This window comes from Sorex fumeus, unplaced genomic scaffold, assembly GCF_029834395.1.
Source record: "Sorex fumeus unplaced genomic scaffold, SorFum_2.1 ptg000122l, whole genome shotgun sequence".
Taxonomy (NCBI): domain Eukaryota; kingdom Metazoa; phylum Chordata; class Mammalia; order Eulipotyphla; family Soricidae; genus Sorex; species Sorex fumeus.
The window spans coordinates 30,018,362-30,162,540 of record NW_026606179.1 but is presented as its reverse complement, the minus strand read 5'-3'; the positions used below and the strand labels follow the sequence as shown (position 1 = coordinate 30,162,540).

Genomic DNA, 144,179 nt, shown 5'->3' with positions numbered 1-144,179 from the left:
TTGGAACCCGGCTTGCTCGCATGGTATTCTGCCAATCCTACTCACAGTTAGTATTTTTATTTTTGTCTAGCTTGTTATCCTGAATAGGATCGGCAGAACACTGGATGAAGGACACTGACTTGTTCAAGGTTACTTCTGGCCCTGCACTCAGAACTTACTTCGGTTGGGCCTCAGGGCAACATATGGGATGCCAGATTTTGAACCTAGCCATAAACAAGGCAAATGCTCTATCTTCTATACTACTCTTTCAGACCCATTCCTGGTTGCTTTTGGCCAAGTAGGCTTGTGGTTCAGTGTGAAAGGCCAGAGGATGTGGTGTTGCTTGGGCTCTGTGGTGTTGGGAATTACACAGGTCACCCAAGTGGTGCTTGGGATCCTTCAGGGCCAAACCTGTGGAGCTTTGTGGAACTTGTGATGACAGGGGTTGAACCAGGGTTGGACACATGTAAGGCAAGCTGAGTAATCTCTGTACTCTTTCCATTCTGGAACATAAGAGTTTTGTATTTGCTTTTACTGGTGTAGTATGTTTCTTTAATTGATTTGCATACATTGAGCTATCTTTCAATCTTTATAATAAATTCCACTTTGTTATAATGTACATTTTTTTTCTGTTCTGTTTATTTTAGGAAAGCATCTAACAAGGCTGAGGAGCTCTTTCTACCTCTGTGCTTAGAAGTGATTTCTGGTGGTGATCGGGTTCTGGGGATTAGAACTTGATATTAAAGAAAGGGAGAAAATAAAGAGAAGGCAAAAAAAAAAAAGACAATCTTTACAAACATCCAAATCCATATGGAAAAAATTATAATAAATTGCTTTACATCAAGAATTTCACTACATAAATTACCTTAACTCATTAATTAAAAAACTAGAGACAAATTTTTGAAAGATTCATTGAAATTCAATGAAAAAATAAAAAAAACAAAACCCAGTCTTGTGTTGTTTATTGGAGACCCATTTGAATTTCAGTGATAAATACAAGCTCAATGTAAGGGATTGGAAAATAATCACATAGGCACATAGCCTAGGAAAGAAAGGATCAGCCATACTTAGACAAAGAAGATTTAAAATAAAACAGGGTAATGAGAGACAGTGATAGACATAATATAATGACTAAGGACCAGATCATCATGATTACTTAACATTTATTAACATACATGCCTTAAATAAGGAAATAGCAAAATACATAAAACAATAATTAAGATCCTGAGGGAGGTATTAACAGCAACACAATGATGATATGAGACTTTTAATACTCTTCTCTCATCATTTGATGGATCAACTCAATAGAAAATCAATAAGGAAGCAGTGTTAAATGAGAAGCCAGAAGATCTGAGTCTAATAAACATTTACAGGGCTCTCCAGCAGCTCAAAGCTAAATACACATTCTTCTTCAGTACTTAAGGAACATTCTCCAGGATACAGCATATGTTGGACATAAAACAAATGTGAATAGGCATAAAAATAGATAAAATATCAAGTTTATTTTCAAATAACAACTCTATAGAGGTAGAAATTAGTTACAAAAAGAGAACAAATATCTGGAGACTAAATAACACACTACTGAAAAAACTATTGGGTTAATGAGAAAATCAAAGAAGAAATAAAAAAATTCCTGGAAACAAGAATGAAGGTGTAAGCTAACCTCTATTTGTAGGAATTAATTTTAAGTTAGGAAATAAGAAGAGACTCAATCTAACCTCACATCTTAAAGAACTAGAAAGAGAACAGTAAATGTTAAGCTTTATAGTAGCACTGTCTTCCCATTGTTCATCGATTTGCTCGAGTGGGCCCAATAACTGTAAAATCTTATCATGTCGAAGGTTGTGTGTTCACGGGCTCACTGGATGACTCTTTCTCACTGCCTGCATTCGGTGCTCTTGAGCCCTGTGTCTGGCCTGGATCAAGACGGCTGTTCTTTCTCTCAAGCTTGAGCCCCTCTTGCTCTGACTCTGCGTTCCCCGAGCTTACAGTCTTAGTTTATATAGCAATCACGTAAAGCGGTGACATAAAGGTGGGTTGAATATTGACAAATCAACAAAGAGAGGTAAGACCACTCCTCCAGGAGATTAACTCAAGGATAAAATCTCATCTAAAGAGATTACTCCAGATTAATAGGAGATCTGCTCAAGGGTGGGATCCCAATAAGGGTGTGTTCTTCCCTCAGTTAGTAATCTACTTAAATAGTTGTAATAAATCTACTTCTAATATTTCTAGCAATGTCATTCTGTATGAGCACAGTAAGAGATATAAACTTAGTTTGGTTCTTCCTGAGAACATCTCACTATACATTCCGCAGACCTCAGGCTAGGTTAATCTTCCTAGCTCCAGCAGGGTCCTAGTCTTGTCGTTACTTACTTTTGGATCATGACAGCATTTGTCCATGATCATGCCCTCAACTTATAGTTGAGTATTGTGGCGCTTTGGCCTGGCCCATTTCGATGCCAGGGTAGCTCACAGCTTGCCCTGGGGCCATTCAGTCCCTTGATAGGACTCTGCTTTTGGGGTGCTAGGAACTAAAGGCAACTGAGTCAAGAAATCAGATGCCCAGGAGTAAATATTATTCGGAGTCAATCAAATCCCAAGTTACAAAGCATAATATTAACTGTCTTCCTGTGTCCATACAGAAAGGACATTTGCTTACAATACAAGTTCAGTGTCCTTAGATGGGTCTGAACCGATAAACCTAAGCTACCTGAGGAAGGATAAAACAGTGTTATCCTACAAGTAACTTATCCATCATGAGACTTGTTGTTACTGTGTTTGGCATATCAAATACTTCACGGGGAGCTTGCCAGGCTTTGCAGTGCAGGCGAGATACTCTCAGTAGCTTGCCGGGCTCTCCGAGAGGGGAGGAGGGAGGAATCAAACCCAGCTCAGCCTGGTCGGCTGCATGCAAGGCAAACGCTTTACCACTATGCTATTGCTCCAGCCCTCTATAGTCACTTAATCACTTAACTTCCCGTTAGTCGTCGATTTGCTCGAGCAGGTGCCAGTAACGTCTCCATTCGTCCCTGTCGCGCACCAGTGTAGCCCATTGGCATCTGTTCACTCTGGGAACATGAAGAGCCTCACACCGATCATTCATGATCTTGATGAAGAAGTCTGACCATCTGGTAGGTGGGCGGCCACACGATCTTTTGACATCCCGTGAGATCCAGTCAGTAACAGCTCTAGTCCAGTGGTCGTCTTTAAATCTCATTACGTGACCAGCCCATCTGATTTTTGACACCTTGGCAAACGAGACAGCATCCCTGATTCTTGATCGTCGATGGATATCGGAACTCTGGATTCTTTCTCTCATTTGAGTGAAATGGGATATTCCAAGCATAGCTCTTTCTATTCCTCTTTGGGAGACCCGAATAGCATTCTCATCCTGTTTACGTAGGGCCCAGGTCTCTGAGGCATATGTTAATGCAGGAAGAACAGTGGAATCAAAGAGATATGCCCGGAGCCGGAGGTTCTTCGTCCTCTAAGCTATTTCTTCGACGTTCTTGAAGGCGTTCCAAGCCACTCTCTTCCTCCTGCGCAGCTCGGGTGCCAGGTCATTTGTCATGTTGACCTCTCGACCTAGGTACACATAGCTGTTGCATTCGGAGATGGTCGTTCTGTTGGGAGCGAATGGGGCATCAGGAACGAGGCTGTTTCTCATAAACATTGTCTTCGTAAGATTCAGCTGTAGTCCTACCTTTCCACACTCAGGGTCAAAGTCGGCCAGCATTTGTGCCGCTTGGCTGATGTTTGGTGTTATTAAAACAATGTCATCAGCAAAGCGGAGGTGGTGTAGTTGCCGACCATCTATTTTCACTCCCATTCCCTCTCATTCCAGTCGTCACAATGATGTTCTCGAGGGTGGCACTGAAGAGTTTTGGTGAAATGGTATCACCCTGCTTAACCCCTCTCTTGACATCAATGATTACTTCTTTGTAGAATGGTGAGATCCTGGTAGTGAATCCGCAATACAGCTCACGGAGGATCTTGATGTATTGGGCTTGAATGCCCTGATTGGCTAGGGCTTCAATGACCGCTTCCGTTTCAACAGAATCAAAAGCCTTCTTTAAATCAATAAATGTTAAATAGAGCAGCATCTTGAACTCCCGAGAAACCTCAATGAGCTTGGTTATCGTGTGGATATGGTCGATGGTGCTGAATCCTTTGCGGAACCCGGCTTGCTCGCATGGTTGTCCTTCATCTAGTGTTCTGCCAATCCTATTTAGGATGACTCGAGTGAACAACTTGTAGATGACAGACAATAGGCAGATCGGGTGATAGTTGCCAATGTCATGGATGTCTCCCTTCTTGAACAGTAGTACGGTCCTGCTAGTTTTCCACTGGGACAGAACCTTGCATTCAGACAGGTAGCGTGTGAAGAGCTGAGCCAGTGTATTGATGAGTGCTGACGGCAGGTTCTTCAGATGTTCAGGTCTGACCTTGTCTGGGCCGGGTGCTGTGCCCTCTATAGTAGGAAAGAATATATTTTCTCAGAGGAGTGTTTCTTGTAATATTAGCAAGAACCTTTCAGGATTATTGGAGAAGAGAGATCATAGAATTAACCTGAGTCTAGACTACCTACAATGAGTGGTAAAGGACATTCTATGTGTGCTCTTTTTTCCCAATTTTATTGAGTTAAATTTTCAAAAAATATTGTGTAATTTTAAAGAATTTAATATGTTGTAAATGTTGTGAAATGGCTGCCATGGTAAAAATAATTAGGATCTCAATCTCCCTCACATAATCACTGGATTTATTTATTTATTTATTTATTTGTTGTCTGCTAAGAATATTTAACATCTACTTTCTACTTTTCTTTTTTTTTAAAATTTTTTAATAGTGAGACATCATGAGGTACAGTTGCAGAGTTACACATTTTTTGTGCTTGGGTTTCAATTATACAATGATCAAATACCATCCCTCCACCAGTGCCCATTTCCCACCACCACGGATCCCAGTATCCCTCCCACCCCCCCATCCCCCCATCCCACCCCGTCTCTGTGGCAGGGCATTCCCCTCTGTTCTCTCTCTCCTTTTGGGTGTTGTGGTTTGCAAAAGAAACATTGAGTGGCAATCATGTTCGGTCTATAGTCTACTTTCAGCAAAGCATCTACTTTCTTAAGGATAACTTAAGAGTGCTATTATTAACCATATTGTATTGTTAGCTATAATTTCTACAATAGTCATTAGCTCCCAGAATCCATCTTATAGCTAAAAGTTTATCCTTTGACCAACATCTATTTTCTTTCTTTCTTGGGGGGCCTTCTAAGTATTGCTCAGGAAGCCAAGATACCCCCACTGTTATCTCTTGGCTACCTGATTTTCAGTTAGTTCACTGCAACGCTCTAAGAATATGGTACTATGGATGCTGGGATTATTCAGGTCGTTCTGGGTGTGCTGGGGACTCGAGAGAGGCACTTGGCGATGGGTGATGTGGGTACAGAATCCAGGTAGGACATATGTTTAACTGTACTCTCTTCTGTCCCTCTATATCTTCACATTTTCCACAGCTTCTGGTAAGTCCTAATTCACCTTACTTTTGTAAGTTTGGATCTTTTAGATTTCACATATGAATGATATATGGTATTTATTTTGCTCTTTTGACATCTCATTTAGAGGAAAGTTCTCAAGGTCTATTAATGTTACAAATGGCATGATTTTTTTCTTATAATTGAATTTTTTCTGAAACTTATGCTACATTTCTCTAGCTGTTAATCCATAAATTTTTTCTATATCTCTGTGCAAGATCTGATTTTATTTTTTTGAATACACTTAGAAGTAGAATTACTGGGTCATATAGAATTTACTTTCTCATCAACATTGCACAAGAATTTTTTGTTTCTCTATATCTTTGTTATCAGTTATTATCGTTTTTCTTTTTTATGATAGCTTTTAAAATAGGTGTAAGATGATATCTCCTTGTGTTGATTTGCACTTCTCTGATGATTAATGTTGTTGAGCATATTTTTATGTACATTTATGAACACTTGTACACTTTCGTGAACATTTATGCATCTTGTTTGGAAAAATGTCTTCAGATTTTCTACCTACTTTTTTATTTGTTTGTTTTGGGTCCACATCTGGCAGTGTTCAGAGGACAATTTGGTTTACTATTTACTTCTGTGATTCTCTGGGGGTCACTCCTGGAAGTACCTGTGGGAACTAGGAATCAAACACTATGCCATCTGCATACAAAGCATGTACTCTGGTCCCTCTGCTCAGTTTTCAATCAGTTAATTTTTATTTTTAGTTTATGAGTTGCTTAGCTATTTTATAGTTTAGTTTATCAGATGTTATGTAAATGTTTCTACCATTCTATAGGTTATGTTTACATTTTGTTGTTGTTGTGTGGAAGTTTTTATTGGGATGTGCTTACGCTTACTTTTTTTTTTTTTTTGGCTTTTTGGGTCACACCCAGCGATGCACAGGGGTTACTCCTGGCTCATGCACTCAGGAATTACTCCTGGCGGTGCTTGGGGTGACCATATGCGATGCTGGGAATTGAACCTGAGTCGGCCACGTGCAAAGCAAATGCCTTACCACTGTGCTATTGCTCCAGCCCCTAAATACTTTTCTCTTTATTTTACCTTTGATATTCTACTCAAAATATTGTTGCCAAGATCAGTGAAAATGTTGTTCTTCTTGTTTTCTTCTAAAAGTTTTAGTGTTTCAGGTCTGTGTTTGTCTTTAGTTTATGTAGGTTCACTGTATCACTGTACCACTGACATCCCGTTGTTCGTTGATTTGCTCGAGTGGGCAACAGTAACGTCTCCATTCATTCCAGCTCTCAGATTTTAGCAGCCTCTCCTTACTTGTCCTTCCCCATGGTGCCGTATTGGAGGCTCTTTCAGGGTCAGGGGAATGAGGCCCATTATTGTTACTGTTTTTGTCATACTGAATATGCCACTGGAAGCTTGCCAGGCTCTGCCATAAGGGTGGGATATTCTCAGTAGCCTGCTGGAATCTCTGAGAAAGACAGAGAATGTATATAAGAGAATACAAGCAAGTATGTTTTTTTGATGGGGTTGGATGTTTTCTTCTTGTGGAGTTCAACCAGTACTTTGTATATCCTTGATATCAACTCCTTGTCAGATGTGTATTCGGTGAATATCCTTTCCCATTCTGTAAACTGTGTTTGTATTTTGGTCACTGTTTCTTTTGAGGCGTAGAAGCTTCTTAGTTTAAGATAGTCCCATTTGTCTACCTCTGTTTTCACTTGCTTCGCCAGTGATGCGACATCCTTCAAGATACCATTAGCTTCAATGTCATGAAGGGTTTTGCCAACGTTTTCTTCAATGTACCTTATGGATTCCATTCTAATGTTGAGGTCCTTAATCCATTTTTCTGACTTTTGTATGTGGTGTTAGGCAGAGATTGAGCCCAGTTTTTGCATGTAGCTGTCCAGTTTTTCCAGCACCATTTGTTAAAAAGGCTTTCCTTACTCCACTTCGCATTTCTTGCTCCTTTATCAAAGATAAGATGATCATATGTTTGAGGGGAGGTGTCAGTATATTCAACCCTATTCCATAGGTATGCAGCTCTGCCTTTGTTCCAGTACCATGCTGTTTTAATTATTACTGCTTTGTAGTAGAGTTTGAAGTTCGGGGGGTTAATTCCTCCCATTTTTTACCCCCAAGAATTGCTTTAGCTATTCGTGGGGGCTTATTGTTCCATATAAAATTCAGGAGTGTTTGCTCCATTTCTTTGAAAAATGTCATGGGTATCATAATAGGGATCGCATTGAATTTATACAGTGCTTTGGGAAGTATTGCCATTTTGACAATGTTAATCCTCCCGATTCATGAACAGGGGATATTTTTCCATTTCCTCGTGTCCTCTTCTATTTTCTGAAGTAGCGTTTTGTAGTTTTCTTTGTACAGGTCCTTTACTTCCTTAGTTAAGCTAATTCCTAGGTAGTTGATTTTCTGGCGTAGAATTGTGAACGGGATCGTTTTGTTCATGTCATTTTCTTCTCTCTCACTATTTGCATATAGGAAAGCCATGGACTTTTGGGTATTGATTTTATAGCCTGCAACTCTACTTTACAAGTCTATTGTTTCTAGGAGTTTCTTGGTAGAGGTTTTAGGGTTCTCTAATTATAGTATCATATCATCTATGAATAGTGAGAGCTTGATTTCTTCCTTTCCTATTTGGATGCCCTTAATATTTTTTTTTACCTAATCACTATTTCAAGTACTTCCAGTACTATATTGAACAGTAGTGGAGAGAAAGGGCATCCTTGCCTCGTCCCTGATCTTAGGGAGAAGGCTCTCAGTTTTTCCCCATTGAGTATGATGCTTGCTGTAGGCTTGTGGTAGATGGCTTTAACTATATTGAGGAAAGTCCCCTTTATCCCCAGTTTGGCGAGGGTTTTCATCATAAACGGGTGCTGGATCTTGTCAAATGCTTTCTCTGCATCTATTGATACAATCATATAATTTTTATCTTTTCTTTTGTCGATATGATGGATTATATTGATTGATTTCCGAATGTTAAACCATCCTTGCATCCCTGGGATGAATCCCACTTGGTCATGGTCTATGATTTTTTTAATGAGTTATTGAATTCGATTTGCTAGTATTTTGTTCAGAATCTTCGAATCCATGTTCATCAGGGATATCGGCCTGTAGTTATCTTTTCCTGTGGTGTCTTTGTTTCCTTCTGGTATTAGAGAGATAGGGGCTTCATAGAAACTGTTTTGGAGAGTTTCTGTTTTTTTCAATTTCCTGGAAAATCCTGAGAAGAACTGGCAATAGGTCCTCTTTAAATGTTTGGAAAAATTCGATAGTGAATCCATCTGGACCTGGGCTTTTGTTTTTGGGAACACTTTTGATTACATTTTCAATTTCCTTAATGTTAATAGGTCTATTCAGGTACTCTATATCTTCTTGACTCAGCTTTGGGAGATTATAGGAATCCAGGAATTTCTGCATTTCTTCTAGGTTCTCTTGTTTTGTGGCATACAGACTTTCAAGGTAGTCTCTGATGATCTTTTGAATTTCTTTGGTTTCTGTTGTGATATCTTCATTCTTATTTCTGATTAGGTTTATTAGGGTTCTCTCTCTCTGTTATTTTTGTGAGTCTTGCTAGTGGTTTATCTATCTTGTTTATTTTCTCGAAGAACCAGCTCTTGGTTTCATTGATTTTTCGGATTGTTTCTTTGGTTTCCATGTTGTTGATTTCTGCTGTAAGTTTTATGATGTCTTTCCTTCTGCCCGATTTGAGCTCCTTCTGTTGATCCTTTTCTAAGATCTTGAGCTGTGAAGTCAAGTTGTTTATGTGCATCCTTTCTTCTGTCCTGAGATATGCTTGCAGGGCTATAAATTTTCCCCTTAATACGTCTTTAGCTGCAACCCATAATTTCTGGTAGCTTGTGTCTTCTTTCTCATTTGTTTCCAGGTACCTTTTGATTTCGTCCTTGACTTCCTTCCTGACCCACTCGTTGTTCAGCCTTGAGTTGTTTAGTTTCCAGGTGTTTGATTTGGTTCTCCGTGTCTGTGTGTGATTCACTTCTATTCTCAGTGCATCGTGGTCTGAGAAGATTGTTGATACTATTTCTATCTTCCTGATTCTATTGAGGTATGTTTTGTGGCCTAGTACATGGCCTATTTTGGAAAATGTTCCGTGCGCACAGGAAAAGAATGTGTATTCTTTCTTTTTGGGGTGTAAAGCCCTGTATAGGTCTATAAGTCCTTTCTCTTCTATTTCTTCATTCGAAGCCAATGTTTCCTTGCTGAGTTTTATTCTTGTTGATCTATTCAGAGGTGATAAGGCGATGTTGAAGTCTCAGGCTACTATTGTGTTGCTAACAATGTCCTCCTTAAAATCTGTTAGCAGTTGTTTTAAGTATTTAGCTGTTCCTTCATTAGGTGCGTATACATTTAAGAGTGTGATTTCTTCCTGTTGTATCCCTTGATGAAGAGAAAATGGCCTTTGCTGTCCCTTCTAATCTTTTTCAGCCTGAAATTAATGTTGTCGGATATTAGTATGGCCACCCCAGCTTTTTTGAGGGAGCTGTTTGCTTGTAGGATTGTTTTCCATCCTTTCTACACATTTTTTTAAATTTTATTTTTATAAAATTGTTCAGAGTAATTTAATAAGCCAATATTTCAACACAGATCCCATCACCATTACAATTTCACATCACTATTATTTTTAATTTTCCCACAACCACCAAAACCTGCCCCAAAGGCAAATGCTGAATAATTTATTTTGTATTGTTTGTTATGAATAATCAACTAAAAATTATCAAAAAAGTTTTCCTTAGAGGTAATTGTGTGACAATTGTTGTGTCTCACCTAGGAGCCATTAAGCCCCTGTATAAAAGACAAGTAACCTGTTGTTACAGGTTGGGTCTTGTGTGCTAATATATATATATGTATATATGTATATATATACATATATAAAGATTGATTGCATTCTACCTTACACATCATCAAATGTGGTGTGCTACTCTTGGTATATCAGTGTTAAAAAGTATGAGATGTCCTGTGGCCATGAAAGCAGCTGTGCACTCCAGGAGTTCAAAAATTTTACTTAGGGTGCTAGAGTTGGAGTAAAATTTCTAAATGGATGGTGATTTGGGGGTCTGGAGGCATCTCTGCAGCGTGTTTCTCTCTTCTGATATTTATTTGTGAGTCTCTGGATTATGGCCATTAAAGAGTTTATATGGTGGCCAGAGACTGTTCATGGGTGTGATTGCCAGGGACCAGGAAGCACAGGGAGATGGGAGGAGAGGGCCTATTCCATATTCTGTATGAGCCTGGAGATTTCAGTCACAAAACCCACATATATCTAGGTTTTCCAGATGATTCATTCTCATGCATGAGGGGCTCACAAGGGGCCTCTACACCTTCCCCTCCCATGTTCACCAGCACTGGATCTGAGAGGGGGTCCCTGGCTGAAAACACCCGGTTGTTATTAGGATGCTCTCCCACAGTCCCCTGTGGCCAGGACCCTCACCTCACCCCCACAAAGGCTGCCAAGTTGGGCACCATGGGGGGACCTATCTTGGCCAACCACCTTAGGTACCTTCCCTCTTGTGGCTGCCAGCAGGGGAGGCCTCTGCCTTGCTGACATAAGGAGGCTCTCCTGCACCTCTCCTTGTGACCCCCTGTAGAAGACCCCCAAGGGGGACCCCTGCACCCCTTACCCCCTACTTGGGTTGTGGAGGTTTGTGGCTGTAGGAGTTCTGTTGGGACAAGTGGAGGGACACACCAATTCCCCTCCGAGGTGCCTGGGTGAAGTCTGCCTGGCGCAGAGTGAGGATACATCTCTGCAGCGTGTTGCTCTATTCTGAAATTTCTCTCTACACTTTTTCATTGATTAAAAAAAATTAAGACATTGTAATTTACCAAGTTGTTCATAATGATGCTATTTGAGGCATACAATAATCCAATATTAGTCCTACTACCAGTGTCTGCCTCCTTCTCCCAATGCCCCCAGGTTGTTTCCCAACCCTCAGCTTGCCTCTTTGACAAGCTTATAACAAATTTATTTAATATTACTTGCTCCAACAACTCTTAAAGGAATGGAAAATAGAATCATCATAAAATAAATCAATAAAAGCCATTTTATGATGATTATTAAGTGATTCTTAATCAAACATAAACTAGATGTATATTCATTATTGGAAAAAATTTAAAATCCATTATCAAGCCATGAGCAAACATCTTTCTTTATCTAGTAGTGGGCAACCACTATATTGTTGGCGAATGGCATATTCAATGCCACATGATGGGGAGTTTTTCCTGTCCTTTATAAAGAAGCTTTTTTATAGCTTCTTGAAAAACTTGTTTCAAGACAACGAATTACCTAAGCTGTTGCCTGTCTATGAAACTCTGTATAGTTGCTTCAAATCTGAATGAAAATATAGCTGGCTAGAGTATTCTTGGAGAGGTATTCATTTTGTACTATACACTTCCACAATTTTCTGACTGTAGAGTCTGATAGATCTCTTTTTCTTTGTATGTAAGTTTCTTTTTTGATCTTATTACTTCAGTATCCTGCCTCTCTCTTTGGACTATGACATTTTGAGTATAATATGTCTTAAAGTTTTCATAATTGGGTCGATTTTCACTGGGACTATTTGGGCCTCTTAGATCTCAGTCCTTGTAGTCCTCTACTCTGGGAAGTTGTTATAGATGATTTTCCCCCCTCCCCCGTTTTTTTTAAAAAAACACATTTATTTATTTATTTAATTATTTTTAAATCACCATGAGATACACAGCTACAGATATGTTCATGATTGGGTTTCAGTCATATAATGTTTCAACACCCATCCCTCCCTCAGTGTACATTATTCTATGGCAGGCCCTCCTCCTCCTCCTCCTCCTCCTCCTCCTCCTTCCCCTTCCCCTTCCCCTTCCCCTCCCCCTCCCCTTCTTCTTCTTCTTCTTCTTCTTCTTCTTCTTCTTCTTCTTCTTCTTCTTCTTCTTCTTCTTCTTCTTCTTCTTCTTCTTCTTCTTCTTCTTCTTCTTCTCCATCATCGTCATCATCTTTGTCATCATCGTCATCATTGTCATCCTCCTCCTCCCGCTTCTCTCTCCTACAGAGAATTCATGAGAATGAAACCCTCATGTATAAGTAATAATGAAGTCCTAGTTTTGACGAATAAACCAACTTGAGGTAGTTTAGATGATAAGGGGGACTTTATCTATAGAGGGAGAGGAATGTCATGAACCTCTGAGGGAATAATAGAACTAGGTATTGGGAAACGATTGGAACGAAGAATGGGAGAATCTCATTTATCTGCTGATTATAAAGGCAGTAGTGTATCTAGAGGATGACTGGCTGTTGACTGGGGCAATGTGGGAAATTGACCAGTTGGGCCTTCAAGTCTCCAGATGTTTAGCCTGCGTTTGATCACAGAATATTTTAATAGGCTGCTAAGAGGATAAGTAAAAAAATGCAGACCTTTTGGAAACTCAGGGTCATAGATAATCTATCACTTTTTTCACTGCATTTATTGGTGACAGCAAGTCACAATATCAGCCCAGATTTAATGTGTGGAGAAACAGATTTGACCGCTTTTTGTTCATTTTTTTAAAGAAAATTAAAATATTTTATTAAGTTCATGATTTACAATAGTGTTACTTTTAGTGCTTTAGGCTTACAGTGCTACTCTACAGCACTCGTTATGATAATGCTAATGTTCTTTATGCCTAATGTATCCAGCACTGTCCTAGTTCTTATATTTTCCTGGTTACCCCATTGGTGCCAGCCTTAGATCTGCTGGTAGCATTTCAGCATTTGTTTTCCTTGGCAATTACCTAATCCCTCATTTTGTTTATTTATACTTTACATATGAATGAGATCAACTGGTATTTATTTTTCTAGTGACTACTTTGCTTAGCAGGACACCATAATTCTCATTTGATCCAAGTTGTAGCAAAACACAAGATTTAATCTTTTAATACAGCTGAGTAGTATTCCATTGTGTATATTTGCCACAATTTATCCATTTGTCTGTTGGGTACTTGGGCTTTTTCCACATCTTGGCTATTTTAAATTGTGCTGCAGTGAACATAGCTGTGCATCTATTTTTATGAATTATTGCTTTTGTGTTCTTTGGATAGATGCCAAGTATTGGAGTTACTGTTTTATTTGGAAACTCTCTTTTCAATTTTTTGAGAATATACTTGACTTTTTGATATAAAAATCTTCAAGGTCTTATTTCAAAGACTGGATTATTGATGGGGAGATAGAACTGGGTACATTTTCAATCAAAATATGAGAAATAAGGCAGTCTTACTTCCAAGTTCAAATGTTTAACTCTCATACCAATATATATTACTACATATATCATTATATATATATTTGCTATATAATAAATATAAAAAGGCAGTCTTACTTTCAAGTTCACATGTTAACTATATCATTATATATTTCTAATGCCATATTAATCTTATGTTATAAAAAAGATGCATTTTCTAAATGGAGAAAATGAAGTGGTAAGCCTATAATTGGAATTTTTTCTCCCTAAATGTCTGAACCAATAGTACAACTTTGCGTCCTTTAAGAGAAGGGCTAAAGATTGAAAGATGAGGGAATAAACTAATGTCTTTTGATTTAGGCAGAAGAGCTCTATCTATCTACTATTTGTGTTTAGTTTAGGGCTTTGTAGACGGGCAATGTGGGTAGTGCAAGAGAGAATGACAGTCTCAGGGTAAGTTACCAGTGGATTTGAGTCCCTGTTTTATCACTTCCAACTAAAAGATCTGACAAGTATTCTAATATCTCCATGATTCATGTTTTTTTTAATGAAATGGAAACATAACTCATCAGAGGTCTAGTATACTAGTGTACTATCCATTATAGACCTCCAATCTACAATGCATATAGCATATGCATCAAAAAGTATATTTAATACATTATCTCACTGAGTTTCTTTGAGGATTTTGTGAGGTTATACATGAATTAACCTAAAGTTACTTTTAATAAACATACACTGTATCAGGTCAATGTAGCTTGTTAATTTTTTTAGCTTGTGTTCTCCCCCCAAATAGAGCCTGAAAAAAGCATTTAGATGCAAGTTATTTAGTTGGGAAGATATTCAAGTCAGTAAGAGAGGTGGTTTAAGGAGCAGATAGCATCATGGAAGAGAACAGTGTTATCAGTGTCACTGTTGCAGGCAACAGGGCTTGGATACTACTAGGTTTTTATGAGAAAGTGTTCAGTGTTCCACCCTAAGATTGCATGGTGGAACATTTATTCATGGGTTTCTATTCTTCTTCAATGTTTGAATTTGGTCACTGATCCTTGGAATTTGGGGTTGTGCTTACACTACTTGGTCATGGTCACTCTCACTGTCCTCCTGTTGTTCATCGATTTGTTTGAGCGGGCCCAGGTAAGCCCTAAAATATGGGTAAAGAAGACACCTTTGAGATAGGATGTTGTTGGCATGAGCCTACACTCTCCTCTGTAGCTGAGATCAGAAAATAGGCGTGGCAAGAGTCTGGACTCAAGGCATTTTGAAAGCAGATATTACAAACACAAAGATCTACAGGGTCTGAAATATAATAAATTATCAATAATTAGTGGGTAAAATCTTTCACTCTTATAGTATCTTTTGGTTAATTTTTCAGGAATGAAGTTCACGAAATTTTTCTCCTTCATGTCTTCTTTTATCTATTCCATTCCTCCTCACTCTTCTTCCTCCTTTTTCTCCTGTCCCAGTTTCTTCTTCCTATTTTTTTGAGGGAGTGGGGTAGGAAACACTTGGTTATGTTTATGGTTTACTACTAGATCCACATTCAGGGATCACTCCTGGCATTGCTCATGGGACTATATGTGGTGCCAGGGATCAAACAGTGGTCAGTCTCATGGAATACAGCACATTAACCCATTTAAAAAAATTATTGAATTACCATGAGATAGTTACAAGCTTTCATTCTTGGGTTACAATCACCAATGATCAAAAGTCCATCCTTCCACCAGTGCACATTCCCCACCACCAATATCCCCGCTTTACCCCCCTCCTTCCCACCCTCCCCCTGCCTCCATGGTGGACATGATTCCCCATAATCCCTCTATACTTTTGGGCATTATGGTTTGCAATACTGACACTGAGAGGTTATCATGTTTGGTTCTTTATCTACTTTCTGCACACATCTCCCATCCTGACCAATTCCTCCAGCCCTCATTTTCTTAGTGATCCCTTCTCTATTCCAGCTGCTCCTCCCCTTTTCTCATAAGGCAGGCTTCCAGTTATGGAACAATCTACCTGTCCCATATATCTACTATCCTTAGGTGTTAGCCTCATGTAATGTTGTTTTATACTCCACAAATAAGTGCAGTCCTTCTATGTCTGTCCCTCTCTTTCTGACTCATTTCACTTAGCATGATACTCTCCATGTCTATCCATTTATAAGCAAAGTTCATGACTTCATCTCTCCTGACAGCTGCATAGTATTCCATTGTGTAAAAGTACCAAAGTTTCATTAACCAGTCATCTGTTCTAGGGCACTTAGGTTGTTTTCAGATTTTGGCTATCGTGAACAGTGCTGTAATGAACATATAGGTACAGATGTCATTTCTACTGTGCTTTTTTGCATCCTCTGGATATTTTCCAAGAAGTGGTATTGCAGGGTAATATGGAAGCTCAATTTCTAGTTTTTGAAGGATTGTCCGTATTGTTTTCCAGAAAGGCTGGACTAGTGGGCATTCCCACCAACAGTGAAAGAGCGTCCCTTTCCCCCCACATCCACGCCAGCACTGGTTGCTTTTGTTCTTTAGAATGTATGCCAGTCTCTGTGGTGTGAGGTGATATCTCATTGTTGTTTTGATATCGTCTCCTTGATGGCCAGAGATATGGAGCATTTGTTCATGTGCCTTTTGGCCATTTGTATTTCTTTTTTGAGGAAACTTCTGTTTATTTCTTCTCTCCATTTTTTGATGGGGTTGGAGGTTTTTTTCTTGTACAATTCTACTAATGTCTTGTATATCCTGGATATTAATCCCTTATCAGATGGGTATTGGGTAAATATTCTTTCCCATTCTGTGGGCTCTTGACCTATTTTGGTAACTCTTTCTTTTGAAGTGCAGAAGCATCTCAGTTCGATGTAGTCCCATTTGTTTATGTTTGCTTCCATTTGCATGGTCAGTGCTGTTTCATCCTTAAAGATGCTTTTAGCTTCAATGTCATGGAGATATCTCCCTACACTTTTCTCTATGTACCTTATGGAATCATGTCTGGTATTGAGGTCTTTAATCCACTTTGATCTGACTTTCTTGCCTGGCATTAGACAGAGGTCAGAGTTCAGTTTTTTTGCAGGTAGCTATCCAGTTTTCCCAGAACCACTTGTTGAAGAGGCTTTCCTTGTTCTACTTCACATTTCTTGCTCTTTTGTCAAAGATTAAGTGGTCGTATATTTGGGGGCCTGTGACAGAATATTCAACTCTGTTCCATTGGTCTGCAGGTCTGTCTCTAGTCCAGTACCATGCAGTCTTAACTAGCACATTAATCTTTGTACTATATGACTGGACCTCTTTTTTCTCTTCTGTTTTTATTTCTTTCTTCTCTATCCCATTCTGTTATCTAATGTAGCACTTTGTATGGTTTAATCCACATGGTCCTCACAATTTACTAATGCACATCTAGTTCTTGGCACAGGGAAAGCCTTATTCTCACTCTAAAACTTCCAACTCTGTATTTTCCCTGCCTTTAAAAGGCAAAAAGCACACTACCAATTCCTCTGATGATGAAGTACTACTCCCAGACCTTCATTTATTCAAGTTCACTGGAATGGATATCCTCTTTCCCTGGAAATGGTCATAAGGTGTAAACATGGGCAAATGTTCAATAACTAACTTATTAAATAAGTTAGTATAGCATTACTATTACTATTACCATGTAGCATTACTATTTATGATGTAACTACTCCCACGAGCAACTTCAAGTTCACCAATGTGATATCACAGAATTAAAAGTTTTGGAAAACATGCATGGTCTCACCTTATTATAGTTGGTATTTCCATCTGACAGAGCAGACTTCAACTAAAATACATAGATGCTTGTTAGTGTTGAGTGTTGAGTACATATTGTATCAGCCTCAAGATAATTTACTTACATTTATGTAATATAATATTTTATATTTTAAATATTAGCTGAATTGATCATCTGATTTACAATTACTAAATTTTTCTCAACTGGCTCTTTAAGTCAGTCTGAACTGGTTCCAGCATACCACTGCTCAAATGGTTAATGAATGTGAATCACAAGTTCTGATCTTGTCTGTTGTAATTGCTGCATTTGAGAAGTCAGACCAGGGAATCAAGACAATGACTCTAATGTCCGGGAGCTCCAAGTGTCTTATTTGTCTTAGGTTAGCACTCAAATGTCTCCTTTGCCACATTTTCCTGGCTTACACCTGTGATGGTTTGAAGTTATAAGCACATGTTGACTGCGGAAATTCTACCTCCATTGTCCCTGTATAACTATCTAAACCCAATATCAAAGGTACCAAATTTTCCTTATACCACGTTGCGAGAAAATCCTACTCTGGGGATAGTTAATAAGCTACTTTGTGTGTAACCAGTTGCACAGTGTGGAAAACTGACACCTATGACTCCTTCTATGACTCCTAGATCTTGTTGGTGACTGCTTGCTGAGGCAGAGGCTGGTCTCACTAAACTAATTCAAGTTCATTATTTAGGAAGAGGACATTTGGGGAGAGGAGGTAGAGAAAAGTGCTCAGAAACTATGTCTTCAAATTTGAGACTCTTGTGGCCCACCTATCAGTTGGTTTGCAGAATACTATATCAGAAAACCTTCAACCAGGTTCTCCCTTTGCTGGAACTGGCCAGACTTCACTTGGGCCGCTGTATGTTGTTCCAGTACTGTAATTCATTTCACCTTAAAATTTGTCAGGGCTGGAAAATAGAGCAGGCAAGGTGTGGCCAACTTGGATTCAATACCTGGCACCATATCTGGTCTGCTGAGCACTGCCAAGAGTGATCCTGAGCATGGATCCAGGAGTAAGCCTTGAGCACTGATGGGTATGTCCTAAAATCCAAAATAAAAACATCAGCATTGTCCTTTATAAAATATCCTTAGGTTGAATCACTGATGGGTATGACCCAAAACCCAAAATAAAAACATGAGAGTTGTCCTTTGCAAAATATGCTTAGGTTGAATCAAATGAAATTGTGAATGCTGTATTATTTTGACTTGTAAAAACATGATTTTCATGGTTCAATAAAATTCAAATTTTTTATTAACAACTGAAAGCAACTGAAGTATTCTATCTGTAATGCTACTCCAACATCTGGAGGTAAAAAAAACTTCTAAAGCTGGTGCAAATCTGAAATTACTATGATTAAGTCTGCATCACCCATCTTCAGCAGCTCAACTTCTATTTTTCCTTGAAACTCATGGGTCATGCTACTTTCTATTTCAACAAAACAAAAAGTTTATTCGGAATAGTAAATCACTGCTATTTTCAGCTAATAGTTTATAGTATTCTTTTATACCAGGATAAAAGAGAGTTCATTTTTTCCAGACAGTTCCATTAAACTTGGCAATTCTGGTGAAATGAAATGTTTTAAATGAGGGAGTTTTCAAAGTCCTCTCTGCATTAGTTTCTTCTGGAAGTCTTCATATCTTTGACTATATGTAGCAAAGTGCAAACCATAGTCCAGTGTAAATACTGAACTGGGAGTTGTTTTCACTTCAGTTGAAGTATCATGGTTAGCATTTATGCTTTGAGTGTATGAAGTTACTGCACCTCTACCACCAAAGTGCCAAGACCCTCGACCATTATTCTTTTGTCATGATAATCTTGTCTAATCTGCCTCTGCCCTCCCAAACCTACCCATCCCCACTGCTTGAACCTTAATTCTAGATTCAAATTCCAAGGATTTGTTAGCATTAGATACCATACCTTGCTTTGTTTTTCTATATACTACATAGGAGAGAGATTATCCAGTGTTTGCCCATCTCTCTCTCTCTTTCTCTCACTTATTTTGCTTAACATGATGACATCTAGTACTACCTAAGTTGTGGCAAGTGGAAATATTTCATCTTTTTTTTCAGCTGAGTAGTACTATAGCTCCAACCCCTAAATCTGAATTTTTTGTTCCTAAAAATGATAATATTCTTGTCTTCTTTCATTATCTCGTAAATATTCATTCACATAGTTGGTCAAGCTAAAAACTGGGATTCTTGATCACTGCATCCTTCTCTCTTTACTACTACCTAATTTAGGACCCACTGGAATAATGAAGTTTGATGTGGGACAATAGTAGCCTCAGGTGTGACTTCTGTTTATTGAAACAATTTTTTAATTTAATGTAGAAAAAAGAGGCAACTGTTGATACAATTCTAGTATTAAAATTGAAAATTAGATAAGTAGAAATAAATCTCTAATGCATAAAAATGTTTCAATACTGAAATCAATAAATCTAGAAAATAAAAGAATGTGTGCATTGTTATATCTGAATTGCAGAGTTGATAAGTTCTTGTTTAAGAGTTTCTTAAGCTTTTTGTTGTTTCAGGGATGTTACATAGCCGTATATGTGGTTGTGGGGTCCAGACACTTCCAGATCTATGGTCTGGACCAAAGAATTGACAAGATGGCAGATGTGAGTGGTGGATGGGTCTGCTTAGGCTTCCAGAAATATGAAGGACTGGAGGAGGCTACCTGCCCCTACTCTGAAAAACACACCAGAGTTCTCAGCCCAGGTGTCAGTACCTGAAATTATTCTAAGACTGGTTTCTCTGCAGAGAATATTTGTGAGTCAGTGGAGTTGAGTCCCTGGTGTCGCTGTGGTGGGGATGGGCGATGTTGCTGGAGCCTTGGTTTGAAGGGTATTCAGCCCACCTGCCTCCCATGGGTGCTCCAGGGTTTTCAGCTATGGGGATTAGCAATTCCATAAGGTTTAGCTGCTTGGCGTGCATCTCCTGGGAGATTTAGTTGGGATTTGAAGGAGCAGGGCTAGTGAGCCTATTGAAATAATTCCTGAGCTGCTTTCTGTTTGTTTCCTTTGAGTATTTACAGTGGCTCACTGAGTAATTTCTTTGAAAAGCAGGTGGTGAGCCAAAAAATTTGGGAACCTCTGATCTAATCCCTCAATAAGTCCTGTCATCTTTCTCTTTGCCCTGATGTCTAGTGCCAAGTCCCTTCCACTTCTCATCTGCATTTGAGTCTCCCATTGTTGTCACAGTGTTCTTGCCTTTTATCATCACCATCTGTGAATCCATGGTAGCCAGAATATTCTTATAGGTGGAGAAAAAGATCTTGTCCCATTTGCAAATCCGTACTAGCTTCCTTTGCTAGTGGGTATGAAATCTAAGCTCCTTCCTGAAAACAATGAAGTACCATGATTTTTCTTCATCCTCTAGCCTCACAGGACTGCGAGCCCTTCTTGCTCTTTAAAATCCTGGTACACTGAATAACATTCTGATCTTTGAAATGAAGAAACTTCTTCTTATCCTGGAGAAGATGCTTATATTAATTAAAATATTTTTCCTCCATCCTTTTTTTCTTTTGCAAGAAGTGATATTGTGCCAGAAATGGGTAGTAAAAGTAGTAAGTAAAGATCTGGAAACTTCCAGGTAGCTTCACCTCCTGCTTTACCCATTCATTTTGGAAAAGAAAAGTTAGGTTTGAGTTTGGTACCCTTGCTAAGTTTGTCCACTGGAGTAGCAAGTGGAAATGTAAGCCATCATTTCTTTTTACTGCTACTTCACCACAGATTGTGAATCCTGTGGGATGAAGAGGTAGAGAGAGTGGTTCTTAAAAAGCTTCTCTGGGATGTGAAATCTGGAAATTTCCAGAGGACTTGAGTTTTGATGAATATTGTAGCCAACTTCCTGTGTATTTTCATGCCAGCCATAGGGCAGGTGAGAAAGGTTGGACCTTCTGCCTTGTCTTCTAGACTGCCAGACTGGCAACGTATATAGCATTAGTCACTTTCTTTACGAACCAGTGGGTTTAGCACATTGTCATTATCTTGAGCTCCTTGGGGGAGAATTTTTATAATGCAAATTCTCATCAAGCACAGCAGCAACCACTGAAATTAATTAAAAAGTTTGCCTCATAAAGTCAGCTTTCTGACGTTATCCAAGCCCTTCTCTATCAACCCCCAACCCCCAGTGGCCCTCTTCTCTCTCCACCACTCTGTTTTACAGTCAGTTCTCATTCACCAAATCCTTTAACAGACTAAGATCATCTTCAGGAATGTCTGGATTGGCATGGACTCTGTGTAGCTCTTTTTTGCCACTGAGTTTATCAAAGTCCTTTTAAGGTGGGTCCTGAATGGGACATAAATTATTGGACAGCCATCTGAATGAAGGTGGCTATGTCCACAGTGGTTTTCAATAATTTGGTGTCCTTCAGGAGGTTGACACACATCTCAGTGAGGTAAACTGGTACCGAAAGTGTCTGGAAGAACAAAACCTGAGTTTTGTGGATGTGTGAGGTGTGCCTTCTTCATAGATTGTCTATCTCCTCTTTGTTTGTAAGTGTTCTACCCATCATGGCCCACCTTCCTGCTGAGAGAGGTGGAGGAGAGTCAGAATATCATAGGAATTTGGGAAAAGGAGAGCTCCATTCAATAGAGAGAACCTGGAAAGGCTTCATTTTCTGTTGCTGTTGGGTTGAGGGGTGACTCTGCATAATCCCTTTGATTGCTAGCGAGGACACTGAGGCCATTCAGACCACACTACAGGCATTTAATAAAACTGATTCACCAATGGGCCCAGTAATTCCAATTATGCAGTACTTGGGGTGCTAAGAGCCACAATAATGCCTGTTGGACTTCAGAGTTAATATTTTCTTAAGACCTTAATCCTTAGCAATAAAATCCTCATCATTTGCATAAGAAAAATTCCCTAGTCAAGGAAACCCCAGGTGGTGTAAGATTAGGAAACAGACTTACTTCATTTTTACAGTTGCTCTTTAGTATGTTAAAAGCATACTGTATCAGTTAGGATCAGATGCAGCTGCATACAAAAAAATTCCCCAAATGACAGTGGATTAAACAAGATGAATTTATTTCACTCAGTGCAGAAGGAATCTAGAGGAGGACAATCCGGCGCTTGACATCTGGATCTTTGCATCTTCCCTCATCTCTATCCTTAGCAAAATGCTTCTACCATGTCTCAGAATGGATGCTAGTGACCTAGCCATGTGCCAGGTTTCACAGAGATGGAAGAGAAAGGTGAGAAGGCAAGAGTATGTCTTTAAACTCAGTTGACTTCAATTCAAACATCTAATGAGTGGTTGAATAAATAGCAGTACTCTTTTTTTATGTTTGGAAGACTTTTATTAAACAAGAGATGATAGTTTGTATATTTTCTGCAGCAGCATTCTCAAATATATGTTTATTTTGTTCACATGGTCTTATTTGCATATAAATGATAAATTTATTAATGCAATAATGAGAAAACTAATATGAAACTATAGAACTTAGCTGTTGACTAAACTCAGTTTCTATTTATTTATTTATTTATTTAAATACTCTCGGTAGCTTGCCAGTCTTTCCGAGAGGGATAGAGGTTTTTGGGGCGACCTCTAATCACCCTTGTAGGTGTTACCATATTTGAACCCTATCAAATACGGTACGACAATTCCGGAAGATGGGTATTTAGTGTCTTATGGTGTGTCCGGAAAGCGTCCTGAAGTGTGGCGACGGCTGGGTAGTGGAAGTAGTGTCCATGGGATGTCAAAAGACCGCGTGGCCGCCCACCTACCAGATGGTCAGACTTCTTCGTCAAGATCATGAACGATCGGTTTGAGGCCCTTCATGTTCCCGGAGCGAACAGATGCCATTGGGCTACACTAGCACGCGACAGGGACAAATGGAGACGTTACTGGCGCCCGCTCGAGCAAATCGACGACTAACGGGAAGTTAAGTGATTAAGTGATTAAGTGATTTATTTAAAAATTTTTATATTTTTAAATTTTTTTATTATTTTTTTTTATTAGTGAAACACCATGAGGTACAGTTGTAGATTGACAATTTTTTGTGCTTGGGTTTTGATTATACAGTGATCAGATACCCATCCCTCCACCAGTGCCCATTTTCCACCACCATGAATCCCAGTATCCCTCCCACACACATCCTCCCCCATCCCACCCTGCCTCTGTGGCAGGGCATTCTCTTTTGTTCTCTCTCTCCTTTTGGGTGTTGTGGTCTGCAAAAGAGGCATTGAGTGGCAATCATGTTCAGTCCATAGTCTACTTTCAACATGCATCTCCCCTCCTGGGAGGATCCTCCAAGCACCCTTTATTTGGTGCTCCCTTCTCTATCTGAGCTGCCCTTTCCCCTAGAATGCCTGGCTGTCCTCTAAACCATGGAGTAATCCTCCTGGTACTGATCTCAGCTATTCTTGGGTATTAATCTCCTATTTTGTTACTTTATGTCCCCCAGATAAATGCAATCTTTTTATGTCTATCCCTCGCTTTCTGGCTCATTTCATTTAGCATAATACTTTCCATGTAGTACCACTTGTATGTAAATTTCATGACTCCATCTTTTCTAACAGCTACATAGTACTCCATTGTTTAGATGTACCAAAGTTTCTTTAACCAGTCATCTGTTCTTGGGCACTCAGGTTTTTCCCAGATTCTGGCTATTGTAAAGAGTGCTGTAATGAACAAATAAGTGCAGATGTCACTTCGACCATACATCTTTGCCTCTCTGGGATATATTCCCAGGAGTGGTATTGCTGGGTCAAATGGGAGTTCAATTTCTAATTTTTTGAGAATCGTCCATACTGTTTTCCAAAAGGGCTGAACCAGTCGACATTCCCACCAGCAGTGAAGGAGTGTCCCTTTCTCACCACATCTGTGCCAGCATAGGTTGCTTTTGTTCTTTTGGATGTGAGCCAGTCTCTGAGGTGTGAGATAGTATCTCACTGTGGTTTTGATCTGCATCCCCCTGATGATTAATGATGTAGAGCATTTCCTCATATGCCTTTTTGCCATTCGGATTTCTTCTTTGAGAAAGTTTCTGTTCATTTCATTGCCCCATTTTTTGATGGGGTTGAATGTTTTTTTCTTGTGGAGTTCAACCAGTACTTTATATATCCTTGATATCAACCCACTGTCAGATATGTATTTGGCGAATATCCTTTCCCATTCTGTAGACTGTCTTTGTATTTTGGTTACTGCTTCTTTTGAGGTGCAGAAGCTTTGTAGTTTAAGGTAGTCCCATTTATCTATCTCTGTTTTCACTTGCTCGGCCAGTGGCGTGACATCTTTGAAGATACCATTGGCTTCAACGGCATGGAGGGTTTTGCCAACTTTGTCTTCAATGTACCTTATGGTTTCCGGTCTGATGTTGAGGTCTTTAATCCATTTTGATCTTACTTTTGTACATGGTGTTAGGCATAGCTCTGAGCCCATTTTTTTGAATCTAGCCGTTCAGTTTTGTCAGCATCATTTGTTAAAGAGGCTTTCCTTACTCCACTTCACATTTCTTGCTCCTTTATCAAAGATTAGATGATCATATGATTGAAGGGACATGTCAATGTATTCAACCCTGTTCCATTGGTCTGCAACTCTGCCTTTGTTCCAGTACCATGATGTTTTAATTAATACTGCTTTGTAGTAGAGAGGTTGATTCATCCAATTTTCTTTTTCCCAAGAATTGCTTTAGCTATTCATGGGGGCTTATTGTTCCATATGAATTTCAGGAGTGTTTGCTCCATTTATTTGAAGAATGTCATGGGTATCCTTATAGGGATTGCATTGAATTTATACAATGCTTTGGGAAGTATTGCCATTTTGACAATGTTAACTCTCCCAACCCATGAGCAGGGGATATCTTTCCATTTTCTCATGTCCTCTTTTATTTCCTGAAGTAGCGTTTGTAGTTTTCTTTGTACACGTCCTTTACTTCCTTAGTTAAGCTGATTCCTAGGTACTTGATTTTCTGGGGCACAATTGTGAACGGAATTGTTTTTTCATGTCGTTTTCTTCTCTTTCACTATTTGCACATAGGAAAGCCATGGACTTTTGGGTATTGATTTTATAGCCTGCAACTTTACTATACAAGTCTATTGTTTCTAGGAGTTTCTTGGTGGAGGTTATAGGGTACTCTAAGTATAGTATCATATCATCTGCGAATAGTGAGAGCTTGATTTTTTCCTTTCCTACTAATAAAAAAAATTTTTTTTTTAGTGAAACACCATGAGGTACAGTTGTAGACTTACAAATTTTTGTGCCTGGGTTTCTGTTGTACAATGATCAAGTACCCATCCCTCCACCAGTGCCCATTTTCCACCACCACTGATCCCAGTACCCCTCCCACCCCCCTTAGCCCCCCATCCCACCTTGCCTCTGCGGCATGGCACTCCCTTTTGTTCTCTCTCTCTCCTTTTGCACTTGATGCCTGCAAAAGGGGCATCTAGTGGCAACATGTTCGGTCTAGAGTCTAGTCTCAGCATGCTTCTCCCGTCCTGGGAGGATCCATCCAATACCCTCCATTTGGTGCTCTCTTCTACATCTGGGCTGCCTTTGCCCCTAGGGTGTGAAGCTGGCCTCCAAGCCATGGAGTAAACCTCCTGATAATTATCTCGACTATTCTTGGGTGTTAGTCTCCTATTTTGTTACTTTCTGTTCCCCAGATGAATGCAATCTTTCTATGTCTATCCCTCTCTTTCTGACTCATTTCGCTTAGCATGATACTTTCCATGCAGTACCACTTGTATGTAAAGTTCATGACTTCATCCTTTCTGACATCCTTTGGTACATCCATTGTGTAGATGTACCAAAGTTTCTTTAACCAGTCATCTGTTCTCGGGAACTCAGTTTTTTTCCAGATTCTAGCTATTGTAAACAGTTTTGCAATGAACAGACAACTGCAGATGTCGCTTCGACTATGCTTTTTTGCCTCTCCGGGGTATATTCCCAGGAGTGGAATTGCTGGGTCAAATGGGAGCTCAGTTTCTAGATTTTTTGAGAATCGTCCATACTGTTTTCCAGAAGGGCTGAACCAGTCAGCATTCCCACCAGCAGTGAAGGAGGGTCCGTTTCTCGCCACATCCACGCCAGCACCGGTTGCTTTTATTCTTTTTGATGTGGGCCAGTCTCTGTGGTGTGAAATGATATCTCATTGTTGTTTTGATCTGCATCTCCCTGATAAGTAATGATGTAGAGCATTTTCTCTTGTGTCTTTTAGCCATTCGGATTTCATCTTTGAGGAAGTTTCTGTTCATTTTGTCGCCCTATTTTCTGATAGGGTTGGGTGTTTTCTTCTTGTGGAGTTCAGCCAGTAATTGTATATCCTTGATATCAACCCCTTGTCGGATGTGTATTTGGCGAATATCCTTTCCCATTCTGTGGACTGTCTTTGTATTTTGGTCACTGTTTCTTTTGAGGTGCAGAAGCTTCTTAGTTTAAGATAGTCACATTTGTCTATCTCTGTTTTCACTTTCTTAGCCAGTGGCGTGACATCTTTGAAGACACCATTAGTTTCAATGTCATGGAGGGTTTTGCCGACTTTGTCTTCAATGTAACTTATGGAATCGGGTCTGATGTTGAGGTCTTTAATCCGTTTTTCTGACTTTTGTATATGGTGTTAGGCAGAGATCTGAGCCCATTTTTTTGCTTGTAGCCGTCCAGTTTTGCCAGCACCATTTGTTAAAAGGCTTTCCTTACTCCACATCACATTTCTTGCTCCTTTATCAAAGATTAGGTGATCATATGTTTGGGGGAGATGTCAGTATATTCAGCTCTGTTCCATTGGTCTGCTGTTCTGCTTTTGTTCCAATACCATGCTTTTTTAATTTTTATTGCTTTGTAGTGGAGTTTGAAGCTAGGAAGGTTGATTCCTCCCATTTTCTTTCTTTCTTTCTTTTTTTTTACTTGTGGTTTTAGTAATTCTTTATTTTTTCTTTTAGTTATTTATTATTATTTAATTTATTTATTTATTTATTTATTTTTTATTACTGAAACACCATGAGGTACAGTTATAGACTTATAAATTTTTGTGCTTGGGTTTCAGTTATACAATGATCAAGTACCCATCCCTCCACCAGTGCCCATCCTCCCCCACCACGGGTCCTAGCATCCCTCCCCCCCCATTCCCCCCCCCCCATCCCACCCTGCCACTGTGGCAGGGCATTCACCCTTGTCTCTCTCTCTTCTTTTGGGTACTGTGTTTTGCAAGAGAGGCATTGAGTGGCAATCATGTTTGGTCTATAGACTACTTTTAGCATGTCTCTCCCACCCTGACCTCCCATTTTCTTTTTCCCAAGAATTGCTTTAGCTATTCATGGGGGCTTATTGTTCCATATAAATTTACAGAGTGTTTGCTCCAGTTCTTCGAAGAATGTCATGGGTATCGTAATAGGGATAGCATTGAATTTGTACAGTGCTTTGGGATGTATTGCCATTTTGACAATGTTAATTCTCCCGATCCATGAACAGGGGATATTTTTCCATTTCCTTGTGTCCTCTTTTATTTACTGAAGCAGAGTTTCGTAGTTTTCTTTGTACAGGTCCTTTACTTTTTCAGTTAAGCTAATTACTAGGTAGTTGAATTTCTGGGGCACAGTTGTGAACGGGATTGTTTTATTCATGTCGTTTTCTTCTCTCTCACTATTTGCATATAGGAAAGCCATGGACTTTTGGGTATTGATTTTATAGCCTGCAACTTTACTATACAAGTCTATCGTTTCTAGGAGTTTCTTGGTAGAGGTTTTAGGGTTCTCTAAGTATAGTATCATATCATCTCTGAATACTGAGAGCTTGATTTCTTCCTTTCCTACTTGGATGCCCTTAATATCTTTTTGTTGCCTAATCACTATTGCAAGTACTTCCAGTACTATATTGAACAGTAGCGGAGAGAGTGGGCATCTTTGTCTCATCCCTGATCTTAAGGGGAAGGCTCTTAGTTTTTCCCCATTGAGGATGATGCTTGCTGTAGGCTTGTGATAGATGGCTTTAACTATAATGAGGAAAGTCCCTTCTATCCCCAATTTGGAGAGGGTTTTCATCATAAACGGGTGCTGGATCTTGTCAAATGCTTTCTCTACATCTATTCATATAATCATATGATTTTTATCTTTTCTTTTTTTGATATGATGTATTGTGTTGATTGATTTCCGAATGTTAAACCATCCTTGCATCCAGGATGAATCCCACTTGGTCTTGCTGTATGATCTTTTTGATGAGTTGTTGAATTCTATTTGCTAGTATTTTGTTGAGAATCTTTGAATCCGTGTTCATCAGGGATATAGGCCTGTAGTTTTCTTTGTTTGTGGTGCCTTTGTTTCCTTTTGGTATTAGGGAGATATGGACTTCTTAGAAACTGTTTGGGAGAGTTTCTGTTTTTTTTATTTCTTGGAAAAACTTGAGAAGAACTGGCAATAGGTCCTCTTTAAATGTTTGGAAAAATTCACTAGTGAATCGATCTGGACCTGGGCTTTTGTTTTTGGGAAGACTTTTGATTACAGTTTCAATTTCCTTGATGTTAATAGGTCTATTCAGGTACTCTATGTCTTCTTGATTCAGCTTCGGGAGATTATAGGAATCCAGAAATTTATGCATTTCTTCTAGGTTCTCTTGTTTCGTGGCATACAGACTTTCAAAGCAGTCTCTGATGATCTTTTGAATTTCTTTGGTTTCTGTTGTGATATCCCCATTCTCATTTCTTATTTGATTTATTAGGGATTCTCTCTCTCTGTTTCTTTGTGAGTGTTGTTAGTGGTTTATCTATCTTATTTATTTTCTCAAAGAACCATCTCTTAGTTTCGCTGATCTTTCGGTTTGTTTCTTTGGTTTCCATGTCGTTGATTTCTGCTCTAAGTTTTATGATCTCTTTCCTTCTGCCTGATTTGGGCTCCTTCTGTTGATCCTTTTCTAAGATTTTGAGCTGTGAAGTCAAGTTGTTTATGTGCATCCTTTCTTCTATCTTGAGATATGCTTGCAGAGCTATAAATTTTCCCCTGAATATGGCTTTTGCTGCATCCCATAAGTTCTGGTAGCTCGTGTCTTCATTCTAATTTGTTTCCAGTTATCTTTTGATCCTTCCTAATCCATTCATTGCTCAGCATTGAGTTGTTTAGTTTCCAGGTGTTTGATTTGGTTCTCCGTGTCTGTGTGTGATTCATTTCTATTCTCAGTGTATCGTGGTCTGAAAAGATTGTTGGTAGTATTTCTATCTTCCTGATTCTACTGAGGTATGTTTTGTGGCACATGGTCTATTTTGGAAAATGTTCCATGCACACTGGAGAAGAATGTGTATTCTTTCTTTTTGGGGTGTAAAGTCCTGTGCAGGTCCATAAATCCTTTCTCTTCTATTTCTTCTTTGAAAGCCAATGTTTTCTTCCTGAGCTTTTTTCTTGTTGATCTATCCAGAGGTGATAGGGCGATGTTGAAGTCTCCAGCTACTATTTTGTTGTTAGCAATGTCCTCCTTAAAATCTGTTAGCTGTTGTTTTAAGTATTTAGCTGTTCCCTTGTTAGGCGCATATACATTTAAGAGTGTGATTTCTTCCTTTTGTACGTATGCCTTGATGAAGAGAAAGTGGCCTTCACTGTCCCTTCTAATCTTTTCAACATGAAATTAAAGTTGTTCGATACTAGTATGGCCACCCCAGCTCTTTTGAGGGAGCTGTTTGCTTGCAGGATTGTTTTTCATCCTTTTACTTTGAGTCTGATTTTGCTGATTGTTCAGATTGGTTTCTTGTAGACAGCAGAATGTTGGTTTCTGTTTCTGGATCCATTTTGCCATTCTATGTCTCTTGATTGGTGCATTTAGGCCGTTGACATTAAGAGAGATTATTTTCATGGGATTTTGTGTCATGTTTCTGTAGGGATTGGTTGTGTTTCTAAGTGTTTTCCTTCTTAGCCTACAGGAGCCCCTTTAACCCTTCTTTTAGTTTTGGTTTTGAGTCTATGAAGTTCCTGAGCTATTGTTTGTCTACAAAATGGTGTATAGTTCCATCGAGTTTGAGTGAGAGTTTAGCTGGATAAAGTATTCTTGGTGAGACGTTCATTTCATTGAATTTTTTCACTATATCCCACCATTGCCTTTGGGCTTGAAGGGTTGCCTCTGATAGGTCTGCTGTAAATCTAGGGGGTGCTCCTTTGAACATGATTTCCTTCTTTGACCTTGCTGCTTGTAGTATTGTGTCTCTGTACACAGCATCCATCTTTCTGACTATGATATGCCTTGGAGTGTTTTTATTAGGGTCTCTTTTTGCTGGTACCCTTCTTGCTCCTTGGATCTGTATGTCTGCATTCTTTAACTCTGGGAACTTTTCAGCAATGATTTCTTTGACTGTGGATTTTTCATTGGGGTTGCCTCCCTGCTCTTTTTGTACTCCAATGATTCTAATGTTGTTCCTCTTTGCGTCATTCCCTAGGTCTCTGATTCTCCTAAGAGCCATTTTGAGATCTTTTGCCATTGCTTGTTTTTCCCTATGGGATTTCTGTTGCTCATCTTCAAGCTCACTGACCCTCTCTTCAGCTGCACTTATCCTATTGCTAAGGGCACTCACTGAGTTTTTAATTACATCTACCAAGTCCTTTATCTGTGACACTTCTTTCTGTAGCTTTTTTGTTTCTGCTCTCATTTCTTCCTGTATTTTTCGACTAACTATTGTTTCTTTCATTTCTTCTTTTAGTTTTCTGGAAATCTCTTCCATTGATTCTTTGAGTAGGTCCTTGAACATCCTCTGCATTTTGTCCCGGAGTTCTTTATCAGAGAGAGCATATTTATAGGTGACCCTGATTGAGGGTTCGGGAATCTTTTCTTCGTCTTCACCTTGTAGTGGAGATTTGTGTTGTTTCTTCATGTTGTATTTGTTTGTCTACTGGTAAAACCCTGGAATTCACTAGCACTGTTCACTCTTATTGTGGGAAAAGATTCTGGTTAAGGCCGGTGGATGGTGGACATCCTTCTCTCTTTCTAGGGTCTGAGCATCTTTTCTGGCATTTTTTCTCTGGCTTATGACGGACATCTAGTGAAGGTTTATAGGAGGTGTTCTTTTTTTTTTTTGGGTTTTGATTATACAATGATCAGATACCCATCCCTCCACCAGTGCCCATTTTCCACCACCATGGATAATATCCCCCCACCCCCATCCCCCCATCCCCCCTTGTCTCTGTGGCAGGGCAATCCCCTGTGTGAGGTGTTCTTTTAGTATTGGGTTTATACAGTTTCTATTGCGTATTGGTCTTTTGTGAGAATTGGAGTAGGCCAGTGGATTATTAGTGTATTGTAGTGTAGGTGCTGTTTGCTTCTTTACTGACGAAATGGCGTGTCGGATTTCGGAAGGGAGAACGTTGGGAACGACATACCCATCCTGTGGAATTTGGTATGTCGGCAAGTGGACATGGCTATCGAAGAGATTTGAGTAGAAGTCATGGATAATCTTCTCCATTGCCGTTCTGGAGGATGTGATGGATCCATCAGGACGTCGGAGGGCAGTCATCTTGGTCTTATAGTTGGCGAAGGACAGGCGGGCGTTACGAATACTTTTCCCGGCTTCTGCCGCATCTACCAGTACTTCTGCTCTTCTCTCTTTGAGGTCTTCCTTGATCGCATCTCTGCACTGCTTTGCAAGCTCGGACGTTAGCTTGCGGTTGCCTGAGGCATGCGCCAAACCACGCTGGCGAATTAGCTCAAGAGTTTTCGAAGATAGGCGACTTTTTGTGGCTATCTCTCTCTTGGCGTTCCTCGCACATTCATGGAGGTGCTGAACCAGTCGATCGTATTCCTCGTCAATGTTGTCAACAATGGCATCTTCCCATGTTGCCGCAATAGTACCAAAGAGTTCCCAGTTGGTGGTCGTTCTGGGAGTTCTCTTTTTGAACTTTGCAGCCCTTTCTCCCCGCTCTGTGAAGTAGAATTTTGCACGAAGGAGACGGTGGTCCGATCCCGTTCGAAATTTTGGGACAACAGCGACATCAGTCAGGCAAAACCGTCGATTGAATATGATGTGGTCTATTTCGTTGTGGAATCGTCCACCAGGAGACTCCCATGTCCATCGTTTAGATTCTGCCTTCTGGAACTGTGAGTTACCACCTGCTGGAGGTGCCCCTGCCTGGGGGCTCGGCGGTGGCGACTGGGTTTCTGGGTCCCGAGTTGAGTTGGGAATGAATGGTCTTGGTCGACATGATGAACTCAGACAGTCTCTCACCCTGTTCGTTCCATTCTAGGCCATGGGTCCCGATGTGAAGTTCTTCAGCTGATCTTCTCGGTCCTATCTTGGCATTAAAATCACCCACAATGATCTTGTAGAAGGTGTGGTCTTCTTTATAGAACTTCTCTAGCTCCATGTAGAACTTCTCGATTTCTCTTTCATCATAATGAGATGTTGGTGCCAGACAAGGTCAGACCTGAACACCTGAAGAACCTGCCGTCAGTACTCATCAATACACTGGCTCGGCTCTTCACTCGCTACCTGTCTGAATGCAAGGTTCCATCTCAATGGAAAACCAGCAGGACCGTACTACTGTTCAAGAAGGGAGACATCCATGACATTGGCAACTATCGCCCGATCTGCCTATTGTCTGTCATCTACAAGTTGTTCACTCGAGTCATCCTGAATAGGATTGGCAGAACACTAGATGAAGGACAACCATGTGAGCAAGCAGGGTTCCGCAAAGGATTCAGCACCATCGACCATATCCACACGATAACCAAACTCATTGAGGTTTCTCGGGAGTTCAAGATGCCGCTCTGCCTAACGTTCATTGATTTAAAGAAGGCCTTTGATTCTGTTGAGACGGAAGCGGTCATTGAAGCCCTAGCCAATCAGGGCATTCAAGCCCAATACATCAGGATCCTCCGTGAGCTGTATTGCGGATTCACTACCAGGATCTCACCATTCTACAAAGAAGTGATCGTTGATGTCAAGAGAGGGGTGTGGCAGGGTGATACCATTTCACCAAAACTCTTCAGTGCCACCCTCGAGAACATCATGCGACGACTGGAATGGGAAGGAATGGGAGTGAAGATAGATGGTCGGCAACTACACCACCTCCGCTTTGCTGATGACATTGTTTTAATAACACCAAACATCAGCCAAGCGGCACAAATGCTGGCCGACTTTGACCCTGAGTGTGGAAAGGTAGGACTACAGCTGAATCTTACGAAGACAATGTTTATGAGAAACAGCCTTGTTCCTGACGCCCCATTCGCTCTCAATGGAACGACCATCTCCGAATGCAACAGCTATGTGTACCTAGGTCGAGAGGTCAACATGACAAATGACCTGGCACCCGAGCTGCGCAGGAGGAAGAGAGCGGCTTGGAACGCCTTCAAGAACGTCGAAGAAATAGCTAAGAGGACGAAGAACCTCCGGCTCCGGGCACATCTCTTTGATTCCACTGTTCTTCCTGCATTAACATATGCCTCAGAGACCTGGGCCCTACGCAAACAAGATGAGAACGCCATTCAGGTCTCCCAAAGAAGAATAGAAAGAGCTATGCTTGGAATATCACGTTTCACTCAAATGAGAGAACGAATCCGGAGTTCTGACATCCGTCGACGATCAAGGATCAGGGACGCTGTCTCATTTGCCAAGGTGTCGAAAATCAGATGGGCTGGTCACGTAATGAGATTTAAAGACGACCGTTGGACTAGAGCTGTTACTGATTGGATTCCACGGGATGTCAAGAGACCGCGTGGCCGCCCACCTACCAGATGGTCAGACTTCTTTGTCAAGGTCATGAACGATCGGTTTGAGGCCCTCCATGTTCCCGGAGCGAAGAGATGCCATTGGGCTACACTAGCACGCGACAGGGACAAATGGAGACGTTACTGGCGCCCGCTCGAGCAAATCGACGACTAACGGGAAGTTAAGTGATTTTTTTAAGTGTAGTGTAGGTGGCCGGAATTTTTCCCCACAGAATTAGATAACAAGGGCTGGGGTGAGGGTCCAAAGTGCTGGGGGCGGGAAATATAACTGTGGCCGTGTGAGTGGAGGCCCACCCTGGAGAAGGCCACGCCCACTTTGGGGAGGCCACGCCCACTTGCAATGGAGACCACGCCCCTACAGTAATGACCACGCCTCCAGCCAGCCCAGATGTTAGTCCACAGACCTGTAGGGGCAGGGGTGCTGCGATTACATGGACCGGCTCTCCCTGAGGAAGTGGCTGGAGCTGCTGGAGGTGCCCCTGCCTGGGGGCCTGGTGGTGGAGGCTGGGTTTCTGAGTCCCAAATTGATTTGGGGTGGGGAGTGCTCCCCAGCAGTACCTGTTGTGGGGGGAGCGGCGATTACATGGACCAGCGGTCCCTGCAGAAGTGGCTGGAGCTGCTGGAGGTGCCCCTGCCTGGGGGCTCGGCGGTGGCGACTGGGTTTCTGGGTCCCGAGTTGAGTTGGGAATAGCAGTACTCTTACATTAAAAAACAACAACAACAACGAAAAACAAAAAACTCAGTTGGATTCTGTTAAGAATCACTTCTAAAATCCTATTTTGACACTTTGGCTTACATCTAGTTGTAATAAACATAGTCTTATGGTTATACTCCCTCTCTAAAGGAGACTGTGTAGTAAAGTCTGTGAGCTAGATATATTATTGGGCTGAATGAAGCAGAGATGTGCTAAGCAGAATGGAGACATGGAGGTGAGGTAGCTGGCTTTCTCTTCAGCATACTCTGACCTGGCAATAGTTATCTTAAATCCTTCTTTATTGGGATTCTCAGTTCTAAAAGACTGTCTTTCCATAGTCATATCAGAATGATACCCACAAAACCTTTATGCAGGCGTCTTGATGGCACTCCTCTTCCCCATAAGGCAGTTATCCTCATATTTCCTTAACCCCCTCAGCTATCTTGATTGCCTTCAGTTGAGGATGTGTTTGTATAATCCTTCCACAGCCTGACCCTATGTGTTTTCTTTCCAGATGTTCAATATACTATCAAGAGATATTTATTCCCTTTCTTAAGCTGCCTTATTTTGTCCCTTCCTATCCATCACCACCATTCTGATACCAATGATAGTCTGTGCCATATATTTTTCATTTATGAATATATTTCATTTTTCATCCTGGGGCTCACAGCTCTCATCCACATATCTATGTATATCATATTCATTCCCATCCAGGTAGTGTCAGATATTTGTAGTTTTAATTGCTCTACACTTGTGTTTCAAATTCATTCTCTCATGAAATTGGATGGAAGGTTTTGTTTCTGGGACAGAGACCTGAAGACTATAATCCCAATTTGTGGTCACAGATATTTTTTCTTTTGTTGGCATGATGTATTATTATTATTATAAGCACCATAGCACTGTAGCACTGTTCTCTCGTTGTTCATTGATTTGCTCGAGTGGGCACCAGTAATATCTCCATTGTAAGACTTGTTGTTACTGTTTTTGGCATATTGAATACATCATGGGGAGCTTGCCAGGCTTTGCAGTGCAGGAGGATACTCTTGGTAGCTTGCCAGGCTCTCTGAGAGGGGCGGAGTAATGGAACCCAGGTTAGCCACGTGCAAGAAAAACGTCCTACCCTCTGTGCTATCGCTCCAGCCCATTATTATAAAAAACCCTTTCAATTGAATACCTTCGAGTATTCAGATAATCAAAGTTTGCAACACTTCCTTTGCCTCCTGGCAGTTTGTTCATTTTTGTGTCACCTGTCATGTTTTCAGTGAGGTTCTCTGGGACCACATGAGCTCCACAACTCAAAGGAGGATAATGGTAGTGACAATCACAGGCCAGATTTATTTATAACGTATCCTGGAACTTATTGTATGATACTTGGAATTCCAGGCCAGCTGCAATTCAGCATCACTCTCTGAACACAAACACTGTTGTTTGTACCACGATTTCATATATTTATGGCTAAGCACAATTCAGTTTTCTGAGAATCAGCAGTATCAGTGACAGACAGAGTTCAGATAATGAATGAGTTTCTGACCTGAATCAAGCTGATTAAAATGTACATTTGAGGGCTGGAGTGACAGTATAGTGGGTAGGGCATTTGCCTTGTACACAGCTGACTGGATTTCAATCCCTAGCATCCCATATGGTCCCCCAAGCACTGCTAGGAATAATTTCTGAGTGCAGAGCCAGGATTAAGCCCTGAGCATCACTGGGTGTGATCCCCCCCAAAAGTAGAAAGTACATTTGGGAGAAATCTTTTACCAACACTATTCGAGGTAGAATGAGCAGCAGCCTAAATGTCTGTCAAATGTGCTCTTCTTATAGTTCTTAAATTTCCTAAGGACATTAGGAGTTACAGAGGATGTGGAAGGAACCACTTGAGCAGCTCTTCATGTTTTTCCAAAGATTATGGAGACTTTATAATAGACCCAGACAACTGTTCTGGTGAATCAAAGGGTTCAGTGGATGAATGACATATAGTTTAACCTTTACTGTGTATGTTAATGATAATACTGCCACACTGAAGCACTATAAACAGGAGGCAAAAGGTTGATGACCTTTCAGTATCAATATTGCAAAACACAATGCCCAAAGGGGGAGAAGAGAGAGAGAGGAGAGAGAAAGGAGAAGAGAAAGGGTAGAGAGAAAGAAGAGAGAGAAAGGAGAGAGAGAGAGAGAGTAGGGGAAGCGCCTGCCAAAGAGACACGCAAGGGTGGGGGGTAGGGGTGATGGAAGGGAACCTTGGGACACTGATGCTGGGAAATGTGCACGGGTGGAGGGATGGATGTTGGAATACTGTATTACTGAAATTCAATCATGAATGAATTTGTAGTGCTCTAAAAAAATCAAAATGTTTAAAGCTCTTTCTTCACCTTAGCTGAAATTAAGATGAGGAAGTTTCCTCACCTCAGAGACTTATGAAAAAATATTGAAAGAGATCAGCAAGCTTCAGAGATGACCTCAGACTTCACACCAGGCTGAGTCTCATATTGGGGGAACCCTGGAGGGTGGGAGTTGAGCCCAACCACAAACCCGAAGAGTCCCCAATAACAAAACTGCACTTCTGATTGTCACCATGCTCACGGCCAGACTTCACAGGCTTGAACAAGCCTCATGCAGGAATAAATCTGTTGAAAAATTTAGCTGTGCTGATTTTCTGACTGAAATCTCCAGGCTCTCATGGAATCAGGGATGGGCAACCTCCCTCCCCCCCCCCCCCAACTCCCCTGTTTTTCCTGGAGCCTGGCAGCCATGTCCATAAATCGCCTCTGGCACCATATCTGCTCATTAAATGGCCATGATCCAGAGACTCATAAATAAATATTAAAAGACATCAGCAAGGGCATACAGCCGAAGAGAAGGGCCACATGGAGGGCGGGATCCACAGCTCCTGGAGAAAAAAAAAAACAGGTTCCAAAAAGAGCCGAGATCATCGGGAAGTCCCAGATGGGGTAGGTACCGCATCCCGCCTCCCCCAGATGGAACCCTGGTGACCAGAAGCCTCTACAAGCACAGCTCGAGTATGCGGGAACTAGGACTTTTCCTCAAAACTGCTTACGCAGCCGCGCGACATCTCTCTATATACAATGATCAATGGGAAGGCAACCACCCAACGTTTCTCCCTGAAAATCAGAGTTAAGTTTGGAGCATGGCCACAGCCCCAGAAGCACAAGGACTTAATGCAGAACCCAGCAGCTTGGAGCAGAAAAGTGAAAGGACTATGCGTTAATCCAGGCCATCATGTCTCCTGGAGGGGAAAGGGTGTTGCTCCCTTCCACCCTCCTCCCTCTGGAAAGAAAGATGGCGGTCACACGGGAGCCTTGTGGACAGCAGGTATGAGCCGGGGGTGTGGGGGCGATTAAAACCTCATGGGAAGGGGGGCGTTCCAGTCCGTCCTTCACGCCCTACTCAGGTCACCAGTTGCCCCCCGCGAGCGGGTCTCCAGCACAGCCACGGCCCCAGAAGCACAAGGGCTTAATGCAGAACCCGGCAGCTTGGAGCAGAAAAGTGAACGGACTATGCGTTAATCCCGGCCATCACGTCTGTCCGGAGGGAAAGGGTGTTGCCCCATTCGCCCTTTCCTCTCTGGAAAGAAAGATGGCGGCCACATGGGAGCCTTGTGGACAGCGGGTATGAGCCGGGGGTGTGGGGGCGACTAAAACCTCATGGGAAAGGGGGCGTTTCGGTCCGCCCTTCACGCCCTACCAAGGCCACCAGTTGCCCCCCACGAGCGGCTCTCTGGCACGGCCACGACTCCAGAGCACAGAAACCAATTTCTTAACTATCTGACTTTCAGTAGAAATACTTCCAGGGTCAATAAGTAAAATAGCAGAAATCCAAAACCAACATTTAATTCTTGAACCCAGCTGTAGAAAGCAAATCACTTCACAATGCTTTTTCAGCATGTCTGATTTGGGGGGATTAAACTCTAAATAATAGTGGTGAATCTTTTATTGAAACAATGAATCTAATCAAAGCAGATAGAGTGTTAACTAGAATTCATCTGCTTCACAGGGACTGGGAGGGGTGGGGGTGGGGTTTTATTGGGGTTCTTCATGGCAAAAAATAAGTATTGGTAAAGGGAAATGTGTTTGATATTTGCATGACTGAGACCTAAACCTGAAAGCTTTGTAACCTTTCCCACAGTGATTCAATAAATAAATAAATTAATTAAAAAAAAAGACATCAGCAAGTTGCAGAGCTGCTTCCAGACCCCAAAGTCACTATGTAGTTAAAAATTTAACTCCAGCTGTATCACCCTATCAAGTTTAGAATTCTGGGACAGGTCAGCCATATTTGTAGTTGTGTAACATCTTATACTCTACACCGTTGATATACCAGAGTAGCACACCACATTGGATGGAATGTAAAGTAGAAGGCAACCAATCCTGATTCAGTAAATATTGACACACAAGGCTTAACCTGTAACAAAATGTCAGAAATCTCTTATAAAAGGACTTAATGTTTCCATTAATCTTCACACACTTTCTTCCAAGGAAATCTTTTTTGATCATTTTTAGCAAATTAATTATAACAAGCATAACAAGCATATTATAACAAGGTTTGGGTGATGGTTGGGAAAATTGATATTAATAGTGGTAGGAAGGTGTAATGGTGGTGGGATTGGTGATGGAATATTGAATGTAATAAATCTTTGTGAATAACTTAAAGAAGTTTTTTCACTTGTACACACACATGCACACACACACACACACACCACACTTTTAAAAAGTTTTTTTTTATTAGTGAAACACCATGAGGTACAGTTTTAGACTTACAAATTTTTGTGCTTGGGTTTCAATTATACAATGATCGAGTACCCATCCCTCCACCAATGCCCATTTTCCACCACCACTGATCCCAGTATCCCTCCCATCCCCCATGCCCCATGTGCTCCCCCCCCCCCCCCGCCTCTGTGGTAGGGCATTCCTTTTTGTTCTGTCTCTCCTTTTGGGTGCTGTAGTTTGCAAAAGAGGCATTGAGTGGCAATCACGTTCAGTCTATAGCCTACTTTCAGCATACATCTCCCATCCTGGGAGGATCCTCCCAACACCCTTTATTTGGTGCTCCCTTCTCTATCTGAGCTCCCTTTTCCCCTAGCATGGCCTCCAAACTATGGAGTGAACCTCCTGGTACTTATCTCAGCTATTCTTGGGTGTTAGTCTCCTATTTTGTTACTTTATGTTCCCCAGATGAATGCAATCTTTCTATGCCTGTCTCTCTTTCTGACTCATTTCTCTTAGCATGATACTTTCCATGTAGTTGGGTTAATTTTCAATATTTGGGGGTGGGGGAGATTTGCCACAGCCAGTGGTGCTCAGGGCTCACTCCTGGCTCTGAGCTCAGCGATAACTCCTGGTGTACTCAAGGGACCATATGTGGTGCTGGAACAGAACTTTAGTCAGCAGTGTGCGGGACAAATGCCCTATCCATTGTATTATAACCCCAGTCCCTAGTTTTTAATACTTTTAAAAGAAATGTTTTTTGGTGGACCGCACACAACAGGATATACTGCTGTTTCTGAGCAGAGATTACACCTGATGGTGTTAGGAAGGACCATGTATGTGTGGGAAATTGAACTGGGGATTTGCTATATGCCAGATAAGTGCCTTATCCCCTTTATTATCTCTCAGGTCCCATTAGGGTCATCTTTAAAATGATCTTTCTATATCTATTCCTCTCTTTCTGACTCATTTCGCTTAGCATAATGCTTTCCATGTAGTGCCACTTGTATCTTGTATGTAAATTTCAAGACTACATCTTTTCTAACAGCTACGTAGTACTCCATTGTGTAGATGTACCAAGGTTTCTTTAACCGGTCATCTGTTCTCGGGCACTCAGGTTTTTTTTCCAGATTCTGGCTATTGTAAACAGTGCTTTAATGAACAAACAAGTGCAGATGTCACTTCGACTATACATTTTTGCTTCTCTGCGATATATTCCCAGGAGTGGTATTGCTGGGTCAAATGGGAGCTCAGTTTCTAATTTTTTGAGAATTGACCATACTGTTTTCCAAAAGGGCTGAACCAGTCAGCATTCCCACCAGCAGTGAAGGAGGTTCCCTTTTCTCGCCGCATCTGTGCCAACGTCCGTTGCTTTTGTTCTTTTTGATGTGAGCCAGTCTCTGTGGTGTGAGATGATATCTCATTGTCCACACCACACTTCTACACTCAAACATACACATAAATTTCCTCCTCCTTTGCAGCAGACTCATGATGAAATAGGCTGCTGATTTGACATTCTTTGATAGGTGTGAGACTGTATATGATTTTTAAAAGAATACAATATTAAAATTATTTCAGTCAAACATAAATGCAAATCTCATTGTAGAGACATTTGCATAATTGCTGACATAGAATCAGGTGGTTGGCCATTTAATGATCTGAACCACTCTACCAATTAACTCTCTGGATCTACAATTACACTTTTAGACCTGCATGTAATTTGGGCTTTAAAAAACCCTTTTCTGAACTTGTAAAGGGACTACTCTAGGTTGCATCACTGGTGGTCCTGTGGGACCAGTGCCATTATATGCTCTTTGAGGATCCAGAAATACTTCCTCACATGACATTGAACTTCACTACAACTTATTTGCCTTTATTCAGCTTTATTTTCTTCACTTTTATTTAACTAAGTTCATTTAACGAATACCAAGGTTTTACTATGTGCAAGTCCAGGGGAACTATAAAAATGATTAGGAAAAGGATCTCTGTTTTTAAGATTAAGAGAGGATAGCTAACTAGGCTTAACATCTCCAGGATATATCAGGACTCTGCTTCTCTTCATGCCAGAGTGATACTTTTTATCTTCTTCCCTCAGGACTATAGCAAGAAATTTTAGAGGCATTCACAACTTTCCTTCTTTCTTAAATCTATTTCGCACTCAGCAGCTAGAGTGACCTTTTAGAAATGTTGATCAGATTTGCTTCTTTTCTTACTGAAAAATCTTCTGTGACTTCTTATCAAACTTGAATTATTTAAAGTTTAGGATTTTTAAAAATGGAATTTGAGATTTCTTCTTGTGATCTATGAGATTTCATTATCACCTGTCCCCAGTTGACCTCTCTGACCATACCTTGGGCTCTCTGGAGTTGTTGTTTCTCTGCTGGACGCTCTTTCAGGTGTTCATTGTAACTGTCATGACCTATGTCTCCTTTCAAAGAGGCCTTCTTAACCACAGTCCTAAGAAGGTCCCCTAATCATGTTACCCTGTTTTTTTTTCTTTTTTAAATTTATTTATTGAATCACCGTGAGAAAAGTTACAAAGCTTTCAGGTTTAAGTCTTGGTCATACAATGATCAAACACCCCTCCCCTCACCAGTAATTATTTTTCACCACCAAGAACCCAAACATACCCCCCCCCCCCGCCACCCCTCACAATGCCTGTGAGGCAGATGATTTCTACTTAACTCTCTCTCTATTTTGAATACCATTCATTATTTTGACAAAAGATGCACCATTATTGTTTGGAATTTCCCCCCCAACAATCAGAACTGCTGAAAAGGCATTGTGAAATAATTTGTTTTCTATTGCTGGTTATGAAAACCCTATGATGTCGCATGGCCGCAATAGCGGCTGCACGATTTTGAATTTCAAATATTTTGCTAATTTAGTTTGGAAGAATTTCTGCCAAGAGCCAGATAATTACAAGATTTGTTTCTGTGCCTCTGGATGGAGCCATGGCCGTGCTGGAGAGCTGCTCATGGGGGGCAAGTCGTGGCCTTGGTAGGGCGTGAAGGACGAGCTGGTACTGCCCCCCTTCCCATGAGGCTGCAGTTGCCCTGTCACTGCCAGCTCATACCTGGCTTTCCAATAAGCTCTAAGGTGGAAGCCACCTTGATGCCAGGGGGGAAAAAGGCACAAGGGAGAGACACCCTTTCCCTCCTGGTGGGGCATGGTGCCGTTGTTTAATGCATAGTCCATTCACTTTTCTGCCGCAAGCTGCCGGGCTCTGGTTTAAGTCCTTGTGCCTCTGGAGCCATGGCCAAGTCGAAGAGCCACTCCTAGGGGCAACTTGTGGCCTTGGTAGGGCGTGAAGGACGACAGGAAAGTCAGTCTTAGTCTTACCCAGGCCTGTCAGGTCCTTGTCTTTCTCACATAAAAGAACTTCAAGGAAGATGAGCAGTGAAGTAAAAACAGATTTTATATGGAGGTTTTGAGGAAGTGGAAGGAGGGAGAGGAAGAGAGAGTGTAACACACTCAAGAGAGGATGCAGGGTTCTCCAAAAGCAGGTAGAGCTCTAGTACACATCTCAAAAGGGGGGTGATGTGGGTGACACATGTGCTCTGGCAACATATTTGTGTGGCCATAAAGGCACAAGCAGAGCCTAGGCTCAGGCAGCATATATGCATGCTTCCTTTGTTCAAGTTGGCTTTCATAGGGTTTTTCCCAAGGTACCCCATGTGGGTGTTTCTACTAGGTAAGAGTCTGTTCCAGGTATCCTAGAGGAAAGGGCAGTTCAGATAGAGAAGGGAGCACCAAATAAAGTATGTTTGGAGGATCCTCCCAGGAGGGGAGATGCATGTTGAAAGTAGACTATGGACTGAACATCTTTGCCTCTCAATGCCTCTTTTGCAGACCACAACACCCAAAAGGAAAGAGAGAACACAGGGGATTGCCCTGCCACAGAGACAGGGGGGATGGGGGGATGGGGGTGGGAGGGATATTATCCATGGTGGTGGAAAATGGGCACTGGTGGAGGGATGGGTATCTGATCATTGTATAATTGAAACCAAAGCACAAAAAATTGTAAATCTACAACTTTAAAAAAAATAAAATAAAATAAAGGGAAAAAAAAAGAAGGGAGCACCAAATAAAGGGTGTTGGGAGGATCCTCCCATGATGGGAGATGCATGTTGAAAGTAGACTATAAACCAAACATAATTGCCACTCAATGCCTCTTTTGCAAACCACAGCAGCCAAAATGCAAAAGAGAACAAAAAGGAATGCCCTGCAACAGAAGCAGGGTGGGATGGAAGGGATGGGGGGTGGCAGAGATACTGGGATCAGTGGTGGTGAAAAATGGGCACTGGTGGGGGGATGGGTACTCGATCACTGTATAATGGAAACCCAAGCACAAAAATTTGTATGTGTACAACTGTACCTCATGGTGTTTCACCAATAAAAGTTTTTTTAAAAAGTGAAAAAAAAAAGAGTCTGTTGATAGGGTGGTGGTCAAGGGGGTAGAGTTGTAATTATATGATGATCTTCTTGAAAATCCCTTTGTTGGCCTTTGTTCCTGCTGGAGTTTCTCTCAGAGGTGGGGGTTGGGGACATCCAGCCTGCTTTGGATCTATTAGTGCCATATAAGGATATTATCAAGCCTTAATTTCCATGTTCACAAGATGGGCTTTATGCAGCTTTGGGGGGCTATTGATTTTATTACTTCCAAAGGAATTCCACTGCCACAGGGGCCCTTCCCTGTCTACCTGCCAAGATCAGTATTCATTCACAGTTTCTGACTCATAGCTACTCTACTCCTTGGAATTTACCTGGCCTTGAGAGTGAAATTTTCATTTCTTGTTAGTATGAGGAAGTACCTAAAGAACTTTAGGAAAGATGGGGGCTTTTGCTAGAGGAATTAACTGTGTAATTTGAAGATTAGAGCTTCCAGTCTTCTCCCAGACTTCTGGGGAGAGAGGAGGCCTTAGAATTGCATCCAATGAGCAATGACTAGGAAAGTATTCATAAAACCTCATAAGGACCTATTTGGAGCTTCTAAGCTAGAGATGCTAGTGGAGATAGGGGAAGAGCAACTCAGAGAGGGTCTGAAAGTTTTGTGCTCTTTCCCTTCGTGTTACTATACATCTCTCACATATTTCATTCTATGCTGCTCTTGAGTTAAATCTTTTGCAACAAACAAATGAGTGATTTTAAAAGTGAGTCCTTGAGTTCTGTGAACAACACTAGGAAATAGATTGAACCTGTGAAAGAGGTATTTAAGATCGACAATTTATACCTAGTCAGTTGGTAATAGGAATGGCAGCTGGACTTGTGGCTGAAAAGGAGAAAGAAGTGGGTGGTCTCTGGAGGCTTTACCCTTCACCTATGGTGTCCAGTGCTTTCTCTAGATGGACAGTGTCTAAATCCATCTGAATTGCTAGAAACTCTGGTGGGGTCTGCGACAAGTTTGCAGGTGAGGGAGCCTCCACATACACCTGTTGTCTTTGGGCCTAGAAGTAGCATTCACAGCATTTCATTTCCTCCTATAATCCCCAGGGTTATTATAATGCCTCATATGTAGTGGACATGAGATTAAAACCTGTTGAATGTGTGAACAAATGAATTAGTTCTAGGAGGAAATAACATAAAATAAACTGAGAGCAGCTCCCTGGGGTGAGCACACAGGGTAGTTAAGGTCAGGAAATGTATCGTGGTGGAGGTGGCATTTAGACAGACTTTGAAGGATAGCGAGGGTTTGACAACAGACAGAGAGGGAAACACTGAGATAGCAGCAAAGGCCCAGAGGTGGGAATGCCTGGAGCTGCTGAGGGGGGCTAGATGTTCTTGAGGTAAAGTCCATGAGGAGAGAAGAGAAGAAGAGCTTTGGGTTCCAGTTAAATGAGATTTCCAATTATGTCTCAGCCACCTAAGAGGTAAGTCGCTTGCTGGGTAAGGTTTGCTTCTCCTCTCATAAGTTTAGAGTAATAGAATGATCAGAGAGCTCCAGTATGAGCTACATGTGAAAGTTGCAGGCATTTACCTTGTTGGGAGATCTGTCAGGGGGCTGTGTGCACTTTGTTCCTGGGAAAGGGCTTTTGCAGAAGAAATGGAGATTGGGTTGGAGATTTGAACCATCAGAATATGTAGGTCTGATTTGGTCTGTGAGCAGCTCCAAGTGATGGAAATTCTCTTGGATATTTCAGTGTAGGGCAGGGGTTCCAGTCCTCAGGCCAGCATATGTGTTTTGTTTGGGCACTACTTTCTTTAACACATTTACCTCAATTCATTCCTAACATTTAAAAGTAGAGTTATGTCTCACAAAAGTAAAGATCTCTGACTTCAGAGTGCTCGAGTCCTGTGGCTTTACACTGCCCTGCGCCTAGAAGTGGCTCCCTGTCTGCTTCAAACCACACTCACTCAACCTCTGGTCTCACTCTCCACCTCCTTCCACAATTGACCTCCCTTGCCTGATCCCCTTGGGCTTGTGAGACACACAGAAAGTTGCAGAAGGAAGGGATTGTGGAAACCATTATGGAATGGCTGTGGACATTTACTAAGCTTGCCGTCCTCTCTGAGCTTCCTCTCAATTACATGTCCCTGAGGACTCCCTGACTTATGTTTGTAGGAGGCTCAGGCAGGATTAGTTTTCCTCTTGGTATTTATTAGTCCATGCCGTGGTACTTGCCATGCAAAACAAGACAATCATGTTTTTTTTTCAGAATTAAGAAATAGAGGAAGATTACAGGCACAAGCTGGATTTGTCCAAAGCGGAAATTCAGCCCTGGCACCCATCGCTTCTATCATTGCCTCTACATTGACATTCACCTGCCACGTCATTTTGAGATGCAAACACACCACCCTGGTGGTAAGCACCATCTCTGGAACTTGCCTCTATTGGACCCCAACTCTGACCCTCTGACCTACCAACCTTCCTTTACTCAGCACTGACGTGAGGTCACCCAGTTACATGTGCCAGGTTGTAACCAAATTCCACCCTAACCCTGAAGAGACATGCTTGTGTGACTCAGGAGCCTGGCAGAGCCCAGTAACCAGCCTTTTGGGGGTGGTGGTCTGGGGTAGGGAAGGAAAAATGGTGACACTGGAACTCAGTTTATGTAAGCAAACAAAAATCAATCCGAAGGAGTCCTTGGTTCTATTTATTTGTATTCACTACAACACAGAGTGTGAAGAAACTCTGTGTTGGAGGAGTGGCAGGTATTTAGAGAATCTGTGGTGTTGGAGTCAGAGTCCTTGCTCCTGCTTATTAACTGGCTGTGACTAATGACAATTCATGTACTCTTTCTTGTCTTGCTTCTATAATGTACAAATGGGGAGCTGATGGCCCCTGAGATATGACTTGTGAGGAGCCCACTAGGAAAAGCACCTGAAGCAGCACTGGTGGATAGTAAGAGCTGAGGGAGTTTCTGCCCTATGTAGTTCTTAGTTCCATCACTGTTCTTTTAAGAAGAGCTCTTATTATCAGGTTCTTCACACACTCTAGGGGCTTGACTTAGCCAGGAGTCGAAACCAAAGCCAGAATAAATGGCAAGTGAAGCACTAAGCCTGGATGTAATAATACCCCAGTATCATCTGTTTTCTGTGATTACAAAGGCACAAAAAGATTTCGCCAGCAGAACAATAAGCATATGAATTTGAAATTCAGTTGAGCACACAGATAATTCAATTCTTCTGAAACAATGATTTAGAAGAAATGTGGACCAAGAACCAATTCCTGCAATTCAAGCCTCACATTCTTTGCACCTTAGAATCTCTTGCAGTTGCCACATGTGTGGGCCTGCATTATGAGATATCAGCCCTGAGGTTTGGGACCCCTTGATAGCCAGTATGCTTGGTCCTAGGGTTGACTTTTAAGTACCAAATAATGCTCAGTACCTGAGAGAGCTGATTCATCTTTTGTGAGAGTTGTTTAGGACCTAGTATAATGGGAGTGTCCTTTATCATCCTCTTAATGAACTAATTAGAAGGAGTCTAAGGAGTAGAAACTCGAAAGCCTATCTAGGGAGCCAGTTCAACAGAAGGCCAGTATCACTCTGGATTTGTTGATAAAAGTTTGTTATTAATTTCTTAAATGGGCAGTTAGGGAGAGGCTGCTAATTACAAGTTGGACAGATGGGAAGATGAAATCTGAGAGAAAATATCACGCACTGCTGCAGTAGCAACAGAGTATGGAAACTTGTCTTCATTGAGACTACATGATATCAATCATGTACTACGTGCGGCTCAGTGAGGAAGACCCCAGTGAACAGGGGAGGTGACTTCTTAGGAATGTCTGTTGACCAAATCTCGCCAACCTATCCCTGCTGCAAGGGGAGATAGTTTCTCAGGCTGATCCTCTGGGCAAGAGGGTGAGTGAGTAGTCATTTTTGAGCTGCAGGCGTGAAGCACATAGGTCCTTCCAGGAGCCTCTGCCTTCATCATTTGGTGTGGAGAAGGATGCCCGAGCTCTGAAGGCCAGATGTTCCTGACACACTGAGATATGAAATGATGGAGGTGAATATGCATGGGGTTTTGAGTTATAGCGTAGACCAAGTAAGGATGGAGTTTATATGGAGATTTTCAAATGCATTCACCTTTCACCAAATTTATTATATTTGGGTGGACAGAGACAAGAGGATCAATTTACCATGATTTTGGTGAAAATCCAAAGGTAAAATAGATTATGATGTTATCCCTTTTAATTTGATAATTCATAATGTATGAACCATAAAATAATGTTTCTTCTGAAATTTCCAACCATGTCACAGGTTCTCACCTCAATAAACTTAATCTTCATGGATACAAGGACTCAGCATCAAGGAACATCTGATCCTAAATCTTAGGCCTATTTTTTATTTTTCAGGCATTTAATGTGATTGCTATGTTTAATGTCATGAAATTTCCTATCACAATCTTGAAATTCTTGGTGAGAGCAGTGAATGAAGCCAATGTCTCTCTGAGGAGAATAAATATATAACTAACACAGGATAAGTAGGGAAAAGAGAGCTCGACTGTGTGTGTGTGTGCATGTGTGCACACGCACGTGTGTGTGTGTGAATTCTAACATTTTGAAAAGATCTCACATTCCATTTGTTCCTCAAACTAGTGATTCAGCCCTCATTTAGAGTTATATGTGTGTGGAGGAAAATGCAGGGACAGTTTTTTAAGTCAATAAATACAAAATGGGTTTAAAATTAAGAAGAGAATGATACTCTATTCTTTATCTGTGAACCTCAAATCTTAAATTGTTCTTGGAGTGGGGCTGGATTTGAGTCATTCCATCTTAGCTAGCTTGTCCTGTGATGGATATATTGATAGGGCAATAAAGAGAATGGTGGGGGCACTACATTTACTCTCTCATTTGGCTATTTTATTCACTTACATATCGATCAAAGATTTACTGTGAGTTTCCTATCTGCAAAGCATTAACAGGAAATGCAAATATAAAGAAGAGAGTCATTACATTGAAGGACTTCCAATCCAGAATATGCCTGGGAACCTAAGTAATTGCAGACACTGTAATTTACAGGCAACATGCAAGAAGGGAAGATAAAGAGGTGCTGAAGTTTAAGTAGAGTAAAGAAAAGCAAGAGGGCATTCCAATCAAGAAAAAAAATTGGCTCACTTATACATCTATTTACTGATTGTGTTATTCATACAAGCCAGAAATCTAGATGTCATCTTAAGCACCCTAGGTGACTGTGTCTATTTTCTCCCTTGAATCACCCACATTCAACAAATCAAGAGCCATAACGAGTCATCTCCTGATCATTTCATTCTCTCAAATTTAGGAGACATTGTTTGTAAGACTGGATTGGAATGTGCAGGTTGTTCTATCAGTTTTTGAACCAAACACAAGAACCTTACCACTAAATTAATTGTATGTTATAGTACCAGGAATCACAGACTGCTGGTATAATATATTTTGACTTCTCTGTGTCAATACAACCATCACCTTCATTCGAGACCTCATTTTCTCTTGTCTGAACTGTCATAGTATCTTATACTTTTTCCACAGGTGTCTTCCTTGAATTTATATTGCATTCAGCCCCTAGAGAAAGCTAACAAAATATTGATCTGAACACTGATATTCACAGCCTAAAAACCTTGGATCCTGTTGACTCCAGGACTGATACTGAGTTATCAAACAATCTCAGTTAATATCACCTTCCAACCTTAAGCAGTGGCCCCCAAGTCCCTAAACTGCTTGTTTCATTCCCTCCACCCCCAACAAATCATGCTGTTGCTTATTTCTTTGACTCTGCTCATGCTGTGTGTGCAACAAGAAAGTTGTCAGACCATCTCTCATCTCTCATAATTTCCCTAGACAGAATCTGTACTGACTCAGTTTAGGCATCAGTTCTATGAAATGCCGTGTGGAAAGCCAGGTCCCACATCTAGAACAGAAGTGCAGTGCTTTATCCTTGTCACATTTCAATGACATGATCTGTGAATTTCCTGTCTCTTCCCAGTCTGTAATCTCATCAAGGACAAGGATCATAACCTCATTTATGCTTGCCTTTTCGTGATTTGGTCCAGAATCTGGCAGAGTGGGTTCTTGGAAAATGCTATTTTTGAACTGAGCTGAGTGGAAACCTAGGAATACAAGGTAGAGACTGTGCATGTGACCGTCAATTAATAAACAGTAGTGCCAAGCAGTGAGGCTTACTACTAAAAACTGGTCAAAGCTATCTTGGACAGGAGGGTCAAATGCAGCTGGGATCAGCTTTCTCTAATATGGGTGGTCCACACAGATTTTATCTTGGATAGTGGACTCCTTCTGCTTCAGCTTCTCTGAGGAAAAATGCTATCAGAACTTTTTTCATGTGTACCCTAAGGAACTGAAGGCATACAGTTTGAATTAATCCCAAGTCAATTCTGCACTGTAAAGGCTTTGTAGGTGAAAGGTGGGTTTTAGCATTGTGGTCTCTATTCTTCCTCCTTGTATCTCATTCTGTGGTCTTCTCAGGGCCAAACTAATGCAGTTGGAACTGAAGTTGCTGATGGGATACCTCTAATCCAAGCTCTTTTCTTCTTCAATTTTTAAAACCGCATTCCTGAACAGCGGGCTATTCTATTCAAGCTAAGAGAAGCTAATGGTTCTATTAGTATTGATCTTCATGCTCCTTTAGGAATTTCAAATTCCTTTAGGAATTTGAAGCCAGTTGTGAAGTTGGAAAGATAATCCATGGTGTGAACTAGGTTCAAACTGAGATTTTGTCAATGTTTTAGACCAATCCCTGCTTTTACACAGGAATAATGTGATAGATAACAGAAAATGATAGGAGCAGCAATATGAGAAACTTATTTAACCACCCAATTAGCCTCTTCAGATAGGTACTATAGCCCTCCCGATGTTATTGACTGAGGAGAGCTTTACATACAGGTACCTGGTTCCAGAGAGCATTCTCACCTACTCTGCAGTAGCATATGAAAACAACCAAGAAAAATAAGCCACCTGTGTCTATTGACCACTACCCTCCCCTCAAGTCTGGAGAGAGGGTCTTTTATCTTTTGGGGGAATGGAGCCACCAAGCAGTGCTCAGAAGCCCTGACCAGCAACTCTCAACCAATAGAACCTATTGCTCGGTGAAAGGGCCCAAGAATGCAATGATTCTGGGGCCCTGTAGTGCTGTGTATACCTAGACCATCCCATAATGCTAGGGGACTCCAGGTAGGGCTGTACCTAGAGATGCTCAGGGGATCTCAGATGCCGGGAATTAAACCCAGGTATACTACCTCCTAGTCCTTGGGGAAGAGTCTTTAAACCTCATCCATTTAGGGAATTCTTGGTTTCTTCACATGGTTTGTTAGTGTGTTTTGTTTTGCTCTAGAATCTCTGTAGCAATATCCCTGGGGTGGTAGTGTTGATTTTTCTACAGAAAGCTCAACATTAATCTTGAGCTTAGTAATTTAATATCCCTCATATTGTTGACTCACCCTTTCCCATGGTAACACTATAGGAGAGGTTCATATTTATTATGCAATTTTAAGCTCAATAGCTGGTGTGGAGTGATGTCTCTTGTAGCTAACAAGGCTGTCTGGCACTTAGTCATTGGAAATAAAATTCTCTTGACTGAGTTCATCTGATCCTGGTTCTTGATTAAGTCCTACTTAATGTAGCTTCACTTTTAAAATAATCACATTCGCTACTGCCTGTGACATCACCCAATTGCTCCAACTATGCCTGTGGAGTTGCTCTAAAGAGTTCCTAACAAATTGTTCTCTCATGTGTCTGACTATCCTCGCCAGGGCCCAACAGCTGAAGACCTCCAGGCCCCAACCAAGGCCTTACTGGGGCCACTCTCCACACACTTGGATAAGCCTCAGACATAACACAACTGGCAGAGGAACCCAGGTGTGTGGGACCCGGGGCTGAGATCTCCAAGCCTGCATGGTTTGGGACTGGATCTGTCAGTAGCTAGACAGTTACACCCTCCAACTGCCGTGTAACCCCAACAACGGCCAGGATCCAGAGATTATCACAACAAGCTCCTGGGAGCGTGCGGCCGCATTTGCGGCCGCATGACTATTTACTTGCTTTTCTCTAAGTTTTCAGGGTACCTTAAATATCCTTAAATATCCAACCCGCACGGCAGAGCCTGGCAAGCTATCCGTGGTCTATGCCAAATAGACCAAATTGATATGCCAAATCCAGTAATAAATGGATCTCATTTCCCTAACCCTGAATATGCAGAGTCGAGAAGGATATGGAAGGAGAGACTGATAAAACACCAAGGCAGACATAGGCTGCCAAAACGCAGAAAAACAAAAATGATTGTCTGTACTTTTAATGCTCGTACGCTGGCATCTGCTGCATCCATTGAAGACCTTATGGTACAAGCACGAAAGATCAAGTACGACATCATTGGTCTGACCAAAACGAGAAGACATCAATCCCATCATGCTGTTTTCGACACTGGAGAAGAACTGTTCCTTGGAACATGTGATAAAAGAGGCGTCGGTGGTGTCGGTATCCTTGTCAACACAAACTTAGTCACGAGCATTGATTCATTTGAATGCCTAACAACCCGAATCGGACGATTACACTTGAATAAATGTGGCTCACTACTGGCAATTTCTATCTTTGCTGTCTATGCACCAACATCCAGTTATGGTGAAAGAGAAACTGAGAAATTCTACATGGAGCTGGAGAAGTTCTATAAAGAAGATCACACCTTCTACAAGATCATTGTTGGTGATTTTAATGCCAAGATAGGACCAAGAAGATCAGTCGATGAACTCCACATCGGAACCCATGGCCTGGAATGGAACGAACAGGGTGACAGACTGTCTGAGTTCATCATGTCAACCAAAACCTTCCATGGTAACTCACAATTCCAAAAGGCTGAATCTAAACGTTGGACATGGGAGTCTCCCAATGGACGGTTCCACAATGAAATAGACCACATCATATTCAATCGGCGGTTTTGCCTAACCGATGTTGCTGTTGTCCCAAAATTCCAAACGGGATCAGACCACCGTCTTCTTCGTGCAAAATTCTACCTCACAGAACGAGGAGAAAAGAATGCAAGGTTTAAGAAGAGGACTCCCAGAACAACCACCAACTGGGAGCTCTTTGGCTCTATTGCGGCAACATGGGAAGATACCGTCATTGACAACATTGATGAGGAATACGATCGAATGATTCAGCACCTCCATGATTGTGCAAGGAATGCCAAGAGAGAGATAACCACAAAAAACCGTCTTTCTTCGAACACTCTTGAACTTATTCGCCAACATGGCTTGGCACGTGCCTCAGGCAACCACAAGCGAACATCCGAACTGGCAAAACAGTGCAGAGAAGCCATCAAGGATGACCTCAAAAACAGGAGAGCAGCAGTACTGGTAGATGCAGCAGAAGCTGGGAAAAACTTTCGTAATGCCTGCCTGTCCTTCACCAACTAAAAACCAAGATGACTGCCCTCCGACATCGTGATGGATCTATCACATCTTCCAGAAGGGCAATGGAGAAGATTATTTATGACTTCTACTCAGATCTCTTTAGTAGCCACATCCAATTGCCCACATACCACATACCACATGATGGATATGTCGTTCCCAATGTTCTCCCTTCTGAAATCCAACATGCCATCTCGTCGGTAAAGAAACAAAGAGCACCTGGCCCAGACAAGATCAGACCTGAACACCTGAAGAACTTACCATCAGTACTCATCAATACATTGGCTCGACTCTTCACATGCTACCTGTCTGAATGCAAGGTTCCATCCCAATGGAAAACCAGCAGGACTGTACTACTATACAAGAAAGGAGACATCCACGACATTGGCAACTATCGCCCAATCTGCCTATTGTCTGTCATCTACAAACTATTCACTCTAGTCATCCTGAATAGGATTAGCAGAACACTAGATGAAGGACAACCATGTGAACAAGCTGGATTCCGAAAAGGATTCAGTACCATCGACCATATCCACACAATAACCAAGCTCATTGAGGTATCTCGGGAGTTCAAGATGCCGCTCTGTCTAACATTCATTGATTTAAAGAAGGCCTTTGATTCTGTTGAGACGGAAGCGGTCATGGAAGCCCTAGCCAATCAGGGCGTACAAACTCAATACATCAGGATCCTTCGTGAGCTCTATTGCGGATTCACTACCAAGATCTCACCATTCTACAAAGAAATAATCATCCATATCAAGAGAGGGGTTCGGCAGGGTGATACCATTTCACCAAAACTCTTCACTGCCACCCTCGAGAACATCATGCGACGACTGGAATGGGAAAACATGGGAGTGAAGATAGATGGTCGACAACTACACCACCTCCGCTTTGCTGATGACATCGTTCTAGTAACACCAAACATCAACCAAGCGGCACAAATGCTGAACGACTTTGACCGTGAATGTGGAAAGGTCGGACTACAGCTGAATCTTACGAAGACAATGTTTATGAGAAACAGCCTTGTTCCTGAAGCTCCATTCACTCTCAACGGAACCACCATCTCCGAATGCAACAGTTATATATACCTAGGTCGAGAAATCAACATGATGAATGACCTGGCACCTGAGTTGCGCAGGAGGAAGAGAGCGGCTTGGAATGCCTTCAAGAGCATTGAAGAAATAACTAAAAGGACAAAGAACCTCCAGCTACGAGCACATCTCTTTGATTCCACTATTCTTCCTGCATTAACATATGCCTCAGAGACCTGGACCCTATGAAAACAGGATGAGAACGCTATTCGGGTCTCTCAAAGAGGAATCGAAAGAACTATGCTTGGAATATCACGATTCACTCAAATGAGAGATAGAATCCGGAGTTCTGATCTTCGTCAACGCTCAAGAATCAGGGACGCTGTCTCATTTGCCAAGACATCAAAAATCAGATGGGCTGGACACGTAATGAGGTTTACAGACAACTGCTGGACTAGAGCCATTACTGGTTGGATTCCACGGGACATCAAAAGATCACGTGGACGCCCACCTATAAGATGGTCAGACTTCTTCGTCAAGACCCTAAATGATTGGTTTGAGGCTCTGCATGTTCCTAAAACGAACAGATACCATTGGGCTACGCTAGCACACAACCGGGATGAATGGAGACGTTACTGGCACCCGCTCGAATAAATCGATGAATAACGGGGATTAAGTGATTAAGTGATTAAGTGTAAAGGAGCTGCTTTAAAGGTCTTCAGTTGCTGCTCTCCTTTGTGGTGTGTTGGTAGCTCCTGAACTTGGGCATTAAGGTTACTGCTTTGTGAAAGTTGAGAACAGTAGAGTGAGACACAGTGTTATGTGCAGTAAGATTCTGCTTTCAAGTCTGGAGGATCTGGGCTCTGGTCTCTGCTGTTCACCAGCTGGGTGACCTTAAATTTATTTCTGAATCACTTGAAACTTCTAGATGCCCAATAGCTGTTTTAATAGTAGTGCCTTTTCAGAAGGGGTGTGTGTGTGTGTGTGTGTGTGTGTGTGTGTGTGTGTGTGTGAGAACTGAGGTACCATAAAGAAAGGCTAAGCCCATAGTAAGTTCCTCTCCCCGCCCCCTTTTTAAAATAACAGTCATTTCCAGCTTAAATGCCACCCTAAAATGTTCTAAACTCAGGGTATCCGTGATTTTTAAAATTTAGGCCCAATGTTCCATTCATTGGAAGCCTTACTCCTTTAGCTACCTCCTGAGGTAGTGGGATAATCTGTCTTGTTCACAGTTACAGCCTTACACTAAGCCCAATGCCTGGTGCAGAGTAAGTTCTCAATACTGTTTCCTGAATGAGCAAATGAGTAATCAGAAACGTGGGGGCGTATGACTCATAGCTTCCTGTAAAGACATTTAGATGACTCAAAGGAGTGCCATGTGACTGGGGAGGCAGGGTTGTATCTGTGGCCTCTTCATAATTGCTCTGCCGTTTGAATTTAAAATGAACCAGCTTCTTTAACCTGAAGCATTGAAGGAATGTGAGCTCCATAAGGCAGAGAACGCAACCGTAACTATTTTGTCCTCAGTACCCTGCCTGGTGCCTGGTGATCAGGAAGGACTTTTCAAAGGGATTAAGGATGATAGGCAGAAACCCTCCTATGCTGGGGGGCAGGCAGGTGATGGGACACTGTGACCTAGCTCAGGTGGAAAGGCACCATATTGGCCAGTGCTAAGTGTCTTGTTGTCAAGGATCTCAGGGACCAGGTCTTTAGAATGTTCCTCCATGCTCCAAGTTCAGCATTGAGTGTGTGCTTCCTGTCTTGAGCATTTCTTACTGGTGTCTGCATGGTCAACTCCTTCCCCTTCCTTGACCTACAGTCTACTTACAGACCCTTACAGTCTACGACTCACATAAGTATATTTCTGTCTACTTACGTGTGTCCTGGCCATCTTCCAACTGCATGTTTGTGTTGTGCTGAGGGGCCTCCTCAACACCCACAAATGCGAAGATGTTAATAGCTCTGACAGCAGCTCTCAAACACTGACTCCTGGCTATTTATCCCAAGCTCCCTGGGGTGGGGGTGAGGATGGGGAATCATGGTACCTTCCATTTCCCAGAGCTAAACCTTAATGTTTCTATAGGACTGCACTCCATAGCTTCCCCTGGGAGCTGACCTAGTGAGTAACTTTGCCTTTTTCTTTTAATAAAATTTTTTTTTATTAGTGAGACATCATGAGGTACAGTTTCAGACTTACATATTTTTGTGCTTGGGTTTCAATTACACAATGATCAAATACCCATCCCTCCACCAGTGCCCATTTCCCACCACCACGGATCCCAGTGTCCCTCCCACCCCCACCCCCCATACCACCCTGCCTCTGTGGCAGGGCATTCCCTTTTGTTCTCTCTCTCTTATTGGGAGTTGTGGTTTGCAAAAGAGAAAATGGGTGACAATCATGTTTGGTCTATAGTCTACTTTCAGCATGATTCTCCCATCCTGGGAGGATCCTCCCAACACCTTTATTTGGTGTTTCCTTCTCTATCTGAGCTCCCCTTTCCCTTAGCATGTGTGGTTGCCCTCCAAGCCATGGAGTAAAATTCCTGGTACTAATCTCGGCCATTCTTGGGTGTTAGTCTCCTATTTTGTTACTTTATGTTCCCCAGATGAATGCAATCTTTCTATGTCTATCCCTTTCTTTCTGAGTCATTTTGTTTAACATGATACTTTCCATGTAGTACCACTTGTATGTAAATTTCGTGACTTCATCTTTTCTAACAGCTACATAGTACTCCATTGTGTAAATATACCAAAGTTTCTTTAACCAATCATCTGTTCTTGGGCACTCAGGTTTTTTCCAGATTTACAACTTTGCCCTTTTTAACCATTTCCTTTCTTCCCCCTGGGTTTTCTTGTTCCTCCATAATAAGCCACTTTCACTTGAATTCTTGATTTAGGGTCTGTATCTGGGAGAAAGCAAATTAAGACACCTTTCAGGAAGACTCCCTATTTCCCCTCTCTTCCAATCTCTTCTGCTTTACTTCTTTCCACAGCATATGTACAGCATACCATCCAGTAGATGTCATATGACTTAGTTACCTGTCTTATCTATTACCTTAATTTCCACATGTGTTTCCTAAGGACAGACCCGGACTTCTGCCTGTTGGGTTCACTGCTGTATCATGCTATTGCTGGCACCTACATATGCATGGCACATGGCAGTTTCTATCAACAATTCACTAGTTGAATTACTAGATGTGCAGCTGCAGAATAATCCACGAACCTGGCATCAAAAAAATCATGTGTATCTACAAAAATTTCAGATAGCTATGGGAGAAGGATATCTAAAAAGTGACATTTGAAAGCTCCCAGGGTTCCATATTTTAGAGGCAACTCTTGTACCCTGGAGTGCGCAGCTTTTAACTGCCCACAGAATTTGGTCTCTGAAGTCTGGGCTCAGGATATCTCTTGGGCCAAGGCTTGTGTGTCCATATTGGCTGTCCATATGAGCACTGTTACATGATTCTAAAAGCCCTCTGGGAACTCTGCTATGTTGTTCCAGGGAAAGCACTTAAGTAAGATTTCGGTGCCCACATTCTCTGGGCTGTGTCTTAGGGTTGGAATGTGAGGTTGTGCTGACCCCACTTGGTGACCCTTTAGTTCCCCTCTGGCTTGGCTAGTACAGAGTGGGGTGCACCTTTGACTCTAAGAACAAGGAGAATGATTACATCCTTTTTCTGTTTCTCTGGGAGGGGAGGGCCATGGTAATATGTGAGAATGTTGGGAGTGGAAAGAGCTTTTCTAGAATGGGTACACTGTGTGTGGGCTGCAAAGAGGGCACCTGACGAAAGTGATTCCACCGGCAGCACACAGTTAATCTGGGAAAGTTCCCTGCCTCTCTGGAGTGCAGAGCATGCTCTGCACTTACTTCTGGTGCCCAAGCGCTCCCAGTAATGGGGATGGCAGCCTGTCTGGGTCTCCACCTTGGTCAAAGGAAGAGCCAGGCCACTAAATCTGTGGTTTCCCTTCTTGTGCTTAATTATACTAGTTAAAATGGCAGCAGGACAGGGGAGGAACCTGGATCTTGCAATTGAAGAACCCAGTGATTGTCATGGGCTTAAGGCTCATCCATCTCCACATCTCAATGGCTGCGCACAACAGCTGCTCAATCTCATCTTCCTCCAGGAAGGAATGACTGATCTGAAGTATCAACATATCCACAACTTCAGGCTAGGAATAGGAAGGAACATGGGGCTCTTGCTCTCTTGTTTGTGAATTTGTTTGTAACCTTGGGGAAATGGTCAAGCCATTAATTATATCACTGGCCTCTACATTGCCGTGTTTTATCACTCCGAATGAGTTAGACCCTTTCTCTGCACCATATGCTTCTAAGAAGAAGGACGGGTACGTGGATTTGCTTTTGCTTGTGGTATGGAGAGTGGAGACATCTGGGGAAAAACAAGGACCTAAGAGTCAGCAGACACCCCTCTCCCTGAGCTCCTGATGGGGACTATCTTAAAAACTTCACTGTGTCTGATTTCTTTTGCCCTCATTTGTAGAGTGTCCCTGCCTGAGAACAGAGGAGGACCCTGGGTCTAAGCTGCTAGGTCAGTTTCGTTTAGGTAGGTGTGTGACAAGTGACACAGTTGCCATCCCAGTCTCCTCCCCCTTTTATGGGAGAGGAGCTCACTCTGCCTATTGAATAATGCTCAGTCCCTTGTTAGAGAATTCAGATGTCAGTACCAGTTGAATATGCATTTTTTAGCCTTTGACCTTTTATCTATTAGTCTACATCTTTGGAGCATCTCAGAGAAAATAGATTCTATCTCCAAAAGGCAGTGGTGGGATCAGATCCCTGACTATGGTCACTCTGGGGAGAGGCCAGTGACAAGGTAAGCACCATGTGGGTAATCCCCATTAAATGTGCTCTGGCTCACCTAGGTTCACACCGGTTGCAGTCTTGATTTCATTGTTTAACCTTGACCTCTCTAAGCCTCAGTTTCCTCCTCTGTAAATTGGAGTCAAGGACTATGGTTAGGATTAAACAAGGTAACACACATAGTGGTTGGTTATTGGATATTTCCCAGTGTCACTCATGGTGGTGAGCAACTTATACATGTTCAGCACAACTTCCGGCACAGAACCTATTCATTTTAGATGATATTATCATTGTCTCTTCTTCATGGTGCAGGTAGCCCTTACCTATTGCCCCCCTCCACCCCCAACTCTCCCACACATTAACCCTTGAGCACTGAGACTGCCTCGAACATCTACTTTCCCAAGGCCTTGAACACGGCCACCACACTAGCCTCTACCATTGTCTGCCATGTTTTCAGGGTTACAGACTAGAGCTCAGATTACACATGTGTTGTTGTTATTGTTACCTGTTTTGTAAATTTGAATTACTCAGTGTTGGAGTAAAAGTAGCTGAATTTTTACTCCTTTGAGAAAATTAGAAACCCTGACTGCATCTGGCCTGCATGGCATGAACTATGCAACTGAGTCAAGGCTGCTTGCTTAGGGTGGGGCAGGTCAGGGTTACTCTCCAAATCCTATTTCCTGGATCCTGGTTGGGGTGGGGGTGGTGATGCCAGCCAGCCCTGAGGAAGTCCTCTTTCTACACAGGCTACATGCAGAGGGTGTCTTGTTCTAGTTGCACGAAGGTGCCGCAGGTGCTCTCCACTCATGACCAACCTCACTGCTGCCTTTTCCAGAACATTCCAGCTTGTTCCTTGAAGTAAGGTTCCTGATGTACAGTTTCAAGACCCTCAAAATATGAAGTTGAGACCATCACCCGTCTTGGCTCTTGCTAATGACTGCTCAGTGGGTAAGAGGATTTTTTTTTGATTGAACTGTTTTTTTTTTAATTTTTAAAATTTTTTATTAGAGAAACACCATGAGGTTCAGTTGTAGACTTACAAATTTTTGTGCTTGAGTTTCAGTTATACAATGTTCAAGTACCCATCGTGAGGGGATTTTGGGGGTGGGAGAGATTCGGGGGTAGGATCCTGACTATATTCCTGTATTTGCTGCAGCCACTACTGCAGTAAGACACTGTGGTGCTCAGTGGGACTCTAACTTATGCTTCCCAGCAAGTGTGGATCTTTCATGGAAATGTGAGAGACAACATACTATTTGGGGAAAAGCATGATCATCAAAGATCTTCAAAACTGACTTTGAAGGCGTGAAGCTCTCTAGTATTTGGCTCATTCTGCTGCAGATATTGGTGCCTCTGGGAATGCTTGCCAACTTGGTGTCTTTGATGAGTGTTGATGAAACATGGATCAGCAACTCCTGTGTCCTGGGTTTTCTTTTCTTGACCAAGAGCTCAACACCTTCACTCCAAGGTCAGGGCTGGATGCCCCCCCAGTGGAATGACTTGAGATCCAATGATAGTATCTGTGCTGTCTGACTGGAGAAAGAGGAATCTGGCAATTTTACTTTAGTGCAAGTAAACACAAATAGCCAAAACTTTGCTTGAAGTTGTGAGTAGCAGGGAAGGAATTACCTACTGTAGAGATAAACAGGCACCAAAGCTAGCAGGAGATTTCTGTAAGCCTTCTCAAAGGGGCGTCAGGGAATAAAAACAAGTTTGAATCTTAATTTTTCGATATTTTTTTGGAGCATTATCTGAAATTATGGAGAGTGCAGTGTTTGCTTCTGTGATTTGTTTCGTTTTGGCATTTGCCACTTAGTGTGTTGCCAGGGGCAGGACCCTGCAGGCCTGTTGGAGACCCTTGCTCTGGGAGCTCCTGCCTTCTAGGCCCCATTTCAGAGAAGGGGACAGTGGACTTGTTCAAGGTAAAAAAAAAAGTATCAAATGAGTTCATAACCATGCTTCTGGACCCCAAGCCAGGCTATCTCACTTGGGGTATCCCAAAAGGGGGGGCAAGTGAGACCCCTCCCCGCCCCAAGGGACCCAGCCCCGGCAGCCAAAAACTTCCAGAACTCAACCGCTGCCATGCTCATGGATGCTCTCCACACACTCAGGCCAAGCCTTGCCCACAAGTGAATGTATTCATGGACAACAAGACACATCATAGAACACACCCTATCCATATTCCAAGGGTACTGCACCACATTTGATGGGATTCAAAGTAGGAAGGAACCAACCTTAGGGGTAAATATGATATTATTTCGGTTCTACTTTGGGGCAGGGATTGGGGCTCGGGATGGAGACACCCAAAATAAGGTGATGGGAAGGTATAATGGTGGTGGGATTTGTGTTTGAATATTAAATGCAATCAAATATTGTGAACTACTTTATAAAATAAAAGTATCAAAATGGCAGAAAAGAAGTTTAAATTTGGTCTTCAGCTCCAGACCAGCATCCTTTGTTCTGGTGGGAGCTGCCTGATTGCTGGGTTATCCTGATCTCTCCAAGCGCAGTGAGGCTGAAGAAAAGATACATGGGTCCCAGGATGTTGCTCAGGGTCAGTCATTGACCTTACATATTGGAGGCCCCAATTTCCATCCCCAGCACAGCAAAGACAAAACAAAACAAACAGCGAACCTAACCTCTACCCCAGCAAAGACAAGTGGAGTTGGTTTCAGAAGCGTCTGCCAGCTCTCAGATGTGAGCTGGGCTTTCACATATTGTCGGAACTCACACATTCTGTCCTTGTTGGCTGATTTGGCCAGCTCCAGCCAGCATGTGGATGCCTAGCGAGAGGGGAGCTCACGTCTCCCTCCCCTGACTGTGGCATCCTGTTGTCAGGAGGTGCAGGTGTGGCAGGATGGTCTGGTCGCTGTGGGTGTCCTTGGCACTGCGACACAGCTCAGCTCAGTGTCACCCGCCTGCCTTTCCCTGCTCTCTACCCAACCCTGCCTGCAGCGGCCTCTCATGTGCAAAAGCAGGTCAAAAGGAGGGAGTCCTGTTTTTACCAATCAGGATGTTGAGAGATTAAGTATTTGCCAATCTCCTGAGTGTGCGTGGATAAGGAGGGATGGCGGGGGGAGTGTTCAGAAAAGGAGACAGCAACATCCTTTGCCTCCAATGGGTCTAAGTCTGGCTGGGACTGTGGGAGAGGCACAGAGATGATATGGCAACTGAGGAGCAGGACGTGTGGCAGGAGCTGGACCTGGATGCTCAGAGGCACGAGAGGGCAAACATTGGTGCGTGACATGAGCTTTGATGATGGGCACCTTTTGTGCGGTATCTGCAGTAGTGAGTTTGCTCCTACGGTGATCACTGAGGCTGTTAGGCCACAGGAAGCAGGAGAGTGGGAGAAAGTTGGCAGGTAGGGAGGCACCTCTTTAGGGACAAAGACATATCTGAATCTCAGAACTAAAGATCCACAGAGACATTGATGGTAACACTTTCACCCTGATGGACTCTATATCTGTGTTCCATCACCTTCCCACAAGCCCATGAGTGTTATCAGCCTTGCAGAGTGAGGTGTGACAATTAGAGAGGAACAGCAGCTTATCAGGAATCACCCTGCTGAACTCAACTCCCAGTTGTTCTGATCCTGAAGCCTTGGTGTTTGCCAGTACACTGACCGGGGCTGTGCCCAGCCTCTGTCCAGTGCTGCTGGCGTGGCTGGTTGGCCTGAAGCTGTACACAGCACAGACCCCTGAACCTCCAACTTTGGGCTGCAACACTGGCTCTCCGAGGAGACAAACGGTTTCTGAGCCTGGACAAGGAAGTCAGGTATCTGAGGAGTTGCCAGGAAGTGAAGCCAGCTGCGTGTGGTCTGTTCTTCTGCCCCTGTGTTATGCGGAGTGAGGATTGTAAGACCTGCTTGTTGCAGAGCACCATGAGGAGAGTTCAGTGAGTGAGACACAGACCCAGTGTTGTAGGCACATGGTTCAGTTGGCCCTGGGAATACAGAGCAGCAGGCAGCTTTTGAGAGGGCTGTGTGGGAACTGTAGGTCTCTGGGGATTCTGCTGGGAAGGGGTTGTCTGGGTTGTGCAGGGGGGAGGGAAGCCAAGGAGGAAGGTGTAAGTTTCCTTGTAGCCCAGAACTCAGCTGCCTGAGTCGCTCCCAACTAACTGCTGGTTTTACTGGATCCCTTGATGTCGGGGTCCTCAAGGAGTGAGATTCTCCTTGGGACTCATTGGGATCACCATCAGTGGGTCATGAGCTTTTAGCTTTGTGTCTTTTGTGGGACAGGAGGACAGTGCTAGCATGGTTGCTAAGAGCTGGTCAGTGCCTTGCCCTGGACAGGCCTTGGAGGCTGGTCAGTGGGTGATGTGAGGGGCACCTGAGAGACTGGGATGTACTGAAATGCTAGTCCTGCTTGATCTCACTCTCCCCTTAGGCTTCTGTCCCTCAGTGTCCCGAGGTAGCTCAGGGAAGTAGCTTGGAGTCCTCGTTGTTCCCAACTTGGCTGGGTTGATCGGAGGATAGAGAGGCTTTCTGAAGCAGATTTGTGATCACCCCAAGCCCTTCCACCTTCACTCATTTCCCAGCCAGCCATGATCTGCCCTTTGGCAGCCTCTCTCAACCTCAGCCCACTTGGTGGCCCTTCTCTGTTGATCCCAGGAGCTGCGCTAGCAGTTAATTCCCCTGATTTTCCTTTCTGGGATTTAATACATTCTCACTGTACGTTCCCTGCATGGCAAGAGCCCTGTGAAGGGCAGAAGTCCCCTACTCAACTTCCCATCAGGTATGTGTGTATGTGTGTACATGTGTTTGATTGTGTAATGTGTATGTGAGATGTGTTTGTGGTATGTGTGCTCAAGGGGAAGCTCCTTCCCCAGGGACTCCAGCTGCCCTGGGCTGCTATGCTGGTGGATAGCTTTCCTCCACCCCACCTCACCTCATCCTGACTTCTGACTTTTGCACCTGCAGGTAACAGCACATGGTTAGTGTCTGCACCCTCTAGGACAACCTGTATAACCCCCTATATGGAGGTCTGATGGAGGTGAGCCTTGTAGGGTGTTCAACCATGGTCCATAACCCAGAACCCCCACATCCAAAGGCACAAAGGTCCCAGAATGTAGTGGGCAAGTCTCTTGAAAATTCACTGTCTTGATCTATATCCTTGAGGGAATGTCGCCATGACTAGCACCATGCAGGTCGCACCAAATCCATCTGTACTGTGTCACTCCTTGGCCACTCTTTATGTACCTAACTTCCTTGTCCAGACACAGAGACAGTTTATCCCTTCTGAGAGCCAGTGCTGCACCCCAAAGCTGAAAATTCAGGGGTCTGCGCTCTGGTACAGCTTCAGGACCTCTTGCCTCACTGGCTCTGCCCAATCCCAGTGAGGAAGGAAGGGCATCACGAAACCTCACTCCCAGCAGCTCATCCTACTCGGGGCACAGGGGGTCACCATTTGGGGGCATCTCCAGGTGCTCCCAGCATCTCTTCTCACTTTACCCCGATCTGAACAGAGAAGTCAGTGCCCCAGAAGAGGTCCATGGGGAGCACCCCTGTCTCCACTGTGCCCTCTGTGTGCCAGAGCGGAGGGACAGCCACCACACTCCACACATGGTGTTCATCCCCGGGGTGGCCTCTGCTGCAAGAATAGATGAACTCATGCCACTTAATGCCACCTGATGGATCTGGAGAGAATCATGCTGAGTGAAGTAAGATACAGAATGATCTCTCATCTGCGGGATATAAAGAAGTAATATAGTAAATGCTCAAAGATAATAGAAACTGAGAACTCGTTTTCAGTAAAAAGCTTACTGTAGAGGAGGGAAAGGGAGTGGGGATAGGATAGAATGACAGGACTAGGGCTGCGCTGGGACAATAGTGGAGAGAAGAGGAAGAGGACACTTTGGTGGAAAATGTAGTGTTGGAATGTGTCATGCATGAAGTCTTACTATTAACAGTATTGTAAATCCTGTTGCCTAAAATAAATATTTTAAGGAGAGAGAGAGAGAGAGAGAGAGAGAGAGAGAGAGAGAGAGAGAGAGCTGCGAGCTGAGTGAGGGCATTTTGGGTGCTGTTAGCCTGAATACTGCCAGTGCCCAGTGAGCATCTAAGACCCCCTCCAGATGCCCTCCTGCCCAAGACAAGCCAGGGTTTCCCTGTTCCACATAGCTTCTGTCCTCCATGGAGAGTCCCCAGGTGTATTTGTGTGCATGTGTGTATGTGTGTGCATATGCGTTTGTGCACAAGTTTACATGTATTCTTGTCATCCCGTGGGGCCTACCCGCACACACAGGCCTGTTGGGATAGAGGGAGCTGAAGTTCCATCTTCTTTATTATCCTTCCCTAGTAGGCAAAGAGCAAAGAGGAGCCCAGTCTGGAGGTCAAAGGCAGGTCCTGGGGCCTTTGTAAGAATAAATCAGGCTGGGGCAGTGGGGGGACGAGAGGTGAAGGGAACTGGAAGCATAGGCGGTTGGTTGCCACAGCCATGGGATGCTCCAGCTGGTGTTTCTAGCATTCTCCGTTCTGGGCCAGAGGCCAGCCTGGAGAAGGGAATTTAATTTTTTTTTTAAAAGAGTCAGGAAAACAGCCTTCCTATGATTCTGTCTCAGCTCCCTGCCAGGGTTGGTCTTTGCTGTGGGTTAGTGTTCTCAGAATAAGTCTCAGGCACCTGGATTTTGGATTGGGTGCCGGGGATGGGGGGGGGGGGGTGGGTGGGGGAACTGGGTTTCATGGAGTTATCACCATCACCCCCGGGGAAGCTAAATTTATAATGAATTATGATGCCTGCTTCCTCTGCCCTGGGGGAAGCAGTTGGCATCCCCCTGGAGAGAATGGGGCTGGTCTCTAGCCCAGCTAGGCTGCAGAGTATAGAGAACAGAGCTCCAAATCGTGACAATCCAGTCCCTGGAGACCGCAGGTTCATGGGGGAGGGTGGGGGGTGCTGTCCTTCCCATGAGTTCTGGGGCTCTGGGTTGGCAGGGAGGGAACCAACCCTGATGCAGGTCAAGAGCTGTGCTTCCAGGAGTTCTTGTAGGAGCATGGAAAACTCACCCCTGTCCAGGCTGGGAACTTCCATCACCAGGCTTCAGGCTCAGGTGAGAACTGTCTGACCTTGAACCACAGGCTCGGGGTGGGGGTTGTGTGTGTGGGGGGTCTTTTCCTCTCATCAAGATGGATCATTTCAGTTTCTGAGTGTTGAAGAAATTGAGGCAGCCACCAGGTGGCACTGTCCAGCTGTCCATTGTTACTGAGCAGGGACTCCCAGCCCCAACACTGAGGCATTTTCTCCCCTGCTTCTACAGACCCACAGGCAACCTGGAAGCTCCTGAGAGCCTGGGTTATCCAGTGGCTCTTTTGTTAATGAGAAAGTAAATGAACGGGGGCCAATGGTCAGTCACTGAAATACAACCATGTCAAATTTTGTGACCTGGTAGAACAAAGCTGCTCAACTCACACCCAGTCTCACTGTTTGGGTCAGTGTGCCACCCAAAAGGTTCCATCCCACACAGACAGAGAAGATCTGGGACCAGGCTGGTCACAGTTTCGCTCCCTGGAAAATGGGCTGATAATAAAGCAGCTTGCTTTCTTACTGGGTGGTGAGAGATTGAGAGAAAAAGGGACAAGACCAGGTGTGGAAAGGAGAGACAACAGTGTGCAAAGTGAGAAGTTACTTTCAGAAAAAGGATCTCTCAGGAAGTGTCTTCACGGAATATTAAATGCTGAGCTGTTCTTGCTTGGGCTGTCCAGCAAGGTGGACCGGGATCTGGGCAGTGGATTCCAGGGAGGCAGAAAGGTTGACGCTGTATGAGCTGCCCAAATGTCTGTCACTTAGCCTTATGGGCTTTCTTTTTCTCTACCTCCCACCCCATGGATGTATAATGACCAATGTGGCTGCAGCCTTCAAACATTTAACCAAGAGTGTCCCAGAATGATTTGACCTTGGGTCCATGCAGGCTGCTGGGAAAAGTGCCCTGCAAAGGATTCTCTAGGCTGAACCATTTTTAAATCTCACAGCATTTTGCCTGCTCCTAGGAGGGGACTTCCTACCCTTAGGTGGGTTTATCCTAGAGGAAGAGAGCTCTGTCTCATTTTAAAATGAAAGGAAACTCCCGCTTAACAGAACTCTTTGATCTCTGGAGTGATATGGAAATGAAGGGAACTTATGCTTAGGGAAAAGCATGGCCTACCATCATTAAAGGTAGCTGTATTTGCATCACAGATAAAGGTAATATAAACTTCCTAGGGTCAGGTGATGGGGGAAATACATCAGGATCTGCTAGATGGGGACAGTGGTGTATATGTGTGTGTGTGTGTGTGTGTGTGTGTGTGTGTGCAGTGATGCTAGAACAGAGGGACAGATGCCAACACTGAGATCTTCCTTTTCTACCAAGTTTTAGCTGCAACGACTTTGTCAATGTCACATTCCAAATCTCTCATGATCAGATAACTTAGGAGGGTAACTCTTGCAGAGAACATGCTCCCTTCAAGGGGGCATTTGTTATGTCTACTAATATTTTTGCTCATCACAATTTGGGGAAGGGTGCTCTTAGCAATTATTGAGTAGAGATGGGGACACAATGATCTGGGTTATGGTGCCAAGAGTGCAAGGCTGGGCACCTCTGGAATGACACCAAAACACGTTCTCTCCCTCACCAAGGCAGAAGTCTTTCATGGGTTACTTTATTTTCTCTGTAGTTTTTAGCATCTTGTGACAAAGTAATTTTGCTAGAAGATAAGGAAATTTGTGAAAAGGGAACCCACAAGGAGTTAATGAAGAAGAAAGGGTCCTACATAAAACTGATCTACCATCTCTAAGGGTTGCAATTCAAGGTCACTCTCTGGGTACCTAGTGTCAGAGGTTGGCGACCTTCTCCTCACAGTTTGCAAAGTAGGAGGAAACCTGCTATTTTCTTTCAGAAAAATTTCATTTTGTCTCCAGGATCCTGAACATATTTACAATGCAGCAATAGTGGAAGCCCTTAAGGAGAGCCTTTCTGATAGAGAGGAAGTTGCTGATATAGTCAGAGTTTCAATCATCACTCTCCTATTGCCCAGGGCTCATGAGTGAACACAGATCTCTATTTCTCACCTTAATTTTGACTCCAAATGAGAAAGATGAAAGAAAAGATGATGTCGGAGTTGCAAAATTTGTAGACATAAATGGTAGTTTCCATCGTTCATCCCCTCAGTTACACACTTTTAAGTATTTGTTGAGTTTCTACCAATTGGGATAGGGGAATATAGGCACAGCCTAGGTCCTTTGGGATAGCTTGAACTGCATGGTTTGTGTGAGCCTTGCCATTATACACCCTGAATCAACATTCTGTCTCCCTTGCTTCCTAGTCAGTGAGGTTTCTTTTAAAAAATTTAACAATAGTTATTGTAGTTTATGCTAGTGTTATTATTTATTACCTTGGTGGAAAAAATGCCTGGTCCTTGTGTGAGTCACTTGTAGTCTGCCTCTTCTTATCGCCTCTCCCCTCCACCACACGCACACTCATGCCCTCTCCCCTGACCCTCCCTGCCTCTTGCTTATTAATTTTAGTTTGGTATTTCGAGGCCAATGGTTTGTTCCATGTTTCGATCATGATCATGATCATCCTGTTGTTTGTCAATTGCCTCGAGCAGGCACCAGTAACGTCTCCTTCGTCCTAGCCCTGAGATTTTAAAAAGTACCATATTCAAGGCCCTTTCAGGGTTAGAAGAATGAGACCCATCATTGTTACTGGTATTTGGCATATGGGGTACACCATGGGGAGTTTGCTAAACTCTGCCATGTGGGCAGGTTACATTTGGTAGCCTGCCAGGTTGTCCAGGTTGTTCCATGTTATCTATTTCATTTCTTTTTTCTCAATATACCACAAATGAGTGGAATTATCCAGTATCTTTCCTTCTCCTTCTGATATATTTTACTCAACCTGACACCCTGCAATTTCATCCAGTTGCAGAAAACTGAACAATTTCAGTTTTTTTTTCTTAGAGTTGCATATTATTCTATTGTGTATAGGTGCTACAACTTCTTTATCTGTTGGTCTGTTCTTGGATATTTGTTTTGTTTCCATATCTTAGTTATTGAACTAAGTGCGACAAAATACATGGGTGTGCATCTCTTTGAATTAAAGTTTTTGTGTTATTCGGGTTAGTACCAAGAAGTGGAATTGCTGGGTCATACGAAAGCTCTATATTTACTTTTTTGAGATGACCCCATGCTTGTTTCTGTAGATAACCTGTGATTTTTGAGCAAGAGATTTGGCCACTCTAAATTGTTGTGTTTTAATTCATAAAAAGAAAAAAAATAAGAGTACCTACATCATAGGTTCTTGTAAAATTTACATGGGAAACTGGTCTTAAAATGATCAGCACAGTGCCTGACATGTAGTAACCCCTCATTAATCAATAGTTGCTATTATTTTCAGTTAGAAAGATCACAGCAATGTACAGGATATGTCTCCCATTCTTTGTTGGGAACACTGAGAAAGATTGATGCCACACACAAATGAGGAGATAGAGATGGGATAAAATTATTTAATCTTTCAACAAATACTGGCTAAGCTTTCTATAAGGTACCAAACTCTAAACTAGGCTGCAGAGAGATGGAAACTATGCAGAAACAGTCTCAGGATAATCTGGTCTAGGGAGGTCCCAGGCAATAAAAATATTACAGGAAATTGTGCTAAGAGTAAGGGGGTGTTAAGGTGAGAGAAAAGACTCAAAGACAGTGTGACCTTCACACTACTGCTTCAAAATCATGCTGGGGCTTTCTGGGGAGACAATGATGAGAAGATTGGGATGCAGGAGAATTTGAAGTTGAGGACATAAGGAATTCCAGAAAACCAGCAAGTGTTAGCTGCTTCTTGGACACAGTCACCTTCTCTCCTTGATGCAGGCTGCACGTGCTTCAGCAGCCCCCCTGTGCTGTGATGGTAAGAGGCCCTGAGAATGAGGCTCCTAACCCCCTTCCCTTTCTTCCCCATGCTCCCCTGAGTCAGCTGGCCAATTTAGAGATCTGCTTCTCAATAATGTGTAGGTGGCTATGGAATACTATGCAGCTGTTAGAAAAGATGAAGTCATGAAATTTGCATAAAAGTGGATCATCATGGAAAGTATCATGTTAAGTGAAATGAGTCAGAAAGAGAGGGACAGACATAGAAAGATTGCACTCATCTCTGGAATATAAAGTAACAGAATGGGAGACTAACACCCAAGAGTAATAGAGATAAGGACCAGGAGGTCTGCTCCACGGCTTGGAAACTGGCCTCACATGCTGGGGGGAAAGGCAGCTCAGATAGAGAAGGGAACACCAAGTAAAGGATGTTGGGAGAACCCATCTGGGTTGAAAGGTGAGTGCTGAAAGTAGACTATAGACCAAACATGATGGCCGCTCAATACCTCTATTGCGAACCACAACACCAAAAAGGAGAGAGAGAGACCAAAAGGGAATGCCCTGCTACAGAGGTGGGGCAGGATGGAGGGGAGAGGTGGGCATGGTGGGAGGGATGCTGGGACCATTGGTGGTGGAAAATGGGTACTGGTGGAGGGATGGGTACTTGATCATTGTATGGCTGAAATGCAAGCACGAAAGTTTGTAAGCCTGTAAATGTACCTCATGGTGATCACTAATAATAATTTTTTAAAAAGTAAACTAAAAAAATATAATAATGTGTGGGTGGGGGGAAAAAAGAGCTGATTAGGTTTCATCAAATTTAAGATGCTGTCCACTTTAGAAACACCATCATTTTATGTTCTACTTAGAAAGAAAGATCTCTGCCAATTTGATATGGCCTACTCTTGATAGGAAGGCATGTTAAAGTGTGAGAAAAAGATGTGAGTCGTCTTCTAACTGATGAAATCTGGCACGATGTGGAGCTAGTGACAAATACCTGCACAGCCTTTGGAAAGACGGCAATCTTACTGTCCCTGGGGCTGAAGGGAGACCCAGCACACATCCTGCCTCACTTTCCCAGGACAGACTGACGGCCTGGGGTTTGAGATCCCTAGGAGAGTGAACTCACTGCTCTTTTCCTCCTCTATTTTTTTTATATGAAAGAGAAGGTGAAATTAAAGACTCTGAAAGCTGGAGGAAGCAAACGTGACTGGGCCAGTGGGCCGGCCTTCTCCAGCCCCTCCGGCTCCCCAGGAGGCAGACCATTAGCCTGCCCACCCGCAGGGGCGTCTCACTGACTTCACAATCCCAGAGGGAGAGACAATGAGCCAAAGTCAGGCTGAACATTTTCAAAGAAACACAAAGGTTCCTGGTGGAGGGTAGGATGGCGGCTCTATTCATGGAGGTGCCTTTGAGGTACAGGGAAGCCCATGAGCCCGGGTGCCCCCTTGTCAGGCTCTATTTATCTCTGTTTATAAAAGCCAAGCGCTGTTTCAGAGTCTGCTGCAGAGCTGACATTTTCATGCAGGTCTGCAGAGAAGAGAGAATGATACTTTTAGTCCTGGAGCAGTAGTTGGCTGATATCCCTATACCTCATGGCTGTCTCTGGGAAATGGAGAGGACTTGGGAGTCCATGCAGTGGCTGACCCAGGAGAGTGCTTGATTTCTTCTCTGTCATGTCAGTGTCCAGGATCAGAAGTCACTTATCTTGGCCATAGTCAGTGCCCTGAGCACTGAAGTGCTGGTGACTCTGAGCTGCTCCTCTGCCCTCCTCTGCTTTTTGCTGCTTTGCCAGTCACAGGTTATCACTGCATCACTGTATCACTGTCATCCTGTTGTTCATCTATTTACTCGAGTGGGCACCAGTAACATCTCCATTTGTTTCAGCTCTGAGATTTTAGCAGTCTTTCCTTACTCATCTTTTCCAACACTGCCATATTGAAGGCTCTTTCAGGGTCAGGGAAATGAGACCCATTATTGTTACCATTTTTGGCATATCGGATACGCCATGGGTAGCTTACCCGGCTCTGCCAAGTCACAGGTTATTCCAGGGAATTAACCTCCCAAGGCAGAGCTTTCTATTGACCCAATGTCCAGTGAGGTTGGCATTGAAAGACTCCAGGCTCTTGGGTCACATGACATCCCTGTGTAAAATTCATTCCACCAGACAGATCAGTTCTTTACACTGGATGTTTAGTCCAGTGGCCAACAGTAGGAGCTGACATAATATTCCTGTTATTATTGTCTTCCCATCTCTCCCCAGCCCCCTTGAACTTTGAAATAAACAATATGGGTTCTTGCCCTTTTTCTAGGATTTTCTTTGATGCACTAGACGAAGACAACTCCTTTCTCTAGGGTTAAGTGCATAGTAGGTACTTAAGAAATGTCTCTTGGGAGACAAAACGTTACAGTGCTATAATGAAAACCAAAGAGAATGAGCCAATGTGCTGGAAATGTTAAGGCATGGGACAGATGGAGCATGATCCTGCTCTCAGGGCTGAAGTGTGTGTATGTGTGTGTTTTGGGAGGTTGTATGGAGGGATGCACCTGCCCCATTAGTCCCCCACTTAGGTAGTGCACGTACAGCACTTGTGTTTGTCTTTATAATGCCTCAGAACAAGCTCACCCAGACAGAATCCTCCAAGGAAGGGACTGACCTCAAAACTTATCACAGGTACATTCAAGCTTTTTTAGGTTCAGTATGAAACAAGGAGTTTATTGATTTAATGTACTTCAAGAGAAATCCCTTCTTAAACTATTGGGCTTACATTTTATTGGTTTTAAAAATAATGATTCAATGCAATCTATCAATGCTTTTTATTTTATTGCCCCAATTTAAAGTCTGATAATAGTTTTTTTTAAAAATGGAATCATCCTATATTCCATCAAAGCACAAAGGACCATTCATTGTGCTGAGGGAGTAGCAGTGGAACAGCTGAGCTTCTCCTGGAACCCAACTCTCTGATCTGCTTCTTATCTGGGGGGAGGGGGTGGTATAAAACCCTTCTTGCCATCCTTTCCCTGTCTCCCCCAGAAAGATGGGGTGGTGATTTGTGTTTCTCAAGAGTACTGAGTTCATTTCTATTAAAGTACCTATAGACAGGGTTTCTGATATGTTGACAGTTTGTACCTATTTTCCTAGGAGTAAGAGAGGGCTCCACTGGAGGTGGGGCCGAGCACCAGACTCTGGTGTCAGTCCCAAAAGGGAAATTTTCCATTCAGTTCCAAGGAGTTGAGCCCCTGAGGAAGGTGGGACCAGTAGCTGGCCCTCACCTCTGTGACCCAGGCCCCTCCTTTCCATGACAGGGCACCTCCTCTCTTTGTGGTGCTGATTTTCCTCCTGAGGATCATCAGCTCTGTCTTGGAAACTGGAGGTGGAGCTATTGGTTAGATCAGAGCTCTGAGATGGGTTTCCTGAGCTACCGGAAGCATGGGGTGAGGGACAGCTGCAGTAGTGACTATGAGAGCTACCCCCTTGCCTCCCTTGACCCCTTTCTCTTCTTTGAAGTTGAGGCTAGTAAATACAGTTCACCCCACGAAAAAACATATTCATTATTTCCTGGGCACCTGGAATTTTGTATGCTACCTTTAGATTTTAGGTTTTTTGGCTAAAAGTCTTGTGCACAACTTGTGCACCTTGCCTGTGGGATGAAGGGTGTGTGTGTGTGTGTGTGTGTGTGTGTGTGTGTGTGTGTGTGTGTGTATGTGTGTGGTTGGAGGAGGCCATTTATGCAGTGCTAAGGTCCAGTAGATCTGCAGAAGGGCTGGGAGGGGGCTAGGGGACCTACGGGGTCTATGTACTTCTGAACAAAATTTGGCATCTCCTGACGTGGCTTCCAGTGGGTTCTGCTGGGCTGTGCACTCCAGGGTCCCTCTCTAGAAGCTAAAACTGAAAGGATCAGACTTGGGCCTGGAGATGCTGAGCCCTTGCTGTGGCACTCTCTTATTCCCATGGATGCCAAACCCTTTCTGGGAAGCAATGGGAAGTTGGCTGTGGTAACTTCCTGTGGCCTCCAGGAAATGTGGTGGGCTTGCCTACCCATCCTCCAAGATTATGCTTTTATTTATTTATTTTTTTGGTGCAAATGTGTTGCTATGACAACCACAGCAGGAAGGCCCTGGGGAGCCATGGGCAGGGGAGGCACCACTCAGCTCTCTGGAGTGTGGCTCTGTTTCCCAGTGGCCATTTCCAGAGAAACCAGTGGGAGGTAAGCTCAGTGCTACCAAGAGCCATCTCTGGAAGCACAGCTTCCCAGAATCTCATAAATAGACCTTTCCCAGTAGAATCCAGAATTTAGGGTCAGGCTTTGGGTATGGGCTGGACCCTCCTACAGGCAGCGATGTTTCCTGAGAACATCAGTCACCCAGTGAGGATGGCAGCAGCATGTGCTGGGCATGGGGCCTGGCTTTGGGCACTCTGGGTTCAATGCAGCACAGAGAGCTTCTCTCGATGCCAGGCCTTTCTTCTATGAGCTCCCTGGGGTGCTTTGCTGTTATGGTTGTTCATCCATCAGCTGTCACCTCGAGTCTACGTTTCCTTCTTGCTGTGATCAACAAAATGGCCTTTAGAAGAAAGATGCTTGCCTGTTCCCCGAAGGCAGCTTGATTTTTAGCACATTGCTCAGGGAAAAGAAACCTGCTAACTCTGTAGGAGGAGGAGATGGTGTCTCCTCAGTCATGCTGCCTGAAGTGTATGTGTGTCCTGGACAGGGTGGGCACCCCAGGGGACTCCCAGAGTTTCTCAGAGTCCTGGAATTCTTGAGGCTCTTCCTCCTCACTAGACACTCAGTGCCTTCCCAGGTGGCCCTGAGGATAGGAAGGAAAGGATTGTAGGCCTGGTGCTTTGTACAGAGAAGTCCATTGAGTTTCTTCTAAGACCCAGTGGCTTTTGCCATGCAGGGCCCTGACTCCTTTTCCCCTCTGAGTTGTCTGCCAGCTGGGACTGGCTTCTGAGCCTGCTCCAGCTGGCCTCCCCTTCTCTGGTCTCCAGAGGCACAACTGGGTGCTTCCCAGCTGCCCTGTCCTGCAGCTGCATTTGCTTCCCTCTTCCCTATGGCCATGGAGGACAGGTACCTGTGGGGCCCTCAGGAGGATCCATGCCAAGCTCAGAGAACCCCCAAAGGAACTGACTTGATTTTCCCACCTGACCCACTCTTAACAATTAGACAGCTCTGTCAGTTTCCTCTCTATGGAAAATTCCCACTCCTCTGCCAGCTTACTGACTCTTGCTGTTTCTTGGTTTCTCTCCAAAGATGACCTGTGTTCCCCCCAGCAATCAGTGCAATCATGAGGTAGGAGTGGTGCTGGTAGACACACGGTGCCATTGTACCAGTGGGTGTGCTCGGTGAACATGGAGTCCACGTTGGCATCACCATCACCAAAGCCTGCACCTTTACCAACACTGCGCTGACGGTGTCCCCCTCTTTCCACAACCCTATCTTGAACAAGTCCCTGGATCTGTATGCATACCAGGTAACAGTCTGCATAGGTGACCGAGGCTCTGATGTGCTGTTCTGGGGACAGAGGCAGCATTTACAGACCTTGGATGGGGTAGGGCTGGGAGAACTTCCAGAGCTGATGAAGAGACTGGGAAGGTAAACTTGGGGGGGGAGTGTGCTGGGGTAGGTGTCTGGGCTTCAGGTCAGGCTCGGGTGGTGGTAAGTGTGATTGGGAAGGGTTTTTGGAAAAGTCTTTACTGAAGCACCTGGTCACAGCTCCACAGATCCCCCGAACACCCAGAAATGCTCTGTCCCCTCTTCAGTCTACTGCTGTAGCAGTTACAGGCAGTGCTTGGGGCCACACTGCTGCCACCAACACTTGGGGGGGGCAGTAGATACAGTGGGACCTCTTGCTGAACTACCCCAATGCTCAAAATTCTGCCCTTCTTTAAAGGTGCTCCAGGCTGGAGGACTTTGATGGGAGTCCAGCCTCAAGGGCTCCTCCTGGGTCCCTAGGAGTCTAAGGGTTCCCCCCCCACACAAAGACCATTAGAAGGGTAAGCAACATCCCTCTCCAAGATAACCAGGCTTTTTTGGGGGAGCCACAGGCTCCTCCCAGCACCAGGCACCTGGGGTTTATAAAACACACATCTCTGCTGTCACCTACAGTTCTTCAAGAAATCAAGGAGTTGACACGACTCCTACTGGCAGGGTAATGAACTATTTCTCCAAGCATATGAATGAGCTGGTGTGAGGATGTCCTTCTATGCAGAGAACTTTCTGCAGAGTTCTTCATGGTGCTTTTCATCACCATGATCTTGATGTTCATGTTTTTTTGCTGTGTGTGGGCTTCTTCATTCTCTCATGGTAGGTGCACATAAACTTCACCAAGGGCCCGGGTTTGGGGAGCCCTGCTCTGCTTATTACCTGGTGGTGCCAAGGACTGGGGGATCCTGCTGCTGTCTCTGAGCTGGAGATCACATTGATTTTGAGGACTGAGGACATTTCAGGTACCATGTGTCATATACAACTGGTGTTTTAGTGCCAGTCTGAGAGGTGGGTGTTGTTGGGAGCCTAAGTCACTGGTCTCCTGTCTGGAAACCAGTCACCACGGTTGCTGTCTGCCCACTCTTCTGCTCTCTGTGGTGTTGCTCTCTCTCAGTCCTGCTGTGAGAAAATCAGAGAACGGGCCTTAGTACGTCTGAGCCTCAAGAAATAGACCATCTTTGGTTTTTACAGGGACAAGGGATTGAACCTGGATCTCAAGCATGAAAGACATGTACTTTTATTTTCTTTTATTTTTTACTGTTACAAGCTTTCATGTTTGAGTTTCAATCATTCAATGATCCCTCTACTAGTGCACATTATTTACCACCAATGTCCCAAGTGTAGCCCCCCTTTTCAATCCTCCCCCTGCCTTCATGGCAGACATTCTCTCTACTTGTGGGCATTATGGTTGGCAATGCAGATACTGAGAGGCGATCACGTTTGGATCTTTATCTACTTTCAGCACACATTTCCCCTCCTGAATGATTCCTCCAACCATCATTGTCTTAGTGATCCCTTCTCTATTCCAACTCCCTTCTCTCCCAGCTCATGAGACAGGATTCCAACTATGAGGCATTATTCCTGACCCTTGTGTTTACTGTCCTTGGGTGTCAGTCTCACATCATGTTATTTTATATTCCACAAATGACTCTATAGAAGGCATGGAGTCCTTCTATGTTTGTCCCTCTCTTTCTGACTCATTTCACTTAGCATGAGAAGGACATGTACTTTGATGCTGAGTCACATCCCATACCTTCGAAGCAGCTCCTCTTGACTATTAACATGCTTAGAGAAAGGTTTCAGGTTGCTCGGTCCTGGGGAACCCAGCTGAGGCTGTGCCTTCTCTACCTTTATGCTCATCCTGGGGGAAAGCAGGGGCTGGCATCAGCCCCAGCCTACAGGAGATACCCTCAGCCCCAGCTCAGATGAGAAACCAGCTGGAGGGCCTGGTGAAATCAGAGATGTCACCTACCTCAGTTTTCTTAGCTCTGAGACAGTGGCCTGGAAAACCCATGCCTTGTCTGTTGCAGAGGATTTCTTGGGAGGGTCAGAGGCAACTATCATAAATTAGGAATGAAATATTATGTAATGCCCACTGAGATACCCAAACAGCACTAAATTTAGTTTACTACTACATGCACCACGAGCATTGAACTGAACATTGAGGTTCCTGTAGAAGGTAGCCCCAGACTGTAAAGCTTCATCCCACAAATCCTCCAGCTGTAAACACACATTTATTATCTTAATCTGGGGATACCACATTCAGCATTAGGTTTTAGAGTATTCCTTTAATTCCAGTATAGTGGAGTCCTGGATAGATCAGGGAAAACTAAGGGCAAGAGACTGAGTGAAGAATCTGAGTGATCATTGGGATGTGGGCAGAGACCAACAGGACTGAACAGGACAAGGATTTCACAACCATTTTTAGACAGTCCCTAGGGATTGAGAGAGACCAAGAATGGGTATCAGGCCTGGGAGATGTCACCGATGTGGGTGATACAGTAGGAAGAAGAAGCAGTTTGGGGAATCCAGGTTTGGCTTGGGATATTTCCAGTCTGTGGATCACATCTGAGGGCAGTGTCAGAGGATGGATGGCATGTGAGTGAGGGACACACAGGTGCTAGAGAGGTGACTTTGGCACCCTTGGTGCCTGTGCAGGGCTGTTGTGACCATGGGACCCAAAGTCGTGCCCAGGTTTGTGGAACTGGACATTTCCTGTTGTCACTGCTGTCTACTTAGTGACTCTGAGAAAGGACTCCTGGCCCTAGTGTCCAACCTTAGGGGGATGTTGTGATACTGAAAGTCCTTTGCCAGAATTCTTAAAATGTCTTGGGTGCAAACTCACAGTGTAGATTCCTGGGCCCAGTGTTTATTTTTTATCATCCCTGTGTTGTCTGACCGTTCCTGATTGTGGTCTTCGGTCAACAGTTTACTTATTTACTTAGCAGAAGGATCTTCTCTGCCTTGTACCTCAATTCTTGCAGCAAAGACAGATCCAGAGCAGGGATAATCCAGGTTGAATTCCCCAAATATTCCCAACTTCATTGAGCTCTGAACTAATGAGGATTTCCCTTCCTCTTTCCCATGTTAGTTGTAGCTGAGAGTTTACAAAACCAGTGATATTCTCTGTCAAGGGCCAGCTGTTTCTACAATCGCTGGTGGGCTGAGGTTTTATGAGCATGTAGGAGCCTTGACACTACTATGTGGCAATACAAAATTACTTTTGAAAATGTCTTTAAGGGGTGCCAGGAACTGACTCTCAGTGGTAGAGCACATTTCTCACATTGCTGAGTTTAATCTCTAAACACACACACACACACACACACACACACACACACACACACACACACACACACCCTTTAGGTGACCCAACACTGTCAGTGGACAATAGATTTTCCTCTAGAGTTGAAATAAATCACTTCTTTTGTTGAACACCAAAAACTGACTGGCATGTATAGAAACGTGGTCTGCAGAGACTAGAACCACTTCTGCAGAGGTGTTCACCGGACAAGAGGCACCTCAGGAGGGAACTGCTCACATTTCTAAGACACCCATTTCTCCCAAAACCAGGAGGGCAACTCCTAGAGGAGACAGAGTAGCTGCTCCTCCAGAGTTAGCTCTCATTTAAATTTGGTCTTGAGTGAAGGGTGGGTTCTACATGTGCCGAGGATGAGTCGCCTGAGGCTCTGCTCTTTGGCCATCTTGACCCTTTCCTTTCCCCCACAGCATTTTCCACAAGTGAATTCAGGAACTTAACAAGCTGGAGAACATCAACCACTCACGGTTCTCATCCATGCAGGGCCTGAGCATCATCCACAAGAGGAAGAACTGCATTGCCAAGTGAGTCAGGTGAGACTAGTGGTCCTTACCTCTTGCCTTACCCAATGTGGAAACAGAGAAGGGATGTCTGGAATGCTGACTCCTCACACAGAGAAAACGTTCCAGAGTCAAGACCCTCCCAAGATGTGTGCTCATTCAACAATACCTCTCAGATAAGATATGTTTGTGTGTGTGTGTGTGTGTGTGTGTGTGTGTGTTTCAGTTTATTTTTTATTCTAAGAGTAGAATGTGGGACTGGAGCAATAGCACAGCTGGTAGGGCATTTCAATTCCCAGTATCCCATAAGGTCCTCTGAGCACCACCAGGGGTAATGCCTGAGTGCAGAGCCAGGAGTAACCCTTGTGTATTGCCAGGTATGACACAAACAAACAAACAAACAAACAAAGAGTAGAATGTATTCATTAAGTAAAGTAGGAGAGAGTTATATTAAAAAGTAAACAAACATAAAAGAAAAACAAAACAAGATGGGGGGGCGGAAATAGTCTATACTAGTATTTTCATATATTTCCTTTTAATATTTTCTTTTCCATTTTTTCTTATTTTTGGGCCACAGCCAGCTGCACTCAGGGCTTCCTCCTGTCAGGGCTAAGGGGACTATGTGTGCCACATGCAAGGTAAGTGTCCTATCTGCTATACTATTTCTATGGTGCTCTTCTAATACTTTCTGGTTTTCTATGTCTGATGGGGCTGGAGCAATAGCACAGTGGGTAAGGCGTTTGCCTTGGATACGGCCAACCCGAGTTTGCTTTCTTCGTCCCTCTCAGAGAGCTCAGAAAGCTACCAAGAGTATCCCACCTGCATGGCAGAGTCTGGCAAGCTCCCCGTGGCATATTCGATATGCCAAAAACAGTAACAAGTCTCACAATGGAGATGTTACTGGTGCCTGCTCGACCAAATCGATGAACAACGGGAGGACAGTGCTACAGTTCTATGTCTGATGTATTTATAATAATTTGTCTTATTTTATTCTCAAATAAATAAATAAATAAATAACATTATTACTTGTAAATATCTTGGAAAGGGGGCTGGAGTGATATTGCAGTAGGTAAGGTGCTTATCTTGCTTGTGGCCAATCTGTGTTCAATTCCCAGCATCCCATATGGTTCCCCAATCCTGCCAGGAGTGATTCCTGAGCACAAAACCATGAGTCAGTCTTTGAACATTGCTGGGTATGGCTCTAAAACAAAACAAAGATCTTGGAAGCCTCACTCCAATGTCCCAGGACTACTTCCCATGTAGTTCTTGGTGGAGCCAAAGATTGAGCCTGGGGCTCCTGCATCCTTAGCATGTGCTCTAGCCTTTTGACTCATGCCTCAGGCTTTCTATGAAGGTATTTTTAATGGTAGCATTACATTTCACTTGTGATTTGGATCAAATTATTTTTTTTGGGGGGGGTCACACTCGGTGATGCACAGGGGTTACTGCAGGCAGTGCTGGGTGGTGGGACCATATGGTATGCTGAGAGTCTACTAGTAGCTTGTTCTGAGAGATTTATGTCTTCTCCAGAATCTTCTGTCTGGCTTTAATTGTAGATAAGGGTAGAGAAGTGGTGGAAAATGTAATGGAAAATTTTTACAGACCAACACCAATGAATGCTTAAAATTTCAGTATAGTTATTGGTCATATTTCTGTTTTATAGGCATGCTTAGAAGTAAGGGTGCTGGGAAATGTAGTTTAGTTGTGTCCTAGAGGATAAGAAAATGGAATTTGTTGAATTTATTTCTTGTCTCATAGCTGGTGATCTTTGTCATGTAATTCTCTCCTGAAACTCTCCCTCCTCCATCATTTCCTTTCTTAAAAACTAAAGACAACTGGGGAGACTGCTCAAAGGGCTGGATTCCAGGCATTGCATGCTATAGCCCTGGGCTTCATCTCTGACAAGGCATATCCCCTGAGTATTACAGGGAGTGACCCTCAGCTCTAAGTCAGGAGTAGCTCCCCCAAGCAAAACAAAACAAACTCGGAACACTCCTCAAAATATGCATTTTTGTTCTTTCTTCTTTATTTCTGCCCTTCACTAGCTGAATCTCAGCAATGAGTAGACAGACATCATACCAACAAAACTCAGTTGTTCATCCTGTGACCAGCTTTGTGCCACATGTCATTTTTCTAGGACCCTGTCTCACACATAGCACTGTCCTATGCCTTGGCTGGAAGGAAGGAATTCTATATGATGGCCATTCATTGACTCATGACAGACCAAAATTCTCCTAAGGTTTCCAAAGGAATTCTTCAACTCCCCATGCTCAATAAGGATTTCTTTTAAGACTTTCTTTTCTGTGGTAGATTTTGTATGTATGTTGCTTCTGACATATACTACTTTTGCTATCAGAAAAAAACCAAACCAACCAAACAAACAAAACTACACCACCAAAAAGGGTTTGAGGTCAAATTCCAATTTGATCCCTGTTAGTAATGTTGCTTGTTTGTCTTCTCACCAACTGGATGGATGACACCGGAGGTAACTGTTGATCATTTAAGCTGTCAGTTGAGTGTGTAAGCTTTGGAGACTTACCATAAACACTCACCCTGGTGTTCAGAATAACATTTTAAGTCCTGGGGGGAAATAAATTAGAGGAGAAACAGAAAACAAGATGGTGTTCCAAGGCCCAGCCTGGCTGGTCAGAGGTGCTTCCAGGCAAAAAGTTGTGGGAAATTTGATTCTAGACAGAGCAGTCATGCCTGAGGTGAACCAAAGGCAGCATCTGGAATCATAAGGGGCATAGATATTGAAATTTTTTTCTGGTAATTTTTACCAGTAGTTTTGATGAAGCCCTTTCCCAGCAGGTCAGAGGAATCTTCATTGGCAGCTCAATTTGGATGGTTCCACTGATTAATGTCAGTCCAACTGAGATTTCACACTTTGTCATGTTTAAGTCACAGCCCTCATGTCCCCTACCCAAGGGATGAAGCTCTGATGTGTTCATGTGTGGCGTGTGGGGCAGCTTTGTTGTTGGACGCACCTGGTCTGTTGCTTTCACACAAGCTGCACCCCTACCCCACCTGCTGTGCCTCCTCCCTCCTCGCCTTCTCTGAGCCTGACTCACTGATCCCAGTGCAGGAGGATGGAGGGTAAAGGACATGTCCTTAGGGGACTACTCCCTAAAATCTCTAGCCAATGTGCTGGGCATTGCCAGTGTGTTGATGTGGCCTTCCTGGCTTTCTGTGAACTATCCATGAGGCTCACAGTCCATTACTTTGATGTGGAACCTCTTTGCCTCATGTCAGAAGCATGAAAGAAATTACCATCTTCTGCCTGCACAACTAAAAATTGAAGGAACCTCCAGGCTGCACCTTCTCTACATCTAGGGATGAAACTATTTGGTGGAGCCATGCCTCTGGCACTAGGTACAGTGGTGCAAAATGTCAGGTTCTGGGCTGGAGGAAGGGTTCAAAGGGCTAGACACTGCTTTGCATGCAGGAACCCAAGTTTTGATCTCCCAGCACTGCACTTCTCAATCCCCACAGTATAACTGGGCAGGACCCAAGAACACTGAACCAGGAGTGGTTTACTGGATAGCTCAATGGGCCTGAGTGCAGACTTTGCCGGAGGTTTGTCTTCCATCCCTTCTGCTGCATGATCCCCCAAGTACCACTAGGAGCAACCCCTAAGCACTGAGACATGTATGACTCAAAACAGAAACAACACAAGCTCAAAGAGTTGGTGTACATGCTTTGCACAAGGGTGGCCTGGGCAATGCAGCCCCTGAGTACATGCAGGCACTGTAGTAGTAGCACTGTTCTCCTGTTGTTCATCGACTTGCTCGAGTGGGCACAAGTAACAACAAGTCTCCATTGTGAGACTTGTTTTTACTGGTTTTGGCATATTGAAAACCCCATGGGGAGCTTGCCAGGCTCTGCCATGTGGGCAGGATACTCTCGGTAGCTTGCCGGGCTCTCGGAGAGGGACGGAGGAATTGAACACAGGTAGACCAGCCACATGCAAGGCAAACGTCCTACCCACTGTGCTATTGCTCCAGCCCTCATCCAGGTACTGCCTCCCCAAATAAACAAACAACTACCAAACAAACAGCATAAACAGGTCAGCGTTTTCTTCTTGAAAGGACCCAGATTTTCAAAGCAAATACAACTTGTTTGAGTGTGGGTCTTTGTTTCATTAATTTTATTCAAGCAATTACCTGGAATCTTTTTTTTTTTCTGTTTGGGGAAGGAACTTCTCTTGTTTTCACACATGATCAAAGACATGAATTCTCCCAAAGGGGACCCCCTCAATACCAAGCCCCCTTCTTAGGAATCACAGTACCCAACTATCAATTCTTTTCTTTTTTTATGTAGGAATACTACTATTTATTCAGCTACTGATTAGCTGATTGAATTGTGCATGAACTCCACAAACTATCAATTCTTAAAAGGCCTTTTGGGGTGGTGTGTTGGTGGAGGCAAGGGTGAATCCAAAGCTGATATAGCTTGAAGGTAGCATGTGAAGTGCTCTGTCCCTTTGGTTCTCAGCGATGGTTTTTTTTTCCAGTTCTGGGAAAAAAGAGCTCATTGAAGGCCGTGCCTTACTGCTGCATCACTGTCACTGTCACTGTTCATCGATTTGCTCAAGTGGGCCCAGTAACGTGTCCATTTTGAGACTTGTTGTTACTGTGTTTGGCATATTGAATACGTCATGGATAGCTTGCCAGACTTTGCCGTGCAGGTGAGATACTCTCAGTAGCTTGCCGGGCTCTCCGAGAGGGGCGGAGGAATCGTACCCGTCTTGGCCAGGCTGGCTGTGCGCAAGGCAAACACCCTGCCACTGTGCTATGGCTCCAGCCCACTGCTGCATGAGGTCTCTTAAAACAATTGCCCATGGGAGGTGTCTGTGGGGCAGGTTTTAAAGACCATGATCATGTGCTCGTCTTTGGAAGCAACCACTATGTAAGCAGGCATTTGCTCCTTTTGGCTTATCCTTTTGGCTCTTTTCTCCAGCAGCTCTGATTCTGTCTACAGAAACCAGGCCTGACCTCTTGCATTGTCCAATTTTCTTTATTTTAGGCTGAAAATATTAAATTACAAAAATTCTGTCCATCTACTCTCCTAAGGTAAGGTCTGGCTAAAGGACAGGTTTGGCCTGGAGGCTCTGGCTTAGAGGGAAGTGGGAGGTAACAGAAAGTCTATCACAAATGGTTTTAAACAACAAAGAGAGTTTAGTGACTCACGTCATCATAAAGTCTGGTGGTTTATGAGGGGTTTAGGGATGGTTGGCTCATGGTGTGTGGCTTTGTTCTCCCTTTGTGATGCTTCTTCATGGTCCTACAGCCTCTGGAGACAAGAGGAACAAAGCTGGAGGAAAGTCCTGAACTTTACTTTTTTCTTGATTGATTAAGGAATCTGAGAACTAATTAGTAACTAAATAGGTAGAGACAAATGCTTAGGCACCAGGATTAAGTCACGGTCCATTCTACTTCCACATCACACAGCTGCCCCTCAATGATGGGGAGGAGAGAGAACAAAATGCTAGAGAGAAAACTGCCCATCCGTGACAATTATACTGACTTCTGTCTGGTCGCTTTGGTGTTTACTTTTGAAAAACAGCAGTATGTAAATGACAATGATGGTGGAAAATGGCAATATGGAAACACGTCACTTCAGGCACTCCTTTACTTAAGTTAATGTATCTATTCCCACAGCATCCCTGAGATAGGTACGGTTATAATCTGCAGTTCAATAGGAGACCAATGCCCAGAAAATCTGGCTCAGGTTCATACAACTCTTCTATACGAGAACAAGAATTGAAACACAGACATTTTGTCAGAAGCTCAGCTTAATTTGAATCTTGCTCTTTGGTAAATGGCTCTGGATTTTCTTTGGTAGCTTTGCTGCTACAGCCCATATTCTTGGGGCTGGAATGCCAAGACAATATGTTTGAGTGTGAGTCTTTATTTCATTAATTTTATTCAAGAATGTGGGTTCTTTTATACTAGTCAATTCTGTCTTAAGCTTGGAAAAATTTGTACTTTTTCCTTTTTTAACCTCCTGACAATTTTTCCTCACCCTCGTCCCTCTATTTTCTCTTTCTATGACTCATAACGTATTCTTTGCCTCAATCTTCCGTGTTTCCTTTCTTTTATCTCAAAATTTTTATTGCTTTTGCCTCTCTCTTATTTTTAATCTGGAAATTTTCTTTAGCTTGTCATTTAGCCAGCCTTTTGATATTTTATATATTCAATATATATACATACATGTATATATATGTATATATATCCATGACTTAGTTTCCCAAAACACTTCCTTAGTCTCTGACTTTTTAAGAAAATTATTTTGTTTTGGGCAGGAGCAATAGCACAACGGGTAGGGTGCTTGCCTTGCACATGACCAACCAAGCCAACCCAAGTTTGATTCTTCCGCCCCTCTCAGAGAGCCCGGCAAGCTACCCAGAGTGTCTTGCCCACACGAAGCCTGGCAAGCTACCCGTGACATATTTGATATGCCAAATACAGTAACAACAAGTTTTACAATGGAGATGTTACTGGGCCTGCTCGAGAAAATTGATGAACAACTGGGGGGATAGTGCTACAGTGCTATTTTGTTTAATGGATGCGATGCACTTTATAATCTTGCTGTGAATATTGACTGGAGGTTATACACCACTACCTTTTAAGCTCTCCTCTTTTCTTTGGCAATTATCTTTTTCTCCCCAGGATCAGTTTTTCTTTCTTTTTCTTTCTTTCTTTCTTTCTTTCTTTCTTTCTTTCTTTCTTTCTTTCTTCCTTCCTTCCTTCCTTCCTTCCTTCCTTCCTTTTTCTCTTTCTTTCTTTCTTTCTTTCTTTCTTTCTTTCTTTCTTTCTTTCTTTCTTTCTCTCTCTCTCTCTTTCTTTCTTTCTTTCTGGCTTTTTGGGTCACAACTGGCAATGCTCATGGGTTACTACTGGCTCTGCACTTAGGAATCACTCCTAGCGGTGTTCAGAGAACCATATGGGATGCCAGGGATCAAACCCAGGCCAGCAGCATGCAAGGAAAACTCCCTACCTGCTGTACTATCACCCCAGCCCAGGATCAGTTTTTCTTTTTGTTTATTTGGTTCTTGCTATCCTATGCTTCCAGTCTTGGTTCATATGTCTCTTGGCCAATTCTATAAAAGGTGAGGGTCTGAGTAGGGTTTCTGTGTTGTACTTTGCCTTTGTGTATGCTTTGCTGTGTCTCTTATGATAGAAGTTCTGTAACTATGGGGGGCGGGGGGGAAGGGAGATGGTTTTTTTCCACAGGCTGGCTTCACTTGGGGAGAGCAGCCAAGGAGTTGGCCACCAGGCATTTGAACACTAGATTTAAAGGGGATTTATCTAGGGTACTATTTTGGGAGTTCCATCTGTCCCCAAGCAATTTATATCATTTCTTTAGGAAAAATCCTGCGTGTGTTCACCTAACAATTAAATACTTAGCTACCCTGGTTGGGAGCAAATATGCCTACAAGGAGTAGTTTTCCATGGAGAAATTTCCAGTGAACAACCCTCTTTATTGGGCTTTCTTATACCCGGATCTTTCCTGAAGTCTTCTAGACTGAGGCTCTGTCTGGATGTCCCCCAAAGCAGGTCCTGCCTCTATTCTACAAAAAGGTCTTCATCCTCTCTCCATCTTTCAGAAATCCTAAACTTTGTCATTTTTTGTCAGTTGTCATTAGAGGTATATTCTGTCTTTCTTGTAAACGTATTTCTGATACGTATATATTATATGTTTATTTACTTTTTTGTGCCTTTTTTGGTATAGTAATGGTATGTTAGTAAAGAGGTGGGAAAAAGTATATTCTCAGTACTCTAAAGTGGGGAAGATGCCACTGCAGAGTTAGTTCAGAGATTAAGGCACTTATCTTATATGCAAACAACCCTGGTTTCATTGCTGGCACTATATGTGGTTCCCAGAGCACCTCTAGGAGTGTTCCCTAAACACAGAGCCAGAAGTAAGGCCCCCTTCAAAAAAATCCCCCCAAAGTGGCAGAGGTGAATTTTACTTAGGTGGTCACTTACCTTTTTGATGAATGTGTTTTTTGCTGCTGTCTAGTAAAATATGAAGCAGGTGATGTTAAACATATTTTTTAAAAACTTGTCCATGAATAACTGATTTCCTCAACTAGATGCTATGCTTTATTGGGGGGGGGGGTTGGGAAGAGGCGGGGATATCATCAACTTTCAATGAGCTGGTTGATTACCAGGATATTTTCAAGCATTCTTGGAAGGCTGGGGAAGCTTTTGCACACACTGAACTCTGGGACAATACTTCCTCTCCAGCTGACTCTGTGGCTTAACGGAGTCCAGGTAGAATCTGCATCCCAGTGTTTCCTTTGGAAACAGAGATGGATAAGAAGTGAGTGTGATGTTCCACAGAGCAGACAGTGAATGCAAAGTAGCAGCACATAACATCATGGAGAATCAGCACTTTTCAGGGCTAGCAGTGTGCCCATCCAGAAATTAAACACCTTCCGGGGGGTTGGTGGGGGCTTGAGGAGTTGAAAGTGTTGGATCGGGTGAAATATGCATATGCCCAGCCTGAGGCCAGGATTCACTGACTCGTTCACCAGGCATCACTGACCACCTGCATGAGCGGGAACAGTGCTAGTGCTCATGAGCGCAGCAGCGAACAATCTGAATCGGGATTTAACCCTCATGGATCTTGTATCTATCTATGTGGGGCATAGGGGCCAAAAGTGAGGTGGAATAAATCAGTGAGTAGCAGATAAAGGAGGGAACTAGGACTTGGAATCATTTAAAGACGGTAACTGAGGGTCATGTGACTGTCCATGGCGAGCAACATTAGATCGGCAGTTAGAGCGGGCTCCAGCCAGGAGGAGGAACTGTCTTGGCTGAAACCTGAAGAGTAGAGAACCAGCCAAAAAGGTGAGGAGGATGAGCACTTGAGCTGAGGCGTTGGGGACAGACTTGAGGCTGGTGATATAGGCAGGCAGAAGCTTGGTGTGTTTGAGGAACTCAGAAGACTATGATGTGGCTAGAGCAGAACCATAGAAAATCTGGTAGCAAGAGGTAGAGTAACAGGACTGGCCAGGAGAGGGCTCCAAGGGATGGAGCATATGCTTTGCACGTGGGTTTGATTCCTGAATAGCCTCCTGAGCCACAAGCTGGTATAGCACCTTGAGTAGGGTGGATATGGCCCAAGGACAACAATGACAAAGATGACCATGACAACAATAGCAATAACAACAACAAACAACAAAAGAATAAGCAGGGCTTTGTCAGTCATGGACAGGGTGTTACAAGAAAGGGTGTCTTGAGGCAATATGCTCAGCACCTGGGGACAGGCTGTCTGGTGCATTGCAGATTCTTAACCTCCTCCCAAGAGAGGCAGTAGCTCTTCCCTTCCCCAAGATCATGACAACTCAGGATGGCTCCAGACATTGCCCAGTGTCCTGTTGTTAGGTCTAACCACCCCAGGGATAGCTGCTGCTCTTAAATAAATCAGAAGCCCAGGCTGGAGTTGAACAGGGAGGCATCCTGCGGGGGTCTCTGTAGCACACTCTCCACCTCATTTCCCAGCGCAGGACACTCTGCTCTGCCCCCCTCCAGGTCAGTATATTTGCTGGTCCCCAGAGCTTCCTTACCCGGAGCCAGCCTGGCAGACTTCTTAGAATGAATGCCTTGGCGCACACAGCCTTCCTTAATGCCCTATTTAACTCCACCCCCAGCCAGTCATTCAAATCACCCTCTTGACAGTCTTATCAGTCCTTGAAATTGCCTGTTTCTCCTCCTACCAGCCCACTAGAATGTAGCAGGGATCTTGTCTATCACAGTTACCACTGGGAATCCAGCCCCACCCCCTCAGTGCATGGCCAAAATCAACTGCTTATGGAGTGAAAGAATTGCTGCCTGAGGCTAGGAGGACTGGTCAATGGTTGGAATCAACCACAAGTGTTTGTGTGTGTGTGTGTGTGTGTGTGTGTGTGTGTGTGTGTGTAACAGAGGGTAGGTAAGATAGAGAAGGTACTACTATGGCAATAATAGCTGGAAATGATTATGCTGGATAAGATCTGAGTGTTAAAAGTAGGAAAGTAGGTAAGGGGATATACCTGATAACCTTTCAGTCTCTGTATTGCAAACCACAATGCCTAAAAAGACAGAGAGAGAGAGAGAGAGAGAGAGAGAGAGAGAGAGAGAGAGAGAGAGAGAAAAGAAAAGTGCCTGCCATAGAGGCAGACTGGGGGTGTGGTGGGAAGTATCGGGAGGAAACCTGGGGACACTGGTGCTGGGAAATGTACACTGGTGGAGGAATGGCTGTTGGAATACTGTATGACTGAAACCTAATCATGAACAGCTTTGTAAAGGTCTACCTCACTGTGATTCAATTTAAAAAAAATCTTAAAAAATAAAATTGCTGCTTGGGACTCTTTGAGACCTCCCCAGGGAGCCCCATGGGCAGTCCACCCTCCAGGGCATGACAGGGACATTTCTGTTTCATACACACATGCCTTGTGTAAGGCCTACTGTCCCAGGGAAGCCCTGCATTGATGGGAGGGACTTGGTGGCCTCCTTTCCTTGTGACTCAGAGGAGATACTCCTGTTCTCCAGCACATACACTAGAACCTCCTGAACCCCTCTTCCCTCCCAGGTCTCTCTTTTCCCAGCCCTGCCTATTCTTTCTGGAAAGCGCTGAACTTGTTTCCTGAGGCCATGTAACAAATCACCGCAGCTACTGACCATACACCAAAGAATTCTATTCTATAATTTTGTAGGTGAGGCATAAAGAACCAAGGCATTGGCACCCTCTCATGACCTAAGGGAGACTGTTCCTCCTCTCTTCCCTTTTTGGGTGACTGTTGGCATTCCTGGGAAATTCTCCGCCTGCAATGCACTTGGCTCAAACTGGATCCTACCTTCTCATCTCTTCTCCTGTGTCCTTTCTTTCCCATCTCTCCTAAGGACACTGCTCACTGGCCTTAGGACTCCTCACTCAGATAATCTAGGATAGTTGCAAGATCATTATCTGCACAAAGACTCTTTTTCCAAATAAGGGGGCTTTTAGAGATGTCCATGGTTAAGATGGGGACATCTTTTGGAAAACACTACATTCAGCCTTCCTTAATACTCTACTTATACTAAAATTTCAGGGTTGGCTTCTGGGGCCACTGGCCTGCAGTGCTGACCATAAGGAACTGGGGCTGGATGAATCTGAAGCAAGCAGGACTGCACGCTTTTCTGCTCTCTTCCACCTCTGATGATCCTCTGTGGCTGGATTTCTTGGCTGACGGTGGGATAGAGTGGGGAAGAGTGTGGGGGCTCAGGATCCCACCAGGTGACTGTAGGGGACAATACCTCATATTTCTGCAAGCAGAAGAGTTCCGCTAGCTAGAATTCCAACAGCTAGCTAGAATCAAGAATCATAAGATCCAGAGGCAAGGTGGTGGGATGATTCTCACCATCTGGAGTGCCAGAAAAAGAATGTAATTACCATTTGTTTTTAAACACAAAGGAAGTGTTTAAAGGCAAAACAGCTCCAAACAGGAGTATCTGTACTCGGTGGCTGTAAGGCAGAAGTGGGGGACCCTTAGGTAGCAGCAGGGTCCACCCACAGGAGAATGGACTCTACCTGTGGTTGCTTACTCCTTCCCACAATTAAGGCATGTGTGCATCCTGGGGTGGAGATCCAGGCCAAGTTCAATTCGATGGAACTGCTCAGGGTGTATATTTTGGCAAGAAATGTAGCATTAGCAAGGTCAAGAAAGGTTTTCGCCATCAAGTTAGGTCTAGTCTACTTTCAGCATGCATCTCCCATCCCGAGTGGGCCCTCCAAGCACTCTTTACTTGGTGGTCCCTTCTCTATCTGAGCTGCCTTTTCCTCCAGGATGTGAGGCCAGCTTCCAAGCTATGGAGCAATCCTAGTACACATCTCTACTACCCTTGGGTGTAAGTCTCCCATTCTGTTACTTTATATTCCGCAAATGAGTGATGGTCACTCAATACGTCTATTGCAAAGCACAATACCCAAAAGGAGAGAGAGAGAGAGAGAGAGAGAGAGAGAGAGAGAGAGAGAGAGAGAGAGAGAGAGAGAGAGAAAGGGAATACGGGCAGGGTGGGGGTGGGGGGATGGTGTGGGGGTGGTGGGAGGGATACTGGGATCATTGGTGGTGGAGAATGGGCACTGGTGGAGGGATGGGTACTTAATCATTGTATGACTGAAACGTAAGCACAAAAGTTTGTAAGTCTATAACTGTACCTCACAGTGATTCATTTAAAAAAAAAAACAAAGGTGTTTGCCCTGTAGATTACTTCTTAATATGCATGTGTATAGTATAAAGTCCTAATGTTGGGTGAAAGAACTGCATGTGTTTTGTTCTCTTCAGAAGAAAAAATCCTTCAATGAAATTTATGTATGTAGAAAAGAGAATTTGGTGGCTTACTTCAGGTTCTAAAACTTGATATTTGGTTGACTCAAATTATTAATGAAAAAATGTCACGCAAACTCTTCTTTAAAAGCTTTTATGCCCAATTTACAAGTCTTGCTATTCTTTGAAAAGAACTCTGGCAATTTCAGCAATCACTTTTAAGGGTCTTTGAATAATGTGTGGACCATTTACAAACTTAATTAAACACTTTAAAACATTTTAAACCACAGTCCAAAATTTAATACATTCCACTATTCTTTTAAATACTTTTATGATCTGATTTAGTAAACTTTCCAATGCTTATATAAATCTGATAAATTGAACTTATGCATGCAGTGAGCTTTAAGTTTGCATAACAATGCCCATATAAATAGTAAGCTTTTAACCTAAAGTCGTGTTTAAGTTAATTATTCAATTATACATTTTAATTTGGGACCACAATCCCAAATGTTATATATAATATTGCGACTACTTAAAGAACCAAACAGATAGATTTGTTTGTTTGGGAGCCACACCCGGCAGTGCTTAAGGCTTACTCCTGGCTCTGTGCTCAGGAACCAATTCTGGTGGGGCTCAGGAGACCATGAATGTACTTGGAATTGAAAATGTGTAGGCCACATGCAAGGCAATATCTTACTCACTGAACTATCTTTCCAACTCCATAAATAGGTTGGTTCTTTAAACTGAAAATGTTACTGTTATAAAATTTTTTTCTTAAAAGTTTTTATCAAAAAAAGTTAATCTTATTGTAGTTTAAAATGCTCACCATTTAAGAATACAGTGATTTTTTTCAGTTGTTGCTTATGAATCAGAGAGTTAGCTCTACCAACCATCCTAACAGAGTGCCCTCTTTTTGAGGTATCATGTTTCCTAACTTCAGAGGTGGGGGCTGGTTGTATAATATAGCCTTGTCTCTCTACCTCTTCATTCCTTTGAGTTTTTTTTTTTTGGGGGGGGGGGAATGCTGTTAGGAAACTTACATGTAACTCTAAAGCACTCTTAACTTGACAACCTGCATTCTTGACATCTCTGCTTCTAGCTCCTGGAGGACTCCTGCCGCTATTAGAATTGTGTCTAATTGAACTCTACAAATGTCAGGGTTTCATCTAAATTTGTCAAACATCTTCAAGGCATGCTGCTGGACACCCAGATCTCAAGCTGTTCCTTAGAGACTTCCCTTATGAGCATTCCCTTAGAGTGGTCCATTCCTCTTTTCGCTAAACTCTAGCCACAAGCCTTTTCTATTCTTTTATGTGAAGTAATGTGTGTGGACTCGGGGCCTTCGCGTTAGCTGTCTGCTCTCCGTGGGAGGCTCTATGATCAAATATTTTTGTTGCTGGCACCTTCTCAGCATTCCAGGTCTCAGCTCAAATGTCTCATCCTGATAAATGCCCCTCTCAAAACTTCAGTTACTTCAATCACCCTCCCTACCTAAACTGTCCATTTCCTCTACCTAGGAATGTTCTAAACTCTGCTTTGTTGACTTCATTTCTGATTTCTAGTTTATTATTGCCTGGATATCCTACCATCATATGAGTTTCTTGAGTACAGGGGCTTTATTGGTTTGCATTCCACACCATCATTAATACCTGTGCCTAAAACTATGTGAATGAATGGATGCATAAATGAAATGAGTAGAAACATGAGTGACTATGAACCTATAATTTAGTGCACCATTGTTTTTGCTTTCCAAACTTATGTTACTCAATGTATTCACCCTTTCAAAGTGGGGAGATGTCCCCCCAGTTGGCTCAGCCATGGGGAAATAACAGTCAGTGACTCTTGGTTGACATACAAAGATAGCACTTCCTTTGTTCTTTGTGGACTGAACTTGCAAGTCCAAAGTGGAGAAACAGTTTTTCTCCTTTGTTGTTGAAAAAAAGAAATTGTGGGAAAAAAATGGGGTCTAGTGAGGACAGGCAGAGTTTTTGGATCCAGAAGTTTGTTTTTCTTTGTATTTCCTCTGGGTGTGCTGGTTAAGCCACACCAGAGAGTGATATTTATGTGTGGCAGACTGGCTGATCTCCTACCCCCCACCTCAAATCTTGTTACTGTAAATTGGGATTTCAGGTTGAATGGGCATTGTGAAGTTGGAACAGACACATTCATTTACGAATTAATTTAAATGGAATCATTCTGGTGCAACAAGGCCCAGAGGATGAGTCAGAGATGTGGTAGCTGCCCCTATAGAGGCGGGCAGGTTAACTATGTAGGGCCAACATTACCCTATCAGGACATCTCATCCACCCAGTTGCTGGCACAGAACCATTGTTTTTGCCTAAGAATTTCCCAAGATGCTAGAATAGGAGAGAAGTGCCAACTGATGTTTGATTTGTTCTTCTTGCTTGCATTGTTCCCAGGGAAGTCATCGCTAGGAATGGCTTTGTTTCATCTGGTGGAGCCAGCCTGTGACACCATCTTCCTTGATGAGGTGATTATTGGCACTATTTGAAATTATTTTAATTCTTTTTTTTTCAGTTTTGAGGCCATACCCAGTGAAGCTCAGGGCTGTTCTTGGCTCTGCACTCAGGGGAATTACTGGTGATGGTGCATAGAGAACCATCTGGGCAAAGTTGGAGATTGAACCTGATTGGACCTTATCCACTGTGCTAGCACTCTGACTCCATGTACTGTTAGTTTGGAAGACCTCAGAACAAGCTGACTGTGATCCCCAGGACCTTATCCCATTTTTGGATACAATAAGGTAGCTATTCTGATCATTGTGCATCCCTATTTTTGGATAGTGTATGCAGACCTACTAGGACCCTGTGATGTGTTTGTGGTATGCTGGGCTGGGGCTGCTCTGTGTAAGGAAGGTAGGCTCTGTAGACCTCACCAGTGCTGCCTGTATTTGATCCCAAGTGAAGCCTTGGACACCACTACTTCTTGAGTACTGAGTAATGCTTGTATTTTATGAACTGCATTACTAATAAGCAAGATACTGACACAGAGGGTGATGAGCTAAATCTGTTGACACTGAAGAGCCCGGTTTAAGCCTGGCATCCCACCAAATTTGGCAATGGCTACTCTCTCCAAAATCTTTATTGCACAATAAAGTAAATACTCATTCTACACATGTAGCCAGCATAATTTAGTGAGGTGGGCTGCAATTTTTGCAGGAGACAAAATCTGATGACCAGATCCAAGAATAAACCCAATTTCCTAGTTAGAGCAGTGTAGTGACAGCTCCTCAAATAAGAAGGACATTTCTCCCATCACACTCAGACAGGTTGTATGAAAAACATATTCCATGTCTCAAACATTGGACTCTTACCCAGAACCAGCATAAAGACACTCACCCTCTGTGATGCACCAAGAACAGCAACTATACCTCTTTTTCTTGAGGTAGAGTGGATGCAGTGGCAGATTTATTGCCCCCTCTCTGCCAAAAACTTGAACAAGGTCCAATCCACTCTGCTAAACATGGCCCCAGAGAGGCCCAAACATGCCTTTCTGAGCTCCTAACTCAATGTTATCTCTCAGCAGGGTTTTCCATTGCTCTGCCAACTGTATTGGTCTCTGCTCCATCACAGAGCTTGGGTAAGGATGATAACATCATCTTGGGCTGAGCACTGACATTGGAGTCTTGGGCTCATCATGTATCCACCTCCTTGCCATCTGCCATGCTCCCCCCCCCACTCCTGTCCACCTTCCAGGCCTCGTCTTCCTACCCTCAGAAATCCAGCTATCTCTCCTTTCTTTCATTGCAGGTAAAACTTGAATCACTTTGAGAGTCTCACAGATAAGAAGCTTTGGCCATTCCTGGAGACGTCCTTCATAAAAGACACAGCAGGTCTCTGGGGCTGTCTGGGAGGAGTCCATTTCCCAGAATCAGAGCTCCAGATATCTGGTCTGAGTTCAAACTCCACCACCTTGTCCAGGTTTATTTGTGGGCACCACACACATCCATAGAATGGAATGTTCATTTGCTCTTCTTTCCTGAGAGTAGCAATAGCCAATGTTTATCAGGTCTCTGCCATGATCAAGGCAAAAGATCTACATGCTTATCTCCTATAGTCTTCCTCACAATCCTATGCAGTGTCTACTTCCACTTCCACTTTTAAAGATACAGAAATTAAGACTCGGGGAAATAATTTGTTCAGCTGAGAGAGTAGGTCTAAGTAGCAACTACAGACTTGACTCCAAGTCTGCTACTTAGAGCAGATGGAGGGGGTCTGTGAATTCCCCCTCCCCTCCAGGACTTAGTACCAATGCCAAAATGAATATCCTCACAGCCAGTTTGACTTGTCTTGCCAGCTAAATAAAAGACCCACTTTTACTTTTCCTTGATGGCCAGAAAACTCTCCCATCCCATTTCTGTGTTGCTTATGAACATAGGACCCTGGACACTGTTTATAATTGTTTATGTTTCTCTGGAGTCATCTGTGCTTCATTTGTACTCTTTTGGTGAGATGTCAACAGGGCCCCATGATTTCCTACTGTGATTTTAAATGATCAATGCCCGCCTACTCCCTGGTCTTTTCCTGGTGCCTGTTTGCAATATTGAAATGATTGTTGTTTTGTCCTTTCTTTTTCCACAATAAAATAAAACCTGCTGATGAATGCAAGGGAAGGGGGCAATCAATAGAGATGATGCAGGACAATTTTATAGATCATCAGCATAAATGTGGCATTTTCTGCATTTTAGAGAAAATGGAACTCCCAGAACAATTACAGGCAGAAGTGACAAAAAAATGGAGAAAACTTCTCAGTAGGGGAACGTCAGTTGCTTTGTATGGCCCAAGCACTTCTCCAAAATTCAAAAGTAAGGAAATAGCACAGAAAATGGATTGGTCAAATTTTGGATATTTCCCGCAGCGCTACTCAGTCCAGGAGATAGAGATGTGCATTTGTCTTTCAAAAGGAAAGAGCAATTGAGCCATTTATAAAACGATCACTATTTCCTAAGACAAAGTTGTGAGGGATAAAAATTGAAAAATAACTGCCATTTGCAACAATAGCACCTGCCTCCCAAGGGTCACTCTCAGGGAGGTGGTGCTTGGATAGCCCCAGTCCTCCTGAGGAGCTTGAGTTTGAGAAATTTGCCTCTCAACTTTTATCCCTTTGTCTCTGAACACTTCTGAGACCTGATACACAATACATCATGAGAGAGGGCCATCAGAAAGCTAGAACATGAAAACTGATCTTTCCTCCCCATGTTTTAGTAACTTTGCCATCTTTGCATACTGATTTTAAAGAAGGGATGACTGTTGCTTTACAAAGCCTGTTCTCTTAATCCCCATCCAAGTGTGGTACATTGTTTTTGTTCTGTTCTCTAGACTATGCTAATGGCCTAATCTAAGAAAAAGTCAGCAAGTACTGTGCACCTGTAGTGGTACTCTGTGCTGGGAAGGTTTTTTTTTTTTTGGCCTTTTGGGTCACACCTGGCAATGCCCAGGGGTTACTCCTGGCTCATGCACTCAGAAATTACTCCTGGTGGTGCTTGGGGAACCATATGGGATGCTGGGAATCAAACCCAGGTCAGTCGTGTGCAGGGCAAACGCCCTACCCTTTGTGGTATCACTCCAGTCCCTGTGCCAGTAAGTTGTTAACCTTGTATTTTGAACTCTTAAAGTACTGACTCCCTGTTGTAGACAAGGAAATGAAGGCTTGGGGGAAGTAAGTCACTGTAGATAAAGGGCAGAGCTCAAGTTTCTGAACTTGCAAGCCAATAAGTACTGTGATAAGCAAGATCCTTCCATAAATGTCCTTGTCCTGATACCTGGAACTTGTAAATATGTTACCTAGGTGTAAGAGGTGCTTTGAGATGTGATTAAATGGATGGTTTTGATATGGGGAGATTATCCTGATTCTTTGGATGAGTTTGTGGAATCATATAGTTCTCTAGGAGAGGGTGACAAGTGAGCCAGAAAGATAGGAGATGGGATAATGAAAGGCGAGGTAAGAGAGGCTTAAGTAAGGGCCCAGGAGCCAAGGAATGCAGGGTATCTTCTCTAGGAACTGGAAGAGCCAGAAAAAGTTTCTTTCCTCAAGCCTGCAAGCAGAGTACAGCTCTGACAATAAGCTTTACTTTAGGACTTCTGGCTTCCGGAACAGTAAGATAATAAATTTGTGTTGTGTCAAGTCTCTTAGGTTTGCACTAATTTGCTATTGAAGCAACAAGAAATGAGTACAAGAGCTATTTCATGTTGTGCTGTATATAAAGCCTGGGGGTATTTTTCCCTACAAGTTGGTGAGGTTATAATGAAATGCTCAAAAGGAGAAGTAAAGATTGCACCATCTTGCTCTTCTGAGGGAGATGAATGTGCTGTGACATTAATTTCTTGACTCTTAACTTACACACTTCCCTCTGGGTACAGCTTTAGCTCACAGTTCCTTACAATGTTGCTTCCTTGACAGATCGTCATCCTTGACAAACCTGCTACATCCATGGATCCAAGACGGAAGCCCTGGTTCTTAATAACATGATCAAAGATGCTGTCAGAAGCTGCAGTGTTGACCACTGACCACTTGCAATCCTTCACTGCGACCTCACCTGGTCCTGGAGAACAGGAAGGTGCAGTGAGTGGTTGGTGTCTCCTTCCCGGAGGCCTAGGTACTGCTGGGTCTGTGGTGGGTGGATATTTTCTGACATTTCTTCTCTTCTGCCAGGTGGTTGAGTTCGACAAGCTTGAAGCCCTTGCTGAGATGTTAGGGTCTGCATTTGCAATGCTCCTAGCACCAGAAAACAAAGTGAGGTTATAACCACATCAATCAATTTTAGAATAGGAGGGGAGAAGGGGGGAGGTGAGGAGGAGGAGGAAGAGAGGGAGGAGGAATAAGGGGAGGAGGAGGGAGAGGATGAGGATGAGGATGGTGAGGAGGTGCAAGAGACATGCAACAAGTAGAATCACCTACCAGAGGAGCTGTTGTCTCCATGGACAACCAGTCTCTCACTCCCTGTAGCCCAGATAGAGCTGGTGCATCTCTGCCTCTCCCAGCTCCTGCTATCTGGTCTTGTACAGTGGGCTTGGTATTGGTTTGAGTGGAAAGAGAGGGAGAAGATGTGAGTAGATTAAAAAACTGCCCTTCAAAATTGGACGTCTGCATGCAAAAAAATGGGCTCAGATCTCTGCCTAACACCATGCACAAAAGTAATATCAAAATGGATTAAACACCCCAACATCAGACCAAAATCCATAAGGTACATTGAAGAAAAAGTTGGCAAAATCCTCCATGACATTGAAGCTAATGATATCTTCAAAGATGTCATGCCACTGGCCAAGCAAATGAAAACAGAGATAGACAAATGGTACTATCTTAAACTAAGAAGCTTCTGCACCTCAAAAGAAACAGTGACCAAAATACAAAGACAGTCTACAGAATGGGAAAGGATATTCGCCAAATACACATCTGATAAAGGGGTTGATATCAAGGATATACAAAGTACTGGTTGAAATCCATAAGAAGAAAACATCCAACCCCATCAAAAACTGGGGCGACGAAATGAACAGAAACTTTCTCAAAGAAGAAATCCGAATGGCAAAAAGGCACATGAGAAAATGCTCTAAATCATTAATCATCAGGGAGATGCAGATCAAAACAACAATGAGATATCATCTCACACCACAGAGACTGGCCCACATCCAAAAGAACAAAAGCAACCAGTGCTGGCGCAGATGTGGCGAGAAAGGGACCCTCCTTCACTGCTGGTGGGAATGCCGACTGGTTCAGCCCTTTTGGAAAACAGTATGGATGATTCTCAAAAGTTAGAAATTGAGCTCCCTTTTGACTCAGCAATACCACTCTTGGGAATATATCCCAGAGCGGCAAAAAAGTATAGTCGAAGTGACATCTGCACTTGTCTCTTCATTGCAGTACTCTTTTCAATAGCCAGAATCTGGAAAAAATTTGAGTGCTGAGAACAGATGACTGGTTAAAGAAACTTTGGTTTCTACAAAATGGAGTACTATGTAGCTGTTAGAAAAGATGAAGTCATGAAATTTATATCCAAGTGGTACTACATGGAAAGTATCATGCTAAGCAAAATGAGTCTGAAAGAGAGGAACAGACATAGAAAGATCGGATTCATCTGGGGAACATAAAGTAACAAAATAGGAGACTAACACCCAAAAAAAATAGTTGAGTTAAGTACCAGGAGGTTTACTCCATGACTTGGAGGCCAGCCACACATGCTAAGGGAAAAGGCAACTCAGATAGAGAAGGGAGCACCAAATAAAGGGTGTTGGGAGGATTCTCCCAGGATGGGAGAAGCATGCTGGAAGTAGACTATAGACCAAACATGATTGCCAGTCAATGCCTCTTTTGCAAACCACAGCACCCAAAAGAAGAGAGAGAACAAAAGGGAATGCCCTGCCACAGAGTCAGGGTGGGACAGGGGGGTGGGGGGTGGAGGGATTCTGGTATCTGTAGTGATGAAAAATGGGCACTGGTGGAGGGATGGGTACTAGATCATTGTATAATTGAAACCCAAGCACAAAAATTTGTAAGTCTACAACTGTACCTCATGGTGTTTCACTAATAAAAAATTAACAAAAACAACTGCCCTTCACTACCTAAATCCCAAGTGTACCTCCTAAAAGGTTTCCTATGTGTCCACATTGATATTGCCTCACAGTCTCAAGAATGGCAGCCTTGAACTTTCAATCACCAGCAGGTCAAAGACTGAATGGGAGAATGCCTGAGAATGGAGTCCCTAAAGGGCTCCACTTGTCTTTGGTAAGGAGGGCAAAGAGCAGTTTTCTTCTCCTTTAACTCTTATGCATGTCTGTTTTGAGTGGGTGGAAAACAGTAACTACACAGATCTATAGCATGAAAGCCTGATTACAGAGTATTGTAAAAAAAAATTAAAAATCAGATTGTATGTTCCATTGGATCTATTAGAATAACCGGAAAGCAAAATGTTAGAATTGTTCTATAAATAACATTCTTGTGTCTTCTATATATGCCATTAAAATGCAATAACAATTAAGTTGCTCTAAAATTCTTGACCTTTTGACTGTTTTACTGAGAAGCATTTCAAGTTCTGTGCTATGTCCTTTCTCATACCCTGGTTGCTTTCTCCATCGACTTAGTCATCAGTCCCCACAGTGTTACCCCAGTGAAAATTTTGCTTTCTAACCTCAGATTCTATGGTGTCAGAGGGGGTAAGATGTGTTCCCAAGAGCTCTGGAGTGAGTGCTGTTTATTTGTGGTAACATTTGTTAGTTTTAACAAACTAACAGAGAGAGAGAGAGCGAGAGAGAGAGAGAGAGAGAGAGAAATAGAGACAGAGAGAGGGAGGGAGAGACAGAGGCTGGGGGAGGATGGTGGGAGGGAAACTGGGGGCATTGATGTGGGAAATGCACATTGGTGGAGGGTGGGTGTTGGAACACCCAACCATGATTGGCTTTGTAACTCTGTATCTCACAGTGACTAAAAAAAATAGTTAAAATTAAAAAAAAAGAAATATTCACTTTCCTGGCCCTTTACAGAGAAGGGTTGTTAACTCCCAGCTTAGGCATTGGCGGTGAGGAGAGTGGGCTGGGGCGGGTATGCTCCAGAAAGCACACTCTTCCAGGCAACCAATTTGCCTCATGTGGTTGCAATTTCTGAAGCTGGGCCAGCCATCCTCGGTCATGGAAGGGTGATATGGAAGACAATAGTTCCTTTTCTATGATACCAAGTTGTTGGTTGACCAGATGACACCATCCTGGCCCTGGTATGTTAAGGGATGCCTTTTCCTTGTTACTGAGTCAACCATGTTGATCTACAGTCAACATGGTCAGCATGGTGCAGACAGTTTGGTGCTGCTGCCCTTCCAGAAAAGATGCTATTCTGGCATCCTTCACCTTAGATGTCGCCCGAAAGAACATTGTTAACGTTCAAGCCAGGGGAAGCTTCTTATTCTTCCTCCCCCCCCCCTCCTAACGTTCCCTGGCATCTGAGAATAGTTCTCTTGTCTTCCCTCCTTGCTGCCAGAGACCAGGACTCACAGACTTGATTCTTGCTGTTCAAGTGAGCAGATCTGAAATAGGTCTAGAATCACAGGCAAAAAAAATGTGAAATATTCTTTGCTAAGAGCAGGAATCACTTTGGCCAGAACAGCATGATTTGAAATGAATTGAAAAGCAGAGGGGGTCAGTGTGGGGTCAGACAGACGATCAAAGAAATCACTTTTCTTTTGGCCCTGCATAGAAGGTCATCTCTGGCAGAGGCAAAATGGGGCACTAAAACCTTCAAAGAAATGCTGATTTCCAAGAGGGTCTGCTTGACTTCATGATGTGCACGTGTGTGGTTTCTGCTGAAAAGGACTCCCGCCGTGGGGACCAGCATTAAAGGGTTGGACCGCTGAGCCTGTACAGTTTCTACACAAAGCCCAGTGGCAGCCGGCAGCCAACTGACCTTTACCCTCACTTCTAGCACCCTTGGGAGCTTGGGGCCCGTTCTCTATCATGCAAAAAGTATTCCCAAAGAAACCTGAATTTGTTTTATGCCAATGGGTTTGCATTTCTTAAATTCTTTTCTCTTAAATTATATCTCACAAAATTCACCATTTTAACCCTTTTTGAAGCAAACAAACACTATTGTGCCACCATCAGCTTGAGACAGCTTTCATCCTTCCCCATTGAAAATACACCCACTGAGCAATGACACCCCATACTCCCTGGCCCCAGCTGAGTCCCCATGATTTTACATTCTCTATGAACTGAACTCTTTTGAGCATCACACAAAATGTGGAATCGAAAGGCATTTAAATTTTTGTGTCTGGATCATGTCTTAAAACAGGTCTTCAAGGCTTCAGTCAGAATTTTGTCCCCTTTTAGAGCCATCCTTAATCATTGTGCTTTTGATATATCCCTAATTTTCAGTGACATTGAGTGTCTTTCATGTGCTTCTCGACCTGGCAGTTCTTTTAATGAGAAATTTATATAGAGACAGTGTTCTGCTATCTTGTTAATTTTCTTCTCTAATAGAGCATCTTGATGAACATTCTCACTTTGATTATGGGCAGAACTTAGAGATATTTGATAGAGGCTAAGCACCTGACATATGACATATCATAAAGTCTTTGAAACAACTCATGACTTAGGAATAGTTGTTCCCATTTGCTCAGATACCTGGCCATGGTCTCCAGATCACACAAAAGAAGCAGAATTTGTACCCCATGGCTCACTTTCACAGTCCTAAAATAGTAACAAGCTTATACAAATATCAGGGGGAGGATTAAGATTCTGAAGTCCAAGTTCTATGTCCATAATAGCACATTGCATCAAACTATTGTCAAAAAGGCAGCCCATGGCCTAGTTTTGTGACTAGACATAAAAGACACAAAAATAATACTTTTCCCTCCAGCTACTGATATTATCAAGGAAGCGCTATAAAAGTACCAAAGACCATCTGTAAAGTGCCAGAGGATGGAGTAGATTAGATGTGAGTGTATTCATTTCATTATTTATTCATCCGGTATTTTGCCTTATCATTCATTCATTTACTCTGCTTATCAAGGGAGGAGGCAAATGAGGGCTGAAAAAATAGAATATCCTCCTAGATGGGTGGGGCTGGGGTCAGGCTGGGATAGATGTTCCTGGTTAGAAAAATTATCCAAAGACCTGAAAGTGAGCACAGCCTGGTTGAGGGGGCAGGAGGAGACTGCCTAACCAAGACTGAGGACTTTTTGGAAATTTGTCAGGTATTTCACTCTCTGCATCTCCAAACACAGTTGGAGACCACTAACAGCTTGGATACAATTGGTGATGAGAGAACAGTTTGTTGTAGAAACAATTAGGGTAGGCGCTGGGAGGAGTCCATTAGCAATCAGGGGAGTCTGGCCAAGGAAAAGTATTGGGCCTCCCACAATCCCACTGCAGCAGAGCCAGCAAGCTTGGCAGGGTGGGGGTAGGGGTTGGGGAGGGGGAGGGACAGGCAGGGAGAGAGAAATAGTTCTGTTCTACCACATTACCCCACCTCACTCCTGGGGTCAGTGGGCTTCCTGCTGGCAAACTGTCAGTGACAAGCAAGAAGCACATTTGCCACTCTATAGTGTGCATGTTAGCCCAACAGGAGGAAGCTTTGTCCTGGGCATGCAGGAAAGAATCTAGAGAGCCAAGTTCCCTCTGGCACATCTATTTGAATTGGGTACCTCTTTGCTTCTGCCATTGTTAAATCAGAGAGCATTTGCATAACAACATCACTCAGGAAATGATGAGGCAACTGTGCAGAGAGCACATTTGGCTTGGCAACCAACGGAGTTCTTTGGTAAGTGGTCATGGTGGTGCTATGACACTAATCAACTTCCTTCATTTTCTTTGATGTGGATGGATTTTGGAGCCAAGTGTCTTAATTTTGCACAAGGAAGCATGTTCAGTTTGGGACTGAGAAACTGGAGGACAGGGCATGTTACATCAAGGACTAAGCCTGGACTCTGGAATTCTGGGGCCACTTTGGGTACACTGTCTATACCCTGCTGACTCATATCTTCTGCCTGATCACCAGTGGCTCTGGGATTTGCTCTGCAGAAGAGACTAGACAAGTATAACCCTCGAGGGCAGCTCTGAGTGGATAACCTCCCTAATTTAGAGACCCACATTCTGAAGTGTGTAGCTCATATTCCTCAGCAACTTGTGAGGTACCCTTTCAGGGCTTCTTGCCTTGTTTGTTCCATTTATACAGCAACATAATAGATTTTTTTCCCCAGGAGGAACTTTCTGGGTAAATTGCAATCATAAATCTTTGTCTCAGAATAAACCCTCTTTGCAAGTCCCCTCCCTCCAGTTGGGGGATGTCTCTTACCTGATCCCCAACCTAGACAGTAGAGATCAGGCTGATCTATCAGTTGCACCTGGGTTCAAACCGAGGTGTCTCTGTGGCAGGAGAGAGGAATCTCTAGACTGGGCCTGTTAGTCAAGTCCAGTTTCAGGAACCAAGGCCGGAAAGGCCAGTTCTACTTCCTCTGATGGCTCAGACTTCTGTAGTCTTGGCTTTAAAATTCCAGATGTGTTTTCTTTTATCTTAATGTATGAAATTCCTACCCCCCCATTTTATTTTATTAAAACACCATGAGTTACAGTTATTCATATTGGGTTTTTGATATACAATATTCTATCACCGATTCTGCTCCCAATGTCAACTTTCCTCCACCAGTGTTCCGAGATTTCTCCTAACCCCACCCCTACCCAGCCGTCTTGACAGTTACATTTTAAGTTTGGTTATTAAAGTTTGGGTCTCATGATTTCAATATCATCGGCACTGCAGTTTGGGTATTTAGCTCTATCATTCCTTAACTTTTCTGGTGGACCTGAATCTGCCTGAATACTGCCCCTATTGCTTCTCATCTATCTCTTCTCCATCTCCCCTTTACTCTATTCTTTTTTTCTCCTCCATATGCTCTGGATGTTGTTTTTTGATACAGAGGGGAAGAATCTGCCTGGGACACAGACCACACACCACAAAAGAAATAGAGCCTGGGCTTGCTTAGCTTCTGTGAGGTGGAGAACATTGTCCCATTCCATGGATCTGAGCTGATGGCCTGCCTGAAAGCTGACTTCTGTGACTCTCAAACTTCAGAAACCCCCAATACCAACCTTCCCTTTTGTGCATGAGCCACTCTGTATATTGCCCTGAAATGGGAGGAGGAGCCACTGAAGGGTTTTGAAGCCCATGGGGCTGCTGGGAGCCAGGTGCTAGATCAGTCATGCCTCAAAGGCACAAACCAGTCTGAAAAGCACAGCTTACAAACCAGGAGTGGGGGGAGTTGAGGTGGGGGTCCACTTCTGTGCTGTCTAACCAGAGTCTTGAAGCACACAAAGAAATAATGCCTGTTACTGTTTGGTGTGAGAGACCAAACTTTAGCTCAGGTTTGGTCTTCAGGTAATTTTCCCAAGAGCACACGGGGCTCATCCATGCAAGTTGGAAGCACAGGGAAGTTAACATCCCTGCTAAAGGCTCTAGCATTTTAAAGTACCTTTGAATATTCTTGAGTTAATTTGCATCTTTAATCTGCTCTTAACTTTACAAGTTCCCTAAATTGGCATTATTATCCCCCATTCAGAATTTTTAAATATCAAAGCATAAAAGTTAAAATAAATCGTCTACAGTGAAAGTCTCAAGACAGTATTCATCTACAGGACCCCAGAAGCCTGGAGTGTAGTGGACCTTGGGAACAATGAGGGTGGACTGTGGTATAGTTGGAGGGGATAAAGGTTTGAGAAAGGAGGTTTGCCTAAAAGCAATTTTTCTATCTTTCATCACTTCTCTAGTGCAATTGATATTTTTCATTTGTGTGGGTTTCTTATTTTTCTATCTTTCAGTATTTTTATTTTGCCATGCTTCTCAGAATCTCTCTCTCTATGTCTCCTCTCTTTTTCTCTCTTTATCTATCTCTGTCTGTCTCTGTCTCTCTCTCCCCTTCTCTCCTGCCTTCTCCCATTCCCCAGCAGTCTAGACATGGAGGGTCTATGCTGGCCTTGGTCCAGCATGGCTTCCCCGGGACCTGCTGACTCTCCTTGCACGGTGTTTCACAGGACTTTGCTATCCCTCAGAAGAATCCTCAGTGTCCAAGGAACACATTTTCCTGAGCTTTGAGGGGAAAATATTGTGGTGAGAAGCAAGCTTATGTCAAAGGGACCAGTGTCCTTGAGCGGTGGTCGGGTACTTCTGTGTCCCAGGATTTCTGCAGGGTCTGGGATGGCAAAGCAGGAGTAGGATGGAAGAGGAGAAAGCATTTGGCTGGCCAGGGGATGCAGACTGCAGACTGCAGACCCTGTGGATGGGTTCTCACTGACACAGAGAAGATATGGAAGGAGACTGCAGCGAAGGTGAATTCACAGACAGAAAAAGAAACCCACACAAATGAAAAATATCAATTGCACTAGAGAAGTGATGAAGAAAGCCAATCCGCAAAGGCACTGTAAACTCTGACCGCGCAGCGCAGTCTCTCCCACCTCCCTTCGAAGTGCTAACACATGCGGATTGATGTATATCTCCTGAGCCAGAGTCAGCAGCGCAAGTAGAATTAATGAAGGAAATAGCTTGGAAATACATTGTATTCATAGGACCAAGTGGGAAACAAAATGACTTTCATAAATGAGTTCAAGCTAGAAAAAAAAAAAAGAGGCACTGAGCAAAGGAAAGTGTTGGTGGGAGTGGGGGATGGGCGACATTGAAAATGATTACAGAAAGCTATTTATTTGAAGTCCTTGGTGACAGCAACCCTGGAGATGAGCTATCCGATTAAACTGAAACACAAAAACATGGCAGTAATTCAAGGATTGGCACCAGAGAGGAACAGGAGCGTGAGAGCAAAGGAAAATTTGAAAATCAGGAAAGTGAAGGGCATGCTACTATAATATTACCCTTTGCAACTGTGTGCAAAGTTGATAGAGTTCCACTAGGGAAAGCTGTGGGGCATTGATCGATGTGATGCCAGAGGAGCACTGTCTAGCAGGCTTCTGGCTCCTTCACTTAACAGTCTCTTGAGGAGGCTGGTAACTGCATTGGGGAAAAGACCAGGGACCAGCCAGATCTGAGCAGTGGTTAGCATAGGAAATATGAACAAAATTGGACTGTTTGCCAAAGCTTCAGGCTTCAAGACATCCCTTGAATTAATCGTGGATCCTATTGTAGCAATAGGATTTCAGGCCAAACACAGTGGGCTGGTTCAAATGTGCCAGGAGGAAATTAGAGCAGTTAATCCTAGAGGCTGAGCTGGGGTGGGACTCAGGAAGACCATACAGAGATGGTGTCCTGTGCTTTGAGGAAGTATACAGACGTATCTGGTAAAGGAGACTCAAGGAGTACTCAGAATTGAGGAAGATTAAAGGATGTCTCTCTGTCTATCCAATTATCTATTGCTTTGCTATTGGACTAACTTACCTAATACATACCCTTTAAGATATTTTAGGTCATTTTCCCTTTATAAAGTCTTTCCCACCCCTGTTGCCCCTTCCCATCACCCACAACCACTCACAAAACCTTAGTCACAGACTCAGTTGACTCGCCTGCTTGAAACCCTCCAATTCCACCACAACAGCATTTTATAATTCTCCTTTCTTTTGTCTGCATTCCCCATTGTGTTAGAAACCTTTGGTGTCACTGTCACTGCACTCCTAGAGCTCAGTACAAAGTTTGACAGAGGATGCTAAAAAAATTAATTAAAGTGGGAAGAGTAGTACACTCAGAAACAACTCAAAATTTCATCGAGGACTTGGGTCTAAGTATCTAAGTACAATAAGGTCAAGGAGAATGGAATGGAAGAACTGCACAAAGCAGCCTCTGGGGCCTCAAGAAACTGCAATTCTGCTGGGGAAAATCAGCTGAGCCAGGGGAAGACTGACCTTTAAAATCAAAAGGAAGGCAATGATTCAGAGTGGTGAGGTCTTGGAGGTGCCATGAGCTATTGACTTTGTTAAATCATTAGTGGATTGGCTGTTGACCAGAGGATAGCATCTTTCTTTTCTATGATTTCTAATTTATCCTGAATCCTCTATGGAATTGTAAAATTTCTGTTAACACATGTAAATGCCTCAATGGTAAATTTCAAGTGTCACAGGTCTTATTGACCTTTCTCCTATGTTAAGATCTAAAGCTTCAGAAATAAGAGTAGGAAGGATATCAGGATACTTAGTAACAATATCAGTTGTTAGACAGTAACAGTCTACTAGGTAGGCAGTCTCTACACTACTGATGCTCCATGCAGAAGGGAGTGGATGCAGAGTATACCCAACTACCGTTAGGCATCACTATGGTCCAGCTGGGATTCACCCTAAAAATTGGGTGGGATTCACCCTAAAAATTTGGTATTACTCTCAACCAGAAGGGAGAAAAAGTTCTTTCCTAATAATAGTAAGGCTCAATACTAGGGAAGCGAATTCCTGTGCATAATTCAAGGAGGAAGTAAGGGGTGATCATTGTATAGTTGAAACCCAAGCACAAAAATTTGTAAATCTATAAAAATAAAAATACTGGTCAATAAAAAAATAAAAATTAAAAAATTTTAAAAAATGAGAGAACTGTTGAAAAGCCAGGTATCAAGGAAAGACTGAAATACAGTACACTGAAAAATAAGATAGAAGAAGAGAGAAAAATATAATATTGTGAACTGGGTTGGGGGTTTAACACTCATTTTTATCAGATCCAGTCATACCTTTGATGGGTGGTAGATTTGTGTCAAGGCTCAGGGTCTTGATGTCAGTATTTATAGTAGATTAAGCAATGACATGCAAAAAACCCTGTTCCAAATTACGCTTGAGGTCAGGAGAATGCAGAAATCAAGCCAATACTCCTGTCCTTGATTTGAGAATTTTTACACAAGCAGGCTATTTACAGGTCTCGGCCATTCTTTTGGTTTGCTTGTCTGATTTGTGTTCACAAATGGCCATGTTTAGGGGATTTTTCAGTCCCAGTGCTCACGAATCAAGTGGTACCAAGGATCACAAAGACCATCCTTTTAACAATTTTAGGCATCTTCTTATTTCCAACCACTCCTCTTTCTTGTCCTCCATTGTTCCACTTGTGCTGCAGCAGCTCATAGATTTTCTCTTAAATCACCTTGAAAAAGTTACTTCTTTATTACTGACCTTTTCAGAGCAAGACAGTCTGTGAGCCCAGATCCAGAAAGTCTGGAAATACTCTTCCTGTGTGTGCATACATGCTTATGTTTTCTAGATAACATTTTAAATGTTGCATTGATTTAATGTAGGTGTAGAATACTGTAGAATTTGGGGAGTACTTTTTATGAACAGCCTCACCACATCCATCACCAATGTTTCAGTGCCATCCCATCACTAAATTGACTGCTATACCCATTCTTTCCCTTTCTGTATAGCAGCCACCATAGTTTTCATAGATTCTATATAACTTCATAGGTATTTTCTTGGGGGGGATTGCCAGGGTTTTTTTGTTGTTTATATTCAATGTATGCACAAAACCATTCTCTGATTTGTCTTTTACTTTCTTATTTCACTTCGCATAGTCACTTCAATTCCACTTATTACAAAAGATACAGTTCTCTCAATTTTTATTTAGGTGCCATGATTTACAGTACTTTATTTATTTATTTTTATAAGTGAAACGCCATAAGGTACAGTTGTAGACTTACAAACTTTCGTTCTTGGGTTTCAGTTATACAATGATTGAATACCTATCCCTTCACCAGTGCCCATTCTCCACCACCAATGAACCCTTCTTTATTACTTTATTTGTCACAGTAAGCAGGAACTAAAGAGGTACAAAAGATTCCAAATTGGAAAGAAGTAAAACTGTCACTACTTGCCCTCCCACCCTCCCACCCCATCCCCCCTGACCTCCCCCACTTCTGTGGCAGAGCATTCCCTTTTGCTCTCTCTTTTCTTTAGAGTGTTATGGTTTGAAATAGAGGTATTGAGTGACCATCATGTTTGATCTATAGTCTACTTTCAGCACACATCTTGCATCTCGAATGAGTCCTCCAAACACCCTTTATTGGTGTTCCCTTCTCTATCTGAGCTGCCTTTCCCCCCAGCATCTGCTGCCGGCTTCCAAGCTGTGGAGCAGACCTCCTGGTACTTATCTCAACTGTTCTTGGGTGTTCATCTCCCATTCGATTTACAGTACTTTAAATGATAAGGGCTTACAGGGGCCAGGAGTACTGGTCAATGGTTGGAAGCTAGCCACAAATGTATGGGGGGGGGTCAAAGGGTAGTTAGGATAGACAAGGGAAGAGTGTGGCAATAACAGTTGCAAATCACTTTAGATAGGAACTGAATGTTGAAAGTAGGTAAAAGGATATTTTCAGTATTTGTATTGCAAACCATAATGTCCAAAAGGAGAGAGAGAGAGCCATAGAGACAGAGAGAGACAAAGAGAGGAAAAGAGCCTGCCATATATATATATATGGGGGGGGAGGGAAACTGGGGACTTTAGTGGTGGGAAATGATGTACAATGGTGAAAGGATGGGTGTTAGAACATCTTGATCACTTGATCATTTGACATTCCATTACTCATTGATTTGCACGAGTGGGCACCAGTAACGTCTCCATTAGTCCCTGTTGTGTGCTAGTGTAGCCCAGTGGTGTCTGATTGTTCTAGGAACACGATCAGCCTCAAAACGATCATTCAGGGTCCTGATGAAGAAGTGGGACCATCTCGTAGGTGGGCAGCCACGTGATCTTTTGACATCCTGTGGAATCCAGTCAGTAACGGCTCTAGTCTAGCTGTCGTCTCCAAATCTCCCAAATCTCATTACATGACCAGCCCATCTGATTTTCGATGCCTTGGCAAATGAGACAGCATCCCTGATTCTTGACCATCGACGGAGGTAAGAACTCTGGATTCTTTCTCTCATTTGAGTGAAGCGTGATACTCCAAGCACAGCTCTTTTGATTCCTCTTTGGGAGACCCGAATAGCGTTCTCATCCTGTTTTCATAGGACCCAGGTCATATGACTGAAACCCAATCATGAACATCTTTGTAACTGTGTATCTTACTGTGATCCAACTTCAAAAATAAATTTAAAAGCAGAAAATTTATAAAATGACCTGGTTTTATCATTACAGTGTTGCCTACCTCTCCCATCCCAACAGTGTCAGCATCCCTCCAAATGTTCCGAGGTCCATCCCACCCCCACCTTGGTAGACTCAGGCTAGTTCCAACTTTGTGGTTCTATTGCCATTGGCCTTTTGTCATTTCCTTACTATGTTTTTTTATATTCCACAAATAAAAGAAATAATTTTCTTTTCTCTGATCCATTATTTGCACTGGTATTTCTATATGAAACTTAGTAAATTTATTTTGTGATCTTTAACATTACAGTATTTATGCTTTTGATATTTTATGGATTCTTTATGATTGTTTATGTATATTATCATGTGACTGGCAAGTAGTGATAGTTTTACTTCTTTCCAATTTGGAATCTTTTATACCTCTTTAGTTCCTGCTTACTGTGACAAAGATTTCTAATACTATGATAATAGTGACAAGGAAAAAAGCACATCTTTGCCTTGTTTCTGACCTTTTATTTTTTCACCATTGAGTATGGTATTGGTTATAGTTTGCTGTATATGGACTTTATTATGATGAGGTAATATTTTCTCTAGTCCTCATTTATTGAGTGTTTTTTCTTTATCATAAATAAGTATTAAACATTATCAAGGACTTAGTAAGATACTAATTTTACTATTATATGATTTTTATCTTTCCTATTGTAGGTTAATTATGGTAATTGATTTGAATATATTAAACCATCCTTGCATCTCCTGGAATAGATTTCATTTGGCCATGTCTTTTTTTTAATGTGTTACTGGATTAATTCACTAAGATTTTGTAGAGAATTTTCTTTGCTTTTGGGCAGCTACACCTGGTGGTGCTCAGGGCTTACACCTGACTCTGTGCTTAGGGATTACTTCTCACAGTGCCCAGGAAACTATATGCAGTGCCAGGGATAGAACCAGGGTTGGCTGCAGCAAGACAAACACATTATTCCCGTACTAACTTTCTAACACTTTGTTGAGGATTTTTTTCATCTAAGAACATTGACCTCTTAAAGGCTATATTACATCACACACACACACACACACACACACACACACACACATATATATATATACATATAACAGACTACCAAATGCTGATCAAGAAGCACGTGTCTAGCGAAGTTCTAAGACTCTAAATGTGTTAGCTTAGATAGCATTCCCCCAGTATCCTATGAACATCCAGAAATTCCCTGATACAGTGCTGTAAAGATCCCCAAAGGAAACATTTAATGTAATTCTAGGACAAGATAAAGTCTTCTAGTAGATATCAAAATTTAGAGGACATCTTCACAAGCCTCAGTGATAGTTTGGATTTTAAACATAGGTTTAACTCAGCATTTCATGGTTGATTTCTCTCCTCACTGCTTCTAAAACCTCTACCAATGTTATTAAATGCATGCGCTTTGATGGCAGGGAACACCATAGATTTTTTTCAACTATAAAATGATCCTATTTTATAACACTGCAGGCACTGCATCGCTTGAATACTTCTCAGTACTGGAATCAATCCGCTCAAACCAAGTTGTTGGGGGGAAAAACCTCCCCAGTCATTTTGTATTCATCTCAAAGTTGAATATATTAACACAGTTGCTCAATTTTGAATTTCTCTGACTCACAGGTGGAGGATATAGTATCATTTCCTCACAGGTAGAAGCATAAAGGGAGGGCTAGTTTCCTCATGCAGGAAAAATTTTTCTTTTTTTTGGTGAAGTGTGAATCCTCTAGGAATTAGCATTAACCACACACGACACTTGAGTTATCAGAATGAGAATTCGAATCATTTCCTGTAATGTAAGAGCATGTGAATCTACTGAACACCCAAATCAAATACTTCTCACCGGAAATGGGTATATAAAGGACTGTGTCCTTGTAGGGTTCATAAATCCAGGTAATTTCAGATGACCTCTTATTCTCTGGACATACCTTCCTCCATCCCATTCTTGATTTGCTTCGTCTCAACAATTCAATGACACCACTGTATCCCAGCAAGGCATTAGAACAGTATTTCTAAACGGCTGTTCTATGGAACCCTAGTTTTTCAAGATGAACTGTTTGAAATGGTTTTTCAGTCAAATACATTTAGGAGAGGTTCCAGACATTAGTCATTGCTTGAATATTTATGGTTAACTTGACTGTGTTTAAGTATGGCTTCTCAAAAGCATTAACTGAGATACATTCCTGATTGTCACAGGCTGCAGAATGAGAGTAGGGAAATGAGACAGGGATGAAAACACAGATTATATACTTATTTATAGAGCTAGCTGTGAATTGGAACTTCACGGCTTGGGTTAGCTTTGTAGTCAGATAGAACATGGGACTGTCATTCCACCCAAAGAAGGTCTGGGAGAGCCAGGGTTCTTACACAGCATCTGTGTGCTTTGGTTGAGGGCTGCTTCTTTGGGAGGATTCATTGATTGGCACTGCTTACATGCCTTGGATGGACAAGTAGACTCTGGGGCCTTAACCCAGGAAAGAAGCAGAAGCATCACGCCCACAAGCTTTCACCAGGCTCCATCTTGGCGTACCAACAGCCCTGGTCCAGAGACACAGAAAACCAGTCTTGGATGGCACCACAGCACCGGAGATCCCTCTGGGCCCCATACTGAGCCAATTTTGCTGGGACACCACAGATGGAGCAGGTGCAGTCTCCCTGCCTACTCCAGATGGAATCCCAGTGACCAAGAGCTCCCACAAGTAAGGCCCAGGTATGCGGGTACCAAGACTGAATCTCCAAGCTGCATAGTAGCAAAGGAACCAGGCCATCCCACCCCAGCTCACCACCCGCTCTGTGGCCTAGCTGTTATGCCCACAAGCTTCTGTCAGGCACCATCTTGGTGCACCAACAGCCCTGGTCCAGAGACTCCCAGTTGAATCCCAAAATGGATTAGTGCCCTAGAGAAAAGTCTCTGAAACCCAGCCATCTACAATCTAGGATCCCAGAAGCATACGGCCACTTTGTGACTGTGCAAACTCTCATGATATTCAAAATGAACAATGGAAAATAAATTATCTAGCATCTGCCCCGGGCAGGCATGCTTGAATAGTGGTGGGAAAATTCAGGCAAAACATAATGCCCAAAAGTAGAGAGACATTATTGGAGAAATTGTCTGCCAAAGAGGCAGGGTGAGGACTGGGATGGGGGTGGGGATATGAAATACTGGGGACACTGGTTTTAGAAAATATGCACTGGTGAAGGATAGGTGTTCGATCATTTTATGGCTGAATCTCAAACATGAAATCTTTGTAACTGTATCTCTCGGTGATTCAATAAAATTAAAAAAAAAAAGAAGCAGAAGCAGGTGCTGACTTGGAAGTGGGCAGACTTGACTCAAGGAGCAAAGAGTGAGAGATAGGGGTTGACACTGACACGAACAGCCAAAGCATTTCTAAAACATATTTGATCACAGACTTTCTCTCCTGACTCAGATACTTATTTGGCAAACATTAAAGTCCACAGCTGAATGATTATGCTCTACAAACAGGATTTTTATCAAAACAACACGAAGAGATGGAGGAAAGTCTGTGGAGTGCCATCAGACTGGGGAAAAGTTCGGGCCTCTTTTTTGGGAGGGTGAGTGAAAAGGAAGTGAAATCACTGCCCAATCCAGTGGGATTGGAACATGGGCGATCTGAACGCAGGACTTGTGCTCCTGACTGCTGTGCTTTGCTGATTCTCTGTCATGTTTCCTACACGGTCCCCCAAAATAAACACTGTCCAAGACCCTCTGTTCCTGATATGCTTATGTCTATGCTGGTTTTATTTGGCTTTAGTAGAAGTTGGTCTAAACAAGAAGAAAAGCTACGCTCAAGTTTTACCTCTGGGATTTCATTTGCCTTCTAACGAAGATTAGTTGTTTTCCTTGATGGCAGAAAAAACTTCCCTATTCCAAATGCTTACTACAAGTAGGGACCACTTTCTTTTTCTTTTTTTTTCTTTTTGGGTCACATCCAGCAATGCACAGGGGTTACTCTTGGCTCATGCACTCAGGAATTACTCCTGGCACTGCTCAGGGGACCATATGGGATGCTGGGAATCGAACTCTGGTCAGCCGCATGCAAGGCAAACACCCTACCTGCTGTGCTATTGCTCCAGACCCAAGGGACCACTTTATTAATAAAAATGTCTTGTTCATAAATAAGCCATCCTTGACACACTCTTACTGGGTACTCTGAGGGCACTTACAAGAGAAGATGCTAGGTGACGTTAGGGGTAGGCTCTGCTTACAAAGCAGAGAAAAGCTCATGCCTTCATGAGGGGATGAAGCCTTGCAAACAGTCTCATCAGTAAATGTGTGTGTGTAACTGTCTGCAACCACTGGTGAAAGAACTCCTTTTCTTTCAAGGATGCTATAGACCAGAGATGGAAAAGTTATGTCCCTGTTCATTCCCTGGGAGGTAAGCCTCATTAAGAAAAGAACATAGTTGTGCCTAAAAGTTCCTCAGAATGACAAATTAACTAAGCTTTTTATAAACCATGGCCTTGGGAATGAAGGAAGAACTAGGTTATTCCCAGTGAGTTTGCTCCACTGATGCAAGAAGTCTGTTGTATTACAAAGAAACCGCATGCAGTGACTGGCAAGGCAGGGCTTCTGTAAGGGAGGAAAAGACAGCCCACAAAAGAACTGATGCTGACCTGATTTGCTGTTGGGGAACTGTGACCTGGTGTGGATATTAGAAACATAAGTGGGAATATGTTTTAGGTTAGCATCATTGTTACTGTTGAAGCAGGCAGGCAGATAGATAGGGAAGGGCCCCCCATGACAATGAGCTACTGGGAAGTAATAAAACCAGCTAGACCTAAAGCTGTCAGGACCCACCTTGTGGACAGAGGAACAAAGGCTTGATGGACCATTACCTGGCACCAGCACAGACCCAGAGAAGGCTGGACCTCTGCTCAGAGAGAAACTCCAGCAGCCACCAAGGCCAGCAAAGGAATATCAAAGAAGACCATCAACTACTTTTAACTCTACCCCCTTGGCAACTACCCTAGCAACAGACTCTTCCCTAGGTAGAAAACCCCATGTGGGGCAGCTTGGGAGAAACCCAATAAAAGCCACTTGAACAAAGGGAGTGCGCAAGTATGCTGCCCAAGCCCATATGTTGCTGCCTGTGCCCATGTATTGGTGCCAAGCACATGTGGCGTCTGACTAATTGTCACCCACATCTCCCCTTCTAAGATGTTTACTTTCATACCTAACGCTGGAATGTATGTGGAGGTCCCTTTCCACTCTGGAGAAGACTTCATTCTCTCTTCAGCACATTATTCTCTCTCTCTCTCTCTCTCTCTCTCTCTCTCTCTCTCTCTCTCTCTCTCTCTTCCCTCCCCCCACCCCCATTTCCTTGCCCTCTCTTCCCCCTTCCTCAAAAGTTCCAAATAAAATCTGCTTTTATTGGACAGCTCTTCTTCTCCTGACATTCTTTTCTGAGAGAGGCAAGAACCCGAAGTCCCTGGGTAAGGTGTAGGACAGACTTTCTTTTGCTGCAAGAAGCAAGGCTCACAGCAGATGCTCATCAGTCCTAGACTTCCCCAGCAATTCCCAATGTGGTAGAGGTGGATAGAGAGAAAATGGCAGGTTCCCTTCATGAGGTTGCCATCTTTCTCCTCCCCATTTCATCTAAGTCACTCCCACCATCATCATCATTATCATCATTATCAACAGCAACGATAAGTTATTATCATTTTTATTTTCACCCCCGAACAATATTTAAGTTAAAATGATCACTTTGGACAAGAACTGAGTGTTGAAAGTAGGTAAAGTGATATACATGATAACCTTTCAGTATCTGTATTACAAACCATAATGCCCAAAAGGAGAGAGAGAGAGAGAGAGAGAGAGAGAGAGAGAGAGAGAGAGAGAGAGATAGCCACAGAGAGAGGTAGGCAGGGTGGGGAGGGGTGGGAGGGAAACATGGGACACTGAGGATGGTGGGAAATGTACACTGGTGTAGGGACAGGCATCAGAACATTATATACCTGAAAGCCAATCATGAACAACCTTGTAACTGTGTATTCCAATGTGGTTAAATAATATATAGATAAGGTAAAAGGTAAAGGCTCTCCCGTTGATCGTCGATTTGCTCAAGCGGGCCCAGTAACGTCTCCATTGGAGACTTTTGTTGTTACTGTGTTTGGCATATCGAATACTCTCGGTATCTTGCCGGGCTCTCCGAGAGGGGCAGAGGAATCGAACTTAGGTCGGCCATGTTGGCCGCTTGTAAGGCGAACGCCCTACCGCTTAAAAAAAACCCCACAATATTTATTAAGTCCACAGATAAGATACCTTGTTTTGTAGTCAAGTGGAAGTGATAGACTATGAATTTGAATGCCCACATGTGGACTCAGGTTAATCCATCAACTTTTCACTGAGTATCTGTGATATAAACACCTATTAGTTCTGAAATTTGATTGTACATTCAAATCATCTAGAAAAATTTAAAATGAAATTTGGGTCTGGATCTCACATCAGAACGTTAAATACAAACTCCTGACTGTGGAACTTATTATTTGTATTTAAAAAATAAAACCTCCAGAAACTAGGAGCTCAGGAGTGAGGGGATCCATGAGCAAGGCCCCAAGTTTGACCCCTTGCATGGCACAAACCCTCTCTGGCATCACTCTGGTTGTTCTGGGACTACTGGGCCCAGGCATTAAACCTTATCTGGTTGTTTGGATGGTCTCAGGACCCTTTAAGCAGTGCTTGGGAAGCAGCTCTTTCCCTACTCACCAAAACAAAGAAATAAAATTCAAATCCCCCAAATAAAACCCTATTGGAGGTTAGAGATTAGTCCTAATTGAGAAGGGTTATAATAAGAAGTGAGCTAGAAACTGAAGGCATTGGAAAAACACCCCTGTAACTGCCTACTTAAGGAAATAAGAAGCAAATCAAATAACAATGTGTTATGTATGTTACCCAACAAGAAAACAAGTAAAGAATACCTCACATTAGTATGGATCAGAAAGAAAGGAGTGAGAGGGAAAAAAGGAAGCAGAAAGGCAGATAAACTTGCCAGGTTTGTAGAAGGGACAAACAGATCCATTTCAAGATTCCAGAGCTTTGAGAGGAGACATGAAAGAAAGTCATATTGTGGGTGGATCACTCCAAGCTGAAACTGTGCAACAGTTGAAGAAAAGTAGATTAAACTTGCAATTTTCTGGAAGCAATGTCTAGGCCAAGAATTTATTAAATGATGGGTCAGTAAGAAAGAAGATCTGAAAGGTAGGTCAGGGGCAGGATTGAAAATGGTCTTAACTATGCTCACAGCAGATGCCTAAAACTTATTCGTCCTGTGTAACTGATACTTCATAGCAACTGAACATAGTGCTAGTAGTTAACAATTTTATTGTGCACAGAATATTTGAAATCTGTTAACAGGTTCCTATATCATGGACACACGAAAATTTTAGGAGGTGAAGGTATAGCTATTTATTGTGTTAATGGTTTTACATGTGTAGGCATGTTAACAAACATCAAATTATATGCTGTAAATATGTCAGATTTTACACATCAGTTATATTCAATAGTTTTTTTTATTTTTCAAAAATAGCTACATGCAATGAACTGAAACTAGGTGCCCTGGCTTTTATTCTGTGCAGTAACAAAAGAATGGTTGATTTCTGAACAGGGTGTGAAAGGATGCATTTTTTTTTCACTGGAGGTTAGAATTTCTAATGTAATGAAATGTGGTAAGGACTGGAATGGAAGGGAAAGACCAGGGGAAAGAGTGTGCATCTGAAAGGATTTAACATTTTAGGACTGAGAACTTTGATAAGGAAAAAGTCTCTGTGGATAGGAGATACAAGAGTTACAAGGGCAATTGGTTGGATAGTGGTGTTTTTTTTTTTCACCAAATAGGAAGACAGAGTAGAGAATCAAGGTTTTTGGCAAAGCTGACTTAAGGTTAAACTGTGGCTTAGTCAGTTACTAATCAAATGTATACAAATGTATACTCTTGGAGATTCAGTTTTTACATCTCTATAACAAGGCTCTTTATATCTGCCCTGCAAGTTAGTTGGAAAGATTATAAAAATAATGTATATATAATATTTCTACAGAGTCTTGCACAGGGTAAGAGTTCAGTTGGTGTTATTAATTTTAGTATTTTTATGAAATGGAGATGTTTAGAGGAATGAGGTTACATAATGGGTCAAGTTTTAGAAACATTATATTTGTATGAGATCTCATCTCAGCAGAAATGTATAGAGGGCAGCAGGTTATATGAAGCCAGTTCTAAAGTTGGAAGCTGAGCAAAGAAATGAGGGTCATCTACATAGATGTGACAGTAGAAACTTATGAAGGTGGATAAGATGGTCTAGGATCAGTGTGTAAAGAAAGAAGGTTTAAGAATGGGGTTGGATTTTGTATCAGTCAGTACTTTAGAAATAAAACCTTAAATGAAAAAGGGAGGAATGTTTATTAATTTTCAACAACTAAAGGTTCAAGGGGAAGGTATACATGGCCTCAATGGTTGAATCCAGGCTCTTAAAAAATATCAGATACTGATGTGGGTATCAGATGGTTTCTTCCTTCTGCTTTTCTTTAAGATGATTCTACTCTTGAGTCATACCATATTTGTTTTTTGGCAAAGATAGCCCCAGGGTAGAAGGGGGGCGTTCCGGTCCGTCCTTCACGCCCTACCGAGGTCACCAGTTGCCCCCCACGAGCGGCTCTCCAGCACGGCCACGGCCCCAGAAGCACAAGGACTTAATGCAGAACCCAGCAGCTTGGAGCAGAAAAGTGAACGGACTATGCATTGATCCAGGCCATCAAGTCTGCCGGAGGGGAAAGGGTGTTGCCCCATTCACCCTCTCCTCTCTGGAAAGAAGGATGGCGGCCACATGGGAGCCTTGTGGACGGCAGGTGTGGGCCGGGGGTGTGGGGGCGACTAAAACCTCATGGGAAGGGGGGCGTTTCGCTCCGCCCTTCACGCCCTACCGAGGCCACCAGTTGCCCCCACGAGTGGCTCTCCAGCACGGCTACGGCCCCAGAAGCACAATGACCTGATGCAGAGCCCAGCAGCTTGGAGCAGAAAAGTGAAAGGACTATGCGTTAATCCAGGCAATCATTTCTGCCCAGAGGGGAAAGGGTGTTGCTCCCTTCCGCCCTCCTCCCTCTGGAAAGAAGGATGGCGGCCACATGGGAGCCTTGTGGACAGCAGGTATGAGCCGGGGGAGTGGGGGTGACTGGGGCCTCGTGGGTCGGGGGGCGTTCCGGTCCGTCCTTCGCGCCCTGCCGAGGTCACTGGTCGCCCCCCGCGGACGGCTCTCCAGCACGGCCGCGGCCCCGGAGGCACAGGGACTTGATGCGGGGCCCAGCAGCTTGGAGCGGAGAGGTGGATGGACTGTGCGTTGATCCAGGCCATCGGGTCTGCCGGAGGGGAAAGGGTGTTGCCCCGTTCGCCCTCTCCTCTCTGGGGGGAGAGATGGCGGCCGCGTGGGAGCCTTGTGGACAGCGGGTGTGGGCCGGGAGTGTGGGGGCGACTGGGGCCTCGTGGGAAGGGGGGCGTTTCGCTCTGCCCTTCGCGCCCTACCGAGGCCACCGGTTGCCCCCCGCGAGCAGCTCTCCAGCGCGGCCGCGACTCCAGAGCACGGAGGCCAATTTCTTGACTGTCTGGCTTTCGGTGGAAGTGCTTCCAGGGTCAGTGGGTGGAGTGGCGGAGATCCAAAGCCAACATTTGGTTCTTGAACCCAGCTGTAGAGGGCGGGTCACTTCGCGGTGCTTTTTCAGCGTGTCTGATTTGGGGGGGGGGGTGGACTCTGGATAGTGGTGGTGAATCTTGTTGAGGCAGTGGGTCTGGTCAAAGCGGATGGAGTGTTGGCTGGAGTTCATCTGCCTCGCAGGGACGGGGAGGGGTGGGGGGTGGGGTTTTATTGGGGTTCTTCAGGGTGGAAGGTGGGTGTTGGTGAAGGGAGATGTGTTTGATGTTTGCATGGCTGAGACATGGACCTGGGGGCTTTGTGGCCTTTCCCACGGTGATTCGATAAATAAATAAATAAAAAAAAAAGATAGCCCCAGGGTTTTATTTTTTTCTATTAACTTAGAAATCCCAATAGAATAAGAGCTTGTCTTTGCCAACAGTCCTAGTAAAATTCATAGGTAGGGCAAGATTAAGCATATGGCCCTAAAGAAAGAAAATCGTTGGTATGGATTATCATAAGAGTGGTGTAGATGGTGCCTGAAAACCTGGATAAGTTAGGCCTGCTGGACCCAGACACCATAAGTTCATCATCTCAGCATCCTCAACTCTCTTTTAATGACCAAAATTCTTGGACTATATAATATATAACAAGGAAATGCTGGTCACACATCTTTGGTAAAAGGATACAAAAGTGGAGACACTTCTACCTTTCTCTGGAATTCTTTCTTAGGAGACTCCTCTCTGCTTTCCTTATCCTTTCCTTAAATAAAATCTTTTCTGAATTTGCCCACTTTACCTCTAGTCTCTTGCTTTAGATCTTGACTGTTTGAAGACAAGAACCTCAGCATCTGAACCTGCTGTAACAATAACACCAAAGCTGACCTGAGCTCTGCCATAGCAAAAAACCCAGCTCCACAACTCCTGAACTCTGCATTTACCCATACCAACCCAGGTAGATCAGTTACCCATACCAACCCAGGTAGACAACACTGTGGATTTTCCAAAAAGGGGTGGGTGGATTCCCCTCCCTTCAGGTAGATCTGGCAACTCCCATGCCCAAACTCTGCTACAGTGAGGCACCCAGTTCCACAACTCCGAAAGCACCTGGCTGCTAATATGACCATGTGATAGCTCCTAATCTCACATTACTCACAGCACAATGGGAGTACAGTAAACCCAATGGTCAAGAAGTGTAGAAGTCTACCAAGATCAATGAGTGAAAACACGAACACCAAGACCTCAAACAGCACCAACCACCTAGGTCAGACAATGATTTTAGTGACACCATGTGAGTATGTTTCATGAGATCAAAGAGTTAATAGCACAGGTAACAAAGCCAGAACAGCAAATACAGAACAAAGAATGTGTGACAAAATGAGAAAACAGAAAGTAAAAATGAATCATGATAGATTGTAGGATTACAATGGTTTGTTCTTTCTGCCTTGCCACAGGGAGCTTAGGTTTATTGGGTTATTCTAATCACAGTGCTCCCATTCCTCTATGTTTACTTGTAACCTCTTTCTTTGTGCTCTATTGGTTTGTAAATATTGTTTTTATCTTCTCCTTAGGTCCTTTGCAAAATTAATTCAGAACAATGTCTTTTCTGTATGGGCACAAGACAGTTCATGGGAGTTAATTGACTCCAGATAATATTACCTCCAGGGCAACTGTTCTCTCAACCTAAGCCTCAGTTACCCTTATTTCCTAGCACCCCAAAAAGCAGGGTCCCAACAAGGAACTGGAAGGACCCAGGACAATCTGTGAGCTATGTGCTACCCTGGCAGTCAAGATGGGCCTGGCCAAAGTGCCATAATGCTTAGCTATAAGTTAAGAGCATGGTCATGGACAAATGCTGTCATGATCCAAAAAGCAATAAGTAGATTCAGACCCTGCTAGGGTTAGGAATGATTAATCCTGCCTAAGCACTGCAGTCTGAGTCTGTGGCAAGATGTCCCCAGGAGAGTCACCCTACAAGCTCAATGTATCTCTTACTGTGTCCATACAAAATAACTACTATTAAGAAGTAGAATTAGGATGTTAATTAAGTCATTGGACTAGGATGAGCAGAAAACCCCTATGTGGTATTTTACCCTTGAGCAAAAGAAGAGCTTTTGATATGTCGATTTTGCTTCTGAATGGGGTGTAGTGGCTACCTGAGAGAGAGAGAGAGAGAGAGAGAGAGAGAGAGAGAGAGAGAGAGAGAGAGAGAGAGAGAGAGAAGAGGGAGAGGAGAGTGAGAGACCAGGGTAGCAATATGGAGCACAGAGAGACTAGCAAGGGAGACAGAAGAAGAATGTAGGGAAAGAATTCAGGAGCAGGTGAGCAGAGAGAGGAGAGCAAGGCTGCGTGATGGAGCTCGGAGAGATGAGCTGGAATGACAGGAGGAGATGGGAATGAGGGACAGTGTGAGATGAGAATGGGGAGCTTAGAGAGACTGAGAGACTGGAACAGGTGCGTGGCGAGAATGGAATAAACGGCAACTGATCATCAACCGGCTGACCCTCTTTTCCTCCTTCCTCTGCACGCCAAGGGGAGCGGGGAGTGGCCCGAGTCCATCGAACTTGGGCAGCAAGGGAGAGCCACCTGAGCTACCCTAGCGGCCTGGAGATTGTACAGTAGGTGACTTAAAATACTCAATAGAAACTCTGAACAGCAGATTAGCAGCAGTTGAGCAAAAGATCAATGATCTCCAAGATGTGATGAAGGAAACTACTAGAAAACACAAACGATGGAAAATAACCTGTAAAGACATGAACAGCTTATCAGACAAGTATAGGATGAGCTCAAGAGAAACAATCTAAGAATCAGCAAAGTCCTGGAAGAACAAGAAAGGCAAATGTGGTTAAGAAACAATAGTTAAAGAAATCATTGATAAGAACCTCCCAAGGTTGAGAACTACAGGCACTGAAATACAAAAAGCCCTAAGGGTCCAGCGAAAATAAATCCAACAAGGAAAATCCCAAGCACATTGTACTCAAAATGAAAAACTCTAAGGATAGAGACAGACTATCAAAAGCCCCAAGATCAATAAAGCAATTTACATGCAAAAGAGATCCCTTAAGATTCACAGCAGATCTATTAAATGAGACTCAATGAGCCAGAAGGGAATGGAGGGATATAGTACAAAAACTCAACAAAATGAACACCTCATCAAGAATACTCTATTCTGCTAGATTATCATTCAGATTTGAAGGAATGATAGAAAAACTTCAGGGACAAGCAACAGCTTAGGGAATCCATAGCCTTGAAACCAGTTTTACAAGAAGCATTAAAGGAGCTTTTTTAACAGACAGGATACTCTTCTTAGCAAATGGCATTGAGTACGGCATTCCATTTACTCATTCCATTCATTTATGGTCTTTATGATTGCCCCCTACTAGATTAAGGGAAGTATGTTTACTCTTAACTTACTGTGGGATTTTATTAATTTTCAACAATGAATTAATATCTTGTTTTTATTGAATATGCTATGTCTTATTAGTCTCTTCAATATTCTCATTCTTAGGATAAAACACTTTGTACTTTTAATATTTATATTTTCCCCATTTAACTTTTCTTAATTCTTTTCATTCTTACTAAATTTTACAATTGTAAAACTACACTTTTACACTTTAACTATCTTATGTAAACTCTAAAATATGTTAGTAAAGAATTTTAAAAAGTAGTTTTGTTAATGACAGGAAAGACAGGGTTATTACCATAATGAGACCCAAGTACAAACTAAAAGTTAATGCAGTACATTTCAGATACCAGAGTTGAAAATTATCTATGTAAATGAGATTAGGCATTGTATTATGTTGTATTAAATGCTTTCATTTTTATTTTTTCTTTTTGGGTCACACCCGGCAAAGCACAGGGGTTACTTCTGGCTCATGCATGCACTCAGGAATTATCCCTGATGGTGCTTAGGGGACCATATGGGATGCTGGGAATTGAACCCAGGTCGGCTGCTCACAAGGCAAATGCCCTACCCACTGTGCTATTGCTCTAACCTCCGTCTGTTAATTGCTTTACATAGGTTAAAATCATATTGCAATCAGTCATCACAAATTGACTTTTATTGATTTATTTTCTGATTTTTTTATATTGGCCTTTTTGGCCTTTTTTATATTGGTCATTTTGCTATTTTTTTTTTGAGCAAGCAATATGAAATAATTTTGTTTTTTGCCTGCTAAACTGGGCAGACTGGGGAGGGTGAAGGGAAATTGAGGACATTGGTGAAGGGAATCCCTGGTGCTGGGATTGGTTTTAGAACATTTTATGCCCCCAAAAACTATAATGTAAATAACTTTGTACTGTGTTTTAATAAATAATTTTTAAAAATACTAAGACTGACTCTCATTTCTTTGTGGATCCTCTACTTACCTAGGCAATCACTAGAATTTTGTCAGCACTCAGGCAACATGACCACCAGGTTGGGGAAGGCATTTAAGAGACTAGGATGACTGTTAACTGTAAACTGGACTCTCACAACTGGAAGCAATTGAACGTTCCTCACACCTCTCTGTCTAGGGAATTGCATTCTGCTTGCCTTTTCTGCATCCAGAAACTGCCCAAGGATATGCATCTTGATCTGAGAAAAATGTGTTGTTGAAGATGTCTGGATGGTATATGTTACTAAATACAGTTAAAGCTACTATATCAACCTTTTGGATTTGATGGGCAGGTGTAAAATACTCTCCTCTTGTAGCTGCCGCAGACAGTCTCATAAATTCCCTCAATTATACCATTCTTCATGCTCAATCAGTCAGAAAGAGAGAGATAGATACCAAATAACCTTTACTTTTATGTGTGGTATAAAGAAACATAGTAAGGAAACAACAGATAACCAAAGGCAAGAAGGTTGGTCTACAGGACTGGGTTTACCTGTCTGGGACTGGGATGGATGGGAGGAGTCCTGGGGTATTGGTGGAGGAAAGTGACACTCTAGCAGTGGGTGTGGTGTTGGAGTGATATATGCATGGAACTATCTTTAACGATATTGTAAACCATGGTGTTTTAAAAAAAAAAACAGAAGAACAGAAATTAAAAAAACGGTCACCCTCTAAAATGGAGTGGCCTTGGGTCTGAACCATAATACAGCAAGTAGGATGCTTTCTTTGCGCATGGACACCCAGGTTCAATTCCCTGACACCCAATATGGTTTCCTGAGCACCACCAAGAGTATATCTGTATATGGAGCAAAGAGTAAATTCTGACCTCTACCCCCCAAACCAAACCAAAAAAAAAAAACCCTCAAAATGGAATGCTTGCTATTTTTCTTTTGGTTTCCCCAGGGGGTGGGAGTTGGGGGTTGAGTTATTACATTAGATTATATCCTTGATGTTCCTGAAGTTGCTATCCAAAACATGTCTGATGGTGTGAAACAAAATTGGAGATGCTACTAGTCCCTTCACTTTTTGGAAGTAAAGATTTACTGAAGCAGTCATGTTCATCTGTTTATTATGCATTATCTATAGTGCTCTTGAGCTATAGGAACAGAGCTGACTAGTTACTACAGAGATAATCTGATTTACCTAGCCTGAAATATTTGCTATTTGGTCCTGGACAAAAAAAACCTGTCAACCTCTGCAAGGTTGCAAGTAGCTTCCAAGTCCTTGAAAGCAGGGACTGCTGTACTCTGGCATCATCAGTGCTGAAAGATTTCCTGGTAGATTGTCTAGCAATTAATAAATGCTGTGAAATGAACGGATGGAGTGGGGGTGTTTTGGGGGTTAATATTAAAGGAGGGCATAGTAATGGAATGTCACAAAACCGTGCCATTATCAATATTACAAATGTTGATAATGCTTAAAACAAAACAACACCTACATGTTTTCCACTGTACCCTGGAGAGAACATGGGTATTTAAGCAAAGCTGACATGAAGGGTATGATAGGACAGAAATTCAAGTAGGGGTTATGTTTTAAGGGATCCATGAGAATGATTTCGAACTGAAGTTTGTGGGTCTGGATGGTGACAGGGAACTCAACATGGTGAGGTTTCCCAAACGTCAGAGGAGGCAGTTTGCTGGAGGGCGGGTGAAGAGGTGGAAACAGTTCATACTTGCTGTATTTTAGGATTTGAGAGGAGCAAAGTCTGTACTCAAAGGTCAGGTGGGAAGCGACAGTCTTTCACCTTGATGTAAATAAGAGATGTGAGGGCAGACAGTGAGGGGGAGCAGGCTCAGATTGGCAACTGCCTGGGTGCCTGGGGGTAAGAAAGGATACCTCAGAAGATTTGGACTTAGAAATTAACCCTTTTCTTCCCTGTATGTGCCATTATAATTTTAAGTTGTTTCTTCATTTTTTTATCCTCTTGACCTTAATTCAAAGACTGTAGCACTGTAGCACTATCCTCCCGTTGTTCATCAATTTGCTCGAACAGGCACCAATAACGTCTCTTGTGAGACTTGTCGTTACTGTTTTGGCATATCGAAGATGCCATGGGGAGCATGCTAGGCTCTGCCGTGAAGGGGGAATACTCTTGGTAGCTTGCTGGGCTCTTCGAGAGGGACAGAGGAATCGAACCAGGGTCGGCCGCGTGCAAGGCAAACACCCTACCCGCTGTGCTATAGCATTCAAAGACTACTCTTGCTAATTAATTGGACTAACTTAATTGATCTCAAAATCATTCAATTCAATTTCAGTTGTATTTGAATCGATGTAAACATTTGCATAATCTGTTAAAAACAGTTTGGGGTTATAATTCCATTCCTCTAAGTGCTACTCTCCTTCTGAGGAACGCTGCATGTGCTCCTTTTCTCCATGATGGTCTGAAGCGACTGAAGTTAGTACAGACAGCAGTCAGCACATCTCAGTAGACCTTCTCAATTCCATTTCCTCCACCCTTTTGAGTCTTTCCAAATGACCCTAGGATTGGGTTGGAATTTCCCACTTGCCTTTTCACTTTTGAAGCTCCCTTTATGGAAATTAGTGGGCATCAATTCCTCACCTGGGGTTTGATACCAATAAGTCCCTTGGGATGTTTCTTTTTTATTCATTTATTTTTATTGAGTCACTGTGAGATACATAGTTATGTAAGGATTGGGTTTCAGTCATACATTGCTCCAACACTCATCCCTCCCCTGGTGTACATTTTCCACCACTAGTGTCCCCAGTTTTCCTCCCTCTACCCTCAATACCCCCTCCCCCACCCCATGTCCCAGCCTGCCTCTGTGGCAAGCACTTTTCTTCTCTCTTTCTCTGTTTCTGTCTCTATCTCTGTCTCTCTTTCTTTGTCTGTATCTATCTCCCCCCCCCTTTCTCTTTCTCATTTTGGGAGTTATGGTTTGCAATACAAATATTTAAAAAACAAAACGAAACCATAGTATGGAACTTATACCCAAGAACAGTAGAAACAAGGACCAGATGGATTGGTCCATGGATGGAAGCCTGACTCAAGTGCTTGGGAAGAAGGGATGCTTGTTTCTTTGTCTAATCCTTTGCATTTAGGCATTTATTAAGAAAAGTTATTGGAGTCTGAGATTTTTGTTAACTCATTTTCTGAAGGAGAGAAGACATTTCATCTCACCCTGAAAACTGGTTTTCTACAACAGAAAATAGGGCCTAGCGGAGACGCTGTTCCACACTGTATGGGTGAGCAGGGGCATCTGCAGGAAGACAACTCGCTCCTCTTCCCTCCCCAGTCTCCTGCTCTGTAACCTAGACCATCACTGTATTCATGCTCCAGTGTCATCTCTGTGTGTTGTAAAACCAAATGCAACACCTAAGAAATAAAAATGAGATTAATGAAAGTGAGTAGGGAGGCTGAGAGGGGGCACTGTAAGGGTATTTTGGGCTCCAATTAACATCTGTAGACAAATTTAGAACAGTGTGAACTCAAAAGCTCGGTGTTTTGGGATCTTTCCTGCAGCTCTTCCTGTTCTAGCGTTCTGCCACTAGAGGCTGCTGTGGTCAGGGCGTGGAATTGAGAACTGACACTGTTTACAAAGAAAGGGTGGGAAAAGAGGGGGAAAAAAAAAGACAAAGCACTGCTTATTTCGGCTCATGCATATTTTTGTGATTTCAGAGGATTTGGGTTGTGTGCTTGCCCCTCTGCCCCCAATTTTGCAAGTATGTGACTCCTGTCTTATACACCGGCCCTGCCAGGATGGCCCTTATCAGAAGGTCCCTACCATTTAGATACGCAGACCTGTGTTGACAGGTGCAGACTGTTAGGCTGACACAGCCTGAGATGGGCTCTGTGCTTTATCTCCCGCTCAATATGTAGGGAGAAAACACACTTCTGAGGATACCGAGCAGAGGTGGATTCTCAATTAGTGTCAGATAATAAATGTGGAAGGGAGCGAACTAGAATGGGGGGAGTAAGGTGTACTCAGCGCATCTTCCCCAATTCTGAAACTCTCCACAGAGATAAGGAGTTGTCAGTACTTCTCTCTGCCTTCTCGCAGCATATATTGAGGACCTTAAATGTGCATGTTATCTGACTCTAGTTCAACTATATTTATATGTTTTTGATTTTTTTTTGTGGAAAAAAGGAGGAAAAATTTAAAGGAATGGATAAGGGAAGAATTGAAAGGCCTTTGAAAACAGACCTCACAGGAGCAAGGAAAATAAAAAAAAAAGCTTGTAAAAATTGCATCTATTTAATTTACCAGGAAATAGAAACTGGATGGGGGAAACAGTGAATTAAAGGGTAGGGTGCAGCACTTTATTTCCTGTGGCTAAAAAAAGGCAAAAGTGGGAAAATGAATCCCTGCTGAAGAGTGATTTTCTCCACATTGCTGAAAGGTCACGGTGGCATTGTTATTATTGTTATTATTATTGTCATTCTTATCGTGGACATTTTTGCCAGTTGTGCAATTACCTAGAAAGGACACACATCACTGCTTATTAATCCAACACTTTTCAACTTGAAAACAAAACAAAACAAAAACCGGTTCATCCCCTATTGGAAACAGACCTGAAATCAGAGGCATTAATAACAGGGTCTTCATGCCACAACATTCTGCTCTGGGCTCCCAGACTCTCATGATTGAGCACTTCAGGCTTTAAGAGAATAACTATAACTTTTGTGAGGGCAGAATCCAAGCAGGACTTTTGGATTTGTTTCCTGCTGCCCTCCCCTGAGAACAGATGATGCTGGAAGAAGAAAATAATGAGGACTTGGAGCCATTATTCTACAAATGTAGATAGTCTTGATCTGGGACATGCTATGGTTTTTGGCCAGGCCTCCCAAAGACAGAAGCCAATTGTATATTTCTGAACATAGTCCAAGTGGGAACTGTGTGTGGAGAGGGATATGTTGACTCATGCCTGATACTCAAACTATCATACAACCTCTTTTCCTATCATTCCCCTCCACTGCTGTCTAATGATATTCCAATGGCATCATGGAAAGTGTGTGCAATGAGTCTGACTCATTAAATGTTTGGCATGTTTTAAGTACTCAATAAAAGTAGTTTGCTCTTCTTTCTTGACCTGCGCCAGCCAACACCCAGAAGCAGTTGTCAGTTTTGTGATTTTTGATTTGAGGGGACTGGCTCCTGACTGGGGACCGCTGTAAGTGTGTATTAGGTGTGGCCGGAATGGTCAGCTCATAGGCCCAGAGGAAATTTCCTTCCTTGAGTTTCTCAAGGCTAAATGGCAGAGCTGCCTGAGAAGATAACCCAGAAAGAAAAAGTAGGAACTGGGAGAAATAGACCTACTGGAGAGACTCTAAGAGTACAAGAGAACTCATTTTGCTGACAGTAACAGCAAAGAGCTTTTAAAAATGTCTTATGTGTTCTGCATGAGTTATTTATTTTCTGCTTCTCAAGCATCTGACAGGCTTTAAATGCATCAAACTGGGCATATTTGTTGTGAAGTGCAGTACACATATGCTGAGTATTTTAGTAGACTTATAGTTGCTAGGCATGCTTTTCTTCTGGTGTGAATATACAAAGACCTATTCCCTTCATAGCACAGATAGCTCCGAATTTACAAAAATGACCTGGGATCTATATAAATATAAAGCTGAATTTATAGGTCTGGAAATCACACCCTACTAGATTTGTCAATTTTGTCTTTTTAATGGAAGCACAGCAATTGGTCATTCTTAGAGAGGATTTGGCCTAAAACGATTATTGCACTAACCTCTCTGAGGGGTTTCATCTATATCCTCCTGCTTAAAGGGCAGGCTGTGATGGGGGCACCGGCATCATCTGCCGGAAGCTTGTTGAGGATGCAGAATCTCTGCTCCACCAGGGACTAATGACTCAGAACTTGCATTTTAACAAGACCCCCAGGTGATTCATGAGCACAGTGAAATTTGAGAAGCGCTGTTCTTCAGCTTTGACAGATGCCACCCACTACTCCCAAAGACAGCTCTTCAAAACTTTGTTCTGATTAGTTATTGCACTCCTGACGCAGCAGGTAGTAAATCAAATAATCCACTCACTCAATGGTGGTGTGCCACCCTATGCCCTGAGTTTACTAAAGGGGAGGAAGGACAATAGGTAGCAGCTCTACATTTTATTGCTTTGTTTTCCAGACATCAGGCTTTTGTCATTACTCTTCAGCTCATTCAAGGTATCAAAATAAAGTTTTCAGCTGAATTTATTCCAAAAATATTTATCGAATTTCTCTTAAATATATGATGCTTGAAACAACACCAGGCATGGGGAGATAGATAGCCCAAAGGACTAGAACACAGTCTTGCCATGCTCAAGGCCCTAGGTTCAAGCCCTGACACAACATGGTCACCTTACTTCTGGGTGTAGCCCTGGAGGCTCCCAAACATCTTTGGGAAGATCCCCCTCCCAAGTGAACAAATAAGACCATGTCTATATTTTCACTTTTTTTTTTTTTTACTAATTGCAGCGATCCCACCTCTATGTATTCAGTCATAAGAATTGAAGATTTTAAAGTACTCTCATGTTCATGTAGTATAATCACAGTACTCAAGATATGAAAACAACCAAAAAGTCCATCTGTAAATAGATAAAGAGAATCTGGTATGTACATGATGGCAAAAATCTGTCACTATTACCAAAGATAAGAATTTATATTGATTTTATTTTTAAATATGCTTTACTTATGTTCTTATTTCTGCTTCAAGAAGTTTCTCCTAAATTTGCATTTAAACAAATGTTTCTTAGAAACTAAGTGGGTGGAACTTTATGTCACAGAGATAGAATATTGCTTTTCAAACTGCTGGTATTTTCCTTCTTAAATTATTTTTGAGAAGATATTTAGGAGGAATATAGCGATAGCACAGCGGGTAGGGCGTCTGCCTTGCACGCAGCCAAAATGGCCGACCCGAGTTCGATTCCTCCGCCCCTCTCGGAGAGCCCGGCAAGCTACCGAGAGTATTCGATATGCCAGACACAGTAACAACAAAGTCTCCAATGGAGACGTTACTGGGCCCACTTGAGCAAATCGATGATCAACGGGAGGGCCTTTACTTACTTTACTTACTTACATATATATACACATATATGTACATATATACATATATCACTATCACTTTCATCCGTTGTTCATTGATTTGCTTGAGCGGGTGCCAGTAACATCTCCATTCGTCCCTGTCTCGTGCCAGTGTAGCCCGATGGCATATTGGGGGCTCTTTCAGGGTCAGGGTAATGAGGACCATCATTGATACTGTTTTTGGCATATTGAGTAGCCACAGGTAGCTTGCCAGGCTCTGTCGTGTGGGCAGGATACTCTCGGTAGCTTGCCGTGCTCTCTGAGAGGGAGAACTAGACAATAAGAGGATATATATGTATATTTATATACATATATATACATAAATATATATGCACACATACCTTTTTGCCAGTTTCAGAATATGCTTTTATACTTTTATTCATTTTTTTTTATTAATCACCATAGTTTACAAAGTTGCTCATACTAGAATAGTTTCAGGCATAGTGTTTTAACACCAATCCCACCACCACCAATGTACTGCACCAATGTCCCTGCACCAGTTTCCCCAACCTCCCTTGCCACTTCCTTCCAGCCTGCCCCCATATAGCAAATTTATTTCATATTGCTTGCTCCAACAAAAATTAAAGAAATGGCTAATGAAATTATCAAAAAATAAATCAACAAAAGTCAATCTGTAGTGATTGATTGCTATATGTTTTCAACCTGTGTAAATAAAAGTATTAAAACCATTTAATACAATACAGTATACTGCCTATTCTCTTTTATAACTAAGTTTTCAAATTTGGCATTTAAGATATATTGCACTAATTTTTGTTCTGTACTTGGATCTTATTGCAATAATCATCATGCCATAAGTTGTGTTGTTGTTGTTGTTCCCTTGGCAGGCATATGAAAAATTTATTTCACATTACTTGGTCCAAAAAAACTTAAAAGAGTGGCAAATAGAATAATCAGAAAATAAATCAATAAAAGTCAATTTGTTTTGATGAATTGCTATTTGTTTTTAACTTTTCTTAATCTAATAGAGGGCAATCATGTGCGCAATTAGTGAACTCCATACTCAATACCACATGGTGGGAAGTTTCTCCTATCCCTTAAAGGAGCTTTTTAAATGCTTCTTGCAAAACTGGTTTCAAGGATATGAATTACCCGAGTTGTTGCCTATTCATGAAACTCTATATAATTCCTTCAAATTTCAAAAAATCTAGCTAGATAGAGTATTCTTGGTGAAGTGTTCACTTCATTGAGTTTTTGTACTATATCTTTCCATGTAAAGTTTCATTTGATAGATCAACTGCATACCTTACGGCCTTTCCTATGTAAGTTCCCTTTTTGATCTTGCTGCTTTCAATATTCTGTCTCTCTCTTGGGATTTTGTTATTTTAGTATAACGTTCCCTGGAATTTCAGAATTAGGAATTTTCCTAATTTTGTGTCTATTTTCACTTGCACTTTTTGGACGCTTTGGACATCAGTGTCTGTAATATTCAATGCCTGGAAATTCATATTGCTGATATCTTTAACTATTTTTTATTTATTTTATTTAATTATTTATTTATTTTATTTATTTAACTATTGATTCTTCATCACATTTGCTTTTTATACTTCAGGGACTCTGATGATTCTTATACTGTTTCTCTTGAACTCATCACATAGTTCTCTGGTATACTGTTCATTTCTTTTCAGACTATTTTCCACTTCTGCTGTTTCCCAGTAATTTCCTCCTTCTCATCTTGAAGATCCTTCATCCCTGTTAAACTTCTGTTATTTTTCTGTTCAGAGCTTCAGTTGACTTTTTTTTTTATATCTCCTACCACGTTCTTCATTTCTGTCATTTCCGACTGTAGTAAATTTTTCATTTTGACTCATACTTCCTTGTGCTTTGCTGACTACCTGTGCTATTATTTCTTTGAACTTATTGAACATCCTCATAGTGTCACTAAAAACACTGTCTGAGGATTTATTGGTGTTATTTAGGTCTTTGGTGGTATTATTTTCACTCATTGAGTTTGTGAGCTTCTGTGTTTTCCCCCATTGGTTTTCTAGTGTTCTTGCTGTTCTGGACGTGAGTCTTTGTAGTGGCCCCACTGGAAAACACTGAAGTATTAAGCTAGAGATTCCACTCTGTCTTATCATCCTTACAAAATAACACGAAGAGCAATATATATTTATCTTACACCTATGTGGCTGCATGCTTCAGGAGCTGTAGTGTGCACCCTTAGTATAGTACAGGCTGAGTGTGGAGGCTTCTGGTGCCCACATGGGAGGGAGGGGCTCTACCTGCTGTGCGAGTCTTGCCTCCCATTTAGAATAGGTCTTGTGCTATTATCTTGGAGGCAAACCACACCTGGGATAGTGAAGCAGCAAGCAGAAGGTCAGGAAGGAACTGTGGTGTGGGTGTGGGTCCTTGGAATATAAATATATATATATACATATATATATTTCATATATATTCATATAAAAGGTAAAGGCCCTCCCGTTGATCGTCGATTTGCTCGAGCGGGCCCAGTAACGTCTCCATTGGAGACTTTGTTGTTACTGTGTCTGGCATATCGAATACTCTCGGTAGCTTGCCGGGCTCTCCGAGAGGGGCGGAGGAATCGAACTCGGGTCGGCCATGTTGGCTGCGTGTAAGGCGAACGCCCTACCCGCTGTGCTGGAGCGATAGCCTTACAGGCAGCCAACATGGCCGACCCGAGTTCGATTCCTCCGCCCCTCTCGGAGAGCCCGGCAAGCTACCGAGAGTATTCGATATGCCAGACACAGTAACAACAAAGTCTCCAATGGAGACGTTACTGGGCCCGCTCGAGCAAATCGACGATCAACAGGAGGGCCTTTACCTTTACCTTTACCTTTATATTCATATATATAAAAAGTTATCTCTTTGGCCTATTATGACTTTATTTGTATAAAAAATACCCTAAGTTCTCTAACAAATTGAGTTGTCACTTATATGGTATCAAAGATTGGTGTCTCCATTCAGTTATATTTTTCTCATATGGTTTTATCTCAAGAACATCTCAAAATTAAGATCTGTATACTCTAGAATAAGTGTCCCATTTGGCTCCAATTAAAACCTCATGGAAACTACTTAGATAATTTTCGGTGGTTGCCAATAATAAAGCCCTTACAGCACAGCGGTTAGGGCGTTCGCCTTACAAGCGGCCAACATGGCCGACCGGAGTTCGATTCCTCCGCCCCTCTCGGAGAGCCCGGCAAGCTACCGAGAATATTCGATATGCCAGACACAGTAACAACAAAGTCTCCAATGGAGACGTTACTGGGCCCGCTTGAGCAAATCGACGATCAATGGGAGGGCCATGCTCAGCCCTATTACTGAACCAAGTTAATTTTTGGAATGGCAACAAGAGTTTAAAAAAATCTAATCTAATCCCATGATTTTATTTCTCATGAAGATCACAAAAAGACAGATTGGTGGTACATAGTAAGAAAACAGGGTGATGAACTGAGAACTTTTATTTTAGTTTCAGTTGTTTATTGATCCTAATTAACTCATTTATTTTTTCTCTTTTTCTTTATATCCCAGTTTTTAATCTAGAGCATAAACATTTTGGAAATTTGGGTCTTTATCACATTCAAATTTTCTTAAATTTAGCCAAGATTATTTTTGAATTTTTTCTACACTAATTTAGTATTTTATCTATAATAACTTGGAATTGAGAGATCTCTGAACTATTTTTTTTTTTTTTTTTTGCTTTTTGGGTCACAACTGGCGATGCACAGGGGTTACTCCTGGCTCATGCACTCAGGAATTACTCCTGGCCCTGCTCAGGGGACCATATGGGATGCTGGGAATCGAACCCTGGTCAACCACGTGCAGGCTGTACTATCACTCCAGCCCCCTCTAAACTATTTTTAGGTTCAATAAACAATATAGAAGTTTTCCAATTTGATAGAGATTCTCCCAGACAATAAGTATTTTCAGTCTATTCCAAAGTTCCAGAGGATTAAACCTGGCATAGACATGACAAAAATCGAGAGTCAATTCTTATTCACAGTTTTCGGTCTAGTAATGGATATGTTGGAACCAGAACTACATTCTTCTATACGAGGTTTATTTACGTATTTTTGTGAGGGGAGATATTCCAAGTAGTGCTCCGGGGCCTAGTGGCCTCCCAGCTATATATACCTAGACAACTGGGCCATCAATTCAATGTGAAGGCCAAAGATGTGGTGTTGCTCAGGTCCTGTGGAGTTAGGGCTGCTCTAGTGATGCTTGAGGGCTTCCAAGGCTTGGGAGGCCATGTGGTACTAGAGATTGAATCCAGGTCAAGTACAGTCATGGTCACGGTCCTCCCGTTGTTTATCGATTTGCTCGAGCGGGCGCCAGTAATGTCTCCATCGTGAGACTTGTTACTGTGTTTGGCATATTGACTATGTCACGGGTAGCTTGCTGGGCTTTGCTGTGTGGGCGAGACACTCTAGGTAGCTTACTGGGCTCTCCGAGAGGGGCGGAGGAATCCAACTCGGCAGGGCCAGGTCAAGTACATGCAAGACAATTCTTACACTATCCCTGTAGTTCAGGAGATTTATTTTTGAGGTGGAAAGAATTCTAATAGCTTTTAAATGTGTAGCCCATTTGCTCAAATTCACAGCTCAGTCAGTAGTTCAATTGACACATGTGATCTCCTTTGGGAAGACCAAAATATGCTCTCACTCACACCCTCCATTACATCATATAAACACAAGAATGTTGTAAACAAAGATTTAAGAGGAGACTAAAGAAAAACATGGCCAGATCATCACTTCTCAAAAAAAAAAAAATTAAGGAATGAAAGTCCTTAACACAAAATTTCAAAAGGGAGACCAAATAAAAATCTGTGAAGATAGTATCTTCAATTAAGAGGGAGTGTCAAGACTCCAGGAAAAAGGATCAACCAAGGATCAACCCGAAGACTTACAGTAGCTTCCCCAAATTCAAGTCTCATTTTATAAAAGGCATTAGACAAAGCATTTATCAACCAAAAACAAAGAATCAGGCTTGAAATAAAATGTAGTAAGAGAGATAGATAAGAAAGAAAACCTCCACCTTTTTGGGGTGTAACACAAATATTCAAAATATCAGTGAAATGTGAAAATTTTTTCTTATCAATCAAATTGAGATTGAGAAAGAAAGTATCTCTTAAGATGTGCTTCCTATTAAGTTTTTGTGGATAGAAAGAGACTTAGAGTCTGCCTTGGTTAAAAAATAAATAAAACTCTTTAACTTAATTACAAACTTGTTTAGAAGATCTCTATCTATTTTTTAATATACATCTTGAGAAGCAAGCAGTATCCAGACTTTTGATAGTTCCACTGGATGGCTTGCCAAATTGTTGGGGTACAAAGAAGTCACTGTGTACCCATTTAGGTGCTTGAGAGACTGAATACATAATTAAACATTAGAGAGACTGACAAGTGAAAATTAAGAAGATATTTATAACTAATATGTGTAGTTCTTATACACATGGGAGAAACCCAGAAAAGCTACATAACTCACCCTTCCTTGGGAACTTCTTCCCTCCCTCCCTCCCTCCCTCCCTTCCTTCCTTGCTTCCTTTTTCTTCCTACCTTCCCCTTTCTTTCTTTCTTTCTTTCTTTCTTTCTTTCTTTCTTTCTTTCTTTCTTTCTTTCTTTCTTTCTTCCTTTCTTCCTTTCTTCCTTTCTTCCTTTCCCTTCCTTCCTTCCTTCCTTCCTTCCTTCCTTCCTTTCTTTCTTTCTTTCTTTCTTTCCTAGAAAATGCTTTTTCTTCATTTTTGTTTCTTGCTCTTTTAAGATGCCACTGATTGAACTCAGAGCCCCATATATGCAAGGCAAAGCATGCTATACTAAGCCACATCTTTTGGCCTCTTGGTTTCTAAGCATAGATTTAAAATTCTTGAGTAAAGACAATATTGGGTTGATGAGGAAGATTAACCAAGGCAATTATCAAAGAAGGCACAGTAAAGCACAGGTATGCAGATTTAAATTTTATTTACACTGAGAAGAGATAAGGGGATTGGTCATTATATGACAGATCTCATATAGTGCAGGAGACACATGTAAATGAAAATGCTTATAGCTCTTTCAAAGGTAGTCTTCAATGTGTACCTTTATATCCATTGCAGCACTATTCACAATGGCCAGAATCTGGAAACAACCCGAGTCCTTGAGAACACATGACTGGTTAAAGAAACTTTGGTACATCTACACAATGGAATACTATGCAGCTGTTAGGAGTGATGAAGTCATGAAATTTGCTTATTGTGGATAGACATAGAGAGTATCATGCTAAGTTAAATGAGTCAGAAGGAGAGGGACAGACATAGAAGGACTGCACTCATTTCTGGACTATAAAATCACGTAACATGAGACTTACACCCAAGGACAGTAGACACAAGGGCCAGGAAGATTGCTCCACAGTTGGAAGCCTGCCTCATGAGCAGGGGGAGAAGGCAGCTGGAATAGAGAAGGGATCACTAAGAAAATGACGGCTGGAAGAATCGGTCGGGATGGGAGATGTGTGCTGAAAGTAGATAAAGGACCAAAAGTGATAGCCTCTAAGTATCTGTACTGTAAACCATAATGCCCAAAAGTTAGAGAGAGAGTATGGGGGAAATTATCTGCCAGGGAGGTAAGGGAAGGGTGGGAAAGGGGGGGGGGGTACACTGGTGAGATTTGTGGTGGGGAATGTGCATTGGTGGAGGGATGGGTGTTTGTACATTGTATGATTGTAACTCAAACATGAAATTTTGTAACTCTATCTCAGGGTGATTCAATAAAATTTAAAAAAATTAAATAAATTTAAAAAAAAAGTAGTCCTTATTCTGTTGCCATACCCCAGAAATTAACCTTTTACTAAAGGACATAGTTGGAGTGGAAATATCATTTTTGTTCCTCTATAGCATAGAATGGAGTTCAACTTTTGAAAAAATTGAATTCTACAATATTCAATGACATGGTGAGCCTTGAGGACACTGCATTAAGTGAAATGAGCCAGTCACAGAGGAACAAATAATAGTGCATGATACTACTTACCATAAAAAAAGAATCTGAAATAGTCAAACTCAGAACTAGAGAAGATGGGGTGGGAGTCCAGGGACTGGTATGGGATGGGATAATGCAAATAAGAAGTAATAATAAAGAAGTAAAATATTTTTGTTAAGCAATATGAATGTTTTAGATATCTGCTGTGCAATGTTGAATATTTCATTAACAACACTGTATTGTGTGATTATAAATCTGTTAAGAAAGTAGATCTCATGTTCTAGCTACTAAGATAGTAAATCTAAAAACAATCATGTTTGCGGCCAGAGATATGGGAGAGTGGTAGAGCCTTGTCTACTCACAATTAAGATACATGAACACAGTTCTTGGCACCAAAAAGTTAAAAGCAAAAAGCTTATTAACTCCCTATATCTTCCTCTCCAGCACCTGAGAACAACAAAGAAGATCACAAATTTCTATTGTATCCTTAAAAATTTATAACTTGGTTGGGGGTCTTTGCTTCTGTGGTCTGGACAGAACAGGAATGTCTAGTTTGGATTATATCTCCTCCACTGACTGTTCAGTTGATGCTATGGACAGAGACAATTTCGAATTATTTAACTTCTCTGGGCATTGTAAACAGAGCAAAGCCCTTGGTGTACACCACTAAGGTTCCTTCATGTTCTTCATTTTATTACAGATGCTATGTAAGGAAGGAAAAAATGTACCAAGTCACGTAACCCAGTTGGTACCCACTACTTCCTTTCTCCCTAGTTACTGACATACCTTCACCCTGACCCAGCTACAGGCAGTTTGCAGACCCAGGAGGTATAGAGAGGAGAGTAAGTAGCCTCTGCCCTCACTCCCAGAAGGAGAGAGGGGAAGCCATAAACAGGCTTCTTGACCAGCAGTTCAGAGTGCTGCTGGAAAAGTCTAAAGAGGCTTTAGCAGCAGGAGAGAAGGACAGGTGACTTCCATCACTGCAGCCCAATCAGTTCCTCGTCTCTGTTTTCCAAATCACCTTAAAACCTTAAATGAAGTTTCGGGTTGTCTTGCCAAACCAACTCTTTGAATATGAACTCCTACAACAAGCCCTCCAGTTGCTTTTCCTGTGTAGGAGAATAAGCTGAGCATTCTGCAAGACTTCATCCAGCATCAACAAAAAAAAAAAGCCTGAACAGTGGCCTTGAGCTGTGATTTACAAGAGGCTGTTTTGCCCTGCTGCTCCAGTGAGCACTCTGGAAACCAAGCTCAGTCATAAAACGCAAAAGGCATGTTTATGGCCCCGCAGGGAGAGGATGCTCTTGGGCAGGGTCAGGGGTGAGCACTTCAGACTTGACCCACAAGCACTTTCATGCAGCTCTGCTGCTCACAGGGCAGCCTTTCTAAAGATGCCTGCATTTTGCTAGTTCAGGCAACTGTTAGAGAGATAACATGTTATCTCGCACAAGATTTAGGATAAACATCGCTGGATGTTTATCTCCTAACAGAGTCTGCGTCCCTTCCTTCAGGCAACTCCATGTCATAGCGGCCATGGGTCCCAGACTGAGCGGTAGCACAGTGGTAGGGCGTTTGCCTTGCGCACAGCCAGCCAGACCAAGCTGGGTTGGATTCCTCCACCCCTCTCGGAGAGCCTGGCAAGATACCAAGAGTATCTTGCCCGCATGGCAAAGCCTGGGAAGCTACCCATCACGTATTCAATATGCCAAACACAGTAACAAGAAGTTTCACAATGGAGCCGTTACTGGGCCCGCTGGAGCAAATCGATGAACAATGGGAGGACAGTGCCACAGTGCTACAGTGCTTCTCACTGAGATTCGGCCACTGCAGCGGAACAAAATTCCAGATCAAATTCCAGATCTGCTTCCCTGCAGCTAGCTGAGGGGCCCCAGGAAGATCTCATTCTCTCTGCTCCCTTCCTAGTTCTATGTATGTCCAAGTGACCAATTTTGAGACTGGAGCTTTGGGAATATGATAAGTCCAATTTAACCCTTTTGTATCAGTTATGCTTGTAGGCTTGCTGCGGCAGAAAGCAACTTGGGCCACTTTATACAAATAAGAATGCAAGGGGACAGATAGAGTAAGTAGGAGGTGCTTGATCGCAGGAAAGGATGCCCTAACCTCAACCCTCACCATTTCTAAACAGTTATACTTTTCAAGGATTCAGGTCTCAGAAGAAAGTTTCTGCTCTAGCTCTCTTGAAATAGGTTTGACAGTTATTGGAATGAGAACCTATCATCTAGAATCCTCAATGAGAAGGAGGGAAAATAATTTCTTAAAACAGAAAAGGTGGGCTATTAGAAGAAGGAATGGATGACAGTTGTCAAAGTTGATGGGTGTCTACTTCATAATTGTCTGAATTTTCTTCTTGCCAAAGATAACTCAAAGAAAAATCCGATAAAAGTTGCCTAAAGCAATTTTATCTTCTTTGACTTTTTTTTCTTTTTGTTTTTTTCCTGTATCAGAAGCAAGGTATCCCCCCATAGTTTAATGTGTAGGAACCCATCTCTGACAGCCTTCACACCCTTGGTCTATAAAACATGGCATGTTCTGTCAACCCTACAGAGTAAAGCAGGAGTATCTAGCAGCTTAGTGTATCGCTGAAGAGGATGAATCAGGAGAGACTGAGCATGGCATGTGGAAATGTGTATAAATGCTCGTGAGGAGCAGAGCTCATTGTGTAATTGAGATGTTAATCGTGTTCTGAATGGGCCAGCTGTGGCTGATCATCAGCTTTTCATTCCCTCCCTCTCTCACTGCCCTTTCTCATGTGTCTTGTTTGGATTTATTTATTTATTTAGTGTTTACCATCTTTATTCCTCCAAGAAGTTGGTTTTCAGGTGGCAGAATTGCTTCCCTTACTCCTTAAAAAAAGCAGGCTAGTTCCTGTTCACATGATTGGGCTCTGCCACCTATTCAGATTCCATGCACAGCTGCTAGAACTGGAGGCAGGGTTGAGGTCTTCCTGAGAGGAATGAAAATGTTGCCTAGCCCCACAGAGACACTTTCCTCCAGCCTTGCCATACACGTTTTTCTTTTCTGCTTCTTCTTCCTCCTTTCCCATCTTTTTCTAAGCGTGACAGTAATGGGACCACCAAGATCCAATGGGCTAAGATGTTGTTGGTATCTCTCTCCAAGGCTCTCAAGGTTGGATGTAAGATAGATACCTTCTAATCATTTCCTATTCAACAAGCCGTCATGGGTTGTGATGTTATTGTCATTGTCATCCTGTTTTTCAATCAATTTGCTTGAATGGGCACCAGAAACATCTCCATTTGTCCCTGTCGCATGCTAGTGTAGCCCAATGGAGACTGCTCACTCCAAGAATACGAAGAGCCCGAGATTTTAGCAGCCTCTTCTTACTTGTCTTTCCTAATGCTGCCGCATTGGGGGCTCTTTCAGGATCAGGGGAATGAGGCCTGATATTGTTACTGTTTTTGGCATATCAAATACATCACCAGTAGCTTGCCAGTCTCTGTCTGCTCTGCGGGCAGGATACTCTCCCAGGCTCTGCAGTGCAGACGGGATACTCTTAGTAGCTTGCCGGGCTCTCCGAGAGGAAAAACTGCCAGGTTGTGATGTTAACAAACCAAAATTATCATGGCAATGAATCACAGGAAAACAGCAAACACATGTCTCTAGAAAACACCCCATAAAAAAAATACAGCCAGATGAAAGTCAAATATGGAATGAGGAACTTGAGGCTAGAAAGATAGTACACTGGGATAAGACTGCTGCCTTGCATGCCACTGATACCTGTTTTATCACTGGTACCACATATTGGTTCCCTGAACACCATCACTGAGAACAGAACCAGGAGTAAGTCCTGAGCACTGCTGGGAGCACCCCTTCCTCCACCCTACACACAGGTAATGAGTCAGTAGTGGGTGGCTGTGAGGAAAAGGGCAGATTCTGAAATACTAATTAGAGTCATTTAACTATAAACCTGTACTAAATAAATTTGGGATCATAATTTATAGAATGTCTGAAAATGCCAGAAACCTTGAAAAAAATTAAAAAGGAAGGTAGTGGTTGACGTTTATATGTTTCATAAATGGTATATATACATATTTAAAATTAATACAAATAGCTGAAAAAGTTTAACCTGTTCAAGTTGTAATTATCATTACAATTTTAATCTAGGAAATTATTTCAATCTATTATTTTAATTCTAAAAGAATTATTTTAATTCTTTAAGAATTAATACTTCTGGAATTACAGAAGTGTAGAATTAGTTGAAATTTACACATTATGTTAACATAAATTTTCCCTGCTTGATTTATGTAAAGTTAAATTAACTTTAAAAAATCCTAGGGAAAAAAAGAAAATGGGAAACTTTTTCTTTTTCCAAGTTTAAATTATACCAAAAGCCATAGCAATCAAGACAGCGTGGTACTGAAATAAGAACAGACACTCCAAGCAATAGAATAGAATTGAAAGCCCAGAGAAAGATCCTTGAGTTTATGGTCATTTAATCATTGACAAATTAATACGTTGAGCTAGGAGTATGAAGTGGAACATGGAAAGCCTCTTCAACAGAAGGTGTTGAGAAAAAAAAAATGAAACTCTCAGATCCTCTCCTAATAGCATGTGCCAAAGTCAATTCAAAATGAATTTAATACCTAGATATTAGACCTGAGTCTATAAAATATATCGATGAAAGTATAGGCAGAATTCTTTATGACATCAAATCTAAAGACATCTTTAACAATTCAGTGCCACTGGCCAAGCAAACAAAAGCAAAGATAAACAAATAGTCCTGCATCAAATTAAGAAGTTTTTGTACCACGAAAGAAATGGTGAACAGAGTAAAATGATATTCCATAGACTGGGAGAAAATATTTACTAAGCACTCTTCGAACAAAGAGTTAATATCCAAGATATATAAAGCACATGTAATTGGTAACAATAACAAAAACCCCCAACCAGCCCCATCCAAAATAGAAGGACGAGATGAACAGAAACTTCCTCAAAGAAGACATACAGAGAGCCAATAGGTATGTGAAAAACTGCTGGGCATAACTCATTTTTAAGGAAATGTAAATCGGTGATAATATTTCATCTCACACCAATGAGATGGGC

The 144,179-nt window shown here is 42.7% G+C and overlaps 1 pseudogene; it reads left to right on the top strand.

The window, feature by feature from the left end:
• The first annotated feature begins 34,671 nt into the window (after window positions 1-34,671).
• LOC130043679 (ATP-binding cassette sub-family C member 12-like) lies at window positions 34,672-98,383 on the top strand (annotated as a pseudogene).
• The last annotated feature ends 45,796 nt before the right edge of the window (window positions 98,384-144,179 follow it).